Below are 123,196 nucleotides of genomic sequence, written 5' to 3'. Positions count from 1 at the left end.
TGCACCTGCGCCTCCAGGGAGACAGTTTGCAATACAGAGGTAACTGGCTACCAACCCTCACAAATGTGCAGCCTCACAGATATTGCAAAGTAAGACTCTTAGGCACATCTATACTCAGCTGTGACATAATGCTTTTCCATGTGAATATCAAAGGGAGAGACAATACTATCAGAAGTGTTTCCATGAACTTATGTTGCAAGATAATGCTTGTAAGATAATTAATATGGATTCTTGCCAACAATACACAAACATAATATTATTGTAAGCAAACACATTTTTAAAAATCCCTAATCTGACTTCTTGTACCTCCACAGTTGAAGCCTGTTCCTCTACTCCCTTCATTGCAAAGATTCTTGGGTCTCTGTTCTTTCTCTGGAAGCTCTGGACACCTCCCTCCCATCTTCTCTTCAGCCACTATAAGCACCACTTAATGGTCAGCAGAGAGCCCTGTGTTAACCAGTGCAACATTCACTTCTCAGCTAAGTGTTATGAATCAATGCAGCCTGTAAATAAATCATCCATCAGGACAGCAAGTGGCCACAGCAGCCCAGCTCCTGGCTAGCTCAGCCTGGCTCTCCACTGACCTCAGCTAAAGTATCGTGTGCTCCATTCTCTCTGCTGCTCTCCTGCAGTGTCCACTGAGCTCTCAGACTCACCTGGAGACCAGCTCTGGGAGGAAGGTTTCTCTGTGGAAGTTCAAGGTCCTGCCTGGGTAGACTTGATGGTGACTGAAGCTCTGTCCCCAGAAAACACAGCAGGAAGGACTAGACTTCTGGGAAGACTGAAGACCTCAAAGGACACCACCACGTCCTGTCCAGCACAGGGCTGTGCACTGAGGGACCACATAAGAGCAGAGAGCCACAGCTCCCTATATCTGCTCATTAGGCTAATTTCCCTCTTGTTCTGAGGGACACTGGCCTGGAAAAACAAGAAATTCTTCCTGCTGATTCTCTGTTCCCAGGAGACCCATTTATAGTCCAGTAAACCTAGTTTTTATTGTTCCTCCATGGATTCATCTGCTGTCTTCCAGAGGTCCAGCCTCCTGGAATACCCCCAGAAAATAATCATGCCCTCTTTACCAAGGGTGAGCATTATGTTCCCATGGTATAAGGCCTTGGACATTAAACTTCTTGCCTTCATGGTCCTTTCCCAAAGAATCAGGAAATTTGTAGGTTTTTTACATTTTTATTTTATTTGTTCTTCTTAGATATACATGACAGTAGAATGTATTTTGGCATATTATACATTCATGGAGTATAATTTATTCTAATTAGGATCCTATTTTGTGGTTGGTGGTGGGGAGGGGAAGAATGGAAGTCCACTGGATTAGACAAAGTGTAATGAAAGGAAAGGAGGGAGAGGGGAATAGGAAGGACAGTAGAATTAATTGGAAATAAATTTCCTGTCCTTGTATTTGAATACACAACCAGGGTAATTCCACATCATGTACAACCACAAAAATACAAAATTTATAGTTTTAACATACTTTAAGAGCTCCTATTCAGTCTTTATTTTTGAAATATTTATTAAGAACAAATGAACTTAGTTCTTTACTTTGCACCATAACCCGAGATTAGCACCTGATGAGAATTGTGCAATTTCATGTTTACTAAACTGTATTCCATGAAGTCTATTTTGTATAGTGACACTATTGTGAACTCCATCTCCACTGAAGAAACTGGGCTGACATGTGATATTACATTAAGGAGAGATGGGACCTTCCTTTCAATTCTGACATATTGCTTCCACTTCTCAAAATATGGGCATCTTGAATTCAACTAACTACATATATTTTTCTCTTAGGGATATTGGCAATGTGTGCAGGGTGTACTAACCAACCAGGATAGTTCCCAACACAAATAACGACATTGCCCCAAAATTTCAGTAGTGAGAAGGTGATCAAAATGAATTCTCAACCAACTTCATTATGTAGAAGAATTACCAGGGATGTGATTTCAAGTGCAAATTTTGGGGTTATGGGTATCCTGAAACTCTCTATTTCAGCAATACATGGTAAATAAATACATGGTAAAGTTGTGTAGCTCACTGATAGGTCACTTCTGGCGTTACTCCCCAGTAATACAAGAGAATATATAATAATAACAGAAAAAAGATCCAGAGTAATCCTGGTTCTGAAGGTCCCGGTCCATGGACCTAACTTGGAGTAGCAAGATTGTGAAGCTCTGTGGAGTCTGGTATGACTAGTTTTACATCCTCTCCTCCCAAATTGTCTTTGTATGTTATTCTGAAAGGAAATGTATCCACTCACTCTAGAGACTGTAATGATTCCTTTTATCTGTTATTATTATATATTCTCTTGTATTACTGGGGAGTGAAGCCAGAAGTGACCTATCCGTGAGCTACACGACTTTACCATATATTTATCTATTTATTCATTTATTTATTTATTTTGAGCCAGGGTCTCCCTAACTTGCCCAGGATGGTCTCAAAACTGCCACCGTCCAGCATCAGCCTCCAAGTCACTAGGAATAAAGGTGTGCACCACCATTTCCAGCCAAGAATTCCATACAAGGGCTCTTAAATGACAACTAATATAATTCTGAAAAAGATATTTTACTAGGCAGAATAATTATCTCCTCAAGATGTCTATAAACTAACCCAAAGAAACTTTGAATATGTTACATTAAAAAATAAATTATTCTTTTCCATTTTAATGATTTATTCATACATTATAGTTCTACATTATATTAGTACATTAGAGTGATATATATTACAGTGGTGCTCATTTTGACATACTCACACACACAGAATGTAATATGCTCCAACTCAGTCCCCAGGACTTCCCCTTTCCCTGCTCTCCTTCCTCCCCTATTCCCCTTCCTGTACTCCACTGGTCTTCTTTTATTTATTGATTGTGTTTTTAGTTGGCACCTTATGCATAAACATGAAGCTGGAACTCGCTGCAGTGTGTCCATTTGTGTACGTGACACACTGGGTTCTATTTCACTCTGCAGTCCCCCCTTTCCCCATCCCTCCTCCCTTCACCTCCAGCTCCTTCCTTGACGTCACTGTTCTCCCTTCTAGTTTCATGAGATTCCCTTTTTATTCCTCATTTCTCTCTAGCTTCCACATGTGAGAGAGAATGTTTGACCCTTGATGTTCTGAGCCTGGCTTGTTTTATTTAGAACCATGTTCTCCAGGTCCATCCACTTACCAGCAAAGTCCATGATTTAATTTCTCTTTGTGGCTGAATAAACTCCATCAAATGTATATACCATATTTTCTTTATCCATTTACTGTTGAATTCTAAGACCTTAATAACTTGTAACAAAATACATTAGCATACTAAAGACAAATGTTCAAGAAAAGTAGTTAAAATGCTGACATACACAGGAACAGTAATGCAAAACAGAGAAACTGTGGCCTCAGATTTTGCTCAAGTACAAATTGCAAAATTGTTCTCAGGTGCCCATGAACGTAGTAAAAGACATGACTATTTTAAGAATGAAACAAAAAAGATCCTAAATCAATACAAGATATGTCAGATGGGAAGAAATCCTTTGTAAGAAACTTTGCCTCTCTGTGACATAAATGTTTCCTGTTTGGAAGAAAAGGTGAGTGGACAAAGTGCAAAACCTGTTGCATGTCAGAGAAAACAAGAAGCTGGGTAAAGAGAGCTGGTTACATTGCACAGAGGTCAAAACCAGAGTCATGTGACCTCCAGGAGGTAAACTGAATGAAAGGGTGTCACATTCACAATCAGATCAAAGATCCACAACTCTGGCTCTGAGGCTTTGCTGCCTGCAGTCCTGGGCATGTGCTCCTGAACCCCAGGACAAGAGTCTTTCATAATTTCCCTCCAGAGAGCCTTAACAGGGCTCCCTTCACATCCTTATTCCTCAGACTGTAGATGAAGGGGTTCAGCATGGGGGTGATCACGGTGTACATCACAGAGGCTGTTGCACTGGAGGGTAAGCTCTGGGCTGCAGCAGAACTGAGGTACACACCAAAGCCTGTGCCATAAAATAAGGAGACCACGGAGAGGTGAGACGCACAGGTGGAGAAGGCTTTGTACCTGCCCTGAGCTGATGAGATTGCACGGATAGAAGACATGATCTTGGAGTAGGAGTACAGGATGCCAGCGATGGGGCCACCTCCCAGCAACACAGTTACAAGATACCTCACCAAATCATTAAGAAAGGTTTCAGAGCAGGCAAGCTGAACCACCTGGTTAAGTTCACAGAAAAAGTGAGGGATGTTTATGTCTTTGCAGAAGGACAGTCTCAAGACCATTAAGCTTTGCAACAAGGCATGCAAAACACTCAGGATCCAGCACACCAGAACCAGAAATCCACAGAGCCTAGGATTCATGATGACAGTGTACTGCAGCGGGTGGCAGATGGCCACATACCTGTCATAGGCCATCACCGTAAGGAGGAAGTTGTCCAACTCTACAAAAATGAAGAAAAAGCACATCTGGATGATGCAGCCTGCATAGGTAATGGCCTTGCTCTGTGTCTGGATGTTCATCAGCATCTTGGGGATGGTGGTGGAGGTGAAGCAGACGTCCACAAAGGACAGGTTAGAGAGGAAGAAGTACATAGGTGTGTGCAGGTGGGAGTCTGAGATGGTGGCCAGAATGATGAGCAGGTTCCCCAGCACAGTGACCAGGTACATGGACAGGAAAAGCCCAAAGATGAGGGGCTGCAGTTCTGGGTCCTCTGAAAATCCCAGCAGAAGGAATTCTGAAATTCTTGTATTGTTTTTTGGTTCCATGAGGGGGTGTCACTACCAGAAAAAGAATAAATACATGACTATTCTTCACATATATAGACACTACAGATATAATTGTTACAATTTTTATTTTCCAATAAAAAACTTTTTTCTCTTGTTTCTGGGTCTCGTTATCCTAGGTCTTCCCTGGTACCATTACTATTTAGGAATCCCTATCTCACTCTAAGTCTTCTCCCCAAGAGCTCATGCAGTACCTGTTTAAGTAGAAACGACTTCTTACCATGGAAGAGCACTTGGGGAGTGCTGGCCACATTCCAGGCAGTGCCCAGGCCTCAGCAACAAAAGCTCCTACATCCCAATGATGGGAAAAGAGCATATGTAGATAGACAAAGCACAGGTCTGTTTTTTCTTTTTGCTGGGGAAATGGCCTATATTTGCATATGCGTATTTCTATTTTCATATGCACCTCATATTGTACATTTTAAATGTATGTGGTCCTTTGAGTATTAATTATACCTTAACATTGCTATTCAAAAAAGAAATCAAGATATATCATAAACATAAGTTCAAGGAGCCCAAGAAAACAAAAGAACATAGCACCGGAGAAAGTAAACAGGAGGTGCTTTTTGAGAGAGAGAGAGAGAGAGATGCTAGGTGTAATTTTGCGCATTTTCTGTTCGTGTAGGCACTCTACACTAACAAACACCCCACCCCTGGGGCTTCTTTTTCATGGTTTTCCAAACTAAAATAAAAAAGAAGATTAAAGAACTGAAAATCATATTATACACATGCAGAAAATATCACATGAAAAAATAATAATTAATTTGATCAAGACATTTCACACTAGAATATAACTGATACTGTTCCCATGACATCTAGCAGGTGATAAACACTCAGTTATCCCTGGTTGAATGAACCAGAAATGAAGTCCAGTGTATGTGAACATTTCAAATAACATAGTTATGACCCCTTCCTTTTTGACAGCAGAAAATGTGTCTGGACACTGCTCAATGTCCCCTGGAGCATAAATATCATTTGTGACTGAGAACCACTTTGAAACTAATCATAGAAAAATATTTTTGCAGCACTGATGTAATAGTAAATCAATGATTAAAAAAATAAGAAAGACTACCAAAAGCATGGGTATCACAGCCCCATGGTGAAATATTGTGCATTCTCTGAAATATGTAAAGTGCATTATCTTAGTTGATTTGAAGGCCTCAGTAGGCATCTTTGAGAGAAAGGGAAAGATGGGAAAAGCTAGAAAAGAACACAGAACTAAACAGAGGGCATGTGCAATGTGCATGGGAGCCTATTCCTGGATTTGTATGAAGGGTTTATGAACTTCTCAGGATGCAGAGTATAGGAAGTAAAGCTTAAAAATAACTAAGAACTTCTAGAAAAACAGTGATGGTGCTAGTAATTTTGGTATAATATAGTTTTTTTTTAATTTAATGCAATGACTTTTTGGATTTTCTTTTTGTTTCCAATTTTTACTTAATATCTCACTTTGATTATTAATTGCAGTTTTCTATTGAGGGGGCCTTGCTTTTATGTTTCTTATTTTTATTTGCATCGCTGGGGGTCAAACACAGGATGTTGTACATAATAAGAAAGTGAGTGTTGTGCCTGAGCTTCACCTCAACCTGTTTTTTGAACAGACACAAAATAACTGTTCATACAACAGGGAGAGTGTGAACATTCAATACATATATGCAACATAGAATGCTCAAATCAGGATAATTAGTATTTCCCTCTCTTTAAACATTTGTCAATTCTTTGTTTTGGGAACTCTCTAACTTCATTTTTCTTATTTTTCATAAAATGTGTGTTATAAAGCTAGTGTAATATTTTGGAGTAATTTTAAGTTTTCTTCTTATGATTATAAAATTTGAATGCAAAAATGTGTAAGAAATGGATTTGGACTGCAAATGTCCCAATGTGTGCTGGGACAGGGGGCCCCTTTCTCCTGTGACTGTGGACTGCTGTGGTTATCAGGCCTCCCTGGCTCCTCCCCCTGCCTTTCCTGCCTCTGTTGACCACCAGCCTAGATTTCCACCATAGTGAGTCTTAAATTTTCTCTATTTAAGAGAAATTTTTGATTAAAAATGCCCTCTGTACATGTTGACATGATTCCATGTCACTTTTCAATACATTCATTCAGCAGGCACTGATTGAAACAAAATGGAATGAAAAATATAAAACAGGAAAAGATGTAAAATAGGGATTATTTAATGACATTAACATGGGTTATGAATTCAAGATTAAGTTAACAAATGTCTAAAATAATACAAAATGAAAGAAGTCCTATAACTTGCATGGGGGTGCAAATATGCAAAGTTTTAATATCTTTCATACAAAAAATATGTGCATTAGAATATTATAAATAAAGACAGAATGAGCTTGGATCAAGAGGTAAATAAGCATGAAACCCTTTCAATGATACGTTAAAGTGACGCCTTTCTGAGCAATCATCTGATCAGAAAAACACCAAAGACACAATAAGCAACACAGAACCAAATGTGACCTAGCACTAGGGATGCATGAGAATATTCAATACCCTTTTTATTTACAGCAAGGATTGAAAAAAAATCAGTCACTCAATTTCAAAAAAAGCAAAGTACAAATACAGCTAATTGATAGAATTGAATTTACATATGCATCAGTTTTCAACATTCCCCACAAAAATATTTCTATGTACATGAAAATAGGCTATCTGTGAAAAAGAAAGAAAGAAACTCCAATAATCTCCTATAAAGAATACAAGGGGCTGGGCACGATGGTGCACCCCTGAAATCTTAGCAACTCAGGAGGCTGAAGCAGGAGGATGGCAAGTTCAAAGCCAAACTCAGCAATAGCAAGGTGCTAGCAAATCAGTGAGACCCTGTTTCTAAAGAAAATACAGAATTGGTCTGGGGATATGGCTCAGTGGTCAAGTACCTTTGAGTTCAATTCGGTAACAAAAAAATAAAGAATACGGGGTCGGGGGGTCAGATAAAACTTGCTAGTATACAACAGAGAAACTGAAATAGACGCTGCAGAATAAGAAGCACATGCCCAACAAATTCACATACATATACAAGCTTGCAGATATATAAACTATTACAAAGTAAGGCTCTTAGGTATGCCTCTATTCACCTGTTAAATTATGTTTTTTAATGAGACTACAGAAAAAAAACTTTAAAATGTATGTCCCATGAACATTTGCAGTGAGATAATCTTACTCAGGAACTTGTCAACACTACATAAATATAATCAAATATTTCTCATCTTAAGTGCACATGCATCAAAATACACCTTAACTTCACATTTTTACCCTTCACAGTTAATCCCTATTCCTCTGCTCTCTTAATTGCAAAGATCCTTGGGCCTCTGTTCTTTCTCTGGGAGCACTGGATGCCTCCCTCCCATCTTCTCTTCAGCCTCTGTTACCTTCATTTCCTGGTCAGCAGTGAACCCTGCGCTAACCACTGCAATGTTCACTTTTCAGCTAAGTGTTATGATTCAGCGCAGCCTTGTGAATAAATCATCCATCAGGACAGCAAGCAGCCACAGCAGCCCTGCTCTGGGATAGCTCAGCCTGGCTCTCTCCTGACCTCAGCTAAAGAGTCCTGGGTTTGGTTCTCTCTGCTGCTCTCCTGCAGTGCCCACTGAGCTCCCAGACTCACCTGGAGACCAGCTCTGGTAGGAAGGTCTCTCTGTGGAAGTTCAAGGTCCTGCCTGGGTGGGCTTGATGGTAACTGAAGCTCTGTCCCCAGAAAACACAGCAGGAAGGAGTCAAGTGCTGGGTTCCTGGGCATACTAAAGACCTCAAAGACACCTCCACATCCTGTCCAGCACAGGGCTGTACACGGAGGGACCACATCAGAGCAGAGAGCCACAGCTCCCTATATCTGTTCATTAGCTCATTTTCCTATTCTTCCCCTTAGGGACACTGGCCTGGAAAGACAGGATATTCTTCCTACTGATTCTCTGTTCCCAGGAGACCCATTTATAACCCAGGGAACCTAGTTTTTATTGCTCCTCCATGGACCCACTTGCCTTCCAGAGGTCCTGCCTCCTGGCACTTCATCATTGCTTTGACTGAAAGTGTTTTCTGAGTCTTAGGCTGATGAGCTCATCTTTGTTGGGAGTCACCCAGCTCCAAAGACTAACTTCCCCATCCCCCAAGAAGAGCTGTCCAATGGTGAGCCCTGCTGGCTCACATGATCCTTACCCACCAATCAGATTAGCCCTGTTGGCTCACATGATCCTTACCCACCAATCAGACAAGGCCTGCTGGATCACATGATCCTTACCCACCAATCAGACTAGCCCTGCTGGCTCACATGATCCTTACCCACCAATCAAAAAGCACCCCATGCCAACTGTCAAACCCTTCAACCATTAAACTGTCATAACTGTCAAACCACCCCCAGCTCTATAAATATGCAGAGCTGTTCTTCAATAAACGGGCATTTTCTCCCATGGCAAGCCTTGATCGTTCTTTGGTTGGTGCCAAAACCTGAGAGGGGGAATGCTTTGCTGCTCGAGGGCCCCCTCTCTCAAGGCTTGCTGTCCTCGTCCACTTTTTCAAGCACTGCTGCTGCTCACACAACACGGGCTCTTCAGTAGGTGAGTTTCCCTATCGGGTATCCAACTTCAGACAGGCTATATGCCAGGGCTTTGACCATGATCATCCGGCAAACCTCTGACACCCAATCTGGAGGAGAGAACACACCCCACCATGACCTTCATGGTCACGGTGGATTCTCTGGAGCCCAGTTATAATCCCGACTGGGATTATAATACTCAAGATGGCATACAGAGTAGGGACCGATTCTCTGCATGTATTATTGCTGGGCTCAAAACAGCGGCACTTAAGGCTGTCAATTTCCAAAAATTATAAGAGACCCCCATTGGAATTTTTGGATCGGCTTATGAAAGCCCTTCAGCAGTAACCTAGATCAAAGAACCCCAGATGGCTGTCATGTCCTTATGATACATTTCCTCTCGCAGAGCTACCCCGACATCCGGGCCAAACTAAAAAAGCTCGAACAGGGCCCTGCCACCCCCCAGACTGAGAAATTTTAGATGCTCACCCAGGCCCTGAAAGGTGCTTCCTTGGGTCAACGCCCATCACCGAACCGCCCCCACCCTGGGTGCCTGCTTCAAGTGTGGCAAGGAGGGACATTGGGCCAGGGCATGCCCTGCACCACGCACTTCGCATACTCCATGCCCTAAATGTCAACAACAAGGTCATTGGGGCTCTGACTGTCCTAGATCCCATAGGAGGCCTATGGCCAGGGAACCCTCCGACCTTCTGGGCATGGCAATCGATTGGTGGTGCCTTGGGTCCTTGTCTCTGGCCATAACAATAAATAGACCAGAACCCAGGGTGCAGATTCAGGTGGATGGATGCAAGGTTGAGTTTCTCCTTTGACACCAGGGCTACCTTCTCAGTCCTGACAGAATTCTGGACGCAAACAGTGCCATCCACCTCTCCTATTGTCGGGGTAGGAGAAAAGACCATCTATCCAAGAAAGACTCCCCTATTACTCTGTTCCATAGAAAACTTCCCATTCTCTCAGACGTTCCTAGTTATGCCCCAATGTCCAGTTCCTTTACTCGGCCAAGACATTCTCTCTAAATTCAATACAACAATCAACATACGGGCTCCTGACATCAGTCAGGCCCCAGAATTGGCCTGTTCATCTTTTCTTGTCCTTTTGGCAGAAGACTGGCCATTCTGCTCCACTTGTGAGGCTGACATGAAATACCATACTAACCTGGTTGACCCGATTGTATGGGATACCCACACCCCCTCCACCATTTCCTGCCCACCAGTTAACATTCATTTCAAAGATCCTAACACCTTCTCCAATCAGGCTCAATACCCCCTGTTCACAAAAGCTCTTCTGGGCCTACAACATATTATTCAGGAACTTCTTAGCAAGGGGTACCTCTATCCTGCTCATTCCCCTTACAATACTCCCATACTAGTGGTAGAAAAGCCCAACAGGTCCTATTGCTTAGTTCAGGACCTACGACTCATCAACACCTCCATTAGGCCCATACATCTTTTGGTTCCCAACCCATACACTCTGCTGTCTCAGATCCCCCACACTGCGACCCTTTTCTCGGTCATAGATTTAAAGGATATCTTTTTGCCTTTAACCTGGACTGTCCTTCCTCAGGGATTTCGAGATAGTCCACACCTCTTTGGACAAACCTTGGCCTTCAACCTCCAATCTTTTCACCCCCAGTGCCCCGAATCCACCCTCTTGCAATATGTTGATTATCGTCCGGCAAATCTCTTTGCCCACCTGCGGGGAGGAAAGCACCCACCACAGCCTTTAAGGTTACGGTGGCCCTCAGGGACTCCTTCTTTGGGCAAATTCGAAAGTCTTAGTCCTCTCACCTTAAGGCTAGAGAAACACTTACCCTCCCCTTCCTCTCCCCTCTTTCTGGCATTGGGAGTATCCGGCCTTTCCAGGAGGGGTCCCGAAAAGCCTTGGCCAAGGTCACCAACTGCTCCAGCTCTGGCCAGGACGAGAGCTTTGACTGTCAGGATTTGGTGATGACCAATCTCTGCAGCTAGAACCTGCCACTTAGGCACTCCTGATTTTTTGGCTCTAACGGGGACACCACTTTTGCCAATAAATCAGTTTCCTCCTTCTCTGTGTCCTCTTCCCTCCTCCTTACATGGGTAATGTGTCCTCTCTGCCAGTCGACTCTTCCCTACAATGCCTCTTGGATCAAATATAGCACCCAGGCTTGGCCCACTTATCCCTTAGACAACCAAAGCAGATGGCCCCTTTTTGGGTCCCTGGATCCCTCCATTCTAAGGGATCTCTTCCAGGCTTTCTTCTTGCTCCAATCCAATCCTGCTCTCTGCACCTCTTGCAAACAAATTCTTCCTTCCCATCCAAAGGGCGCTCAACAGATGACACAGCTCTCCTACTTAATTTTTTGGGCTTAAAGAGATATCAGTCCTCTCCACAAAAGGCCTAAATAGCATGTATCTAGGGTTCTCTATCTCTCAAGGGAAAAAGGCCATTACAGGAGACAGAAAACAGCTTATTGTGTCTATACCTACACCAAAGACCAAAGATGACTCTCCTTCTTGTGTTTGGCTCTGTACTTCAGGGCCTGGGTTACTTTTGAATTTCTCCCTCCTTGCCAAGCTGCTATATAATCTGGCCAAGAGCCCCCAAAATGAACCCCTACTCTCAGCGGTAGGGAAGCTCTTTAAAAAGGCCCTCCTCTGGGCATCCACCCTGCATCTCTCCAACCTCTCCCGACCCTTCACACTCTATGTAAAAACAGGGACAAAGTCAGGGTGTTATGGGTCAGGAATGTGGCCCCACATTTGCACTAGTGGCCTACCTACCCAAACAGTTCAACTCACCATCAGGGGCTGGCCCCCATGCCTCAGAGCCCTAGCAGCGGCCCATGACCTCCAGAAAGAAGCACACAAGCTTACCTTTGGCTCCCCACTAACCATCTCAACTCATCACCATCTAAAGGATTTCCTCACTTACAAGGGACTACAGTCAATTCCTCCTTCCAGGGTTCTATCGCTCTTTATCTCCCCTTGAAAATCCCTCCATCTCTTTTCATCCCTGCTTTCCATTAAACCCTGCCTCCCTCCTCCCATCTTCTCCCTCACAAGATCCCGTCCACAAATTCCTGGAGGTATTAGAGATGACTTTACCTGCTCTACCACAATTTCTGAGGGAATCCTGCCCTCTTCGGACCTCCTCTGGTTCTCAGATGGTAGCTCCTTTATACACGAAGGGGTTAAAGTGGCGGAGTATGCTGTCATTTCCCTCTCATCCTTCATAGAAGAAAAATGTCTCCCACCCAATACCACCAACCAACAAGCTGAACTCATAGCTGCCACAGGGGCATGTGAGCTAGCAGAGGGAAAAACCCTCTCCCTAAAGAAAGGGGGCTATTGACCACCAGAGGGACGGCAGTCATTAATTCCACACTTATTTATGACCTACTACAAGCCTCCAGGCTGCCTTCCCAACTGGGAATAATCCATTGCAAGGCCCACCAAACTGACTCCTCCCTTACTACTGTGGGGAATTCCAAGGCCGATTAAGTGTCTTGATCAGCCACCCTACAGAGCTTTAACCTCCTCTCTGCTACTCTTCATTACCACCAGGGATCGGCCCAAAGATCTCCAACAACTCTTCCTGTTTCTTCACTCTCTATTCCATTCTAGTCCACAGAGCCTCACTACTTTCCTTCACTCCTTTGTCACCCTTTCCCCACACGATAAGACCCTCCTACAACAGATCACTTCTGCTTGTCAGATCTGCCAGAGAACCAATACCAATACTCCATTAAAAGCTAAACCTTTCCCTTCTCATCAGGCCCACGGTCATACCCCAGCTGCAGACTGGCAGATTGATATCACCAACATGCCCCGAGTAAAAAACAAGCCTTTCCCACTTCTAACAAGCAGGGCCCTATGGTAGTTGACTCACATAATCCCACATTTCGGTATGCCCACTTCTACCCAATCAGACAATGGCCCAGAATTCACCTCACAGATAACTCAGGGACTGGCTCAAACACTATCACTCCCTTGGCATTTCCATTGCCCTTACCGCCCCCAGGCTTCTGGAAAGGTTGAAAGGACCAATTGGTCCCTTAAAGAGACCCTCACCAAGTTCACCATGGAATTAAGCCTGGACTGGGTAAAGGTGCTCCCCTTGGCTTTATTGCCCATTAGAGCCTTGCCAAATAAGCCTTCTAATCTCTCACCTTTCAAAGTCATGTATGGCTGTCCCCTCATTCCTCCCTGACTGCCTACAGAACCCCTACCCATCTCTGAAACGTATGCCCTGCCCCTCCTCTTTCATCTACACTCTGAACTCTGGCACTCTCAAGACTGGCTCCTTCCTGAGCCCAGTCTCTTTCAAAACCCTACCTCCTTAACACCTGGTCAACTTGTTTACTATTGCCCACCAGGGGAAAATCCCCGCTCTATAACCAAAATGGGAGGGTCCTGCTCAGGTGACTATGTGCACTCATTTGGTGGCCAAACTCAAGCTAATAACCAACTTACCCCATGGATTCACATCTCCAGGCTTAAGCCTGGCACTTTTACACCTTCATCAGAAGAGCCAATGATCATCACCTGTCATTAGGTACTCTTGTCATCCCTCCCCACAAGATCCCTCAAGCTCTGCCTCTCCCATGTCTCCGTTCTTAGCCCAATCAATACCTGAGGATGTTCCATAAATGGGTTCTCCTAATGCTCCCTTTCTTTTCTGGCCCCTCTTGGGTCCTCTCTTCACCCTATATCTGGATATTCAAAGCAAGTGACCCTAAGGGACCCTCCAGCCAGACCCCCTTCTCTTCCTTACAGAACCCCTACTTAATTGGATCTGGCCAGTAGTGGGACCATTGTGTGTTGTCCTTCTGACAAACCACTTAGGTGTCCAGAGCATGGTGACCCCTGAATAAGTGTGATCATAAGAGAGCATTTTACCTGTTGCTTTTGGGCGTAAGGAGGAACATGTGTGCTTTGTTTACCTTCCCAGTTTTATAAGAATTTCAAGTATCAGTATTTAAAGTTGACGTGTTTCACATAAAACCTGGAGAGATCTACTGCTCTCAAAGGGAAATATGGTAACAATGGGCCACCATCCACCCTTGGCCACCTTCGAGAAAGGCAAAGAGAGAAGCAAGCTGGTACACCCAGTTAGGAGAAAGTTTGAAGAGCAGCCTTAATAGAGAGGGGAGGGAGCAAGATTGGACTAGTAATGAAGAGTGGAATTGAGGGTGTTATGTGCAGGACAGGCTGGTCTGCAGATCATGCCAAACAAAGTTAGCTGCAGGATGACCTGGCTTCTCAAACCCTCTGTCTGGTTCTTTATCACCTGTTTGCTTCAAGCCCAAATGCCCAAGCCCCTGCTCAAGGCTGATCACTTAACCCCCCTTGTGCCAACAAGGCAGCTTGCAGACCCTGAGACCCCATTAGATTTGTGCTATAAAAACTCCCTGTATCTGTTCCTTCCCTTTATCATAAAGTTCATTCAGACTCAGGTGGGTCAAAAATTTCTAATCAAGCTTTTATCCAGCTTCTCCTCAGGAATTACCAACTCCTGGCTACTGACGATACCTCCAGTGGAGACCTATGCCGAATGGACTGATATCACCATGGATCTGTGGTGGCAAGGAACCTTGTTGATACCAGTCTTGTCTGCCCTCCTGTTGGGGCTCCTTACTTCCCTCCTCCCATGCGGCCCCATCTCAGCAGGAAGCAGCCAGAATGAGTCGATGCCCACTCTCATTTAATAACCAAGAGGGGGGGAATGTTGGGAGTTGCCAAAGACTAACTTCCCCATCCCCCAAGAAGAGCCATCCAATGGTGAGCCGTGGTGGCTCACATGATCATGCTGTCCAATGATGAGCCCTGCTGGCTCACATGATCCTGCCATCCAATGGTGAGCCCGGCTGGCTCACATGATCCTGCTGCCCAATGGTGAGCCCTGCTGGCTCGCATGATCCTTACCCACCAATCAGACTAGCCCTGCTGGCTCACATGATCCTTACACACCAATCAAAAACCACTCCATGCCAACTGTCAAACCCTTCAACCATTAAACTGTCATAACTGTTAAACCACCCCCAGCTCTACAAATATGCAGAGCTGTTCCTCAATAAATGGGCATTTTCTCTGAAGGCAAGCCTTGATTGTTCTTTCATCACCTCTGATCATTCTTGTACTCTTTAACACATGAGCTTTTGGGAAATACCTCATATCTAAACCATAACAGTCAGTATTCATTCAAAAGAATGAAGTATCTCAAACAAATATCTCCATTTCTACATTTGGTACATTATTCAAAATAGCCAAGACCTGGAATCCACCTAAGTACCCATCAACAGATGAATGGATAAAGAAAATGCAGCACATATACATATTGGAACAGGATTCATCCATAAAAATAAATGAAGTCCTGTTCTAACAAAATGGATGGAACTAAAGGTCATAATGTTAAGAGAAATTAGCAGATAGAAAGACAAGTGCCACATGACCTCTCTCCTGTGTGAAATATAAAAATTTTAATTTCATCAAACTGAAGATTCAAATATGAGGGATGAGTTGGTTTAGGGGAGAGAAAGTTGGGAAAATGTTGGCAAAAGAATACATATTTCCATCAGATAAAGAGGAATAAATTCATGAGCTCTACTGTACAACATAGTCAATACAGTTAATAATATATTGAATCTTCAAAAGTACCAAGAGTAGATATTAAGCTTATTAAGTAGATATTAAGACTGTCCTTCTGCATCATAAATTATAAATCCATAACGTATATGATGATAAGCTATATTTAGTCATTCATATGTACCTATATATGATATGTACATAGGAATGTGCGCATATAGACATATATATTTGAAATGTACATATATACTCAGAACATTATGGTTTATGCTATAAATGAATGCCACTTTATCTGTCAATTTAAAAAGGTAGTCCACCAATCAAGTCTGGGAGCCTCAAGATCAACTGGGTATTAGTTTCAAATGCACAATCTATGGGCCACACTGACCTCCCTGATCATAATCTACATTCAAACAAATCCCCAAGTGATTCATATTTGCATTGACTTTGGAAAACTTCTGGTCTAGAAAGGATGTTTCTCAACTCCCCATGTTGACCTCTGTGTGAGGGAACCCTGTGGTGTGGCCTCTTGTGCACTGAGGAATGATGAGTGTGACATCCCTGGCTTCAGCCCACAGCCAAGACCCAAAGTAGTGGTTAGGGCTGGACAGTCCTTCTGCAGAAAATGTGAAAGTGATGACTAACTGTAAAATATAAAACAAGGTCTCCATGGGGCAGAATCAGAGAAGAAAATAGTTTATTTTTCCAGTGACACCAAAAAGTTTATGAATTATATTCTGTGAATTTGCACCAGGAAAGTGAGAAGCAAACTAATTTGATGCACCAAGAAATATCAGTTTTATAGATTTTCCCAAGAGTGGAACATAGTAAAATAACTGAAAAGAGTCTGAAAATCCTTACTGTGCCTAGTTGGAGCCATCTTGAGTGGGTCAGTGATGGTGTCCATGAGTCCAGCACAGCACAGGGAGGTGGACTCAGGCTCTGAACTAGCTGCCTGGGTCCTTGAGGACATCCCCTGCACCACAACCATCACTGTCTCCCAGGAGCCATTCAATGCTGGACTCACTTCCTGTGCCAGGAAACCCTTGTGATCTCACAGTGACCTGAGCCAATGAGGAGCAAGGTGATGGTCACAATGGCTGCTATCTGTAGAGCATCTGCTCTGGGCAGGTCATTTCCTGTGAGCTTTAACCTTAGTTCACACAGAAACTGAAGAAGGGGGAATCTACCAAGTATGTCTATAAGGAGCCTAGGTTTGTAAGTTTGATTTCCTGTCACAAGTGAAGCCTTCAAGAGGCTAGTGTCAACTTATTTAGGCAGAAGCCAAGCGACAGAGTCCAGCCTCTGACCACCTAAAATCAAAACTGAGGTAATGGAGGCCTTCATGGTGGAGAAGGCCTTGGAATGCCTGCACTTGACTCTAACACTGGTCCACAGCCTCAGTGCTAATTAATGGAACCATCATGTGAGCCCGCAGTCCCACCACTGGAAATGGTCATCCAAGAAAATGAAGGTGGCCTCTCAGAGACTTCTGCACTTCCATATAACTTCAGCATTGATCAGAGTAAGCAGATATGAATCCACTTAGTTGTCTATTCATGGATGGATGGATAAAGAAAACACCATATGTATACTAAGGGGAGTATGGTTCAACCATAAAAATGTAAGAAATCCTGTCAATTGTGACAACACAGATGGAAATGGAAATCCCTAAATAAGTGAAATTAGAGAGACATAAAGACAAATGCCACATATGGAATCTCACATGTGGAATCTAAAAACACTGATTTCATGGAAATAAAAAGAGTGAAATGGTGATCACCAGGGACTGATGTGGTTTGTGTGGTTGTGGGTAGAGAAGTTGGTCAAAGGATCTGAGGTTCAGCTAGACAGGAGGAAGAGTTCAGAGTTCTACAACTTGGTGACTCTAGTTACAGAATCTTTAACAATACTGAGTGGATATTCAGTGTGTCACCACAAAATATAACAATTATGTGAAATGATGCACCTCACAATTAGCTGGATTCAGTCATTCCACAATGCATGTGTTCTTGAAAATGTTCTGCCATAGGCCATAAACACAATTTTCCTGTGTATTTAATAAGAGTTATCCATCACCAACTGGCAGCCTCAATGCCAACTGGGAGCTCTTAGACAAACACAATCTCACCTCACTGACATGCCAAATCACAATCTGCATTTCAACCAGATCCCCAAGTGATTCATATTCACATTGAAGTTGGAAAGATTCTGGTCAGAAAAGTGTGTCTCAAATTCCCCACCATTGACATTTGAGCTAAACAACCCCTTGGTGTGGGGTCCTGTGCTTTGCTGGAGACTGAGGAGCATCCTTGGCCTCAACTTCCTAGGCACAGTAAAAATCCCAAGTTGTAACAACCCCAAACTTCCTCAACCTTTGCCACTTGTCTCCATCATCATGCCTGGTGGAAGACCAGTGCCCTGGAGCAAGAGACATGGAACGCCAGGAGGAAAGCTACTTCTTACTCAGTTCATAATTAGAGGCAGATCTCTTAGCCTCTGGGCCTCATTTATACAGATGTAAAAAAAAATTAATCCTTGTACATCTGTAAAAATGAAATGAAGCAATCCTTGTAAGATTTTAACTTCAGTCTATGCTGCACACACTCAAGAATATCTCTAAATATATCTCTAATAATTACCTAATGTTTTATAAATGAAGGCATAAATGACCATTTTTAACTTGATATCCAAGCATGAAACTCATAAGTGCCTTGTAAAAAGCATCAGGAATCCAAGGGTTCTGGCAAATTCCCATGACTTTAACAAATGAAGACAGTTTTCTCCCTTGATGAAAAGGGAATAGCAATTTCCTAAAGATAATGGGAAATGTGCCCCCCTACAAGACCGTGCTTGGGAGATCCAAAGCCAAGTAGCTCAGACTTTTGAGGGAATTGTAGCTAAAGGTTGGGCACAAATGCTAAGAAGTTTGGACTTCTGGAATGTGGAGGATTTTATGGACAAAGCAAAGCAAAGCCTAGTTTTACCTAATGCTCTGATCTCCTGGGAACATAGAAGGAGCAGGAACATTTTCCTTGCTGCTCACAACAATGTCCCCCAGGGAAGGCAAGTGCTCAGGGGAAGGAGTTAGGAGAGGACTGAACCTAATGAGTAGAGACAGGGAGCTACATGTAGATGCCCTGATGTTGTCCCTCAGAGCAGGCAATCGCAGGCTGAGCAGGATGTGGTTGCTTGTTCTGGAGTCCTAAGTCTGGCTCAGGGGACAGGGCTTCCCTCTCCTGCTGTCTTGTCAGGGGACAAAGCTTCAGTCTCCACTCCACCATCAACTAGGCGGACTCTAGACTTCCACAGGAAGACCTTCTCAGAGACCCCATCCATGTGAGTCTCAGACCTGGTAGGTCCTGCAGGAAATGTTCAGCAAGAAAAGAAGCTGACAACATCGACCCAGCCAGCCCAGAGCTGAGAGAGCTGAGTGCTGACTCACTCATCTGCCACTGGTTAACATTTTAAAAAGAGAAACATCTCACAGACTCTCAATGCTTAGATCATTGCTGACAACATATAACGGGAACAGAGTCCAATTGGACAAGACTGGGAAAGTGTATCAAGTATTTTCCATAAAATGAGAACATATCCACGGAACTCAACAGTAGCAGGTTGGGCAAAATGAGTCTCAGGGGTGGTGGGTTGTGCAGTGAGGTGAGGGCATTTCTTTCTTTAATTTCAGCCTGAAGAGTATTCAAGCCACTTCTATATTCATTACAAAGGTGAGACTAATGGGCTACTCACAAATACTGCCTTGCCCCCCTCCTTCAGGAACACACATCTCACAGCATCCTCTCTAGTGCTGGGTGGTCACTTGAGGGAAATAGTTTTTATTTGATGGGTCAAAAGAGAAAATTAAAGGGCTTTATTTTGCAGTTCTTTCCTTACTGCCCAGGGTAAGTACATTTTTTAGCTTGTTAGCCTTTTTCTTTCGATTTGCAATTGGAAATACTTTGCTTTTGTGGGAACTGGGCATCTTTATATTCTGCATTCAAAGAAAGAATTGAAAGTTATTTTCACTAAGATTGCTGCTTGCCATTGAGCTCTTTATATATGTCTTGAAATTTAGAGTGGGAACATGTGAGTTTATGAATTTCATGTAGCCAAATCTAAGAGTTGGTCACATTGCTAATCCACCCGACCACTGCTTTTTATATTTAATCTTCCTCTGCATGATCTGTAATAATCAAGTTCCTTTTTTACCATTTTCATCTAATTTCTTATCTTTTTTCCTTATTATTCCCCTTTTCCTTGGGGTGGTTCTATTTTTATGAGTAGCAACACCCTTTTACCTCTTGTGGAACATATTTTCAAGTGAAAATAGACTGTTTCTTTCTCAGAAGCCAGTGTTTCATACACAGGAGTTTCATTACGTCTACAGAGATGGCCTCTCTGCACAGTTGGAATAGGCACCTGGCCTCACGGGTTTACTGCTGGGAATAGGTGGGAAGATGCAGGTAGCACTCCTGGACCACGTGTGTGGTGGGAACTCATGAAGGGAGTGGTGGTGATGCTCTAACCATGGTGGTTACTCACTCCATCATTCTTGCCATTGTGTCCAGTGTCCTAAGAACATTTGGATCCACTTATGTTTTTATAGGTTGAAATTATAACTTGGAATATCACTTCTTTCACTGCTCCTAAAAAAGTATTTTTTATTATTTTATTTCCAAGTATTTGTCAGTCTTGAATTAGAGACTCATGATGATGGTTATTTTAGTTATTTTTTAAATTTTTTTATTCTAATTAGTTATACATGACAGCAGAATGCATTTCAATCCATAGTGCACATATAGAGCACAATTTTTCATATCTATGGTTATACACATTCATGTCTTCATATATGTACTTAGGGTAATAATGTCCATCTCATTCCACCATCTTTCCTACCCTCATGCCCCCTCCCTTCCCTCCTTCCTCTTTGCCCTATCTAGAGTTTCTCCATTCCTCCCATGCTCACTGCCCCATCACTATTATGAGTCAGTATCCACGTATCAGAGAAAACATTTAGCATTTGGTTTTGGGGGATTAGCTATCTTCACTTAGCATTATATTCTCCAAATCCATCCATTTACCTGCAAATGCCATGATTTCATTCTCTTTTAATGAAGAGTAATATTCCATTGTGTATATATACCACAGTTTCTTCATTCATTCATCTACTGAAGGGCATCTAGGTTGAATCCACAGTTTAGCTATTGTGAATTGTGCTGCTGTAAACATTGATGTGGTTGTGTCCCTGTAGTATGCTGTTTTTAAGTCCTTTGGATATAGACCAAGGAGTGAGATAGCTGGATCAAATGGTGGTTCCATTCCAAGTTTCCCAAGGAATATCCATACTGCTTTTCCATATTGGCTGCCCAAATTTGCAGTCCCACCAGCAATGTATGAGTCTGCTTTTTTCCCCACATCCTCACCAACACTTATTGTTGTATGTATTCTTAATAGCTGCCATTCTGACTGGAGTGAGTTGAAATCTTTGAGTAGTTTCTATTTGCATTTTCTAATTGCTAAATATGTTGAACATTTTTTAATATATTTGTTGATTGATTGTATATCATCTTCTGAGAAGTGTCTGTTCAGTTCCTTGTCCCATTTATTGATTGGGTTATTTGTTGTTTTTTTGTTTTTTGTTTTTTTTTTTTTTTTTTTTGGTGCTAAGATTTTTGATTTCTTTATATATCCTAGAGATTAGTGCTGTATCTGATATGTTTGTGGTAAAAATTTTCTCCATTCTGTAGGCTCTCTATCCATCTTATTGTCTCTTTTGCTGAGAAGAGCTTTTTAGTTTTAATCAATCCCATTTATTGATTCTTAAATTTAATTCTTGTGCTATCGGAGTCTTATTAAGGAAGTCAAGCCCTAGCCCTAATCCAACATCATGAAGATTTGGACCTAGTTTCTCTTCTATTAAGCACAGCATCTCTGATTTAATCCCTAGCTCCTTGCTCCACTTTGAATGTTGTGCGTGGTGAGAGATAGGGCCTTAATTTCATTTTGCTGCATATTTATTTCCAGTTTTCCCAGCACCACTTGTTAAAGAGGCTATCTTTTCCCCCAACATATGTTTTGGCACCTTTGTCTAATATGAGATGGCTGTATTTGTGTGGGGTTGTCTCTGTGTCCTCTATTCTGTACAAGTCTACAAGTTTATTGTCTACAATTTTATTTTGGTACCATTTTTGTTACTATTCCTCTATAGTATAGTTTCAAGTCTGGTATAGTGATGCCACCTGCTTCACTCTTCCTGATAAGATTTATTTTAGCTATTCCGGGTCTCTTACTTTTCCAAATAAATTTCATGACTGCTTTTTCTGTTTCTATGGGGAATGCCAATGGTATTTTGATTGAAATTGCATAAAATCTGTATAGGGCTTTTAGTAGTATGGTCATTTTGACAATATTATTTCTGCCTAACCAAGAGATAGGTATATCTTTCCATCTTATAAGGTCTTCTTTAATTCCTATCTTTAGCATTATGTAGTTTTCATTGTAGAGGTCTTTCACCTCTTTTATTAAGTTGATTCCTAAGTATTTTTTGAGGCTCTTGTAAATGGAGTGATTTTTCTCATTTCTCTTTCAGAAGATTTGTCACTGATGAACAGAAATGCCTTTGATTTATGGGTGTTGATTTTATTCCTGCTACTTTTTTTAAGGAGTTCATTCCTTAAAAGAAAAAATGTCAACAAATAAGTGACCTAACATTACATCTCAAAGATCTAAAAAAAGAACAAATCAAAACCAAAAGCAGTAGAAGACAGGAAATAACTAAAATCAGAGCTGAAATCAATGAAATTGAAACAAAAGAAACAATTGAAAAAATTGACAAAACAAAAAGGTGATTCTTTGAAAAAATAAATAAAATTGATAAATAATCCTAATGAAGAGAAGGAGAGAGAAAAGTCAAACTACTAACATCTGTGATGAAAAAGGAAATATCATGATGGACACTACAGAAATACAGAAGATAATTAGAAATTATTTTGAAATTTTGAATTCCAATAATATAGAAAATATTTAAGGCATCAACAAATTTCTAGAGTCATAGGATTTGCCCAAACTCAATCAGGATGATATACACAAGTTAGACGGATCACTTTTAAGCAATGAACTAGAAGACTCCATAAGAAGCCTACCAATGAAGAAAAGCCCAGGATCAGATGGATAAACAGCTGAGGTCTATATTAGTTCTATTGATGGAAGTTTTATTTTAGTTTTGTTTTATTTCAATGTACTTCTTCCTCTCCAACCTGTCCTTTGTAGACATCTGCTTCACCTCCACCACCATCCCAAAGATGCTGGTGAACATCCAGACTCAGACCAAGGCCATTACCTATGCAGGCTGCTTCATACAGATTTACCTTTTTATATTATTTGTTGAGTAGGACAACTTCCTCCTGGGTGTGATGTCCTATGATGGCTATGTGGCCATCTGCCACCCCCTGCACTGCATTGTCATCGTGACCCACAGGATCTCTGGTGTGCTGGTGCTGGCATGCTGGGTCACAAATGTCCTGAATTCCTTACTAGAAACTTTAATGGCATTGTGGCTGTCCTTCTGCACAGACTTGGAAATCCCACACTTTGTGAACTGAATCAACTGGTCCTACTTGCCTGCTCTGACACTTTTCTTAATGACACAGTGATGTATTTTGCACCTTTGATATTGGATGGTATCCGTTACTATTACTCCAGAATAGTGTCTTCCATGAGTGCTATCTTATCAGCTCAGGCAAATTATAAAGCATTTTCCACATGTGTGTCTCACCTCCTCGTGGTTCCTTATTTTATAGCACCTTCCTGGGGGTGGACTTTAGTTCTGCTGTGACCCAAAACTCATGCTCTACTGCCACAGCCTCGGTGATGTACACAATGGTCACCTGCATGCTGAACCCATTCATCTACAGTCTGAGGGATAGAGACATCAAGAGAGCTCTGGAAAAAAATTTCAAGATAAAACTATAAAAGGGGCCATATTGCTGGGTCTGAAAGATTTTTTGGATCACAGAGCTCAAAGCCTCAGGGCAAAAATTTACAATACTTTCATCTGATTTTAGAAGTACAACTTGTTCCTTCTATTCATTTTCGGGAGTTTCTCTTCCTTTGATTTCAACTTCCCTATGAAAATTATAAAGCACACCCTGATAAGCTTTCTGTTCCCTCTGAGATATGAACAGTGTTCCTCTTAACCACTTGCATACTTATTCAAACTATTTTCAATCCTGGATAGAGATATTGGAAATTCACTTTCATCTCATGGGATGACATGCATTTCTGAAAACTATTTCTTTTCCCATGATGGATCATATGGAGTAATTTTTTTAATTGATACTAAAACACACAGTCGTGCATGGTAATACTGTGGGGGAATGCATTTGACAGTTAAGATGGCCTGTGTAATAATCCTATACTGGAGGGAATCCCACAGCATGGTTTTTGCCCTTGTGGGTCCCTCATGCCTCCATGCATCCCCATCTCAGCTGCTCTTCCTGATGAGGCAGATTCTAACAGACGAGTGAGCTTCACGGCTGTGCACTGGCTTTTCTTCTCACCATTGGGATTCTTTTCTCTTGCCCAGCATGGTGTCCACAGCCTCTACCATAATCACTGCAAAGTTTATTTTCATGTATTTGAAAATACATGTCTCCACTTGACGTCTAGATGGAAAGAAAAACTTAAAATGAAAGTTTGGTTACTTTGGCCTCAGAAACAGGACATTAAAATATGATGAGACAAACCTCTACATTACACATTGTATTGCTATGTAAAATATATCTTTTCATCTGGCAACTACAATAACGGAGGTGTGGAAGGTTGGTGTTCGTATATCAGGGGTTTGATCATTGAGGTTAGTCGGCGTTTTCTAGGTTGCACTATTGAGTCATTGATGTGTTTCTGCTTCAAAATGTCCAGTGCTGCCTAGAAATATTAATCCTTCCATTGTTCTAAGTGAAATATTCTCCCCTTTCTGAATTTCGCCACAGCAATAGAAGTGCAATACCCGTATGCTCCATTATGTGTGTCCTTCAGGCTTAGAATGACTTCAGTCCTCAAGATCAAAGGATGGATCACAGGGGAGCTTGATTCCTGCCCTTCATGTGATTTCTGGCCACAGGCTCTCCTATGAACATGAATGTTCTTTTATTGAGTCAGACTCAGAAAACCCCAACCGGTAGTCCCATTGGGTAACAAAAAACCTTATTAAACTATTTGCATTGAGGACTGCTTGTTCTACAGCAATAGCTAGCCCTTGCAATAACTAAAGAGAACAGAGCTGAGGGTAATTGTAATAAAGTGCCAGTTTGTTTCTTTGGTATTTGTTCTGATTTTAAAGACAATATTCACAGTTGGATATAAAAGGTGGGTAAAGTAGTCACAGGTTGCAAAGATGAGAGCTTGGATACCTGTGGGGGACTGTCCTTCTGTCCATCACATCCCCCACTTACCCAGCAGCTCTGACCTAGAGAAGCTCATGCCAACACACACACACACACACACACAGAGACACACTCACTCACTAACATGCTTCTCACCTTGCCTACTTGCTTGAATGGGGAACCCAGCAAACTTCTGTGAAGAGGCAGATAGTCAATGTCTTGGGCTTCACAGGCCACATGGTCTCTTATAGTGACTCAGCTCTGCCATGAGGGTGGCAGTCATCATAGATACCAAAGGAGCAGGTGTGGTTGTCTCCCAACAAAACTTTACTTATGGAGAACAAAATTTGAGCTTGATGCAAAACCACAGTAAGATGCACTTCACAACCCAGAATGAACATAGAGAGGCAAAGACTGCAGAATCCCCCTTTGAGGTGGAATCCAGAAATGCTGGTGTCTGGGGAGAGAGAGGAGATTAATGGTTACCTGGGCTGGACAGGGAAGAGGAAGGGTAGTGAAGGTCATCAACAGGCACAAAGTCACAGTTAGGAGGAATGCGTTCTGGTGTTCTGTTGCATACTAGAGTGACTAATGCTAATCAGAAAGTAATTTTTTAAATCTAGAATATTTTGGATAATCTCAGCACAAAGAAGTGATATATGTTTAAAGTGATGCATGTGTCAATTACCCTAAAATGATCATTACACATTATTTTTTTATATTTATTTTTTAGTTTTTGGAAGACACAATATCTTTGCTTGCATGTGGTGCTGAGGATCAAACCCAGGCGGCACACATTCCAGGTGAGCGTGCTACTGCTTGAGCCACATCCCCAGCCTGATCATTACACATTATTGACAATAGGTGTCATTAAGTAAAATTAAAAGTAACATTTTTTAAAAAGAAATTAAAAATATTGGTGAGGATAGGGAGAATTTTGAATCCTCATACATTACTGCTAGGAATGGAAAATGGTCCAGCCAGTGTGGAAAACAGTTTGGCAGTTCCTCAGAAGGTTAAACATAGAATTATCACATCACACAGCAACTCCACCGCATCTGTGTGCACCCCAAAGAATAGAAAACTGGGACTCAAATAGATGCTTGTACAACGATGTTCATAGCACATATTTAGTGCTGAGTTGCTGAGCCTGGCTTTATACTTGCAATCCTCCTGCCTCAGACTCCTGAGCCACTGGGGCAAATTGAAATTTATATGTTCTTAACTGAAAAAGAAAAATGAATGGCAAATAAATACACAGCAATCAAGGAAACTGAAATTAATTTTTTAAAAAGGAGCTAAAATTTCAAGCATTAGTTTAGGAAATATCTACCAAATTGATTATATTCAATAGTTGTTAGACCAGGGGTGAAATGGATATTCCTATATGGTAGGTACTAGAGTAAACTTACATAGATATTTTATTCAGCAATTTGGTACCTGTTATGAAAATTTAATCTGGATGTACCTAAGGCCCAGCAATCACACCTCTTTTAATCTATGTCACATTAAACAATCCCATGTTCACAGAAAGCTATTTATAAGGTTTACTGCAGTATATTTGCAAGAGTGAAAAATTTCACTACATATAAGCAACCATCAATAAAGAATAGTAAAATGAATAAGGTATATGGATATAAATTTTAAAAACAGGATACACCTGTGCATGATATAGCTCTTATACAGATATTGAAAAGATCTCCACTATTGCCCCCCTCCCCGCTATAGGGCATAAATGTATTCTACTGTCATGTATAACTAATTAAAACAAATAAAAAATTAATTTTAAAAACCTCCAATACACGAAGTTGAATGGGAAAAGCAAGTTGAAATATAATCCATATGGTATTATCAAGTTAATACTTACAGTATAATATTGTATCTTTCTATAAGTGCAAGGTTAAGAGCCTGAGTTTAGGAACAATGATTTTAAAACATAACAGCCCCCATTGGTAACATGAGATTTTTTTTCAATAGTACATATAATTATTAATATTATTTCATTGTTACAAGAGTTGGCTTAGGGCTTATAAGGGAGAGCACACATCATATTCATAATAGATGAGACTTCTGCCTAGCAAACTCAAATTGGGCCAGGAAGCAATACAGAATTTGGTGTAACCTGGGGATGGGGACATTCAAACTTACAGTGTAGGGATTTGTCATTATATTCCCCATGGCACACTAGTACACTTAACAACAAAGACTGCAAAGAATAAGATGTCTACCAGGTATTAGAAAGAATAGTTTAATTTTTCACAGCAATTACCCATTTTTCTTTCAGTGTGATTATGAAAGATAAATAGAGAAGAATACTGCTAAAATTTATAAGGAACAATAGTAGTATGGGGACCAGGTGGCTCTGCAGGACCTGCCTTCTCAGACTTTCTAAGTGTGAGTGTTGGGAATGCCAAGTCTTGTCTCAGGTTAGGGACACGGTGCTTTGGTGGAAGGGAAATGGTAAGACATGAGCTTACATAGACTCTCTCTCTCCCTGTCCTGGAGGAGAGTCAAGTGTTGGGCTGTTTGACTTCTCCTATCCCCATCTACTGAAGCCCTGAGTTCTATATTTAATCATGAGCCTTGTTTTCATGTAAGTTACACAAGTAAGTCTAGGGATAGGTAATAAATAGATAAGTCTATTCATTCTGAACCAAGGTCCTTATGGGGCAAGAAGACCAGGAGAATGATCCTTCATGCTTGAGCTTCTAATACACAGTGTCCTACCTTCCTGTCTCAGAAAATGTGAGTCACCCCCAAGGAGATCTTCAGCACGATTATTACCCAAACTAAGCAAATATTTGGAAACAAACCTCTGAGTTCTTAGAAATTCACCAGGGAACTGATCGGAGGAAGAAAGCATCCAGACCGTGATTTGCTCGCTGTGGTCAACTTCATCATGAGTCATATTTAAACTGGAAGCATTCTTAACTCCAACCAGAACCAAAAGTCCTCCATCACTGGGCTGGCTGGTCTCGGCACCATGAGAAGCAGATGTCTAAGACTGCTCCACGGTAAGTGGAATCGTGACCATGTGACAGGCAAGAAAGGGAGCTAGGAGCCACCAGCAAGTCCTTTGCTTCATTTTTGACTGGTTTTCTCACTTTCCCTGTAAAGGAGAGCAGGGAGGGTATTTTTAAAATATATCAGCTCTTTTTAAAAAAAATTAAATTCTTAAAGGAGAAATTTATTTCTAGAAAGTTACTCTTAGTGAAAACTTTAGGATTAGCAGGGATTTGTCATTATATTCCCCACGTGCAGCAGGGTTCTCCAGATAAATAAGACCAATAGGGCACTATACAGAAAGAGGGAAGGATGATTATTTTAAGGATATGCTTGTGCAGTTGTAGAGGCTGAGAAGTGCAGACTATACTGGGTATGTGGCAGGAGGAGACCAGGGAAGAGGTCGAGGAATGGAGACTAGGAAAGAGGTACAGAATCCAGACTAGGAAGAGTTGGCAAAATGGAGAACAAGAAAAGGGGTTGAATGATGGAGACCCAGAAAAGAGGTGGAAGGTTAGAGAACCAAAAAGAGATGACCAGATGGACCAGGAAAGAGATGGCAGGATGGAGGCCCAGGGAAGAGGTGACAGGATGGAGACCCAGGGAGGAAGTGGCAGGATGAAGACAAGGAAAGAGATAGCAGGATGAAGGTCTAGGGAATAGGGGTCAGGATGGAGACAAGGGGAAGAGGTAGCAGGATGGAGACCAAGGAAGAGATGGCAAATTGGAGACCCAGAGAAGAGGTGGCATAATGGAGACCAGGGAGGAGGTGGCAGGATGGAGACCAGGGAGGAGGTGGCAGGATGGATACCAGGGAGGAGGTGGCAGGATTGAGACCAGGGAGGAGCTGATGTTCCATCTCAGGTCCAGAAGCAGTCGGGGCCAGAACTCCGTCCTCCTCAGGGGGCCAGTCTTGGTCTCTTAGGGCCTCCATGGGTTAGATGAGCCCCACACAGGAGAGGGGATCCTGCTTTCCTTGCAGTCTTCACATTCAGTGGGGTCTCCTCTGATGAAGGCCTCACGGCAATGTTTAGAGCCTGACCAGATGTCCAGGCAGCGCATTAGATAAACTGACCAAGAAGGAACCACCAATACCCCTAGAATTTATTTTAGGGATTGAGAACCAGACTCTCTTTGACTCCTCGCCTGTCTCTCTGTTGAACATCAAGAGGATCATGTACCTAAGGCCCCGTTGACTTGAGGAGGGTCCCCAGGATGTGCCCTGGGAGGGGGCAGCTGCTCAGTGGCAGGAACAGCAGAAGGAGGCCCCCCCAGAATGAGCCCAGCACCTGCCCACAGCACCTTCCTGTTGGGGGGTAATAGGGCACCACGGGGTCCCAGGACAGGCCGTGGGGCTGACAGTGGGGGTGTCAGATGTGGCTCTCAGGTGCTCCAGCCATAGCTGCAGTGTGGTATGTGTCCCTGAGGAAGGGGACAGGGCCAGAGCATCTGAGAGACCAGGCAGGGGACCTGAGAGAACAGCTGGCCCTGACCCTCCCTTCCTACCTAAATGTCAGCGATGGTGGTAAACACCCTGACACACTGGGGTTTGTTCTCATGTGACCCTAGGACATGGGTGTCATCTTGTCCCCACTCCACAGAAAGGGAAACTGAGGCGAGGCAGTGAGGCAGCCTACCTGTGCTCCAGAGTCTGAACCAGGGCCACCAGGCTCCAGTCCCCCACCCACAGGCCAGGAGAGGTACGGCTGGAGCCCAGAGCTTGCCAGGCTCAGGCCCCTTCCATCACCCAGACCCTCTTGGAAATGCCACCTGGGGTCCCTCTGAGGAGAGGACCAGGTCTGAGCCCAGGAGGGTCCTCAGCCCCTGCCCTCCAATGCATCACCTCCAGCCTCCTCTGCCTGCTGGGCCCACTGACCTGCCCTCTCTGTGTCACAGGGCTGCTGTGTGTCCTGCTGAGTCTCTCCAGAGCCAGAGCCTGGGACTTTCAGCGTGAGTGTGTGGAGAACAGCCTGTCCACAGCCTGAGCTTGGGAGGGTCCCTGCACCCCCAGCCCAGGGAGGAGAGGCCTGGGCAGGGAGGCTCACGGCATCTCCCCACCCCCCAGAACCCTCCTCTGGGGACCACATTGCCCCCTCCCAGCCTCTGACCAGTCTGTGCCCCAACAGCCTGTAACCCCTGGTGCCCTCCTAACTCGGAATGTGTCAACGCCACCGCCTGTCGCTGCAAGCCGGGGTTTGCCTCTTCATCTGTAGAGGTCTTCACCAACCCCCTGGTCACCTGTCATGGTAAAGAGGCTTGGGGGAGGGGCAGACGCACATCAGAGATTGTCTAGCAGGTGTGAGTCCCTGGGCTAGTCTCCAGCTCCAGGGGAAGAAAGGGGGAGAGGGAGAGAGTCATAAGGAGGGAAATGAGATCCAAAGTGTCATTTCCCAGTGTCAGTGGGGGTCATGGGTAAGGGTCAAGAGCTGAGCCTTTGACCTCAAGGCCATCATCAAAGACAGAAAAGAGAAAGGAAAGAGTAAAATGGCAGAGACACCAGGGAAATGCACAGAGAGGACCTGGGCCTCAGGAGTTGGTCTCAGCCTGCCCTTAGGTCTGGGACGGTGACACTGAGCTTGCTCTGGTCCTTGCCATGGTCTGGCCTGACACCATGATTCCCAGGAGGAGTAACTTCCACGCATGAGCAGGATTCACCTCCTTCCAGGGCAAGGTGGTTAGGCAAAGAAATCTGCTTCCAGCATCCATGGGGCCAGGTGGAATCCAGCAATGGGTGTGCAGGAGCCAGGACCCATCCCGGGAGATGGTAGTGCCAAGTACACAGAGAGAAAAGGGAAGGTGCATGAATGTAGGAGGTACACAGGGCTAAATTGGGGATCAAGGGGACTCTGAGGACACAAGGTCCCTATGGGTGCACATTGTGCCATGTGTACATGTCTTGGCCAAAGGATCCAGAGGGCTGTATGGAAAGACCAGGGTCCTGGGAAAGGAACAGAGGTTCTGCCAGGAGACTCCCGGGGAAACTGAGCAGCAACAAAAAACTTCCTGGGAGGACATATTTCTGCAGCCTCACAACCTGTATCTGTACAGGGAAGGCCTGGGGCACACCAGGGCTTGCACACTCCTCGAAACACACACAGGAGTGTGGGTCGCTGGGTGGCAGCACCACAGCCCAGGCAGGGCACTAATGGGAGGAAAGGGGGTAGAGATAGGATGGTGGAGAGCACTGGTCCTGGCTTCAGTGGGAACCAACCCCTCTCTCTATGTCCCCAGATATGGACGAGTGCAGCTCCGGGCAGCATAAGTGCCACCGCTCCACCACCTGCACCAACACCAAGGGGAGTTACTCGTGCCAATGCCGCCCAGGCTGGGAGCCAATTCCTGGGAGACACAATGGCTTCTACAAAGAGATCTGCAAAGGTACCCGGCCCTCCCTGACCCCAGAACCTCCCCCACCTCACACACACGTGCACACCCACATGCACATGCTCATACATACCCACACACGCACACCTGCACTCCTCCTAATGAACCACTGTCCTGTCCCCGCAGTCATGCCCTTCTTCACCTGGCCTCTGCCCCCTGGAGACCACAGCCAGGTGAGCAACCCAGCCAAAACAGGGAGGTTGAAATCCCTGGGGCAGCACCCTGTCCACCCCTTGGCCCTGAGATTCCCACCCACCCGTGACCCCCATCTCACCTCCCCAGAGTCTCTCCCGTTTCTTTGAAAAAGTCAACAATCTGCACAGGGATTTAAAGTCAGCCATGGCCAAGGACACCATCCAGGTAAGGGCAGGATCCAGGGGAAGTAGGGGGAGACCTCCCACACAGGGAGGAGGGCAGCTGTGGTCTGGGGGGAGGAGACAGGCCCAAGCACAATGGGGTCCTGCTCTGAGCTGGCCACTCTCACAGGGCAGGTGGAAGAGGACACTGGGAGCCACACACACTGTTGGATGTCTACGTGCACTGTCTGTCCTGTTGCTCTGATCCTGGTCTTTGGGTTTTGTCATCCTTGACAGTCACGAACCAGGGCTGACCTCTGAGGAGCAAGGGTCACACAGGATGCCCCAAACCATGCTCTCTCTATCCCCAACTGGACAGTGTCTGGGTCTGCTCTCTGGGCTGAGTGGTCAAACTCTTTGTGTGGTGCTTCTGGCCCGAGTCCACCTGCTCTGTGCCCCCATCCCTCCAGGGGATCATGCAGGAGGTGGATGAGCTGCTGGAGACCCCTGGGGACCTGGAGACCCTGCCACCCTCACAGAAGCACTGCGTGGCCATTCACCTGCTGACAGGCCTGGAGAGTGCTCTGAGAAACCTGAGCAGGGGTCTGCCTGAGGGGACAGCAACCTTCAATTATTCTGCAGGCACACGTAAGTCCCTGGCTCTGAGCCAGCCCCTGTTCCTTGTCTCATCCTCTTCTGATCCTACTAGAGCTGAGCAACCACACTGTGTCTTTGCTCTATGCTCATTTGCCATCTGTTCTGAAATCAGGAAGTGTGAGTCCTCCACCTTTGTTGATCTTTTCAGCCATGCTTTAACTACTTGGATCTCTTGCAATGCTATGCTAGTTTTAAGGTGAGTTTTCCATTTAAGCAAATTATAATGTTAATGGGCTGTTGGGACATTGATAGGATGACATTGACCCTGTAGATTTCTTTGGAGAGTGTTTCCATCTTACCAATATAAGGTTTCCCAATCCATGAACATGAGGTATCTTTCCCTTCATTTAGGGTCTCCTTTCAAAACCTTCAATAGTTCTCTATGTACAAATCCTGAGTTTCTTAGTTAAATTGATTCCTAATATTTGGTTACAGATTATTGTATCTGTGTTCATAAGCAATAAAGTCTCTTCTTGTGATGTCTTTATCTGGTTTAGGCATAGGAGTAATATTGGCATTCAGGAATTACCAGGTGGTGTCCCTCTTCTGTTATTTGAAAGAGTTTAAAACTAATTCATGTTCATTCTTCCCTATATGGTTGGTGAATTTCACAATCAAGACCATCTGATCTCAGATGTTCATTTAGGAGGTTTTTCATTTTTGCTTCAATCCCTTTACCCATGATAGGTCTCTTTAGATTTTCTACTTCTTCCTGAGTCAGTTTTAGCAGTTTCTGTGTCCCTAAGAATTTCATCTATGTTTTCTAATTTGTTGATGCAAAATTGCTCCTACTGTTACAATTCTTCATAACTTCAGATTTCATATACATGTGTGTATGCACTCATGTATACACAATATATATATATATATATATATATATATATAGATAGATAGATAGATAGATAGATATAGATATACACACATATATATGAAATCTGAAGTTACAAAAGATAATATACATATATTTGTGTCTTTATATACACTTGAATATATGTGTGATTATAGTAAATGGGAAGTTAAACAAACACATGTATATAATGTGACACTTATACATATACAATATTCACATATACACATATATATTCCTAAAATAACTCTTCTTCTTCCCATGACTCATAGAACTGTCCCTAGAGGTACAGGAGCTAGGAGATGGTAATGTCACCTTCAGTCTGAATCAGGCAAAGATGCAGCTGAACTGGAATCTGGCACAGGAATCTGCTCACAGAGGTAACATCTGAGATGAGGAGAAGGAGGAATGTCCACTTTACACCAGTACCATCCTGTTTAGAAGAGGCTTCAGGGTGGGAAAAGATGCCAAAAATACAGAATTCAAGATTAAAGGGTGATGTGGGTGGGAAGAGGTGATTAGAAGAGCATCCAAAGGGGAGGTTCTGGGGAGTGATGGGGCCACATTCTGTTGTGTGCACGTGTGAATGTGGAGCAGCAAGTCCCACTATTGTGTATCATTATAATACAACAATTCAAAAGGAGGAGAGGCCATCTAAGGAGGAGGCCCTGGAGGACCCTGAGACTCACCCGTGGCCTCGTCCTGCAGGCCCTTCTGTGGTGGGCTTGGTCTCCACCCCAGGGATGGGAAAGCTGCTGGCTGAGGCTCCCCTGGTCCTGGAGCCTGAGAAGCAGGTGGCTCCCCATGGGACACACAAGGACTCGCTGCTGTCAGTCTCTCCTGTCCTGCTCTCGGATGTGATCTCAGTCTTTTTGAGCAGAAAGAACACCCAGAACCTCAGCTCGCCAGTTACCTTCACCTTCTCCCACAATGTGAGTGTCGGGGTGTGACAAGAGCCCCAGGCCCAGGCACACCTTTGTTGTCTGTCTTAACCTTGAGATTCAGTGGGACTCCCTACAGGTGCCCCCCATCCAGGAAACTCAGCCCTTCCCAAGCCAGCTATAAGGGGTCAGTATCTCCAAGCACAAAAATACCAGCTTACACCTCTGTGCTGTTCCTACAGCTGGTGACCTCTGAGCCAAAGCGTGAAGTGCTCTGTGTCTTTTGGGACCATGGCCAGAATGGATGTGGTCACTGGGCCACTGCAGGCTGCAAAACATTGGGCACCAGAGACGGCAGCACCACCTGTCGCTGTACCCGCCTCAGCAGCCATGCAATCCTCAGGGCCAGCTACAATGTGCAGGTGAGAGGCTGCCTTCAGCATGGATTGCTGCAAAACAGATTTATGCAAATATTGCTGCTTAAGTAAACAAATTTGTTACCTCACACTTCTGTGGGTCAGCAACCCAGCACAGGGGGGATAGGTTCCTTGCACATGGTCTTACCAGGCTGAAATGATTGCATTGGCCAGGGCTGCAGTCTCACATGGGACTCACAGTCTTCCTCCCAGCTCCCTGGTTGCAGGCAGAATGCAGTTCCCTTCTCTTAGCAGCTTTCAGCAGGGGACCAGACTCCCTTCCTAAGAGCCACCCACATTTCCTTCTCTTATGGACCTCTTGTAGGCCTTCTTCACCAGGCTTCTGCCCCCTGAAGTAAACAGCAAGGTGAGCGCCCCAGCCAAGACAGGGAGGTGGGAATCCTGGCATGGCCCAGCATCCACCCCTTGGCCCTGAGTTTCCCATCCACCCATGACCCCTCATCTCACCTCCCCAGAGTCTCTCCCGCTTCTTTGACAAAGTCAACAATCTGCACAGGGATTTCAAGGCAGTTGTGGCCAAGGACACCATCCAGGTAAGGGCAGGATCCAGGGGAAGTAGGGGGAGACCTCCCATAGCGGGAGGGGGGCATCATTGGTCTGGGGGAAGGGGAACAGGCCCAAGCACAGTGGGGTCCTGCTCTGAGCTGGCCACTCTCCCAGGGCAGGTGGAAGAGGACACTGGGAGCCACACACACACTGTTGGATGCCCACATGCACTGTCTTCCTCTTGCTCTCATCCTGGTCTTTGTCATCCTTGACAGTCATGAACCAGGACTGACCTCTGAGGAGCAAGGGCCACTCAGGGAGTCCCAAACCATGCTCTCTCTATCCCCAACTGGACAGTGTCTGGGTCTGTTCTCTGGGGCTGAGTGATCAAGCTATTTTTGTGGTGCCTCTGGTCCGAGTCCACCTGCTCTGTGCCTTCATTTCTCCAGGGGCTCATGCAAGAGGTGGATGAGCTACTGGAGACCCCTGGGGACCTGGAGACCCTGACCTCCTCACAGAAGCACAACGTGGCCACTCACCTGCTGACAGGCCTAGAGAGTGCTCTGACACACCTGAGCAGGGGTCTGCCTGAGGGGACAGCAACCTTCAATTATTCTGCAGGCACACGTAAGTCCCTGGCTCTGTGCCAGCCCCTGTTCCTAGCCTCATCCTCTTCTGATCCCACTAGAGCTGAGTGGCCACACTGTACCTCAGCGTGACTCACATAAATAATCACAACAGTGAAAAAGGCAGAAAACCACAAATAGTACACATGTAGGTAGCAAAATAGAAACAGATTCAAAAAACTAATGTGGAAGAATACAAATGAATCTTTTTTAAGTATGCTTTGTTTCATTGTGGTAAAATTCACATAACATAAAATTCACCATTTAAGTTCACCATTTATCATTCACCAAAAAATAAAATATATAAATAAAATCCACCAGTTCGACATTTAGTGGAATCAAGAACATTCACAAACTGATGCAGCCATCACCTTCATTTCTAAGACATTTTTCTCCAAAATCAAAAAAAAAAAAAATGCCTCCTCGGCTTTCTTCATTCATTCCTCCCACCAACCCTGGCATCCACTCTCCTGCTTGCTGTCTTAATGGAGTTGCCTATTCTACCATTTTGTAAAAAGCAATCATACAAAGTGTGACCTGTCCGCCTATCTTCTTTCACCTAGAATAAAGCTTTTGTAACCAGAGTTTAGAAAGAATTCATGTTCATTCTTCCCTATATGATTATTGAAATTCAGCTATATGGAATTGGTGAAAATCTGATCTTTCATGTTCATTTAGGAGGTTTTTCATTATTGATTCAATCTCTTTAGCTATTATACATCTCTTCAAATTTTCCACTTCTTCTTGAGTCAGTTTTTGTAGTTTCTGTGTCCCTAAGAATGTGTCCATTTCATCTCAATTTTCTAATATGTTAGTGCACAATTGCTCCTACTGTTACAATTCTTCATAACTTCAGATTTCATACACATGTATGTATGCACACGTATGTATACAAACACATATATACACATACATATAAATCTGAAATTACAAAGGATTATATATATATATATATATATATATATATATATATGTGTGTGTGTGTGTACACATGTGTGTCTATATATACACATACACATGTGTATGGTTATAGTGAATTGGAAGTTACACATAGGTCCTTGATATACGTGATATACACGTGTTATTATACAATATCCATATATATATATATATATATATATATATATATATATATATATATATATTTCTAACATAACTCTTCTTCTTCCTGTGACTCATAGAACTGTCCCTGGAGGTGCAGAAGAAAGGAATTTGCAATGTCACCTTGAGTCTGAATCAGGCAAAGATGCAGCTGAACTGGAATCTGGCACAGGAATCTTGTTACACAGGTAACATCTGAGATGGGGAGAAGGTGGATGTCCATCTTTACACCAGTACCATACTGTTTGGAAGAGGCCTCAGGGTGGGAACATATGTCCGAGGATGTGAAAAAATACAGAATTAAAGACTAAAGGGTAATGTGGGTGGGAATAGGTCACTAGAAGAGCGTCCAAACGGGAGGTTCTGGGGAGTGATGAGGCCACATTCTGTTGTGTGCACGTGTGAATGTGGAGCAGCAAGTCCCACTATTATGTATCATTATAATACAACAATTCAAAAGGAGGAGAGGCCATCTAAGGAGGAGTCCCTGGAGGAGACTCTGAGACTCACCCGTGGCCTCGTCCTGCAGGCCCTTCTGTGGTGGGCTTGGTCTCCACCCCAGGGATGGACAAGCTGCTGGCCAAGGCTCCCCTGGTCCTGGAGCCTGAAAAGCAGGTGGCTCCCCATGGGACACACAAGGACTTGCTGCCAAGAGTCTCCTCTGTCCTACTCTCCGATGTCGTCTCAGCCTTTTTGAGCAGCAATGACACCCAGAACCTCAGCTCGCCAGTTACCTTCACCTTCTCCCATCCTGTGAGTGGGGGGTGGGGGGAACCACGGAGTGGGAAGAGCCCCAGGCCCAGGAACACCCTTGTTGTCTATCTTAACCTTGAGGTTCAGGGGGACTCCCCCCAGGTGCACCCCACACAGGAAAGCCAGCCCTTCCTGGTTCAGCATCTCTGAGCGCAGGAAGACCAGCTCACACCCCTGTCCTGTTGCTACAGCTGGTGACACCAGCACCAAGGCACAAGGTGCTCTGTGTCTTCTGGGACCACAGCCAGAATGGGAGTCACTGGACCACTGCAGGCTGCAGGACAGTGAGCACCAGAGGTGGCAGCACCACCTGCCACTGTACCCACCTCAGCAGCTTTGCCGTCCTCATGGTCCACTACCATGTGCAGGTGAGAGGCTGCCTTCAGCATCAATTGCTGCAAAACACACTTATGCAAATGTCGCTGCTGAAGTAAAACAAATTTGTTCCCTCACAGTTTCTGTGGGTCAGTAACCCAGCACAGGGGGATGAGTTCCTTGTACAGGTTCTAAAAGACTGACAAGATCACATCAGCCAGGGCTGCAGTTTCTTCTGGGTCTTGCAGCCCTCCTCCAGCTCCCTGGTTGCAGGCAGAGTCCAGTTCCCTTCTCTAAGCAGCTGTCAGGGGGGACCACACTCAGTTCCTAAGAGCCACCCACATTTCCTCTCCTATGACCCCTGGTTGGCCTTCTCACAAAACACCAGTGTTCCTATCTGAAAACCAGCATGAAAATGTCCCTTGTATAGAATCCCTCTCAAGTTTTGAATGTGTTTTCCCAGGAAGAGTCGAGGTCTTTAAAGCAATTGCCTGATTACACCAGATCAGGAGAATAAACTCCCTAATCTGAAAGTCAACAGATCGAGCCCTAAATTCCACCTGCAAAATCCCTCTACAGCAACACCTACTTTATAAGAGAATTGAATAATTAGAAGAAGGTTTGTGTAACAGCAGGGGGGTGGACATACGAAGACCAAGTTAGAATTATACTTACCACCAAGGTCTGTAAGTCAACCATGGTCAGGTTTCAGGTTTACAAAAAAAAAAAGAAGAAGAAGAAGAAGTTCTGGTGAAGGTGGAGGTCAGAGGGGGTCAGGGGAGTCAGGAAGGATGGCTGGACTGGGGGCTGTTTACCTCCTCCTCTACCCAACTGAGTGGACACTTCTACTTCCCCAGGTTCAGACTCTCAGGTGAGCCCACGTTGTGGGCATTTACTGTGAGCACCCTGTGACTATAAGCATGACAAAGATCTCAGCCAAGAGCTTTTTATATATTATAGAAATTAGATTTTGTCTTTACATCAGAAGTTCTCAAAATTCAGCACATGTTAATATCACTTGGAGGACTGTTTATTTTTAAGTGCTTTCTTAGGAAACAATTTCTATTTTTTAGATATGTTTCAAGAACAAAAATAGAAGAAATAGATCAGATACTTGGTTAAAGGAAGAAAGTTAATGATGGTGGTAACTTAAAATTTACACTTTCCCACCTATTTCTCCAGGTCTCTTAAAACCATGAGGAAAGGAAAAGAAAACCCACCACCCCATTACTCTTTATCCAGAGGCATCTATTTTGAAAGTTTAACCTCTGTTTCATTTATCAGGTGTCATTTTTTCCCTCTGCTCCTCCTCTGTCCTGCCTCCTAATTTCCCAATTTTGTCTGTATACCATAGTCTCAAATGTAGGATGCATAAATGTCACCTGCAGGGTTTGAACTTTGTTTTCAAACATTTTCTTGGGAAACCATTTCAAATTGACAGATATGTTGCAAAAACAAAATCCCCACAAACAACATCTGTGTGCACTTGATCCTGATGCACCTGCTTTGAAATTTTACCTTCATTATTTACCATTTGAACATTTCCCTTCCCTCTTTCCTCTTCTCTCCTCTTTCCCTCAATTACATTGAAATAGAATTGATGGTGGGCTTTTAAATGTCCTTATGGCTTTAAGATGACTTTCAGAAAGAAATGGGGGAAAGGTGAATTTTAAGCTACTGTTATCATTCATTTTATTTTTTTAACCAAGTATCTAATTCTAACTTCACAGGGACTTGTGGCCAGTAAGGAACAGGCAGAGCTGGACTGAGGCCAGGGGTGTCTGGGATGGGAGGTTAACGCCTGGACACTGAGGTGCAGGTTCTGCCCTGTGGCCTCGTGGGACAGGGACAGAGGGACCCTCAGCATGGGCTTCACACACACTTACATATCAACATACCACCTTACTGTGCCCCAAAGTCAGGAATCCCGGGTCTCCTTCTTGAGTAAGGACTCTACACATCCGGGCCCTTCTCGCCACTTAGCTGCTCCATTCAGAAAACCTTATAGTCCAACCTTCTGAACCTGGAGCCCCTCCCCGATCAGCCTCACACCTGGACCTGGTCCCTCCATTCCTGAATCTGCTGCACCAAATGACAGATAGCGGAGGGGTTCCTACCCCAGAGCAGGGCACGTTGCTATGAAGGCTCCTCCCTCTGCCCCAGGACAACGACCCTGTGCTGGACTTCATCACCTGCGTGGGGCTGGGCGTGTCGCTGCTGTGCCTGGTCCTGGCGGCCCTCACCTTCCTCCTGTGCAGAGCCATCCAGAACACCAGCACCTCCCTGCACCTGCAGCTCTCGCTCTGCCTCCTGCTGGCCCACCTGCTCTTCCTCACGGCCATCGACAGAACCAAGCCCGAGGTACCCAGGTGTCCCTGCCCCACCCGCCCAGGGGTGCTGAACTCATTTCACGTTGAAGGATTCAAGGAGAAAACGAACCCTCTTTACAACCCCATCACCTACATCTCTTGTTGCTTAGCAACAGGGCTTGCATCCTGGGGAAGTTCCTTCATTAGGGGACCCTTAGGATGAACTGACGCAAACTCTTGATGGCATCCGTCAATCACTGGACATGACCTCCTGATTCAATCAGGAGACATGAAGGAGGCCACGGAGCTGGCGTCACGCGGCACCCCGTTTTACAGCAGACATTTTTTACCAGGAGAAAAAGGAAGTTCTACCGAATTTTTAATTTGGTTAATCGAGTCCTTCGTTTTCAGAATTTCTATTTGGTTCATTTTTAGAATCTGGCTTTATTGAAATCATCTTCCACTTTCTGCATCTTCTCCAAATTCATTCCTTATAATTTCTTTTAGCTCTTTCAACATTTTAACTAGGAGCTTTCTAAATTCTTCCCCAACATTTCCTCTGCTGTCGTGCCTACAGAGTCAGTTGTTGGAGTGCTGTGGGCTGTGAGGTTTGCTCTCTTGCTCTTTTCTGCTGCTTCTAGGTCTGCCCACCTTCTGGGTTGATTATCTTCTCTGCTTTGATTCAAGGAATTACTTAATGAGCTTCTGTCTCTTAAGAGCCCAGGGATGGGTGAATATCCAGCTACTGATACTGTCATTCAATGTGCGTCCTCAGCTGTTCCCAGGATCAGCACCATTTGGAGAGAAGATTCTAAACCCTGTGAACTACAGTCACTTCTAAAATAATGTGAAAAGCATAGTGCAGTAAATGCATAAGCCGCCACATGATCATTGGTTGCCATTTGTAAGTAGTAGGTCCTGCTGGTCATTGTGTGGGCCTGCTGTTCAGTAACCAGCATTGCAGGGGGTTTGTGCACAAGAGCATCGCCACTACTGCATGAGGAACTCTTCGGGGCAGCGCTGGGAGGCTGTAAGGTCACTGGGCAGCAGGACCTCTCCAGCTCTGCTGTGATCTATGGGAGCACTCACGCAGCCCATGGCTGAAGCACCACAGTGCAGTGCCTGGTACACAACAGAATCCCCCGCCACAGGGCGCAGGGGGCATCCCAGGCCACGCCCAGACCCTGATTATGCCCTGGGATCTCTCTCCTCCCCAGGTGCTGTGCGCAGTCACCGCGGGCGCCCTGCACTACCTCTACCTGGCCTCCTTCACCTGGATGCTGCTGGAGGGGCTGTTCCTCTTCCTCACAGCGCGGAACCTGACTGTGCTCAGTTCCTCCAGCAGAAACAGGCTCATGAGGAGGCTCATGTTCCCTGTGGGCTACGGGGTCCCGGCCGCCATCGTGGCCGTGTCTGCAGTAGTCAGACCTCACCTGTATGGCACCCCTGCTCGGTAAATGCGGACTCCACTTGTCCTTCTCCTCTCGAGCATGTCCACGGCCTTCACTTGAGCCAAAGTAGCCTTTTGAGTATTTCAGAGCTTAAGCAGTAGAGTGTACTGTGACATATCACACATACAGGGAGTCTGGCTTGCTGTCCTTCTGGTTGTGCATGTGTGGAGTGACTCTGGTCGTGGAGTCCTACATGAACACAGCAAAGTGATGTTGTTCTCTCTCTTGCTCAGCTGCTGGCTCCGTCCAGAGCAGGGGTTTATGTGGGGCTTCCTTGGACCCGTCTGTGCAATCTCTTCCGTGAGTAATGTCATCAGAGTTCCTTCCTGTCCATCTGAGGGTTACTAGAAGAGCAGGATATTAAGGATGGTGACAGAACAGGAATATACCTGGATTGTTATGGGTTGCATTGAGTTTTCCAAGATGTCTACATCTACAAATTCTAACGCTATTGTCAAATACTAAAACCCACTCCGGTGTAGAATTGATGCTGCAAGGGTTAGAATGGAGAGATAACAGATTTAAATTTTTATTCAGTAAAACTTTGCTGTGGGGGATGGGGGTGTAGCTCAAGGGCAGAGAGCTTGCCTGGCATGCACTAGGGTCTGGGTTCCCTCCCCAGGACTGCAAAAGAGAAATGAAAATATTAATAAACCTCCTGCACTTTCTTTTGGGGGGTTCGTTTTAGTTATACGAGAAGGTAAAATCCATTCTGATACAATTACACAAGCATGGAATATACCTTATCTAGTTAGGAACCCATTCTCGTGAATGTACATGATGGTTGGATTCACGGTGATATTGTCATATATGTACACAGGAAAATTATATCAGATTCATGCTGCTGTCTTTCCTTTGCTTTTTCGTTTCTTGAAGGTCAATATGGTTTTCTTCCTGATGACCCTCTGTATTGTGAAGAGCAAGCTGTCCTCCATCAACAGAGATGTGTCCACCCTCCAGAACACGAGGTGAGATGGACCAGAGGTCATAGATGACAGTGATGCCCAAGAGCAGAGCCATGTGCCTGAACAGCCCCTCATGTCTCTCCTCTGGAGCTTCTGAGTGGCCCAAAAAAAGAAATGCAGCTCCGCTTCTATGGCTGCCATCTCAGACTCAGGGCTCTGCTGCTTACTCCAGTTAATCCTCCAGGGGCAAGGTTGTTCCTTCACTCAGCATCTTGTGGAAAATTCATGCTCTTTCTTCTGGGTTCCTCTGATTAACCTTTCAAATTTTTGCATATCATCATTTAGTTGTATTAGACACTTGAACAGAGCATACGATTAATGAAAACAGAAATTTTGCCCTGTATTTGTTTCTGAGATACGATCTCACTATGTTTCCCAGGCTGGCCTCCAATTCCTGGGCTCAACTAATCCTCTTGCCACAGCCTCCTGAGTAGCTGGGGCAACAGGTGTGCACCCCTGCCCCCAGCTTCTCTTTGTGATTTTTTATGTCCAAGCCCTAGCACGGGGCATCCTCAGTAATGCTGGATTAATGAAATTAGGGATCTTCATGGAACATCGTGAAACTCTTTGAAGTAAGCTTATGAATTATCACTCTCCTGGGTCCAAGTCAAAAAGCTATCCTGGACCCAAAATGACATTTCTACTGTCGGGTATCATTGAGAGTAAACATCAGAGTTCAGTCAAATAAATCGCTTACAGGGAATAGTAGGTGCATCCATGGGTGGAGAGGTTAATAGCCTGATTTTGTTGTGGGTGCATTATAAGCCTCCATTCTCCCCCAACCTAGGGTGCTGACATTTAAAGCAATGGCTCATCTCTTCATCTTGGGCTGCACCTGGTGTCTGGGTGTCCTGCAGGTGGGCTCCCTGGCCCCCGTCATGGCCTACCTCTTCACCATCGTCAACAGCCTGCAGGGCGTCTTCATCTTCCTGGTGTACTGCCTCCTCAGCCAACAGGTACCCCTGCCCAGCTCCCACCCATGCCTCCCACCCGCACCCCTCTTTGTGAGCTGACCCAAAGCGTGGGTTGCCTCTGCAGGTCCAGGAGCAGTACAGGACATGGCTCAAGAGGATCAGGAAATGGACAACTGAATCTGAGTCCTACACTCTGTCTAGCAAGGCTATGTCCGACACCTCCAGACCCAGCACGGTAGGGTCACTCCCTGCTCCCAGAGCACACGTTCCCTGGTATTGGCAGGATTTTTCTCCTCCTGTCCACAGACCATACTTCCCCTGCCTCCTGGACTCCACCATCATGCCTGCCTGTCCACTGACCTTACATGATTCTCTCTCCCTCCCTCCCACCCACCTCCTTCCCTCTTATTATCATTTTGTCCCCACCCTTATCTGAGTCTCCTAAAGACCCTGGTGATGACCTTAACCTCACCTGGACAATCCAGGATGATTTTCTCATCTCAAGTTGCTTAACATGCATGATCCCAGTGATTAGTGAAATGCAAACATTGATCTCATAGAAACAAAGAGCAGAACAGTGGTTCCCAGAGGCTGGGGAGGAGGGGGTGGGAAAAGCTTGATCAGGGGGTACTAAGTTACAGTCAGGAGAAAGAAGCTCTGTGGTGTGGTGCACAGTAGGTCACTAGACCACAAAGTGCACTGTGCCTTTCCAACAGCTCTGAGGGGCTGGGGGCCACTCAGTGGGAGGCCCTTGCCTGGCATTTGCAAGGCCCCGGCTCCATCCCAGCAACAAGTCTCTTTAAAAGACAAAGAAAGGATTTTGAGAGTTTTTACCACAAATAACAAATGCATGTTGGAGGAGATAGTTATGTTTCACCTGATGTAAACACTCACACTGTAGACAGGCAGGGAAACATCACATTATACCATTAATATGTGCCATCTAAATAGATTTAATGTAAAATTGGATTTTTTAATCTTTAACATAAGCCTACTTGAGAAGTTCCTTATCCAGGCAGAGTAACACTCACAGGCTATGGGATTAGGGTGTGGACGTCTGTGGGTCATTATTTTGTCTATCACACCAATTACATAAGTTGGATTTCTCTCTCAGGGAGCCGTCAAAATCTGCCTCATGTTGTAGATAATTTAATAGATTCACCACCCCCTCCCTCCACCACAGCCCTAGGAATGCTGTACACATTGAGGAAAAGAAATGCTAACTTTTTGTCTAGAAAATAGGAAGCCATCAGATGGGGAAATTCAGGTGTTTCTACCATCTTGGGCACTGGACTGCTGTGTTGGATCCTGATGACATTTTATCTTCCAGTGTCTGCTTAAACTGGGCATCTCCAGGATTTCAGTTGATGGACTCTCTTCCTCTCATTTTGGAATCCCTCCCTTGGATCATTTCATAAAAACAAAACATTTGTCTTGTAATCAGTTCTGAATAATTTTCTGAAGCACAGCATTTATAACGCTTGAGTGAGGTTGCCCATCTAAAACACTAGAAGTATGCCGAGCTTCCACAGATGCAGGAATAAAAAACTCCCTGGGGACGGGGAAGATATGGAAAGAGAATTCAACACTCCTTCCTTTAATAGTAGGTGATGGGCAATAGATAACAATGGCAGCCTTTCCTTAATTTTCTTCCTGCTCTCAGACAGAAGCCAACACAAATCCTGAAGTGGGGAGATCAGATCCACCTTTTTTTTTTTTTTTTTTGGCAGAGAGGTACCAGGGATTGAACTCAGGGGCACTCCACCACTGACCCACATCCCACCCCCACACTGTATTTTATTTAGAGACAGGGTCTCACTGAGTTGCTTAGCGCCTCACTGTTACTGAGAATGGCTTTGAGCTCATGATCCGCCTGCCTCAGCCTCTCAAGCTGCTGGGATTACAGGCAGGGACCAATATACCTGGTTCAGATCCATCTTTTGAAAGATACATTTTTGTGCGTTTTTGCAGCACATTTACCTGCTCTTGTCTTCTGTAACTTAAGGGTTAGGAAATGTAGGAAGATGAGACTTCTGAGAAAGACCAAAATCAACAAAATTTAATCCAATGTAGCCTGTTGGTGAAGCCCTAAGAAATCCATCAGGCAAGACAATTTTGTGATTGAAATCTTCCTTTTAAATGTGTGTGTGTGTGTGTGTGTGTGTGTGTGTGTGTGAGAGAGAGAGAGAGAGAGAGAGAGAGAGAGAGAGAGAGAGAGAGACTAAACCCCATAAACATATATGATTATTATTTGCTGACTAAACATTTCAAAAACTAGGGAGCAGGATGGTGGCTAAGATCTGCCAGTAGTCATACCCCAGGCACAACAGGTTTAACAGATATAATTTTAAAATTCCCTGTGTATATTTGAGGTGTGCCATGTGAATATAGGATACATACAGAAAATAAAATGGTTACTGTAATAAGGCAAATTAACTTATCCATCATCTCATATTCCTTTTTTTTTTAACCAAGCAACTAAAATCTATTTATATAACAAATTTCTTCTTTCCTTTTTTAAACGGAACTTGTAAGTTACTTTTCTACAAACTTATAAGTCATTTTTAAATAATTATCATTCCAGACTGATTAGAAACACCGTCTGAGCTACAGCCTCCTTCCCTATGGACAATCTGAACTGCCACTGGGTCACTTTTGAGCCATAAGGACAGGACAAAGACTCTGCTGTGTGTTTCAAGAAATCCATGGTGTTGGCCATCTGAAAGGATTCATGGAGGACATGATTGACATTCAATTCCTGCAGAACCTGAAATCTGTCCATGCCCGACATGGTGCTGAGCAAACTCAACATCCCGATGCCATCTGCAGCCCAATTCCTCAGTTTCTCTGTTAAACGTTCTTCTACTGCCCCCCCCCTTCCTATGAGGCCTCTTCCATGCAAAAATTCTAGAAGCAAGAAAACCAGCCTCCCAGGATGCTCACATCCAAAACATTTAAAAGGACTTGAATGTGCTTTAAACTTTTTAACAAAAAAGAAGAAGAAGAAAAGAAAACATAAAAGGTTTGTATGGAAATATTGTGGTGTCTGCAAGGAACATGGCATGCCCTATGTGGGATTTGGAATTTTCAGGATGTGGAAGGCTCCCAAGAATGCCGTATTCAACTTAAATCTTTCATAACAGTGAAGTCGTGGCCAAATTGCCAAGAAAATAGATCCCCAATAATGTCATGACAGATGTGTTAGTGAAATCAGGAGGAGGAGATAACACTGAGCAGACAGGGAGATGGGCCTGGGTCACTTCCTGGGCAGTGAGTACAAACAGCACCTGCAGATATTTGCTAAGAAACTTACAAAAAGGCTATGTTTAAGCCAGGACCTATGTGACTCTGGTCCATGCCTCTCCACAGAAGAAAAAATGCTTGATGGACATTTTGACTGGACTGAAGGCTGCATGGACACGATGTGCCCTGCCCAGGAGTGAGCAGGGGTTGACTTCCTTAAACTTCTAGATCTATATAAACCCCCAGACAATCGCCACACTTCAGTGTCCCTCTCTGGGACCCCTCCCTCTTGGGGAGCTCTGCTTTATATTAGTCTGATAAATCCTGTTACTTTGCTCTCACTCTTGTGTCCATGGAAGTTTATTCTTTAAATTTATGAGAGAAAGAACCCAACCCCACGCTCTGTGCTACATTAGTAATAATCTTGTTTTCATTCCAAAAATAATTTAAATCAGAATTTTTGCCTTAAATAAAATCCATTAAATATATTCATCCTTCCAATTTTCTAAATAAAATGCAGTTACATATTTTTCCAAATGCAAAATGTTTATCTCTGGGTCATGAGGTTTTGAATGAATTTTTGCTTTTGACATTTTTTAAGCCTTTAGGCAATGGGATAGATCACTTTTGCAATAGGAAATAGCTAAAGGGTCTCAAGGATCATCATGCCTCTGTTCCCCACAACATCAAAAAGCACTGGGTAAGAAAGAGGTTAGGAAATACACAGGAAGGTTAGCATAAATACAATGATAGAGTTGTTTCTTTGGAATTCTTTAATTATACTGTTACAATAATCAGTGAAAAGGACATCAAACATAGAAATATTATATCTCCCACCAAACCCAAGTCTGTTTACTCTCCTGCTTGAAAAGGGCCCAATGAATCAAGGGCAGTTGTTGGGGTGAGGAAAAATCATTTATTTGCTAAGTCAACAAAACTGAGCTGATGGTGGGCTAGCAACCTGAAAGACTGCCTTAACTCAGCAGACACTTGAGCTCCTTTCAATCTTCAGGCAAGGAGGAAAGAAGGGGAGTTAGGATAGAAAATGACAGGTGACCAGACTTCTAGACATCTCTCCAATAGCCCCACACTGGCCACCTGTTGATCATGGAGCTCCTGTAAATCCTGAAAATGTCTTAGTTATGCTTATCTTGGTATCATCAGCCTTGAAGGGGGAAGAGAGAGATTAGGGAGGTTTCAGATAAATCAGATTTGTGCTGCTAGTTTGGGGGAAACATTCCTCAAAAGATGAACACACCTACATGCAGAGTGGAGCAGAAACAGTCTCATCAGTGGTCGGGGCAGCAAAGGGGGTGGACACGATATGGAGGCAGAGATGCTGAGGCAGTTCACAGCTGCACAGGCCCAGGAGAAGCGCTGTTGACAGAAGAGCTCAAGCCCCTAAAAGGCAGCACCAGCCACTGTTACCACGCAACGTGGATCAACCTCACTGACATGGTATTGAGGGGTGCCACATGAATATAGGATACATACAGTGGAAAAAACAACTGAAGAGGGCTCTGTATGGTTCAATTTCCATGAACAGGAAGTGAAAACTTATGGTGGTAGAAGTCAGAGCAGTGGTGACCTCTGGGGACAGGGCTTACAGACTGGGGTGGTGTCCAAGGGAGACTTCTGCAGTGATAAAGTATTTACTTTTTGATGGGGTAGTAGCCAGTGTAGACACACATAAAACTCATCAAGGTTCACACTAAGATTTATGAACTTTGGTGTAAATCAACCCTCAAATAACAGTATTATAAAACATAAAAAAACACAGTGAGAAGACACACAAATGGACACCATGCTGAGTCAGCACCATGAGAAAGTCACTCCCTGTCCCTTAACCAGTGGCCTCAAGTACTCCCCTCAACTTGCTGAGCCGCAGATTCCACGTTTGATGGGGGTGAACACAGGACCCACCTCAAGGCATCACTGAGGAGACCAAGAGCTGCAGCACCTCCGACAGAGGCTGCAGTCTATTAACAGCAAGCTCTAAGGGTGAGTGGCTGTCGCAGGGTGCAGGCCTGAATGGCCACCCTTAGGGGAAAATGGCCAGTTTATAAAAGTAATGGTTCACTGGAAATGAAACAAAATGTGAAAAGCTTTCTTTAATTCCATTGCTTCGAAATATACACATACACTTAAAAACTGATGGAAATATTCAGTTCTCCATCTCCATCTTGGGGAGTATACCATACCTCTCTCAGTAAATGTCCAATTAGAAATCAATATTTATAAGTGTGTGTTTACACAAATAATATGCTTGATCCAGCGGGCTACTGTAGAACTTAATACATTGATTTCAACCACCCAAGAAGTGTTTATATAAATGGACATGCTGTTTGTGTCAGTTAGAGATTTGTACTCGAGTTAAATAAATAAAGGCACCCCCATTCTCTCCTATCCTTTCCTCATAAACAATGTGTTATGTTAGTAATAAATGCATTCTTTTCATGTAACAAGAAATAAACAGGCCAGAGCTAGTTTCATCTGCTGGATGTGAAAACATGAGACACAGGCTAACAAGTATTCTGAGAACAACCCAAATGTTTACACTTCTATAAACCCACAGCTAAGTGATGAGGGGCCACTGTAGGAGTGAGACTCTGACAAAGGCAAGCCACCTTTCCTGATGTTCTCTCTGTCACAGTGGGTCCTTTTGTTCATGGAAAGTGAGGAGCTGTGCCTGAAGGCTTTCTCACACTGATTGCATTGGTAGGGTCTCCCCGAGGTGTGGGTTCTCACCTGCACAATGAAGTGTGAAAACTGGCCGAAGGCTCACCCGCACTCCTGGCATGCATAGGGCTTCTTGCCGCTGGGAGTCCTCACGTGTTTCCTGAGGGATGAGGGCTCAATAAAGGCTTGTCCACACTGCTGGCACTGGTAGGTCTTCTATCCCATGTGAGTACACATGTGACTCTTGAGGGTGGACAGACGACCCAAGACCTGACTGCAGGTCACACACTCATACAGTGTCTCCCCCAAGTGGATTCTCTTGTGCACATTCAGGTGTGTGCTGGTCCGGAAGGGCTTCCGACACTGGGTGCACTCGTAGCGTTTCTCTCTGGTGTGGGTCCGCAGGTGTGTCTTCAACAACGAGTGTTCCCTGAAGGCTTTCCCACACTGGCTCCACGTGAAGGGCTTCTCTCCAGTGTGAGTTCTCACGTGGCTCCGGAGAGATGAGGACTGGTTGAAGGCTTTCCCACAGTCCTTGCATGCATAGGGCTTCTCTCCTGTGTGGTTTCTCTGGTGCAGAATCAGGTTGAAGTTCCTGGTGAAGGTTTTCCCACACTGACTGCATTCAAAGGGCTTCACTCCAGTGTGAGTTCTCAGGTGTCTCCACAGATTCGAGGAATACTTGAAGGCCTGTCCACATTCTTGGCACTGGAAGAATTTCTCTGCGGTATGAGTCTTCTCGTGCCTGAGAAGGTCAGAGCTGTAGTGGAAGGACTTTTCACACTGGTCACATGCATAAGTCTTATCCATGATACGGATTTTTTCAGGTGTGATTAGGTGAGTGTTCTGGAAGAAGGACTTCCTGCTCTCTTGACATTCATGGGGTGGGGGGTCTCTCCAGAAGGACTTGTCTGGTACTGAAAAAGTGGTCTATAGTATTAAAGGGTTTCGCGGGCTCACTATATTCACAGAGATCTTCTCCAGGCTGTGGTTGCTCCTGTGATAAAGACAAAGATTTATCACACTCAGAGGTTGTCTTCCCCATGAGCGCTGAATTCAGGAGAAAGTCAGTCATACATCTACTCAGAGTTCCCTTAGAGGCACAGGGTGGACACTCTCCACCAGAGCTCTTTTCATTACTTTCCTGGGAATTCTTAGATCAGAGTTTTTCTGAATTGTTTAAGCAAAATTAAGTTTTGAGCACCCAATACCTGCATGCAATCTGTGAAAATGATTACTGAAGGACACTCTGTGAAGATACAAGTGTTTCTTTCCAGTGCTGGGGATGGAACCCAGGGTCTCTCCAAAGCTAAGTCCATGTGCTATCATTTTCACCCTGGCACCAAGACACAAGTCTTAATCTACATTTAAAGTTTTCTCCAACTTATGACATTCACTGACTTTAAAAAAACTGCTTCCTCCTTGGAAAGCACCCTTTAACACCAATCTCTCTCTCAGCTCTTAGGCAGCTTTTCTACCCTATGGCAACCACAGACTTGTCCTACTATAGAGATCCAAGAGTAGCCCCTTGTGAATCTTATCTGTTTTGTGTCAATGGAAAAAATCCCCACAGAAATATCTTGGCTAAGAATTGATTCTTGGGGTTGAAGTGGAGGTTCTGAAATGAATTAGGTAATAAAATAATTAAAGGCACAGAGAAAGAAACTCTGGGATCAAGATGACCAAAAAGCATAACAAGGCTTGTGTGGGATCAATACTGATCCCAAACATAGGAAGAATATTGCAAAGAGGAAGAATGTATCAGAGAGCCAAGAAAAATTCCTGACAGCCTTTGACTATGTGCAGAATTATGAAATCACAAAACAAGGGATAAGAATCATAGAAAATATGCTGAGAAAAGATTCTATGAAGACTGGGACTGACGCTAAAGAGAAATATTAGCAAGAATGTACAGTGGGGAGGTACGGATAAAATACATGCATAAAAATAGTAAATATGAAGAGGAGGAGGGACAAATATTTCTGTCAAATCAGAGGAAAGTATTAAAGTTAAAAAGGAAAGGTTGATTTTGATTTTCTAAAGGAGCAAAACCTAACATCCCTCTCATTCAAGGCACTGAGAATGTCACCTGTTGACAATTTCCAACTCTCATGCCCCTTTTGCCTCCTAGAGCTGGTGCTCACCAGGTCTGCCTGAACTCACCTAAACAGGTCTCTGGGAAGACTCCTCTCTCACAGCTCCACAGCTTCTCTCCTTGCTCCCAGGGGGACAACTTACTGGGTTTGCCTAGTTCATCTCCTGCTTGTGGGAAAGAAGATGTCCAGTATGGGATGACCATGCCCTACCATGACCCAGATGTAGAATGACATCCCAAAGTCCTTGAGGTTCTAGAAATCCATAACTGAATCCTGGGGGACACTAATGAACAGAATCCCAGCCTCCTCACTGGGACATAAAGGACAGGGGGATCCCTGGTCCCAACCCAGGGCCAGGCTCAGAGACATATTTGAGAATCCTGGAAGCTTTTAATCATGGAGAGACAAAGCAGAGGACAAATATTCTCCTCCACATGGAGGCCACTGGAAGCATCATGAGGACGTCCTGGCTGGTCTGTCTGCCTCTGGATCTCCCAGACCTCTGTTTAATTCGTTAAAGCCAGATGCTTGGAAGCAATTCTATGGACTGTGGATGCATTCTCCTTGCAATTTTGGATTTCCTAACTTACTACTTTCTTATATTTTTCTCTAGTAATTGCAGATAGACTTCTTTACCTTTGGGAAAATACAAAGGTGAACAAAGCAGATGAAGTCTCTGCTCACCTGTATCTGGTATTATCAGATCATAGACTGAGAACAGAGAGATAAATGTGTTCTAACACAATGCCCCCAGCCATGGGAAGGGAGCAAAAGGACAGGACTGTCATGACATGTGCATGGGTTTGTGGAGAACAGCTGGGGAGACCTCTGCTGGTTGGCTGAAGGCCAGAACCAGGGCCAGAGTGCACCTGTGGGCTTTGTTAAAAAAAAAATAACATCCAAACCTGAAGAATACCAAAGAAGAGATGCCACATGAGAGAAGTGAGGAAGAGGTCAAAACCAACTGGTCAAGGAGACCTGGAAGAGGCACAGGAAAACCAAGAGGTCCTGTATCATATAAAACCATGAAAAGATTCTGTTGTACTTTCATGGAACCTTTTGTGAATTGTTAATTTATCCTCCTTCATCATTTTATCTTTGGATCATTTCTTTATCACTTTGAAACCATAAAAACATCTCTGTTTTTCACTTTGGATGTGTTTATTTCTGCCCCTTTCTTATTTTGCTGGGCACCCAGGATACAGACCCTGGGCTGGAATGCAGCTGGAACCAAGGGAGCGGTTTCCTCCTGTTGGTCTCTCAGGGACCCTGAGCTGATTAACTCACCCCTCCCACCCCATGTCCATTTCATCCCACTACTTTCCTGTCTATTGACATCTTTCTCCATATGTGTGTTTCTTTAAATGCAGGGTGTAATCTAGCACAATGTAACAGTATTTGCCCTGTGTTTATTTGTCCAGGGGAGGCTTACAAAATGAACATTCTGGCTGCCATTTCTACATTAGGAGAAAGATAATTTGATCTCTCCAGTTTGCATTGTATACATTAGGAGTCTAACAGTGTGGTGTGAAGGTCAGAGGCCACAGAGATGACAGTGTGATGTGTGTGCATGTGTGCCAACCTCAAGGCAGGGCACTGGGACTCAGATAGGCCAAGGTGATGGTCATAGAACATAGATCAACTCAACACTGGCTGAGAAGCACTTGTTTGAACTTAAGAATAGCAACATATTCTTGCAACATTGATATAATAGTGAATTAATGAGAACAAATAAGAAAGGCATAGAAAGTACTCGTAGCACGATACCATTATAAAATACTATGCATCCTTTGATATACTTCAATTACATGGAGTTAGTTGTCTGCACGAAGTCCACAGGAATTATGGAGTGAGAAGGAAAGGGGGGATAAATTAGAAAAGAATACTGGGCCAATGCAGAGAGCATTTGTGATGTGCATAGGATTGTACTCATGTGTTTGCATAAAAGTGTAAGAACATGTGTATATGCATAATATAGAAAAAAAGCTTTAAAATAGCCTGAGAATTTATAGAACAGAGAACGGCAGCATAGATTGAAGTAGAACAAGTGTAGTGCTTTTTTCTTTAAAGAATGAGATTATGGGTTTTATTTCTGTCTTAAAAGTTTATTTAATAACCAGAAATCAATTTATTCATTATGTTTTGGTTTCTGTTTTCTTTGGCAGGGCTTGGTCTCAAGCCCAAGGCCTTGTGTATGCTAGCCATGCTCTCTACAATTGAACTACAACTTTAGCCCGAATTGATACACAATACCTGGACATGTTAACCGGGTACAGTGTGAGAAATCAGTATAGGTATTCAAAATGCAATGTTGAAATCAGAATAATCAGCATTTCCTACTCCTTAAATATTTATCAATTTTCAGTGTTGGGAAACTTCTAATTTCTCTCTTCTAATTCTTTATAAGAATATATAATTAAAAGATGGTCTACTGTTTTGAAGTAATTTTATGTTTTTCCTATAAATATAAAATTATGGCTATAAAAATACAGAATATGATGAGCTGCAGTCATTATCCTGTGAACATCAGGATTTCTGTCTCTTATGTAAGTGTGTGTTGGTGCCCACCAACAACCTCCTCCTGACTCTCCTCCACACTTCCTCCCCTCTACTGAGCACACATTCTACTTTTCACTATTTAATTTGTTAATTTTTTCATTTTTATTTGTATATACTCATTGTGCATATTAATGGGACTCATGTCACTTTTCAATACAAGCATACAGCTCACACTGATTGAAACAAAATTGAATGAATATCAAAAAGAAAATTATGAAATATTAATGATTTAATAATATCAACCAGGGTTACTAACTCAAGAATAAACTGCCAAAAACTCATAAATATTAAAATATGAAGGAAATCCTCTACAGTGCACAGTGGTAACAATACTGAAATTCTGAATTGGTTTTATATAAAGATAAGTGTATCCTAATACACATGATATAGATAGGACGAGCTTTAATCAAATGCGAAGGAAGCTCGAATACCTTCCCAGGGAGGGCTGAAGCCAACGCCTCTCTGAGAAATGTACCTGATCACAAAAAGCTAAGGGTCACAATAAGCAACAACAGAAATGTGAAAACAAGTTGGAAATACACAAAAAACACGACCCACCAGCACCAGAGATGCACAAGAACTGTGAAGCAAGAACTGACAAGCAAAGAATACCAATTGCTGGACTTTTTCAAAAATAAAGTGGGAACATAATCCAACTGACAGATTGGACTACACAAAGTTCATAAATTTTCACACATTCCCCACAAATATCTCTATACACACCTGAAACAAATAAACTAAAAGGCAAACAGGGAGTTTGGGGTGGGGAACTCCAATACTTTATAAGAATGCATAAGAAAATTGGAAAAATGCACCTGCACTTCCAGGGAGACAGTTTGCAATACAGAGGTAACTGGCTACCAACCCCCACAAATATGCCGCCTCACAGATATTGTAAAGTAAGGCTCTTAGGCACATCTATACTCAGCTATGACATAATGCTTTTCCATGAGAATATCAAAGGGAGAGACAATACTATCAGAAGTGTGTCCATGAACTTCTGTTGCAAGATAATGCTTGCAAGATCCTTAATATGGATCCTTGCCAACAAATCACAAACATAATCAAATATTTCTCATTGAAAGCAAACACATTTTTAAAAATCCCTAATCTAACTTCAACCCTCCACAGTTGAAACCTGTTCCTCTCCCTTCATTGCAAAGATTCTTGGGTCTCTGTTCTTTCTCTGGAAGCTCTGGACACATCCCTCCCATCTTCTCTTCAGCCTCTATTAGCACCACTTCACGGTCAGCAGTGAACCCTGTGTTAACCAGTGCAATGTTCACTTTTCAGCTAAGTGTTATGAATCAATGCAGACTGAATAAATCATCCATCAGGACAGCAAGTGGCCACAGCAGCCCTGCTCTGGGATAGCTCAGCCTGGCTCTCCACTGACTTCAGCTATAGAGTCTGCGGTTCCATTCTCTCTGCTGCTCTCCTGCAGTGTCCACTGAGCTCCCAGACTCACCTGGAGACCAGCTCTGGGAGGAAGGTCTCCCTGTGGATGTGCAAGGTCCTTCCTGGGTGGGCTTGATGGTGACTGAAGCTCTGTCCCCAGAAAACACAGCAGGAAGGAGTTGAGTGCTGGGATCCTGGGGAGACTGAAGACCTCAAAGGATACATTCACGTCCTGTCCAGCACAGGGCTGTGCACTGAGGGACCACATCAGAGCAGAGAGCCACAGCTCCCTATAACTGCTCATTAGCTCATTTCACTCTTGTTCCCCGAGGACATTGGCCTGGAAAGATAGGAAATTCTTCCTGCTAATTCTCTATTCCATAAAGACCCATTTATAGTCCACTAAACCTAGTTTTTATTGCTCCTCCATGGATTCACCTGCCTTCTGGAGGTCCAGCCTCCTGGAATAACCCCAGAAAATAGTCATGCCCTCTTTACCAAGGGTGAGCATTATGTTCACATGGTATAAAGCCTTGGACTTTAAACTTCTTGCCTTCATTGTCCTTTCCCAAACTATCAGGAAATTTATAGTTTTTTAAAAAATTAATTTTATTTGTTCTTCTTAGATATACATGACAGTAGAATGTATTTTGGCTTTCCAGGAATCCCCATACTGCTTTCCAAATTGGCTGCACCAATTTGCAGTCCCACCAGCAATGTACAAGTGTACCCTTTTCCCCACATCCTCACCAGTATTTGTTGTTGTTTGACTTCATAATGGCTGCCAATCTTACTGGAGTGAAATGGTATCTTAGGGTGGTTTTGATTTGCATTTCTCTGACTACTAGAGATGGTGAGCATTTTTTCATGTACTTGTTGATTGATTGTATATCCTCCTCAGAGAAGTGTCTGTTCAGGTCCTTGGCCCATTTGTTGATTGGGTTACTTGTTATCTTATTGTCTAATTTTTTGAGTTCTTTGTATACCCTGGATATTAGGGCTCTATCTGAAGTGTGAGGAGAAAAACTTTGTTCCCAGGATGTACGCTCCCAATTTACCTCTCTTATTGTTTCTCTTGCTGAGAAAAAACTTTTTAGTTTGAGTAAGTCCCATTTGTTGATTCTTGTTTTTAACTCTTGTGCTATGGGTGTCCTATTAAGGAATTTGGAGCCCGACCCCACAATATGTAGATAGGAGCCAACTTTTTCTTCTATCAGACACAGAGTCTCTGATTTGATATCAAGCTCCTTGATCCATTTTGAGTTAACTTTTGTGCATGGTGAGAGAAAGGGATTCAGATTCATTTTGTTGCATATGGATTTCCAGTTTTCCCAGCACCATTTGTTGAAGATGCTATCCTTCCTCCATTGCATGCTTTTAGTCCCTTTATCGAATATAAGATAGTTTTAATTTTGTGGATTGGTCTCTATGTCCTCTATTCTGTACCATTGGTCCACCTGCCTGTTTTGGTACCAGTACCATGCTGTTTTTGTTACTATTGCTCTATAGTATAGTTTGAAGTCTGGTATCGCTATACTGCCTGATTCACACTTCCTGCTTAGATTTGCTTTTGCTATTCTGGGTCGTTTATTTTTCCATATGAATTTCATGATTGCTTTATCTATTTCTACAAGAAATGCATTGGGATTTTGATTGGCATTGCATTGAACCTATAGAGAACTTTTGGTAATATCGCCATTTTGATGATGTTAGTTCTGCCTATCCATGAACAGGGTATATTTTTCCATCTTCTAAGATCTTCTTCTATTTCTCTCTTTAGGGTTCTGCAGTTTTCATTGTATAAATCTTTCACCTCTTTTGTTAGGTTGATTCCCAAGTATTTTTTTTTTTTGAGGATATTGTGAATGGGGTGGTTTCCTCATTTCCAGTTCAGAAGATTTGTCGCTGATATACAGGAATGCCTTTGATTTATGCATGTTGATTTTATATCCTGCCACTTTGCTGAATTCATTTATTAGCTCTAGTAGTTTCTTTGTAGACCCTTTTGTGTCTTCTAGGTATAGGATCATATCATCTGCAAATAGTGATAATTTAAGTTCTTCTTTTCCTATCTTAATGCCTTTAATTTCTTTTGTCTGTCTAATTGCTCTGGCCAGTATTTCGAGAACTGTATTGAATAGAAGTGGTGAGAGAGGGCATCCCTGTCTTGTTCCAGATTTTAGAGGGAATGCCTTCAGTTTTTCTCCATTTAGAATGATGCTAGCCTGAGGCTTAGCATACATAGCTTTTACAATGTTGAGTTAAGTTCCTGTTATCCCTAGTTTTTCTAGTGTTTTTAACATAAAGGGATGCTGTACTTTGTCGAAACCTTTTTCTGCGTCTATCGAGATGATCATATGGTTCTTATCTTTAAGTATATTGATGTGGTAAATAATGTTTATTGATTTCCGTATATTGAACCAGCCTTGCATCCCGGGGATGAATCCTACTTGATCATGGTGCACGATCTTTTTGATATGTTTTTGTATCTGATTTGCCAGAATTTTATTGAGGATTTTTGCATCTATGTTCATTAGAGATATTGGTCTGTAGTTTTCTTTCTTTGAGGTGTCTTTATCTGGTTTGGGAATCAGGGTGATATTGGCCTCATAGAATGAATTTGGAAGTTCTCCCTCTTTTTCTATCTCCTGAAATAGATTGTAGAGTATTTGTATTAGTTCTTCTTTAAAGTTCTTGTAAAATTCTGCTGTATATCCATCCGGTCCTGGGCTTTTATTGGTTGGTAGTCTTTTGATGGCTTCTTCTATTTCCTCACTTGATATTGGTCTGTTTAGGTTGTTTATATCATCCTGACTCAATCTGGGTAGCTCATATGTCTTAAGGAATTTATCGATGCCTTCACTATCTTCTACTTTATTAGAGTATAGGGTTTCAAAATAATTTCTAATTATCTTCTATATTTCTGAATTGTCTGTTGTGATGTTGCCTTTTTCATCCCATAAGCTAGTAATTTGGGTTCTTTCTCTTCTTCTCTTTGTTAGCGTGACTAGTTGTCTATCAATCTTATTTATTTTTTCAAAGAACCAACTTTTAGTTTTGTCAATTTTTTCAATTGTTTCTTTTGTTTCGATTTCATTGATTTCAGCTCTGATTTTAATTATTTCTTGCCTTCTACTGTACTTGCTGCTGATTTGTTCTTTTTCTAAGGCTTCGAAGTGTAGTGTGAGGTCATTTATTTGTTGGCTTTTCCTTCTTTTAAGGAATGAACTCCATGAAATGAATTTTCCTCTTAGTACTGCTTTCATAGTGTCCCAGAGATTTCAATATCTTGTATCTGAGTTTTCATTTACCTCTAAGAATATTTTAATTTCCTCTTTGATGTCTTCTGTAACCCTTTGTTCATTCAGTAGCATATTGTTTTATCTGCATGTGATGTAGGATTTTTTCTTTCTCATTTTATTATTGATTTCCAATTTCATTCCATTATGATCAGATAAAATGCATGGTAGTATCTCTACTCCTTTGTAATTGCTAAGATTTGCCCTGTGACATAATATATGGTCTATTTTTGAGAAGGATCCATGTGCTGCTGAGAAGAACGTGTATCTGCTTGATGTTGGGTGGTATATTCTGTATATATCAATTAAGTCTAAGTTATTAATTGTATTATTGAGCTCTATGGTTTCTTTATTCAACTTTTGTTTGGAAGATCTGTCCAGTGGTGAGAGAGGTGTGTTAAAATCTACCATGATTATTGTGTTGTGGTCTATTTGACTCTTGAACTTGAGAAGAGTTTGTTTGATGAACGTAGCTGCACCATTGTTTGGGGCATATATATTAATGATCATCAAGTCTTGTTGGTGTGTATGTAGTGTCCTTGTTTATCCCTTTTGATTAAATTTGGCTTGAAGTCTATTTTATTTGATACAAGTATGGACACCCCTGCTTGCTTCCAGGGTCCATATGAGTGGTATGATTTTTCCCAACCTTTCACCTTCAGTCTGTGTATGTCTTTTTCTATCAGATGAGTCTCCTGTAGCAGCATATTGTTGGATCTTTTTTTTAATCCATTCTACTAGCCTATGTCTTTTGATTGGTGCATTTAAGCCATTAACATTTAGGGTTACTATTGAGATATGGTTTGTACTTCCAGCCATATTTGATTATGTATGTTACTTAACATGATTTGTTTTTCCTCTATGCTTAGTTTTTCCTTTACTGTACTACCTCCCGCTGTTGGTTTTCATTGTTATTTTCATTTCCTCTTCCTATAATGTTTTGCCAAGGATGTTTTGAAGAGCTGGTTTTCTAGCTGCAAATTCTTTTAACTTTTGTTTATCGTGGAAGATTTTAATTTCATCTTCAATCCTGAAGCTTAATTTCGCTGGATACATGATTCTTGGTTGGAACCCTTTTTCTTTCAGTATTTGAAATATGTTGTTCCACGATCTTCTAGCTTTCAGAGTCTGTGTTGAAAGGTCAGCAGTTATCCTGATTGGTTTACCCCTAAATGTAATCTGCTTCCTCTCTCTTGTGGCTTTTAAGATTCTCTCCTTATTCTATGTGTTGGGCATCTTCATTATTATGTGTCTTGGTGTGGATCTCTTATGATTTTGTACATTCTGTGTCCTGTAGGCTTCTAGTATTTGGATTTCTTTTTCATTCTTTAAGTCTGGGAAGTTTTCTAATATTATTTCATTGAATAGATTGCTCATTCCCTTGGTTTGCACCTCTATACCCTCTTGTCTCCCAATAACTCTTAAGTTTGGTTTCTTTATGTTTTCCCATAATTCTTGGATGTTCTGCTCATGATTTCTTAACATTCTCGCTGAGCTGTCTATGTTCTTTTCAAGTTGAAAAACTTTGTCTTCGTTGTCTGAAGTTCTATCTTCTAAGTGTTCTACTCTGCTGGTAATACTCTCATTTGAGTTTTTAATTTGGTTTATTGTTTCCTGCATTTCCAGGATTTATGTTTGTTTTTTATATCCTCTATCTCCCTATAGAGTTGATCTTTTGCTTCTTGGATTTGTTTATGTAATTCATTGTCAAAGTGATCTTTCATTGTCTGAATTTGCTGTATAATGTCTTCCTTGAGACTCCAGATCATCTGAAGCATGTATATTCTGAACTTTTTGTCTGACATTCCATCAGCTGTAGATATTACCTCATCTTGTAAAGAATCAGATGTGACTGCGTTACTATTACTGTCCTTGATGGAGTCTGCCTGCAAATGGGATATTCTATCAAGGTATAGATAGGTAATAGTGGACATGCTTGAAAATGAGGTGTCTGCTGTCCTTGGGAGGGCCTGCTTGCAAACGAGAGGCTCCTTCAAGGTTTAGATAAGTTAACAGTGGACATGCTTGAAAACAAGGTGTCTACTGTCCTTGGGAGGACTCCCTGCAAACGGGATGTTCTGCCAAGTGGGCTAGGAAGGCTCTAAGAAAAATTTTATTATCTGTTCTTAACAAGAGCAGAGCTTGGCATGCTCCAGGCTGAAAGTAGATTAGCCATGAGAAGCGGGTCACTTCTGATTAGAAAGTAAAACTTCTGTGTGCTATGTTTAATTAGCTGAAAGACCTGATTCATTGATGTTGGAAGCCTGCCTTCTTTGTTCACAATACTATAAAAAGATGTCTTGTACACAATAGAGGACTTTTTTTTCTGCTGCTGCTTTGCTTGCTCTGCTTCTTCTTTCTTTTCTCATGCTGACCTGCGAGTGAATTACTGCAACACATCTAATGTTGAATTGACCTGTATTGTTTGTGGTCCTTTCTTTCCTTGTCTTTTCATATTGCTCATGATTCTTTCTAGCTTTGTGAAACTGTTGTGTTAATGGTTTTCCCCTTATATATTTGTATTGTTTTTGTATAGCTCCAAAATCCCTCTTTTGCGGAGAAAGACAATGTTAACAGTTCCCAATATCAACAGTACATCATCTAAGCACAAGTTTTCATTATTAATACATTTATAGTTAGATTCTAAGTCTATAGATATTGGTTTTAATTATTATTTAAGAATATAGTCAATAGTTTCATAAAAGGCATACCATATCTGGTGACATATAGAAAACTTAATTTCAGACGAAGAATGTTATACTTAGAGGGAAAGGAGTGAGGGTATGAGGTTAAACTAACTTAGCACCTTTGGAGAACTCTAACCAATAGACTGGTAATTTATGCAAGAATGTATAGACTCAACCTCCTATCTATATTTAGATAGTTACCCTATGTATAGATAGCAAAAGTTAGTAGATTGAAAGTGGGATAGAGGGAATATGAATGAAGAAAAGAAAAAAAAATAACAAGGAAGAAAAGAGAAATAAGAGAGAAGAAAAAGGAAAGTAAGATAGAAATAAAGAAAAAAATGGGGGGAAGGTGGGGTATATGCAATTCCTCTATATTATATTACTTTGGTAATTAGGTTGTTCATGCACAGTTCTTGGTTTCACATATGTTGAAGTTGTGGAAGAGAGAGAAGAAAAGAGAGAAAGAGAAAAAAAATGTCTCTCAGAACACTGTTTTCCTTGCTTCCAGTAGGTGACGTTGTCTATTCCTAGCTTGAGCCTCTGTAATCAGGGTGGTGGGTATAGCCAGTGTGAAAGGAAATGAGCTTCCACCTGTATCTTCCCTACTCTAGTCTCTGAGGTAGAAACCAGGTGCCTGTACAGTTGTTGTTTTGCATTGATAGCTACAACCCCCAAAAGCTTGTGGGAAATATTTTGAGTTATTGCAGCTAAGGGTGGGGGAGTTGGAAACCGGGTACCTGGATCAGCCGCAGAACCGTGCTGGTAGCCACACCCCCTTTGATGGGTTTTAAGGGTTGATGGGCTTCCTCCGGACTAGCAGGAGGGGCAGGCCGGGCTTCCTCCTCAGGTCTGGGCGTGGCACCGGGCTTCCTCCTCCCGTCTGGGCTGGGCTGGAGCCCTTGAAATATTTATTAAGAACAGATGAACTTAGTTCTTTACTGTGCACCATAACCTGAGATTAGCATCTGATAAGAATTGTGCAATTTCATGTTTCCTAAACTCTATTCCATGAAGTCTATTTTGTATACTGACACTATTGTGAACTCCATCTCCATTGCAGAAACTGGGCTGACATGTGCTATTACATTAAGGAGAGATGGGACCTTTGTTTCAATTCTGACATGATGCTTCCACTTCTCAAAATATGGGCATCTCGATTTCAACTATATGTATTTTTTCCCATAGGGATATTGGCAATGTCTGTGGGTGGTACTAACCAACCAGGAAAGCTCCCAACACAAATAATTACATTGCCCCCAAATGTCAGCAGCGAGGAGGTGATCAAAGTGAATCCTCAACCAACTTCATTATGTAGAAGAATTACCAGGGATGCGATTTCCAATGCAAATTTTGAGGTCATCGGTCTCCTGAAACTCTATATTCTAACAAGGTCCACAGTGGTCCTGATTCTGAAGGTCCTGGTCCATGGACCTAACTTGGAGTAGCAAGACTCTGAAGCTCTGTGGAGTCTGGCATAGGTAGTTTTACATCCTCTCCTCCCAAATTGTCTTTGTATGTTATTCTGAAAGGAAGTGCATCCACTCACTCTTTTTCTGTTGTTATTATTATATATTCTCTTGTATTACAGGAGAGTGAAGCCAGAAGTGACCTATCAGTGAGCTACACGACTTTACCATGTATTTATCTATCTATCTATCTATCTATTTATTTATTTATTTTGAGCCAGGGTCTCCCTAACTTGCCCAGGATGGCCTCAAAACTGCCACCATCCAGCATCATCCTCCAAGTCACTAGGAATCAAGGTGTGCACCACCATTTCCAGCCAAGAATTCCATACAAGGGCTCTTGAATGACAACTAATGTAATTCTGAAAAAGACATTTTACTAGGCAGAATAATTATCTCCTCAAGATGTCTATAAACTAACCCAAAGAAACTTTGAATATGTTACATTAAAAAATAAATTATTCCTTTACATTTTTAATGATTTATTCATACATTATAGTTCTACATTTTATTAGTACATTAGAGTGATATATATTACAGCAGTGCTCATTTTGACATACTCACACACACAGAATGTAATATGGTCCAACTCAGTCCCCAGGACTTCCCCTTTCCCTGCTCTCCTTCCTCCCCTATTCCCCTTCCTGTATTCCACTGGTCTTTATCTATTTATTGATCATGTTTTTAGTTGGCACTTTACACATAAACATGAAGCTGGAACTCGCTACAGTGTGTCCATGTGTGTATGTGACACATTGGGGTCTATTTCACTCTGCAGTCCCCCCTTTCCCCATCCCTCCTCCCTCCACCTCCAGCTCCTTCCTTGACGCCACTGTTCTCCCTTCTAGTTTTATGAGATTCCCTTTTTATTCCTCATTTCTCTCTAGCTTCCACATGGGAGAGAGAATGTTTGACCCTTGATGTTCTGAGCCTGGCTTGTTTCATTTAGAACCATGTTCTCCAGGTCCATCCACTTACCAGCAAAGTCCATGATTTAATTTCTCTTTATGGCTGAGTAAAACTCCATCATATGTATATACCATATTTTCTTTATCCATTTACTGTTGAATTTTTAAGACCTTAATAACTTGTAACAAAATACATTAAATTACTAAAGACAAATTTTCAAGAAAAGTAGTTAAAATGCTGACATACACAGGAACAATAATGCAAACAGAGAAACTGTGGACTCAGATTTCGCTCAAGTACAAATTGCAAAATTGTTCTCAGGTGCCCAGTGCTGCTGTTTCCATGAACGTAGTAAAAGACATGACTATTTTAAGAATGAAACAGAAAAGAACCTAAATGAATACTGCCGCAGTCTGGCTGGGCACAATCAGAAGCCACTTGTCAAAAGAAACTAACTTTATTTTTAGAACAAAACACGCCAAACAAACTGCCTCTCAGGAAAAACCCCTCAGAGCCCAACTGCCACCATCGGCTTTTCACAAGCCTCTCTCTCCCCCCCACAAGCTTCTCTCCACCTCCCACAATCCTCCTGCTCTTGAGGCCGATTGGCTGGGTCACGTGGGCAGAGCCAAAAAGTCCCCCAATGAGCAGCTCCGTGGTCTGAAAGGGCAGGGAAACAGTCCAATGAGCATCACCGCAGAGGAGCCAATCAGCTAGATGTTGCTGGGGCCAAGGAGCCAATCAGCTAGATGTTGCTGGGGCCGCTGTGAGCCAATCATCAGCCGGCAGCTGGATTGCTGGCAGCTGGAAGTTTGCTGGGGCCCCTTCGGCTGTGGCTCTCAACATCTCCCCCTCTCTGTTTAAACAACAAGCATGTGGCTTAGGGACCGTGCCTGTTAGGCAGTCCAATTCAACATATGGTCCTTACCCGTCATCGGATGAACTGACCTCTAGGCGTCAGCCTCCTGTCTTAGGTTGGTACCACTGCAATTGGATCATACCCGTCACTGACTACCGGTCCAGCATACAGCCATACTTGTGGATAGGCCTTTGCACCAGTGGGGGGGTGAGGTTCTTTGCCTCACCTCTGTTGGCCCCCAAATTTTAGACCATCACTAGTAGAGGAGGATGCAAAATGCCATGACATTAAGCCAATTGAGGGCTCCTTTGAAAAATTGTACCACCGGTGACATCATCAGCAAAAATACCCCAACACTACCACAAGTCGCTGCACCAACAGATAGTTCACAATGCATACAGGTGAGCTCATAATGTGTCCAGGCAAGTTCTGCAAGCAGTTCAGTGATGGCTATTGTAGAAGGTGTAGATTGGTTTTATCTTTGACTTCACCAGCACTGGGATGAAGATAGGAATTCTGGCAATAATGGCTAAAGAAAAAATTATGTAACATTACAGAAGGCACTAAAAGAAAACAATTTTCTTAACAATTTACATTGTCTTCACCGGCACTGGGATGAAGATAGGAATTCTGGCAATAATGGCTAAAGAAAAAATTATGTAACATTACAGAAGGCACTAAAAGAAAACAATTTTCTTAACAATTTACATTATCTTTAAGAGAATTATTAAATATAATGAAAAGGAAAGGTGAAAGTAAACAAACAGATCTGTTAACCTTCTTTTTTGTTTACATATTAAAACAATCCTCAACAGTTGTTTACCCAATATAAATTAAACCATATAAATCACGTGAAAAAAAAAATTTGGATCCATTTTATCATGAGCGCTCATCATATATGATATATGGACATTCAAACATATAACACAAAACACAAGTGTGCACACATAACATAATACATACAACACATAACATTATAGTAAAGGCCTTATAACTTTTTACAGGTGAAATCTCCATTGCAATGTTTAAAAACTCTATAGACAAAAAATAGAACTGATCAGCAAAACATTAACCTAGGTCTGTATGAGCTCAAAAAACAAAATAGAACTTCATGATATGGCAAAGGGCAATAATAAAATAGATATTGAAAAAAGCATCCTGGTTCTGTTGCAGATGTAAGAATAGCCAAACTGGAGTTCTGGATATCAGCTGTTATGGATTTGAGCCAAATCATCTTCTTTTTGGTCTGTAGAAATCGCTTTAGTTAATCTCTCTGGAATCCAAATCGGCTGCTGTTCTCCCTGTGGAAACACATAAACAGACCCCCGACTCCAGACAATCACTGGGTCAGGACCTTGGTTAATCTCTCTGGAATCCAAATCGGCTGCTGTTCTCCCTGTGGAAACACACAAACAGACCCCCGACTCCAGACAATTACTGGGTCAGGACCTTTCCATTGTCCTGTTAGAATATCCTTCCAAAGTACCTTGGGCTTATGTACATTTTTTGGACACATATGCCTTTCCGCAGCACTAAGTCCTGATGAATCCAAATTTAAAAAGTTTAGAGTAAAAAGGGTTATTTTAAGTTTATCTTTGGGGAATATATACCCCTTCCCAATTCCTTCTTTTTGCTTTAATAAGTACATTTTAATAGTTTGATGAGCTCTTTCAACTATGCCTTGTCCCTGTGGATTGTATGGGATTCCTGTTATATGAGTAATGCCAAATGTTGAGCAAAATTGTTTAAAAGAGGTAGAAGTATAACCAGGGGCATTATCTGTTTTTAACTGTTTTGGAACACCCACAGTGGCAAAATTTTGTAAGCAATGAGCTATAACATCTTTAGTTTTTTCTCCGGCATGAAGGGAGCCCATCAAAAATCCAGAAGAAGTATCAACTGTAACATGCAAATATTTTAATTTTCCAAATTCTGGCAAGTGTGTGACGTCCATCTGCCAAATATGGTTAGGTATCAATCCTCTAGGATTGACTCCAAGATTAACTTGTGGTAAAAAGGTCACACAATTTTGACATTGTTTTATTATTTGTCTAGCTTGTTCCTTAGTTATTTTAAAACGCTTTTGTAAAGTATTAGCATTGACATGGAACTTTTTATGAAAATTTATAGCTTCTTCTAGTGTAGAGAAAATATGTATGTCATGTGTAGTTTTATCTGCTAAATCATTGCCCAAACTAAGGGCTCCAGGCAATCCTGTATGTGCCCTGATATGTCCTATAAAGAATGGATCTTTTCTGTCCCAGATTAGACTTTGTATAGTGGAAAGCAAAGAGAAAACAGTAGAAGAAGGGGAAATCCTACCAGCATCTTCAAGAGATACTATAGCATTAACTACATACTGACTATCAGAAAATAAATTAAATACAGAATCTTTAAACATCACAAAAGCTTGTAAAACTGCATTAAGCTCTACCTTTTGAGCTGATTGTTTGGGTACTAAAAAAGTAAAAGTTTGATCAGGGGTAACTACTGCTGCTGTACCATTATTTGACCCATCAGTGAATATATTTGGAGCATTCATGATAGGTGTTTTTCTTGTCATTTTTGGAAAAATTACAGGATGCAATGCCCAAAAAGACAATAAAGGATTAGATGGTAAGTGGTTATCAAATGAAACATTAGATTTGCACATGATTATTGCCCAAGTATTTAACTCATTAGCTAACTCATCAATTTGATTCATAGTATATGGAGTAATAATTTTATTGGGAGAAATTCCAAACACTCCCTTTGCTGCTTTTATTCCTTTGAGTATTAATTGTCCTACAGCCTCAGGATACCTAGTAAGAATAGTGTTAGGAGAATAAGATAAATGTATCCATAATAATGGACCTTCTTGCCAAAATACTCCTGTAGGAATATTTTTTGTTGGTAGTACAATAAATAATAAAGGCAAACTTATATCAATTCTATCCAAATGCATATTTTCCATATATGTTTCAATGATTTTTAATGCCTTTCTTGCTTCAGGCGTTAACATTCGGGGTGAATTTGGATCTGATGGACCTTTTAGGATATCAAATAAAGGTCCCAACTCTCCTGTTGGTATACCTAAATAAGGCCTTATCCAATTTATGTCTCCTAATAACTTTTGAAAGTCATTAAGTGATTTGAGTTGATCTACTCGTATTTGAATTTTTGGTGGACGGACCATGGTTGAGGATAATAGAACTCCTAAATAATTAATTGGAAAATTTAATTGTACTTTATCTATTGCTATCTCTAGATTATAATTTTTTAATAAGTTTGTAAGTGTGGCATAACATTCTAGCAATGTGTTTTTATCTTTGTGTGCTAATAATACATCATCCATATAGTGAAATATTTGTAGTTCAGAATTTTGATTTCTAAGTGGCTGGATTGCTTTGTTAACATAAATTTGACACATAGTTGGGCTGTTAGCCATCCCTTGAGGGAGTACTTTCCATTCATATCTCTGATCAGGACCTTCATGATTCAGTGCAGGGATAGTAAATGCAAAACGTGGACTATCCTCAGGATGAATTGGAATTGAAAAAAAAACAATCTTTAATATCTATAACTAAAACATACCAGGTTTTTGGCAAAGCAGACAACTGAGGAATCCCTGATTGAGCAGGTCCCATAATAACCATCTCATTATTAATGGCTCTTAAATCTTGCAATAATCTCCATTTACCAGATTTCTTTTTGATGACAAAAATGGGAGTATTATGGGGAGATACAGAAGGTTGTATATGTCCTTCTGCTAATTGTTGTTTGACCAGGTCATGGGCTGCTTGTATCTTTTCTTTAGTCAGGGGCCACTGAGGAACCCATACTGGTCTTTCTGATTTCCAAGTAATTTTTATTGTCTCAGTGGCCCTTTCTGAAAATCCAACCCATGTCTGTCTGTTCCTTGATCTATTTGTATTGGTGCTGCTATACCTTGTTCTTGTTTTTCTAATCTTTTTCCTTTCCTAAAACCTTGTCTAGTCATAATAGTGGGTGCATTTTGGTTGATGTTATTTGTTAATGTCAAACCTAATTGATCTAGGACATCTCGTCCCCATAAATTTACGGGAAGATGATCCAATACATATGGCTGTATAGTTCCTTCACATCCTTCAGGATCCTTCCAATCTAATACCATTGCACTTCTATGGGGATTAGTCGCCACTCCTAGGCCTCGAAGCGTTTGAGTGGCTTGTTGTAATGGCCAATGTTTTGGCCATTCTTGACGAGAGATGATGCTAAGGTCTGCACCTGTATCCAGTAGCCCATTAAATTCATGTCCTTGAATATTTAGTTTTAGCATGGGGCGAGAATCTAAATTTAAAGAAATCATAGCCCAATCTACACCTGTGGAACCTAATCCCTTGGAACCTCTTTCTACAGTACGACTGGAAAATTTATCATGTAGGCTGGGTATTATTAGTAACTGTGCTATTCTATCTCCTGGTGAAATTACTGATATACCCTTTGGAGAACTGGCTATAATTTTTATTTCACCTTCATAATCGGGATCAATTACCCCAGGACTTATCATAAGTCCTTTTAGAGTAGAAGAGCTGCGTCCCAATAATAAGCCTACTGTTCCTTTGGGAAGAGGTCCTTTCACCCCTGTGGGAATGATTTGAACTCCCATCTCTGGAGTTAGTACTGCTCTGGCGGAGGCGCAGATGTCCAACCCTGCGCTCCCTCTGGTTTGTCTGATGAGGGATCTGATGGACAATGTGTCCTGGGCACTACCCTGATGGGGTTGCTGGGTTCCTCCAGTGCTCCGTATATTTGTGGTTTTGGGCCCCGGAGCATTGGGCCCCCTTGTCCATTTTTTGGCAATGGAGCCTGATGCCTTTCTCCACGATATCGTGGATAAACACCTGGTCCTTGTTCGTTTTTTGATAATGGAGTACCCTCTATGGTGGTTTGAGAACGGCATTCATTAGCCCAATGTCTCCCTCTACGGCATCGTGGGCAAATACCTGGTATTCTACTCCTTGGATACCTAGTTTTGTTAAACCCTCCTCCAATGGGGCAATTCCTTTTAAAATGTCCTGTTTGTTCACAATTGTAGCATGTTCTTGGCCTGGCATCTAAAGCCTGTTTTACTGCAGCTGCCACAATTTGCCCTTGTTCATTAATGTCTCTGGCATCTAAAGCCTGTTTTACTGCAGCTGCCACGACTTGCTCTTGTTCATTAATGTCTCTACATAATTTAATATATGTGTTTAAATCTTCATGTTTCCATGGTCTAATGATATCTCTGCACCAACGATTCGCTTGCTCATAAGCCAGGTGTTTTAGTAATGGCATTGCTTGTTCTGTATTCCCAAAAACTCTGGTAGCTGTTTGAATAAGCCTATCTACAAATTCAGCATAAGGTTCATTAGCTCCTTGTATTACCTTAGATAATTGACCTTGTAAACCTCCATGTCCTTGTAAAGTCTTCCATGCCTTAATTGCATCTGCAGCAATTTGTGCGTATACGCCAGGATCATATGCAATTTGTTGCTGCTGATCCTCATAAGGTCCCTTTCCTAACAACATATCTAGATTTCTCTGAAGATAACCAGCTGCTGCATTTCGCCTAGCCGTCTCCTTGCAAAATTCCTCATTGGCAACCTTCCATAACAGGTATTGTCCTCCATTTAGCACAGCTTTACACATATTAGCCCAATCTGCTGGCGTCATGTTCAAGTTGTTAATGGATTCGACCAAGCTTACAGTGAAGGGTGCTTGAGGACCATAGGTTGTTACAGCCTCTTTTAGCTGCTTCACTGTTTTGAAATTTAAAACTTGGTAAAATCGCTGCCCTCCTGCCTCAAATACAGGGCATGTTAATATTTGAGATCTTGTCTCAGGATCCCAACTATCAACTGCGGGGGTTGGGGACCTCCCAGCATATGGAGGTGGCCTTGTTAGTTGGACACTTACGTCCTCTGGTGATAGAAAGGTGTTAGTAGCAGTCTCCTGTAGAGGTGGTGCTGTTGGTTGGACACTTACACCCTCTGGTGATAGAAAGGTGTTAGTAGCAATCTCCTGTTGTAACTTTCCCCCTGATGGCTTTTTCTGTTTTACACTTTCTTTCTCTGTCTGACTAACTTGAGAGGCCTTCTCTTTTACTTGAATCTTTTCCTCTGTCTGACTAACTTGAGAGACCTTCTTTTTTACTTGAATCTTTTCCTCTGTCTGACTAACTTGAGAGACCTTCTCTTTTACTTGAATCATTATGTCTTCTCCTTCCTCTACCATTGTCTGAACTGAAGGCTTTGGACTAAGCAAACAAGATACGAACGTCCACAATGGCAATGTGCCAACTGGCAGAGTCCCTGGGCTTTTCTTTTCTATTCTTTTTAAATCTTCACCATGATGGTTCCATTGTGATATATTTAACAACTCCTCCTTAAAAAGCCATGGGCTACATTTTTGTATTGTATCAACGTATGCCCTGACTGCTATTGATTTTACTGGGATGCCTCCTTCCTCTAACAATTTACTTAACACTCTTTCAGTTTGTTTTTTACTAATTTCTGATCCCGTATTTCTACTATAATACAACCCAACAAGATGACGCCAAACAAAACCGAGACAGAATGAAATAAAAAGGGAACAACAAAAAGTCATTATAGCCTTTCTATCCTCCTGACATGTGCATCCGTCCTTTCTCCCTATCTGTTCCTCAGACGTAAATAGTTTTTCCTCAGATGTGAGCGGTTTTTCTTCCGTCTCACTCATCTCCAGGGACAGGCAACTTAAAACAAAAGTGAAACAAAATAACAAAAGAAGAATCTTAAAATGGCTACCCATCCTCTCGCCCTGCCCTCAGGGGCGAGCAGTTCACTTACCCTCAGTCGCTCCCCGTACGAGCCACCAAATGCCGCAGTCTGGCTGGGCACAATCAGAAGCCACTTGTCAAAAGAAACTAACTTTATTTTTAGAACAAAACACGCCAAACAAACTGCCTCTCAGGAAAAACCCCTCAGAGCCCAACTGCCACCATCGGCTTTTCACAAGCCTCTCTCTCCCCCCCACAAGCTTCTCTCCACCTCCCACAATCCTCCTGCTCTTGAGGCCGATTGGCTGGGTCACGTGGGCAGAGCCAAAAAGTCCCCCAATGAGCAGCTCCGTGGTCTGAAAGGGCAGGGAAACAGTCCAATGAGCATCACCGCAGAGGAGCCAATCAGCTAGATGTTGCTGGGGCCAAGGAGCCAATCAGCTAGATGTTGCTGGGGCCGCTGTGAGCCAATCATCAGCCGGCAGCTGGATTGCTGGCAGCTGGAAGTTTGCTGGGGCCCCTTCGGCTGTGGCTCTCAACAGAATACAAGATATGTCAGGTGGGAAGAAATTATTTGTAAGAAAACTTGCCTCTCTGTGACATAAATGTTTCCTGTTTGGAAGAAAAGGTGAGCGGACAAAGTGCAAAACCTATTGCCTCTCAGAGAAATCAGGAAGCTGGGTAAAGAGAGCGGTTACATTGCACAGAGGTCAAAACCAGAATCATGTGACCTCCAGGAGGTAAAGTGAATCAAAGGGTGTCACATTCACAATCAGATCAAAGATCCACAACTCTGGCTCTGAGGCTTTGCTGCCTGCAGTCCTGGGCATGTGCTCCTGAACCCCAGGACAAGAGACTTTCATAATTGCCCTCCAGAGAGCCTTAACAAGGCTCCCTTCACATCCTTATTCCTCAGACTATAGATGAAGGGGTTCAGCATGGGGGTGACCACGGTGTACATCACAGAGGCTGTTGCACTGGAGGGTGAGCTCTTGGCTGAAGCAGAACTGAGGTACACACCAAAGCTTGTGCCATAAAATAAGGAGACCACGGAGAGGTGAGATGCACAGGTGGAGAAGGCTTTGTACCTGCCCTGAGCTGATGAGTTTGCATGGATGGAGGACACGATCTTGAAGTAGGAGTAAAGGATGCCAGTGATGGGTCCTCCTCCCAGCAGCACAGTTACAAGATACCTCACCAAATCATTAAGAAAGGTGTCAGAGCAGGCAAGTTGAACCACCTGGTTAAGTTCACAGAAAAAGTGAGGGATTTTTATGTCTCTGCAGAAGGACAGTCTCAAGACCATTAAGCTTTGCAACAAGGCATGCAGGACACTCAGGATCCAGCACACCACAACCAGCAAACCACAGAGCCTGGGATTCATGATGACAGTGTACTGCAGCGGGTGGCAGATGGCCACATACCTGTCATAGGCCATCACAGTCAGGAGGAAGTTGTCCAACTCTACAAAAATAAAGAAAAGGCACATCTGGGTGATGCAGCCTGCGTAGGTAATGGCCTTGCTCTGTGTCTGGATGTTCACCAGCATCTTGGGGATGGTGGTGGAGGTGAAGCCGATGTCCACAAAGGACAGGTTGGAGAGGAAGAAGTACATGGGCGTGTGCAGGTGGGAGTCTGAGATGGTGGCCAGGATGATGAGCAGGTTCCCCAGCACAGTGACCAGGTACATGGACAGGAAAAGCCCAAAGATGAGGGGCTGCAGTTCTGGGTCCTCTGAAAATCCCAGCAGAAGGAATTCTGAAATTCTTGTATTGTTTTTTGGTTCCATGAGGGGGTGTCACTACCAGAAAGAGAATAAATACATGACTATTCTTCACATATATAGACACTACAGATATAATTAAGTGTTACAATTTTTATTTTCCAATAAAAAACTATTTATTCTCTTGTTTCTGGGTCTCGTTATCCTAGGGCATCCCTAGTACCATTACTGTTTATAAATTCCCATCTCACTCTAAGTCTTCTCCCCAAGAGCTCATGCAGTACCTGTTTAAGTAGAAACGACTTCTTACCATGGAAGAGCACTTGAGGAGTGCTGGCCACATTCCAAGCACTGTGCAGACCTCAGCAACAAAAGCTCCTACATCCCAATGATGGGAAAAGAGCATATGTAGATACAAAAATCAGAGGTCTGTTTTTTATTTTTGCTGGGGAAATGGCCTATGTTTGCATATGGGTATTTCTATTTTCATATGCACCTCATATTGTACATTTTAAATGCATGTGGTCCTTTGAGTATTAATCATACCTTAACAATGCTATTCAAAAAAGAAATCAAGATATATCATAAACATAAGTTCAAGGAACCCAAGAAAACAAAAGAACACACCACCGGAGAAAGTAAACAGGAGGTGCTTTTTAAGAGAGAGAGAGATGCTAGGTGTAATTTCACGCATTTTCTGTTCATGTAGGCACTCTACACTAACAAACACCCCACCCCTGGGGCTTCTTTTTCATGGTTTTCCAAACTAAAATAAAAAAGAAAATTAAAGAACTGAAAATCATATTATACACATGCAGAAAATATCACATGAAAAAAATAATAATTAATTTGATCAAGACATTTCACACTAGAATATAACTGATACTGTTCCCATGACAACTGGCAGGTGATAAACACTCAGTTATCCCTGGTTGAATGAACCAGAAATGAAGTCCAGTGTATGTGAACACTTCAAATAACATAGTTATGACCCCTTCCTTTTTGACAGCAGAAAATGTGTCTGGACACTGCTCAATGCCCCTGGAGCATAAATATCATTTGTGACTGAGAACCACTTTGAAATTAATCATAGCAAAATATTTTTGCAGCACTGATGTAATAGTAAATCAATGATTAAAAAAATAAGACTACCAAAAGCATGGGTATCACAGCCCCATGGTGAAGTATTGTGCATTCCATTATCTTAGTTGATTTGAAGGAACTCAGTAGGCATCTTTGAGAGAGAGGGAAAGATGGGAAAAGCTAGAAAAGAACCCAGCACTAAACAGAGGGTATGTGCAATGTGCATGGGAGCCTATTCCTGCATTTGTATGAAGGGTATATGAGCTTGTCAGGGTGCAGAGTATAGGAAGTAAGCTTAATAAGAACTTCTAGAAAAACAGTGACAATGCTAGTAATTTTGGTATAATATAGTTTTTTTTAATTTAATGCAATGACTTTATGGATTTTATTTTTGTTTCCAATTTTTACTTAATACCTCACTTTGATTATTAATTGCAGTTTTCTATTGAGGGGGCCTTGCTTTTATGTTTCTTATTTTTATTTGCATCACTGGGGGTCAAACACAGGATGTTGTACATAATAAGCAAGTGCTCTGCCTGAGCTTCACCTCAACCTGTTTTTTGAACAGACACAAAATAACTATACATACCACAGGGAGAGTGTGAACATTCAATACATATATGCAACATAGAATGCTCAAATCAGGATAATTCGCATTTCCCTCTCTTTAAACACTTGTCAATTCTTTGTTTTGGGAACTCTCTAACTTCATTTTTCTTATTTTTCATAAAATGTGTGTTATAAAGCTAGTGTAGTATTTTGGAGTGATTTTAAGTTTGCTTCTTATGATTATAAAATTTGAATGCAAAAATGTTTGAGAAATGGATTTAGACTGCAAATGTCCCACCGTGTGCTGGGACAGGGGGCCCCTTTCTCCTGTGACTGTGGACTGCTGTGGTTATCAGGCCTCCCTGGCTCCTCCCCCTGCCTTTCCTGCCTCTGTTGACCACCAGCCTAGATTTCCACCATAGTGAGTCTTAAATTTTCTCCTATTTTTGATTAAAAATGCCCTCTGTACATGTTGACAGGGTTCCATGTCACTTTTCAATACATTCATTCAGCAGGCACTGATTGAAACAAATGGAATGAAAAATATAAAACCGGAAAATATGTAAAATAGTGATTATTTAATGACATTAACATGGGTTACGAATTCAAGATTAAGTTAACAAATGTCTCAAATAATACAAAATGAAGGAAGTCCTATAACTTGCATGGTAGTGCAAATATGTAAAGTTTTAATATCTTTCACACAAAAAAAATATGTCATTAGAATATTATAAATAAAGACAGAATGAGCTTGGATCAAGAGGGAAATAAGCATGAAAGCCTTTCAATGATACGTTAAGGTGATCACGCCTTTCTGAGCAATGCATCTGATCAAAAAAAGACCAAAGACACAATAAGCAACACAGAATCAAATGTGACCTAGCACTAGGGATGCATGAGAATATTCAATATCTTTTTTATTTAAAGCAAAGATTGAAAAAATATTAGTCACTCAATTTCACAAATACAGCTAATTGATAAAATTGAATTTACAAATTCATCAGTTTTCAACATGAAAATAGGCTATCTGAAAAAAAGAAAGAAAGAAAGAAACTCCAATAATCTCCTATAAAGAATACAAGGGGCTGGGCGCGGTGGTATACCCCTGTAATCTTAGTGGCTCAAGAGGCCAAAGCAGGAGGATGGCAAGTTCAAAGCCAATCTCAGCAATAGCAAGGTGCTAGCAAATAGGGGAGACCCTGTTTCTAAAGAAAATACAAAATAGGGCTGGGGATATGGCTCAGTGGTCAAGTGCCTCTGAGTTCAACTCTGGTACTAAAAAATAAAGAATAAGGGGGGCTGGATAAAACTTGCTAGTATACAACAGAGAAACTGGCATAGACGCTGCAGAATAAGAAGCACATGGCCAACAAACTCGCATACACATTCAGGCTTGCAGACATATAAACTATTCAAAGTAAGGCTCTTAGGTATATCTCTATTTACCTGTTAAATTATTTTTTTAATGAGACTACAGGAAAAAAAACTTTAAAATGTATGTCACATGAACATTTGCAGTGAGATAATCTTACTCAGGAACTTGTCGACACTATATAAATATAATCAAATATTTCTCATCTTAAGTGCACATGCATCAAAATACACCCTAACTTCACAATTTTACCCTCCACAGTTAATCCCTATTCCTCTGCTCTCTTAATTGCAAAGATCCTTCAGCCTCTGTTCTTTCTCTGGGAGCACTGGATGCCTCCCTCCCATCTTCTCTTCAGCCTCTGTTAGCTCCATTTCATGGTCAGCAGTGAACCCTGCGTTAACCAGTGCAACATTCACTTCTCAGCTAAGTGTTATGAACCAATGCAGCCTGTGAATAAATCATCCATCAGGACAGCAAGTGGCCACAGCAGCCCTGCTCTGGGATAGCTCAGCCTGGCTCTCCCCTGACCTCAGCTATAGAGTCTCAGGTTCCATTCTCTCTGCTGCTCTCCTGAAGTGTCCACTGAGCTCTCAGACTCACCTGGAGACCAGCTCTGGGAGGAAAGTCTCCCTGTGGAAGTGCAAGATCCTGCCTGGGTGGGCTTGATGGTGACTGAAGCTCTGTCCCCAGAAAACACAGCAGGAAGAAGTCAAGGGCCAGGTCCATAGGCAGACTGTAGACCTCAAAGACACCTCCACGTCCTGTCCAGCGCAGGTCTGTGCACTGAGGGACCACATCAGAGCAGAGAGCCACAGTTCCCTATATCTGCTCATTATCTCATTTCCCTCTTGTTCTCCTGGGGGACACTGGCCTAGAAAGACAGGAAATTCATCCTGCTGATTCTCTGTTCCCAGGAGACCCACTTGTAGTCCAGTAAACTTAGTTTTTATTATTCCTCCATGGATTTATCTGCTGCCTTCCAGAGGCACTTCATCCTTCCTGTGACCCTATGTGTTTTCTGAGTCTCACGCTGATGAGCTCATCGTGACCGGAGTTCATGTGTCTTAAAGCATGGACTCTGGCTGGGCAATAAGCACCTGATATCCCCAGAAAATAGTCATGCCCTCTTTAACGATGGATAGAGTTGGGTTCCAATGTATAAAGCCTTGGGCATTATACTTCCTGCCTTTGTGACCCTTTCCTATACTATCAGGAAATTGTCGTTTTGATACCAGCTAAGAGCTCCCTTTCAGTCCTTCATTTAAAAATGTTTATTAGGAAGAGATGGGATTGGTTCTCTTTATCCATCATACTCTGAGCTTAATTCCCAATAGGAACCAGGAAACTTCATTTTATTGAACTCTATTCTATTGAGTCTATTTTATATAGTGATACTATTATGACTTCCGTCTCCACGGCAGAAAATGGGCTGACAAATGCTACTCGTTGAGGAGGGATGGGACCTTCATTTGAATTCTGACATGATGTTTTCACTTCTCAAATATAGCCCTTTGGTTTTCATCTACATATATTTTTCCCCTGGGGATAATTAGCAATGTCTGAATAGTGTTACTAACCATTTACAACACCCAAAACAGCTCCCAACACAAATAATTATCCTGCCCCCAAATGTCTACATGGAAGAGGTGATCAAAACCCATTCTATACCTATATCATCATGCAGAAGAATTACCAGGGATGCAAGTTCAGATGCAAATTCTGAGGCCATAGTTCTCCTGTGGTTGCAGGAACTCTGCATTCTATGAATAAGGTGGTCCTGGTACTGCAGGTCCTTCTCTGTGGACCTCTCTTTGAGCATCAAGGCTGTGATGTTCTGTGTAGGTAGTTTTAGGTTTTCTCCTCTTAGTATGTTATTATTTTTTATTTATGTTATTATTTGTCCTTATATGTTATAATTTTGTGTATTTTCTGAAGGAAGTTGTTCACTCACTCTAGAGACTGTATTGATTTCTGCATATTGTTGTTGTTGTTGTCATCATCATTATTATCATTTTGTGGTTTTGAGGATTGAACTCAGAGGTGGCCTACCACTGCACGACATGCCCTAACTCTTATTTGTTTATTCATTAAGCTGGGTCTCCCTAACTTGCTCAGGCTGGTTTCACAATGACCATCCTCCAGCTGCAAGCTCCACACTCTTGGTTTAAAGCTGTGCTCCACCATGCCCAGCCTATAATTCCATACAAGGGCTCTTGAATGACAACTAATATCATCCTGAAAAAAGAACTTGTAGTAGGTGGAAAAATGATCTCCAAGGGTGTCTTGATCTAATCCAGAGAACTTTTAAATATGTCAACTTGAAATTTTTAAATTTATCTTTAATACCCCAATAACCTGTCACAAGAAACACTACTACACTCAGTCCAACTTATCAATAGGAATAGTTAAAGCATTCATACACACAGGATTGACCATGCAAAGAGGAACACTTCATTATCACATTTTCCTCTACTACAAATTATAAAACCCACCTCAGGTGCCCAGGGCTGTTTCTCCACAGACAGAACAACACACATAAATATTTTTCAGTGAAACAAAAAATTTAATCAATACAATATTTCAAGAGGGAAGACATGATTTGTAAGAAATCCTTCCTGTCCCATGACATCAATATTTCTTGTCCAACATTTGGAAGAATTGAGAAAATCAAATGAAGTGAAAATCTATTGAATATCAGAGAAACCAGGAAGCTGAATAAAGGGAGTTGTTAAATGGTAGAGAGAGGTTGAAATCAGAGCAATGAATCTGCAGGAAATAAAACAGAAGGTAGAAGCTTTACATTCCCAATCTCATCAGAAACCCCAACTCTGGATCTGAGGCTTTGCTGCCTGCAGTCCTGAGCATGGGCTTCTGAACCCTCCTACAGTTTCCCTCCAAAGAGCCTTCTCAGGGCTCCCTTCACATCCTTATTCCTCAGGCTGTAGATGAAGGGGTTCAGCATGGGGGTGACCACAGTGTACATCACAGAGGCTGTTGCACTGGAGGGTGAGCTCTGGGCTGCAGCAGAACTAAAGTACACACCCAGGCCTGTACCATAAAATAAGAAGACCACAGAGAGGTGAGATGCACAGGTCGAGAAGGCTTTGTACCTGCCCTGAGCTGATGAGATTGCATGGATGGAGGACACAATCTTGGAGTAGGAGTAAAGGATGCCAGCGAGGGGGCCACCTCCCAGCAACACGGATGCAAAATTCATCACCATATCATTCAGAAAGGTGTCAGAACAGGCAAGTCGGATCACCTGGTTACGTTCACAGAAAAAGTGGGGGATTTCTGAGTGTGTGCAGAAGGACAGTCGCAAAACCATTAAGCTTTGTAACAGGGCATGCAGGACACTCAGGATCCAGCACACTAGAACCAGCAAACCACAAAGCCTGGGATTCATGATGACAGTGTAGTGCAGCGGGTGGCAGATGGCCACATACCTGTCATAGGCCATCACAGTCAGGAGGAAGTTGTCCAACTCTACAAAAATAAAGAAAAAGCACATCTGGGTAATGCAGCCTGCGTAGGTAATGGCCTTGCTCTGTGTCTGGATGTCCACCAGCATCTTGGGGATGGTGGTGGAGATGAACCAGATGTCCACAAAGGACAGGTTGGAGAGGAAGAAGTACATGGGTGTGTGCAGGTGGGAGTCTGAGATGGTGGCCAGGATGATGAGCAGGTTCCCCAGCACAGTGACCAGGTACATGGAGAGGAACAGCCCAAAGATGAGGGGCTGCAGTTCTGGGTCCTCTGAAAATCCCAGTAGAAGAAATTCTGAAATTCTTGTATTGTTCCCTGGTTCCATGTGGTAGATGTGCCTACCAAGAAAAAATAAATAATATGACCTCTTTTCACACATATAGACACCACTGATTTGATTGAAATGGAAGAATTTAGCCACATCTGGTGGCACATACCTGTAATTCCATCCACTCAGGAGGCTGAGGCAGGAGGAGTACAAACTCAAGGCCAGCCTCAGCAATGTAGAAAGACCCTATGCAGCTTCACAGGACCCTGTCTCAAAATATAAAGGCCTGCAATGTGGCTCAATGTGCCACTGGGTTCAATTTCCATCACCCCAAAAAATAAATAAATAAATAGAAATGGGACAATTTATATTTTCCAGCCAAGAAATTGATTTATATTTTGTTTCTAGGTCAGATCATCCTCAGACATCCCTAGTGCCATTACTGAGTAAGAATTTCTGTCTAACTCTAAGCTTTTATCCACAGCTCATGTTTTGTACACTTTTAGTGAGAAATTGCTTCTTACCATGGAGGAGCACATGCAGAGTACTGGCCATGTTCCAGGCACAGGTGAAGCCTCTATAACCAAAGCTCCTACATCCCAATGATGGACAGAGCACATCCACACAGAGGCAAATCACAGTCTATTGCATTTTGGTGCTAATCACAAATCACATGTATTGGCAACTGTGCCCCCTCACTGAATTATACACATCAACTCCATGTGATCCTTTAAATATTAATTACAACTCAATAAAGCTGTTTTAAACAGAAATAATCACATATGATGCCTGAGGGTGAAGCAAATATGAGAAAAACAAAATCAGGTATAATGGAGATTACAGGTTCTGTGTGTGTGTGTGTGTGTGTGTGTGTGTTGTGAACTCTTGGCCTTCTCTGTGTTTGCAAGTGCTCTACACTAATCAACATCCTGAGCCACTGGAGCTGCTATTTTCATGGTTTTCCAAACAAAAAGAAATTGAAAAAGAACTGAAAAAAATAAAAAGATGATATACAGCATTTTAAAAATATCAGCATGAAATAATAATTAAACTGACAAAGACTTTTACACACTAGAATATAGCAGATAATGTTCCTATGAAATTGTTGCAGGTGATAAGTGCTCAATTATTTCTTAAGAATGAATTTATAATGATGTTTAGTGTGGACATTTCATATAACACAGTTAAATATCCATCTGGTAGGAAAATACTAGATGGCAGAATAAATCCTTATAAAATGGCCATCTGTCTCAGAGAAGATGAAGTTGATCTCCTAGCTCACACATTTACCAATAATAAGACAGATTAAAGACCTCGGTGTAAAAATGCAAAATACATTTGAGATGAAAATGTATTAGACAGTATATATAAAATCTACAGTGAACCATTGCATTGTAAGGCAAGAAACTCAGGTATAAAATGGTAAACACATATAATTAAATATAATATGAAACTACTGAATAGTCAAAATTACCCCAACAGTCAGTGGAGGAACATTAATTGTAACATACCTTGAAATGCTGATACTGGTAGAAAAATAGGCAGAGATCAACACTAGGGAAATCAAAATGGTGATGATAAGATCAAAGATTAGCTCCAAGCTGTGAAGAAAACAGCAAGGTATCACTTTCACCCTCTTCTGCCTTGGAAAAGACCCTAAAGAGTCCTTAAACTGGTGTGATTGGAATTTTCAAACTGAAAAGAGGAACTCTCTGAGGTGGTGGGAGACAGGTGACTTGGTACCATGTCCTGGTGAGACATGCTGCAGACAGGGATGAATGCTAAAGATGAAGATATTCTTTTACCCAAGGCTTCTTAATGTTCTCGCTGACAACATTCTGGTATGATCACTCTTTGAGATAGGTCTGTCCTGTACATTGTAGGACATTTAGAAGCATCCCTGACCTCTCATGATAGGAAAAAAAATCTTTGGACACTGCTCAATGTCCCCTGGGGCACAAATATCACTCATGATTGAAAAACCACTTTGAAATTAACAGTAGCAAAATATTTTTGCAGCAGTGATGTAATAGAAAATCAGTGTTAAGAAAAAATAAGAAAGACAACCAAAAGTATGGGTATCACAGCCCCATTGTGAACTGCTTGGCATCCTTTGAAATATCTAAAGTGCCTTATGTTGGTTGATTTGAAGGAACTCAGTAGACATCTTTGAGGGAGAAGGGAAGAGGGGACAAGCTAGAAAAGACCCCAGCACTAAACAGAGGGAATGAATGATGTGCACAGGAGCCTATTCCTGCATTTGTATAAAGGGTGTATGAGCTTGTCACAATGCAGAGTACAGGAAGAAAAGCTCAAAAATAACTAAGAACTTATATAAAACTGAATTACAGTGTTAGTAAGCTTAGTGTAATTATTGATTTTTATCTAATGCAATGAGTTTATGGATTTTTGTTTTGTTTCTAATTTGATATAATATCTCACATTGATTATTGATTTTTTTTCTTTGCAAATGTCTAAAGGTGACACCTTTCTTTCATTTTGGCTTTTGGCTTTTGTTTTCTTCCATTTTGTTTTTGTTTTGTTTTACTTTGCTTTGGGTCTTTTTGCAAGGCTGAAGTTAAACCCAGGAACTTTTGCATGATAAGCAACTGCTCTATGGACTTCAGCATGACCCTAGGTTTTTTTAACTGACACATAGCAGCTGTACCCACTAGCAGGGCCTCATGTGATCATTCAATATCTGTATGCAACATAGAATGCTCAAATCAGGGTCATTAGCACGTGTTCCTCCTTAAACATTTATCGTTTCCTTGTGTTTGAGACTTTCTAACATTTATGAAAAATGTGATATCAAAAACTAGTATAGTGTTTTGTAACTAATATTACGTTTTCTTCTTAGGGTTATGAAATTTGGGACATAAAAATGTGTAAGAAATGGTTTTAGACTGCAAAAATCCCACTGTGTGCTGGGACAGGGGACCCCTTCCTCCTGTGACTGCTGACTGCTGCAGTTATCAGACCTCCCTGGCTCCTCCCAATGCCTTTCCTGCCTCTGCTGACACCAGCCTACATTCTACTACACTGAGTCTTAAATTTTCTCCTATTTTTGATTAAAAATGCCCTCTATACTGGTTGACAGGGTTCCATGTCACTTTTCAATACATTCATTCAGCAGGCACTGATTGAAACCAAATGGAATGAAAAAATCTAAAACATCCATGGGAAAGCTGTAAAATCTGAGTTGTTTAATGATATCAACATGGGTTATGAATTCAAGACTACACTACAAAATACCTGGAAAATAATACAAATGAACTGCATGTAGTGAAAATATGTAAAGTTTTAATATCTCTCATAAAAATATGTACATTTAAATAGGCTCAATAAAGATAAAATGAGCTTGTGTCAAGAGAGAAATAAGCGTGAATGTCTTTTAATGTCTAAAGGTGACGCCTTTCTTAGCAATGCATCTGATCAGAAAAAGACAAAAGACACAGTAATTAACACAGAGATGTAAAAACAAGTTGGAAATGTATATCTCAGATTATGTAGTACTAGGAGTGCAGGAGAACATCCAATACCTTTTTTTTATTTAAAACAAGGACTGAAAAATAAAGAATATTAATGACCCACAGCTTGAGAACAAAACAATGAGCAAGCAAATACAATCAATTGATAGACTAGAAAGTACAAAACTCACAAATTTTCAAACAGTCTCAATCAAAACATCTCTACCTACATGAAAATAGGCAGGCTGTGGAAGAAAAAAAATTCCAATAATCTCTTTAAAAGTCTGTATTGGAAAACAGTGCAGGGAGGACTCCTATCAAGTACATCATAGAGAAACCGACACAGCCTTTTGCAACACACAGGAAATAGCTAACACACCACAGGGATATTCAGCCTCACAGGTTTCAAATCATCCCACAGTAAAGCTATAGGCATATCTCTAATTGCCTGTAAATTATATTTTTCAATGTTACTATAGAGAAAACAGTACTTTAAACAGTGAGTCCTATCAAGTACACTATAGAAAAACTGGTAAAGCCCTTTGCAACACACTAAGAAATAGGTAACAAATAACAGACATATTCAGCCCCAAAGATGTTCAAATCATTCTATGGTAATTTTTGCAAGATTTTTACTCAGGATCTTTTTATTCCTCTACTCCTTTAATTGCAAAGACACTTGGACCTCTGTTCTTTCTCTGGGAGCACTGGATGCCTTCTCCCATCTTCTCTTCAGCCTCTGTTAGCTCCATTTCATGGTCAGCAGTGAACCCTGCATTAACCAGTACAATGTTCACTTCTCAGCTACGTGTTCTGAGTCAATGCAGCCTGTGAATAAATCATCCATCAGGACAGCAAGTAGCCACAGCAGCCCTGCTCTGGGATAGCTCAGCCTGGCTCTCCCCTGACTTCAACTAGAATCATGGGTTTCATTCTCTCTGCTGCTCTCCTGCAGTGTCCACTGGAATGAATGAATGAGCTCTCAGACTCACCTGGAGACCAGCTCTGGGAGGAAGGTCTCCCTGTGGAAGTGCAAGGTCCTGCCAGGGTGGGCTTGATGGTGACTGAAGCTCTGTCCCCAGAAAACACAGCAGGAAGGAGTCAAGTGCTGGGCTCCTGGGTAGACTGAGGACCTCAAAGACACCTCCACGTCCTGTCCAGCACAGAGCTGTGCACTGAGGGACCACATCGGAGCAGAGAGCCACAGTTCCCTATATCTGCTCATTAGCTCATTTCCCTCTTATTCCCCAGAGGGACACTGGCCTGGAAAGACAGGAAATTCTTCCTGCTAATTCTCTGTTCCCAAAAGACCCATTTATAGTCCAGTAAACTTAGTTCTTATTGTTCCTCCATGGATTAACCTACCTTCCAGAGGTCCAGTACTCTGATAATTCATCTCTCCTTTGACCAAAGTGTTTTCTACGTCTGACCCTGATGAGCTCATATTGACTGGGGCTCATGTGTCTTCAAAGCATGGACCTGTGTTGGGCAATAAGCTCCCATACCCCCAGAAAATAGTCATGCCCTCTTTAACAAGGATGAGCGTCGTGTTCCTGTGGTCTAAAGCCTTGGGCATTACACTTCTTGCCTTCACGATCCCAACACAATCAGGAAATTTATACTTGTAACACAAGAGCTCCCACTAAGTCTCTCATTTTTGAAATATTTATTATGATGAGGTGGTTAGTTTTTTGTTTTGTTTTGTTTTTTCTGCACCATAGCCTAAGTTTAACACCTGATAGGAACTGGGCAATTTCCCTCTTAGTGAAGTCCATTCTGTAAAGTCTATTTTATGTGTTAGTATGATCTATGAACTACAACTCCACTGAAGAAACTGTGCTGACGAATGTTAGACATCAAGTAGGGATTGGCCAGACATGGTAGCACACACCTGTAATCCCAGGCACTCAAGAGCCTGAGGCAGGAAGATTATAGTTTCTAGGCCAGCCTAAGGAACTTAGTGACACACCCTGTCTCAAAATACACATATTTTTTATAAAGCACGAATGGGGCCTTCGTTCAAATTCTGGCATGATATCCCCAGTTCTCAAGCTCTGAGCCTGTACATCTCAACTAGAGATAATTTTCCTTGGCAATGTCAGAAGTGGGTGCCAATCAACTATAACACACAGGAGAGATACCTACCCCCTAAATGTCAGCAGAGAGGAGGTGATCCAAGCCAGTTCTAGACCAACTTCGTTATGCAGAAGAATTACCAGGGATACAAGTCCAAATTTCTGAGGCCGTAGGTCAACTCTGGTCCCGGGAACTCTGCATTCTAGCATGGCCAATGTGCTCCGGTACTGCAGGTCCAGGTCTGTAGACCGTGCTCTGAGTAGAAAGGCTGTGATGGTCTGTGGGAGTCAGGGGTAGGTAGTTTAAGTCCTGTCCTGCCATATATGATTTTGAAAGTAAGTACATTCACTCACTCTACATGCTGTAACAATTTCTGTGTTTAGTCATTGTTATTCTTAGTATTCTTTTGTGGTACCAGGGAGTGAATCCACAGGTGGCCTAACACTGGGGAGATTTTTTGTTTGTTTGTTTGTTTGTTTTTGTTTTGTTTGTTTGTTTTTGTTTTGAGCCAAGATTTTGCTGACTTTCCCTGCCTGGGCTCAGAATTGCCGTCCTCCAGATTCAGCTTGGGATTCAGGTAGTTGGGATTAAAGGTGTGCACCACTATTCCCCACCAATAATTTATGCAAGGAATCTGGAATGAGAACTAATGTAAATCTGAAAAAAGAGCATTTTTGTAGGCAGAATAATGATCTCCAAAAGAACTAACCCATAGAATTTTTAATATGTTGGCTTAAAACAATTTTTCCAATCTCCATTGATGTGCTATACACTACACTTGCATATTAAAGTAGAAATTATCAAGAAGAGCCTTTTTCTTTTTCAAATATTTTTATTAGTGCATAAAAGTTGTACATAATACCTGGGCTCATTCTGAGGAGTCACACATACATGGAAGACAATGTGCTCCACTTCAGTCCCCGGTATTTTCCTTTTCCCTCCCTTTCTTCCTTGGCCACTTCCCTTTCCTCTACTCTACTGGTCTTCCTTCTATTATTTGTAGCTTTTAAAATTATTACTGTATGAAAATACATAAAGGTGAAATTCACGGTGAATTCATATTCATATGTGCACATAGCATTGGTCGATTTCATTCAAACATTCCTCCCTTTTCAAGTACCCATACACAAACAAATGATAATGAGCTCAGATGACCTTCTACTACAAGTTACAAAAATTGCCTTAGTTGTGAAAAGCAGGTTTTCCACAAAGACATGACTATGATTTCATACAGCAAAAGAACATTAACCATCACAATATATATCAGGTTGGAAGACATGACTTACAAGATGTTTTTTGCAAACCCATGAGAGAAATGGGAATTTTTAAATATTTCTGGTTCACTATTTGTAATAACTTTTTAAAAATCAGAAAAACAAACCAAAAAAGAATGTTGGCTTTCACAGAGTACAGTGAGCTTAGTAAATTTTGTTGGTTATAATTGTATAGAGAAGTCAAAATCAGATCATGGAAACTTCAGAAAATAAACAGCAGGGAGATGTTTCACATTCACAATTGAGTCAAAGAATCACAACTTTTGGCTCCGAGGCTTTGCTCCTGAAATCAACGGCAGGTCCTACTGAAGGATCAGGGCAAGAGCCCCTGCTACACTATTCTTCCAAAGAGACTTTTCAGAGCTCTCTTCACATCCTTATTCCTCAGACTGTAGATGAAGGGGTTCAGCATGGGGGTGATCGTAGTATACATCAACGAGGCTGTTGCCTTGGAGTGTGAGCTCTGGGCTGCAGCAGAACTGAGATACACACCCAGGCCTGTGCCATAAAATAGGGAGACAATGGACAGGTGAGACGCACAGGTGGAGAAGGCTTTGTACTTGCCCTGAGCTGATGAGATTGCTCGGATGGAGGAAGTTATCTTAGCATAGGAGTAAACGATGCCAGCAATGGGGCCAATAACCATCAGTACAAGTGCAGAATCCATTACCACCTCATTAAGGAAGGTGTCAGAACAAGCAAGTTGGACCACATGATTAGGTTCACAGAAAAAGTGGGGGATTTCTAAGTGTGTGCAGAAGGACAGTCGCAACACCATTAAGCTTTGAAACAGGGCATGCAGGACACTCAGAATCCAGCACACCACAACCAGCAAACCACAGAACCTGGGATTCATGATGACAGTGTAGTGCAGCGGGTGGCAGATGGCCACATACCTATCATAGGCCATCACAGCCAGGAGGAAGTTGTCCACTTCTATAAAAAACAAGAAAAAGCACATCTGTGTGATGCAACCTGCATAAGTAATGACCTTGCTCTGTGTCTGGATGTTCACCAGCATCTTGGGGATGGTGGTGGAAGTGAGGCAGATGTCCACAAAGGACAGGTTGGAGAGGAAGAAGTACATGGGCGTGTGCAGGTGGGAGTCTGAGATGGTGGCCAGGATGATGAGCAGGTTTCCCAGCACAGTGACCAGGTACATGGACAGGAAAAGCCCAAAGAAGAGGGGCTGCAGTTCTGGATCCTTTGAAAATCCCAGCAGAAGAAATTCTAAAACTCTTGTATTGTTTCTTGTTTCCATGTGATCCATGTGACTACTACGAGAAAAATAGATAAAACTATTCTTCACACATATGGACACTACTGATATAGTTAAGTGTTGGCATTTATATTTTCCAATAAAGAAAATGAATTCTGTTTTGTTTCTGGGTCCGGTCATCCTAGGCATCCCTAGTGCCATTACTGATTCGGAATTCCCGCCTCACTCTAACCTTTTCCACAAGAGCTCATGTATTGAATAGTTTTAAGGAGAAATTACTTCTTACTATACAGGAGCACAATTGGAGTGCCAGACGCCTTCCAGGCACTGTACAGGCCTCAACAAGAAAAACTCCTATATCCCAATAATGGGCAAAGAGCATATGTAGATAGTCAAATTACGGTTTATTTCCTCTTTGTTCTGGGGGTATGGCCTATATTTGCATATGCATTCTTGCATTTCCATATGCATAACTCATCTTGTACATTTTAAATGCATGTGGTCCTTTTAGTATTAATTATACCTCAGCAAAGCTGTTAAAAAAGAAATTGTTGTATGTCATGCCATAAAAGAAAGGTGTCTAAGAAAACACTTCTTGCTTTCCTCCTCCACGCCCTTCTGCCAGGATATGGATGTTGCATCACTTGGGACCCAGAGTCAACCTTCTATAAACTAACACTTCTAACACCCATAAAACCATGAGCACTACACAAATTTTCCTCCTCTCAAATTGGTCTTTTGGTCATAGCAGCAAAATACCTGACAAAATACAGTGAATTAAAATAAACAAGCTGCCTGTTACCTCTGATGGTTGAGTTGCCCTGTGTATTAAAACAACCACTTGGAACATATGAGGAACCACTTGGAACATATCCCCTAATGACAGCACACACGCAAACACACTTAATACCACTACTACTCAGCCTCTGACCTTCTCACCACCTATTAGGTGACTTGTGTATACATTGCAAGCTGGATGGAGCAGACTGTCCATCCTCTAATATAGAAATGATAGCCAGAAAGACCATTTTGTAATCCTCCTTTGGACAATTAAACATGGGACTAAATTTTCTTAGATTCTGTTCTGCATTTAAAGACACAGAGAGGCGGGGAAGAAAGATGTCAATAAATGCAGACAGGAAAATAGAGAAATGAAATGGATAGGGGAAAGGGTGTAGTAAGTCTTTCTCTCCCTGAGAGTCTAACAGGAAGGGAGCGCTTCCCTTGGGTCTGGTGGGATTCCAGCACAGGTTCCGTCTCCTGGAAGACCTGCAAAAATAAGGAGGGAGCAGGAGAAAATTACCCAAAGTCAAGAATAGTGGTGTCTTCGTAGCTTCAAGTACACTACACGAAAATGATCGCAGACAAAAACGAGGAAGGGGAATAAACTAAAAACTCTCAAGAGATATATAAAAAGTACAACAAACATTTGGCATGTATTTGGATGAAAGAGAATATTCTGTTTTTTTCCAAAAGTTATTTGACCAATCAACTGTGAAATGGAAACGGTCATGGGATGATGAAGCAGATCCCTTTCTCACTTGGCTTATGGGGCATCTTTCATTTTTTCTGGGTTTTTTTTTGGGGGGGGGGCCTTTGGGTCTTAATGTCCCATCTGGAAAATCCCATGGATACACTCCAGCCCTTGTGACACAAGATCCAAATAGCAGAGACCTTGTGGATTTATTCACTTTTGTGTTTCCTGAACAGGATGCAAAGTTACATAACAACTAACTTTAAAAAATGAGACTTTTATACTTCAAAGAATGCAATGAGGATGAAACCAGGTTCAATGCAGTCATTTCCAAAAAAAACATGCTATTAAACAAATGGAATGGAGCTTCAGACACTCACTGAGCAGGGCCACAGTGGGGCTCAGTGGTAGAGCACTTGCCCAGCACGCACCAGCCTCTGGGTTTGAGCCTCTGCACCACAAACAAACAAAACAAAGAAAGAACTGGGAAAGGGTATCAAACGGCAAATTAATATATCAATGTGAGTTAATAGTTAATTCCCAAAGACTTTGACATAGTAGACTATAACAGACAACGTTCCCTTGACATTCTGACAGGTGATAAACACTCAGTTATCCCTTGTTTTTTGAGTGAATCGGGAATGAAGTCTGAGTGTATGTGAGCATTTCACATAACACAGAGTTAAAAACTATGCAGCAGCAAAGGATTACATGGTGAAATAAATACATACAAAATGACCTTTTGTCTGGGAGAAGATGAACCTGGCCTCCTACCTCACACATTTACCAATAATCAGACAGGTTAAAGACCTCAGGGAAAAAAATACAAAATACATTTGAGATGAACATCTGGACATTATATATGAAATCTACAGTGAGCAGCAAATCAGGTGCAAGAACTCAACAGTAAGAAGATTGACACACCCATGTAACGAAATAAAACTCAAAACTCTTTAATGGTCAAAAAAAGTGTCCTGATAGTCAGTGGAGGAACAATAAGTAGAAAATCACTTGAAATGCTGATAATCTTGGATGCAAGTCCAAATGTGAATGATCCAAATGGGGATGATAAGAATGCAGATTAGCTCCAAGACAGTTGTGCTTTAAGAAAACACCAAAATATCACTCTCTCACACTTCTGCCTGGAAAAAGAACCCAAAGAGCTCCTACACTGAAGGGATTAGAATTTTCAAACAGAAAAGAGGAAATCTCTGATGCGATGGAGGATCTGTGGCTTGGGACCATGCCTTGGAGAGACATGCTGCAGACAGGGATGGCTGCTAAAGGTGAAGATATGCTTTTACCCAAGGCTGCTCCATCTCCTCACCTACAACATCCTGGCCACATTATTCTCCCATGTGGAGGCTGTCCTGTGCATTGCAGGATGTTTAGCAGTACCCCCGAGCTCTCGTGACCCCTCCCCTGTTGGACAAAAAAAAAAAAAAAACTCTCTGGACACTGCTCAATGTCCCCTGGGGGACAAATATCACACATGGTAAGAACCACTCTTTGAAATTAACAATAGCAAAGTACATTTTCAGCATTGATATAATAGTAAATTAATGAAAAAATAGGAAAGATCACCCAAAAGACTTCTTTCTTCTATGTAAATTTATACTGGAATCTACATTATCCAGCCTCCCGTTTCCTCTCCCTCTACCTTTTCTAACTTGGCTGACCACCATGCTGCATTCCATTAAACTGACCTTTACATTTTCCAACATTTGATTAAAAATGCACTCTTTATACATATTGTTGGGGTTCTTTACAATATGTCAACATATTCATTCAGCATGCACTGACTGAAAGAAAATCTAAAATACCTAAAACAAATAAATAAAATAGGATTTATTTAATAAAATCAACATGAGTTACTTATTCAATATTAATTTGTCAAACACCTGGAAATAATAGAAAATGAAGGATGACCCTGTAATATGAATTCAGGTATCAATATGTAAAGTTTCATTATCTGTCATATAAATATATATGAATTAAACTATGCTTAATAAAGTGATGGTAAATCAAAAAGGAAATAAGCATGATTACCTTCCACATGGTGGCTAAAAGTGACAACTTTCTAAATAATGTATCTTATCTCCAAAAGACCCGGTAAGCAATTAAAGATTTGAAAATGAGGTGGTTAACATCAAAATTGGCTTAGCAATAAGTTGCACAAGAATGCTCAATACTTTTTGATTTAAAGCAAGGACTCAAAAATGAAGAATATTAAATTAATCATTCAATGCTTTCAGAAAAAAAGAACAATGTGCAAACAAACCAATTGATACATTAGACCCTACAATATTCATAAGTTTTCACACATTCCCCACAAATATATTTCTACCTACATTAAAAAAAAATAAATAGCCAACAGGCAGTGTGTGAATATACTGTTTTAAGAAATACATTAGAAAGCAGGAAAGACATGCTCCCACCAAGTGCACAATAAGACAGCTGCATAAACACTTTGCAATGTACAAGCAGCTGGCTGCCAGACCCAGAGGTGTTCAGCCTCACAGGTGCTCAAACCATTGCAAAGGAAGGCCATTACACGTACTTGTACTCACCTGTGAAATAATATTTTTTGTGTGAATCCTCAGAGAAATGATACGTTAAAATGTGTGTCCCATGAACTTTTGAAGTAAGATAATTTTTCTAAGAACCTTACTCAGGATCTTTGCCAACAATACACAAACATCATCAAAGACTTCTCTTCTTAAAAACAAACATACCCAAAAGATGCCCTAACCTAACTTCTTGTCCCTCCACAATTAAAGCCTATTCTTCTTCTCTCTTAATTGCAAAGATCCTTGGACCTCTGCTCTTCACTTGCAAAACTGGACGCCTCCTCCCATCTTCTCTTCAACCTCTGAGAGCTCTATTTCATGGTCAGCAGTGAACCCTGCGTTAACGAGTGCAATGTTCACTTCTCAGCTAAGTGTTGTGAGTCAACGCAGCCTTGTGAATAAATCATCCATAAGGACAGCAAGTGGCCACAGCAGCCCGGCTCTGGGCTAGCTCAGCCTGGCTCTCCCCTGACCTCAGCTAAAGAGTCTGGGGTTCCATTCTCTCTGCTGCTCTCCTGCAGTGTCCACTGAGCTCTCAGACTCACCTGGAGACCAGCTCTGGGAGGAAGGTCTCCCTGTGGAAGTGCAAGGTCCTGCCTGGGTGGGCTTGATGGTGACTGAAGCTCTGTCCCCAGAAAACACAGCAGGAAGGAGTCAAGTGCTGGGCAGACTGAAGACCTCAAAGACACCTCCACGTCCTGTCCAGCGCAGAGCTGTGCACTGAGGGACCACATCAGAGCAGAGAGCCACAGCTCCCTATATCTGCTCATTAGCTCATTTTCCTCTTATCCCCCCGAGGGACACTGGCCTGGAAATACAGGATATTCTTCCTGCTGATTCTCTGTTCCCAGGAGACCCATTTATCACCCAGGGAACCTAGTTTTTATTGCTCCTCCATGGACCCACCTGCCTTCTAGAGGTCCTGCCTTCTGGCACTTCATCACGGCTTTGACGGAAAGTGTTTTCTGAGTTTCACGCTGATGAGCTCACCTAGGTTTGAGCTCATGGATCTTGAGAACCCAGATCTGTGTTGGATACAAAGCACCTGATATCAATAGTCAGGCCTCCTCTAACAAGGGGGAGAATTGTTTTCCCCTGGTGTAAAGCCTTGGCTGTTACTCTTCTTACCTTCATGATCCAAACACATCAGGAAATGTATACTTAAAACACAAGTGAAGAGCTCCCATTAAGTCTCTCATTTTTGAGATATTTATTAAGATGAGATGGTTAATTTGTTTGATTTTACATGCCATAGCCTAATGCTAACACCTGATAGGAACTGGGAAATTTCACTTTTACTGAAGTCTATTCTATGAAGTCTGTTTTATGTGTTAGTACAATTATGAACTACATCTCCACTGCAGAAACAGGGCTGACAAATGTTTGACATCAGGTAGGGACTGGCCAGACAAGGTGGCACACACCTGTCATCTCAGCCACTCCAGAGACCAAGGCAGGAAGATTATAATTTCTAGGCCATCCTCAGCAATTTTTACAGTCCCAGTCTCAAAATACAGATATTTTTAATAGTGTAGGAATGGGATCTTCATTCGAATTCTGGCATGATATTTCCAGTTCTCAAGCTCTGAGCCTGTCGTTCTCAATGAGAGATATTTTTCCTTGACAATGTCGGAAACGGGTGCCAATCAACTATGATGCCCAGGAGAGATCCCTGTCCCCAAATGTCAGCAGAGAGGAGGTGATCCAAGCCAGGTCTAGACCAACTTCGTTATGCAGAAGAATTACCAGGGATGCAAGTCCAAATGTGAATTCTGAGGCCATAGGTCAACTCTGGTCCCAGGAACTCTGCATTCTAGCATGACCAAGGTGCTCCTGTGTTGCAGGTCCAGGCCTGCAGACCGTTTTCTGCATAGAAAGGCTGTGATGGTCTGTGAGAGTCAGGTGTAGGTAGGTTCAATTCCTCTCCTCCCAAAGTGGGCCTTGGATGTGATTTCAAAAGGCAGTGTACTCACTCACTTTATCAACTGTAACATTTCTGTTTTGACATTGCTAGTATTGTTATTATTTTGTGGTAGCCAAGGTCTTGCTAACATTCCCTGCCTGGGCTCCCTATGGTTTCAACCTGGGATTCAAGTAGTTGGGATAAAGGTGTGCACCACCTTTCCTGGTGAATAACTTATGGAGATCTAGATTCTAATCCATAGAAATTTTGAACATATCAGCGTAAAAACAATTTTTCCAAACCCCAATGATCTGTTATTAAGTACATTTGAATATTAAAGTAAAATTAAAAACAAGAGCTCTTTTCTTTTTCAAATATTTTATTAGTGCATAGAAGTTGTGCATGACACCTGGGTTCATTCTGACAAGACATATATGCATGGAAGACAATTTGTTCCACTTCAGCCCCTGCTATTTTCCCTCCCCTCCCTCCTCTCCTGCTTCCTTTTCCTCTACTCTAATTAGTCTTCCTTCTATTATTTGTAGCTGTTTAAACTATTTCTATATAAAAGTACTTAAAAGGTGAAATTCACAGTGGTATATTCATATGTACACACAATATAAATTCACCAGCTTCATTCCACCATTCCTCCCTTTGCAAGTACTGACATACAAACAAATGATAAAGCAAAACTGTGACCTCAGATGATCTTCTATTATAAGTTGCAAGAATTTCCTGAGTTCTGAAGAACAGATTTTTCCACAGAGACATGACTATGTTTTCATGGAGGAAAAGAAACATTAATCAACACACATATGTCATGTAGGAAGACATTAAATAGATTTTTTTTGCTAACCCATGAGAGAAATGGGAATTTTTAAATATTTCTGATATGTTGTTTGGGATAACTTTTGGAATAAATTTATAGAATCAAGACAACAAAGCAAAAATTTGTTGGATTTTAGAGCATGCAGGAGGTTAATAAAGTGAGTTGGATATCCCTGTATAGAGAGATTGAATTCCATGAAACTTCAGAAAATAAATAGAAGGGAGATGCTTCACATTCATAATCTAATCAAAGAATCACAACTTGTGGCTCTGAGGCTTTTCTCCTGCAACCAAAGTCAGGTCCTACTGAAGCCCCAGGGCAAGAGGACTTTCTATAGTTACCCTCCAAAAAGATTTTTCAGAGACTTTTTTATGTCCTTATTCCTCAGACTGTAGATGAAGGGGTTCAGCATGGGGGTGACCACGGTGTACATCACCGAGGCTGTTGCACTGGAGTGTGAGCTCTGGGTTATTGCAGAACTCAGGTACACACCCAGGCCTGTGCCATAAAATAAGGAGACAATGGACAGGTGAGATGCACAGGTGGAGAAGGCTTTGTATTTGCCCCGAGCTGATGAGATTACACGGATGGAGGACACGATCTTGGAGTAGGAGTACAGGATGCCAATGAGGGCAATAGAAGCCAACAACAGGGCAGTAAAATCCATCAGCTTGTCATTAAGGAAGGTGTCAGAACAGGCAAGTTGGACCACATGATTAGGTTCACAGAAAAAGTGGGGGATTTCTATGTCTTTGCAGAAGGACAGTCGCAACACCATTAAGCTATGTAACAAGGCATGCAGGACACTCAGGATCCAGCACACCAGAACCAGCAAACCACAGAGCCGGGGATTCATGATGACAGTGTAGTGCAGTGGGTGGCAGATGGCCACAAACCTGTCATAGGCCATCACAGCCAGGAGGAAGTTGTCCAACTCTGCAAAAACCAAAAAGAAGCTCATCTGGGTGATGCAACTTCTGTAGGTAATGGCCTTGCTCTGTGTCTGGATGTTCACCAGCATCTTGGGGATGGTGGTGGAGGTGAAGCAGATGTCCACAAAGGACAGGTTGGAGAGGAAGAAGTACATGGGCGTGTGCAGGTGGGAGTCTGAGATGGTGGCCAGAATGATGAGCAGGTTCCCCAGCACAGTGACCAGGTACATGGGCAGGAAAAGGCCAAAGATGAGGGGCTGCAGTTCTGGGTCCTCTGAAAATCCCAAAAGACAGAATTCTGATACTCTTGTATTGTTTTCTGGTTCCATGAAGTGGATATAACTACCAGAAAGAGAAAAATAACATATGAATACACAGATGAACACTGCTGATATGGTTAAAATGTTACCTTTTATATTTCCTTCCAGGACTGGATTTCTACACTTTGCTTACGGATCTGTCCTCTTAGGACATTCCTGGAGCCATTACTGATGAAGAACTCCTGTCCCGCTCTCTTCCAGAGAGTACTGAACAACAAAAGCTCCTACATCCCAATAATGGGCAAAGAATTATATGCAGATAAGTAAATCATAATCTGTTGCCTTTTGTGCATATTCTTGCACATGTGTAAACTTTCCAGATTGTACACATTAAACACGAGTGGTTCTCTGAATATTAATTAAGCCTCAAGAAAGCTGTTTAAAAAAACAATATTATACATGTCTGATGGTGAAGGGACATGAAGAACATGAAGCAGTGCTGGGGATGAAACCCAGGGCTTCCTGTATTGTGAGCAGGTGTTCTACCATGGATATGCACCCCCAAGACCTAGTGCTGCTATTTTTTAAGGGTGTCCAGGTAAGATCAGCAGAGAATGTAATATTGGAACAGAGACCTCAAGAGGGTGGTGCAGGAAGCAGGAGGTTATCCGCTGAGGTTTAGCAGAGAGAATAGTCAGTGCAAAGGGCCTGAGACAGAAACTTGTTTCAGGTGTTCAAGGGCCTCAAAGAGCCACTGTGAAGAGGCCAATAAAGAAGAGGTATGTATGTGTAAGGTTTTTCATACCCAAGTGTCTTTATAAAAATAGCTTAATAATTGGCTACCTGATGATAAAAAAAATTGCTCATTTACATTGCATCTTACATTTTGATAACACATTTTAAACTTTCACTGAATTTGTATGTAACTCTCATAAAAAGAGGAGGACTGACAAGGTACGGTGTCAGAGGACACTGAGGAATGAGGTGGTCTCTCTGCTGGGGCTGAAACTTCCAGACACCAAGTGACCTTCATCCCCATTATGTAAACTGTTAATCTTGTTGAAAGGCAGCCTGGGAAATGAAATGGACAGGCTACTTACGCCACCAATGGTCACATCATAGGAATCACCTTGGAATAGGAGCCCAGTGCCCTGCCCTGAGGATGATGCACGTGCACACACACACACACACACATACACACACACACACACACACACACCACGTCACCACTGTGGCCTCTGACCTCACCACTCTGTTAGGCCCCTAGTGTATACAGTGCAAGCTGGCCAGATCAGATTAACTTTTCCCTGATGCAGAAATGGCAGCCAGGATGTCCTTCCCATAAACCTCCTGTTGAGAAGTAGACATGGAGAAAATACTGTTACAGTTTGCTACATTACATTCTGCATTTTAAGATCATGAGGGAGGGGGTGGGAGAGAGGGAGAGACCAACAAATACAGAGAAGAATAGAGAAACGAAGTGGGCAATGGTGGCTGGGGAACAAGGCAATGACCTCAGAAGGCCCCTGAGAGACTGAAAGGAAGAAAATGCTCCTTGATTCTGGCTCCAGCCCAGGGACCACCCCCTGCAGGTCCTGCAAAAATAAGAAAAGAGAAAGAAATGTATCCAACGTCAAAAGTAGTGATGTATTTATGGGTTTAATACCTTATAGAAATATGACCCCACAACAAAAATGACCAAAGGTAACAAGTTAACAATTCCTCAAAGGATATAGGCAAGGGACCACAAGTTCTCCATAGTTTGCATGGAACTGAAGAATTTGGTTTTCCTGCACGTGTCCACTATTTGACTGATTGGTTTGGAAATGGCCCAAATGGGCGAGCTGGGCCCCTTTCTTGCTTTGCTCATGTGGTATCTTTTCTTGGTTGCTCTTGGGTTTAGGGATTTAATCTCTCTTTCTACTGTTTTTTTTTAAATCCTATACGTACCTCCAGCCCTGGTTCTGCTCCTTGTCCAACCTGAAAATGTGGTGACAGTTCCACCCTGACATGTCCTAATGCGATGCCGAGGGCACTGTGCCGTGACAAGTGTGTACTATTGTCATCAATCTATGCTCCTGTCATTCAAGATGCAAATCAGAGACGTGCCCCTTGGTGACCTTTCCATTTTCAGAAAGGTTTGCAAAGTTCGGTTCAGTGACACAAACAAGTGTAAGAAAGTGAGAGACTGAGTGTAAATACAAGGAGGATGAAGCCAGACTCACCAGGGTTGTTTCCAAAGAACTGTGTTAAGCAAAATTGAATGGAGCCCCCAAAATGAACTAAACCAGGGGTTGGGGGTGAAGCTCTGTGGTGGGAAACCTGCCTCGCATGGGGTGGGCCTGGGCTGGATCCTCTGCACTGCAGAAGAATAAAAAGTAACAGTTAACTGACACCAGACAGAGAACAGAAAAACCTTAAGGAGTTAAAGGTGGGTTAATAGTTACACGGACAAAGGCTTTGACATCTTAGAATATGGCCTACAATGTTCCTGTGATACTCTGGCAGGTACTGAATGCTCCGTTATCACTTGGGAAATGAATCAGGATTGAGTCTGAGTGTATGTGGACGTTGCATCTATGACAAAGGTAGTGAGAAATGTTAGAATAAAAGTTTAGATAAATGGCTGAATGGAAGGAAATGACGTTGGACCTCTCCCTCGTACATGTTAACAATAATCAGAGAAGTTAAAGACCTCAGTGCAAAAAAATATGAAATTCACTTTAACTAAACATATAAAATTATATGTAAAATCTCCAGTGAGCAAAATCATTAAGGCAAGAAACTCAGGAGTAAGACCAACATAGGACACTAAATAAAATATACGTTTTTATGATCATATGTATCATCCCAAAAGTCAAGGAAGAAACAATAGTTTGTAAAAATCAGTCAAAATATTAACACTGGTAGAAAAATGGGCTGGTAACAATAATAGGGAAATCAAAATGTTGATGAAATATACAAATATTTGCCAAAAGTCAGTAAAAGTTCAAGAAAACAAGAATTATATTTTTCACATCCTCCAGCCACAGAAGATCTGTTCCACTGATGGAGGTTGGGATTTTTAAATAGAAGAAAAGGGGAACCCTAATTTGGTGGCAGAAAAGTGCCCTTATGACAGGTATTGGGAACAATCTGAAGACAGCCATAAATAGTAAAAGTGCAAGTATCTTTAACTCAGGGTTTCTCCACCTCTCCAATATTGACATCCTGGGACAAGTGATTCTTTGAGGTGGGGGCTGTCCTGTGCGCTGTGGGATGGTGAGCAGCATCCCTGACTTCTCATGACCCCTCCCCTGTATGAAAACCAAAAATGTCTCCACTCCTTGCCCAGTGTCCCCCAGGAGACAAGTAACACTCCTGGTTGAGAAGCACTCTTTGAAGTTACCAATAGCAACATATTTTCCCAGCATTGGTATAATAGCATATTAATGAGAAAGACTATGAAAGTCCATCAAAAATATGAGTAGCACAGCCTCATTGTGCAAGATGGCACATCCTTTGAAATTTCTGACTTGCGTGATGTTAGATGATTTTCAGGAAGCTGATAGGAATTATTGAGTGAGGAGGGAAGGAGGGATAATTTAGAAAGCATTCTGCACTAAATACCCAGAGTATTGACAATGGGCACAGGATCTCATCCAGACATTTGTATTAAAGGTGTATGTGAGTGTAGGCAGGCCTAATAGAGAGAAGAAATGTGTTAAATAAACTGAGAACTGATACAATGGAGAAGGACGACATTGATTAAATTAGTGTAAAAGTAGCAGTTTTTTTCTTTAAAGTAATGAGTTTGTGGATTTTATTTTTTTATTTTATACTACATCACATCAATTATTTTTTTTTATGTTGGGTTTCTGTTTCGGCATTTTGTCTTCTTTTGCAGTGCTGGGGACCAAACCCAGGGCTTGCACATGCGAGGCAATCACTCTACCACTGAAGAACATTCTCAGGACAGTTCTTTTTTTATTGACACATAACAGATGTACAGGTACCTGGAGAAGTGTGGTAATCAAATACGTGTACACACATGCAATTCTAAAACCAGGTAATGATCATTTCCCCTTCCTTAAACATTTATCAATTTTTTTATGTTAAGAAACTTCAAAATCCTTTCTTCTAATTCTTTATGAAAATATACAATCAAAAACTCACCTAGCCTTTTGTAAGTAATTTTATGATTTTATGATAAAGATCATGGACAAAAAAATACCTTGTTGTGACCTGTAATCCTCCTCCTGCTTCATACATCACCAGGACTTATTCCTCCTGTGTATCTGCGTACAGGTGCCCACTGTGCATCCTTCCTCTGTCCCCTCTCATCCTACTCTTCCTGATTTCTGTGACCATCATTCTACCCTTGATGATTTTTTTAAAATAGTCTCTAATTTATTAGCATGAACTTATGACCCTGTTAACAGGGTCCAGTGTCATATTTCAATACATGTATGCAGCATGCACTGACTGAAATAAAATTGAAGGAAAATATGAAACATCTAGACGAAAAGACATAATATAGGAATTACTTAATGATATCAACCTGGGTTACTAATTCAAGATTAAATTGCCATAGACTTGGAAATAACAGTATTCTGAAATCCATGAAGGTAACAGTATCTAAAGTTTTAATTTGCCTCATATAAAAATATGTACTCAGCCAGCCACGGTGGCACATGCCTGTAATCCCAGTTGCCTGGGAGGCTGAAACAGGAGAATCGTTGAGTTCAAAGCAATAGCAGGCACTAAGCAACTTAGTGAGACCCTGTCTCTAAATAAAATACAAAATAGGGCTGGGGATGTGGCTCAGTGGTCGAGTGCCTCTGAGTTCAATTCCCAGTACCAAAATATATATGGGGGGTGGTGTGTGTGTGTGTGCGCGCACGCGCGCGCGCGTGCGTGTGCTGGATACCCTTCCTAACAAGGAGTGAGCTTTAAATATATGGGAAAGAAGCATGAATGCCTTCCCAATGAGGGCTGAAAGTTTTGCCTAAGAAAGCTTTCTAATCAGAAAAAGCCAAAACACAATAAGCAATAACAGAGATGTGAAAACAAATTGAAAATATTAGCAGTAATGTGCACAAGAACCTTCATGATCTTTCTTATTTAAAGAAAGGATCCACAAGTATATTTTAAATTAATAATTACATTAATACCTCAACTTTTTCAGGAAAAAAAACAACGCACATACATAATATGATTGATAGATTTGGCACACAAAATTCACAAATCCTTACAAGTTCCCCACAAATATACCTATACATGCATGAAAAAACTAAATGGGAAACAGGCAGTTTGTGAAAGAAAAAAATCTTCAATACTTTGCAAGAATATTGCAAAAGGAGGTGGGAGGGGGCTAATTCTTCCACCTCCACATACAAGGTCATGACTTGCTTAGACACTTGCCCATGCAGCAGTAACTGGCTACCAAACCACAGACACATTTAGCCTCACAGATATTCAAATCTCTTCAAAATAAGGATTGTAGGCATCTCTCTATTGACCTATGAAATCATGTTCTTTAATGTAAATGCTCCAGGACAGAAATAATACTTTAAAAGATATTTGAACTCCTGTTTTCCTGAACTTTTTCTGCAAGATAATATTTGCAAGCTCAGGATCTTTGTCAGCAATATATAAGCATAATCAAGTGTGTCAACTTTATCTCATCTTAAATACAAACACAAAAGAGTTCCAACTTCACTTCATGTCCCTCCATAGTTAATCCCTATCCTCTCTCTTCCCCTTCATTGCAAAGATCCTTGGACCTCTGTTCTTTCTCTGGGAGCACCGGACACCTCCCTCCCATCTCTTCAGCCTCTGTTAGCACCATTTCATAGTGAAAATGAACTACATTAATCAGCCCAATGTTCACTTCTCATGTAAGCATTAAATGAGAAGTTATGCAAAATTATGACAAAATCATCAGGACAGCAAGTGGCCACAGCAGCTCTGCTCTGGGCTAGCACAGCCTGGCTCTCCCCTGACCTCAGCTATAGAGTCTTGGGCTCTGTTCTCTATGCTGCTCTCCTGCAGTGCCCACTGAGCTCTCAGACTCACCTGGAGACCAGCTCTGAGAGGAAGTTCTCCCTATGGAGGTGCAAGCTCCTTCCTGGGTGGGCTTAATGGTGATTGAAGCTCTGTCCCCAGATAACACAGCAGGAAGGAGTCAAGAGCCAGGTCCATAGGCAGACTGAAGACCTCAAAGACACCTCCACGTCCTGTCCAGCACAGGGCTGTGCACTGAGGGACCACATCAGAGCAGAGAGCCACAGCTCCTATATCTGCTCATTAGGCTAATTTCCCTCTTGTTCCCCTGAGGGACGCTGGCCTGGAAAGACAGGAAATTCTTCCTGCTGATTCTCTGTTCCCAGAAGATGGATTTATAATCCAGTGAACCTAGATTTTGTTTCTTCATGGACCCACCTGCCTTACAGAGGTCCAGCTTCTTTGCAAAAGATTGAGCTCACCTTGATTGGATCTCATGGGTCTTGAGATCAGGTATCTGTAGTGGGTACCCCTAAAAATTGTCATCCCCTCTTTTTTATTCTAATTTGTTATATATGACAGCAGAATGCATTACAATTCATATTATACATATACAGCACAATTTTTTTATATCTCTGGTTGTATACAAAGCACAGTCACAGCATTTGTGTCTTCATACATGTTCTTAGGGTAATGATGACCATCTCATTCCACCATCTTCCCTACCCGCATGTGCCCTCCCTTCCCCTCCCTCCCCTTTACTCTACCTAGAGTTTGTCTAATCTTCCCATGCTCCCCACCAACCCCATTATGAATCAACATCCTTATATTGAGAAAACATTCGGCATTTGGTTTTTAGGGATTGACTAACTTCACTTAGCATTATATTCTCCAACTCCATACATTTACCTGCAAATGCAATGATTTTGTTCTATTTTTTTTTTTTGTAGTTGTAGATGGACAGAATGCCTTTATTTGTTTATTTTTTAATGTGGTGCTAAGGACTGAACCCAGTATCTCATGCATGCTAGGCAAGCCCTCTGCCACTGAACTATAGCCCCCAGCCCAGATTTTGCTCTTGTTTAATGCTGAATAGTATTCCATTGTGTATATATACCACATTTTTTTATCCATTCATCAACTGATGGACATCTTGATTCCACAGTCCATGTGAGTGGTATGATTTTTCTCAACCTTTCACCTTTGGTCTGTGGATATCTTTTCCTATGAGATGAGTCTCTTGGAGGCAGCATATTGTTGGGTTTTTTTAATCCAATCTGCCAGTCTATGTCTTTGGATGGGTGAGTTTAGGCCATTAACATTCAGGGTTATTATGGAGTCATGATTTGTATTCCCAGTCATTTTTGTTTATTTTGGTATTTGACTTGGTTTCTCCCCTGATTAGTTTTTTTTTTCTTTAATGTAATACCTCCCTCTGCTGCTTTTCATTGTTGTTTTCATTTCCTCTTCATGGAATATTTTACCAAGGATGTTCTTAGTGCAGGCTTTCAAGTTGTAAATTCTTTTAACTTTTGTTTATCATGGAGCATTTTTAATTCATCATCAAATCTAAAGCTTAATTTTGCTGGATATAAGATTCTTGGTTGGCATCTATTTTCTTTCAGAGCTTGGTATATGTTGTTCCACGATCTTCTGTCTTTGAGGGTCTAGGTTGAAAAATCTGCTGAGATACAAATTGATCTCCCTCTATATGTGATCTGATTTCTCTCCCTTACAGTCTTTAATATTCTATCCTTATTCTGTATGCTAGGCATTTTCATTATAATGTGCCTTGGTGAAGATCTGTTGTAATTTTGTACATTTGGTGTCCTATAAGCCTCTTGTATTTGATTTTCCCAATTCATTTTTCATGTTTGGGAAATTTTCTGATATTTTCTCCTTGAAGAGATTGTGCATTCCTTTGGTTTGAAACTCTGTGCCTTCCTTTAACCCAAAAACTCTTAGATATGGTCTTTTGATGCTGTCCTATAATTCTTGGATTGGAATTATGGAACAATGGTTCTAGTTTTCGAACTATTTTTCCCAGCTAAAGATATTTTTCACCTGGGGATATTTGGCAATGTCTGAAGGGTGGTACTGACCATCACAACGTACAGGACAAGTCCCAACACAAATAATCATTCTGCCCCCAGATGTCAACAGTGAAAAAATATGTTTTGTATCAATTTCTCCACGTATAAGAACTGCCAAGTATTCAAGTTCAAATGTGAATTCTGAGGCCATAGTTCTGCTATACATCCAGAGGCTCAGCATCCTAATGTCATCCCTGGTGGTATTAGGGTTAGAGGACCAGGTCCATAGGCCACTCTGAGTAGCAAGCCTAGGATCCTGTGTTAGCTTCAGGCTGCAGCTCAGTGGTAGAGCATTAGCCTAGCATGTGCAAGTCCCTGGGTTCCAACCCCAGCACCCAAAATGGAAAAAATCTGAAGTGTGGATGGTCCTAGGTCTTCTCCACCATGAGTCATCTTTGCATGTCATTTTGAAAGAAAATTGTATTCCTTGCTCTCAAGGATGTCACAGATTTTGTTTTCAATTGTTTTTATAAAGGGCCTTAGGTGACATTAGCTAATATACTTTTGAAAAAGACTTTGAAGAAGAAAGAATATTGGGTCTCCAAAAGAAGTTTTATTACATGTGAACCTGCTCTGTTTCTGTGTATTCAACTTTGTTTTTAGATTCCACATAGGAGAGAAATCATGGAGTATTTCTCTTTCTGGATCTGACCTATTTCATTCATCATAATGTCTTTCAGTTTTTAGTCTGTTCTTCCAGTTTCTTGAAATGGTTATTTGAGACCTTTCCTTTTTTAATGTAGGTGTTTATTGCTTGATGATACAAATTTTAGAAATTTTCACACATTTCCTTATGCAAACATTTCTACATATAGATGCATACTGGAACTAAGCAACAGCATCAAAGGGGGTGAAAAGTGCTAATTTTTCTATGAAAGAGTGAAATAATGTTACATAGGAATCAAAACACTCTAACCCCAATGCAAAAAAAAGTAAAAGATTGCAGACAATTTGCAAGAGAGAAATTCAATGGCTATCAAGCCCCACACATGTTTTCAACCTCACAGGTCATGCATGACGTAATTGCAAAGTAGAACTCTCTAGCACATCCTTTTTCACCTAATAATTAATAAAATCTTTCATGTGAATACCCAGTGTGAGAGAAGATACAATGAAATCTATGTCTTATGAACTGGTATCATAAGGTAGTATTTCCAAGCATTCTCTTGGTCTGGAACTTTCTTGTCAATATGGAAACATAGTCAAATATACCCCGTCTTTAAAATTTAGAAGATAGGATCTCACATGTCTATATATTCCTCCATACCTAATACTCTATTTCTCTACTCACCTTAATTTCAGAATTTCTGGTATTCTGAAAGTTCTACTTCTGCTGAAAGCTCATTATGTCTCCCAAGCCCTCATATAATTGCACTTCTATTACCACTATATCATTGAGGCCCCTGCCTTGTTGAGTTCAACGTTGACTTCTTTTTTCGGCATCACTAGTAAATGTGTTAATGAATTAAGCAAGAAAGCAAAGGACCACAACTGTCCCCCAGATCTGGGTTAAGCTGGTTCAGCTCTCAGCTGACTGTAGGTGAACAGTCTCAGCCTCCCTTGCCACAGGTCCTCTCCTCAAATGTTTGGCAGGCTCTCAGACTCACCTGGACAGGATGGCTCAGAGTGTGTTTTTTGTAGAAGTGAAAACTTCTCCCTGCTGTGAGGGAAAAGGCACACTCATACACTGCTGGTGGGACTGCAAATTGGTACAACCACTCTGGAAAGCAGTATGGACATTCCTCAGAAAAATTGGAATGTCCATACTGCTTTCTAGAGTGGTTATACCAAAAACCATGACCCAGCTCTCCCACTCCTCAGTCTATACCCAAAGGACTTAAAATCAGCCTACTATAGTGACACAGGTACATCAATGTTTATAGCCCAATTCACAATGGCCAAACTGTGGAACCAACCTAGGTGTCCTTCAACAGATGAATGGATAAAGAAAATGTGGTACATATACACAATGGAATGTTAGTCAGTCATAAAAAAGAATGAATTTATGACTTTTGCTGGTAAATGGATGAAGCCGGAGATTATCATGCTACATGAAATAAGCCAATTCCAAAAGACCAAGGGCCAAATGTTCTCTCTGATATGAGGAGGCTAACACACAATACGAGGGGAGGGAAGAATAGAGGTTGTCTGTTGACCAGCACCTAGGCTGGTTCCATAACTTGGCTTTTGTGAATTACACTACTATAAACATCAACGTGTCTAAAGCACCATAGTCTGCTGACTTAAGTTCTTATGGATAAATATTAAGCAGTGGTATAGCTAGGCATATAGTGGTTCCAGTCCTACTCTTTTGAGGAATCTCCATACTGCTTTCCAAAGTGATTAAGTGGTTGCAGTAATTTGCAGTTCCACTATCAATTTAACAATGCATGAGTGTACCTTTTCCCCACATCTTTGTTAGCAATTTCTTTTTCTTTCTTTCTTTCTTTCTTTCTTTCTTTCTTTCTTTCTTTTTTTTTTTTTTTTTTTTGGTACTGGAGACTGAACCTAGGGGTGATCTACCACTGAGCCACATCCCTAGATTTTTTTTTTGAGGCTAGCATTGAACTTGTGAGCCTCTCGGGTGACTGGGATTACAGCTGTGTACCCCCATGCCCAACATCACCAGCCATTTTTTGTTACTTCTATTCCTGGTCATTGCCATTCTGACTGGAGTGAGATGAAATCTTCATGTACTTTTGATTTGCATTTCCCTGATTGCTGATAATGTTTAACATTTATTCATATATTCATTGGCCATTTATATTTCTTCTTCTGAGAAACTGTTTAGATCATTTGCCCATTTCTTGATTGGGTTATTTGTTTTTGTTTGTTGTTTGTTTTGTTTGTTTAGTTCTGTATTTATTCTGGATACCAATCCACTGTCTGAAGTGTAGCTGGCTCTAGTGTCTGAAACATGGTCAGGCCCAGTTGAGGAACAGGGCAGAACCCCTGCAGGGCAGCTGCAGCTTGGGAGTTCAGGGTCTGGCTGGATGAGGGCACAGCTCCTCTCTCAAACTGGCTGGACAGCAGCCAAGTCTTGGGGGTGGTGGGAGGAGAGAGATGCAGCCACATCACCCATTCTAAGATTCCCCAGTAGGAGTGACATCAGAGGTAAACGGTGCCAGTGCCCTCTGTGGAACAGGCTGCTAGCAATCACCATGGTTCCTACCAAGGATGATACCAGTAGCTTCTGCTTTTCTTTATTCCTAGAATCTCTTGGCATCTTAAGCAGGCCAATATCACCAGCAATACTTTCTATGTGAAAATTATTCTTTTCTTTTTCCTCCACTGCATTATTGCAGATGCTCCCTGGGATTTTATGGTGTGTAGATAGTTGTCTCAACCTGGTTTTATGTGGGATAATGAAGCTGGTATCTCCTCCACCATCCTGATGATGTCATTCCTGAACGATCTTCAAAATAGAAGTCTGTTCAATTATTACATTCAGGATAAAGAAAATGTGGTATATATGCACAATAGAATATTACTCAGACATAAAGAAGAATGAAATTATAGTATTTGCAGGTAAATGGATGGAATTGGAGACTATCATGACAAGTGAAATAAGCCAATCACAGAAAACCAAAGGCAGAATGTTCTCTCTGGTACATGGATGTGAACCCACAACAAGGAAGGGTAGGAAGGGAAGAATAGAAATTGGATTAGACAAAGGGGAATGAAGGGAAGGGATGTAGATGGGATTCGGAAAGACAGTAGAATGAATCAGACATAACTTTCCTTTCTTCATGTATGAATACATGACCAGTGAAACGCCACATCATGTACAACCACAAGAATGGGATCCTAATTGGAATGGGTTGTACTCTGTGTATGTATAATCTGTCAAAACACACTCTACTATCTTATGTATCTAAAAAGAACAAATTTTTTTAAATGATTGCATTCAAAAATGTGATAGACATCATTATCCAAGGTACATGTAAAAAGACATGAGTCGGTGTCAACAGACTTTATATACAACCAGAGATATGTATATGTGTAATAAAATTGTAATGCATTCTGCTGTCATTTATTTTTTAAAAAATCAATTAAAAGAAAAAAACAGTGTCACTTACTGTAAAGATCAGAGTCCCAGGAGCCTGTGGGAGTCTACCTAAGACATTCATCTTTCTTTTCTGATTCTTCTCCTGCTTGTTTTCCCCAAGATAATTTTACATACATGAAAATAATGGAATGTGTATCCTTGCCCAAAGGTTAAAGTGGAGCCACAGACCTGGCGCTATGATCTACAACAGCCAGAAGAGGGAAGTGAAGTGTATTAATAAGAAGAGAAAAGACATGGTTAAAATAAGCACATACCAGTCCTCAAGGAACACTCCTTCCTGGTCTGTAGACCATGAAGACACTCAGCTATGTGGATCTCAAACAGAAATCACTGCACATTGTCCTCAGTAATTCCCTGATGTTCTTTCTTTGGCTATAAAGAAGGATTTCATGGGGCTGTTTCCTGTAATGCACCTTTGTAGAGACTGATGCCTTCATGTCATATGTGAGTGAGGAACGGACCCTCCTGAGGGGAAGAGAATGGGCAGTGAACTCAGGGGTACAGCATGGACCAGGCAAGTGCTGCAACTCTTGAACACCTGGGCATGGGAGCCCCCAGTAGGTTGCACCTTCTGACGACCTCACCTGTTGGCTACTCCTTCATGCTTAGCACAAGGATGTGAAAGGAATGCTTGGTATCCTACTCTTCCAATTGTGATTTTTCACAATGCTTGGCGTGGCCTGTAAAAGGCAGTGCCCTGGAAATTGTTAGAGATGGTCCTGACTCTCTGGCTTGGAATACTGAGGACCCACACAAGGGACTTGTTGTGAGCCTGTTAAAGAAGCTGTGGATTCATGCAGACCCCCACCTGCACAAGCTGCTCTCTTTATACTTCTCTAAGCACACACCTGGAACCCTGTCTACACTGCACCTTTGATAGTGAGGACAGAAGCTGTGACAGTGGGGGAGGGGGACTAGGACAGGTGTGTGTGGGCTTGGAAACAGTGTCTGCTCTGGTCTGTGACAGACACACTCCGAATCACTTATTAAGGAGGTGCTCATGGGGAAAGACAAGGATCTGCTGAGATCAAGTCCAGGGAGAAAGCAACACTATGAGCCAAGGTCCCCAGGGGTAAGGAAGGTGTGTGTCCCAGGGATGCAAAACTGTCTGCATGCAAAATTATCTTTCTAGTTTGGTTTTCCCACTCATGGAAACTCAATTGCTCAGAGAATAGAGTAACAATGTAACAATTAATTTAATGTTAAATTACTATTTCCAGGGCCTGGGAGAATTCAACCTCCCAGGCCTTGGAAACAGTAAATATGCCCCTTGATCCTCTCACCCAGAGCTCAGCTCTGCCAGGAATGAGAGGCTTCACTTGTACTGTGAAGAGCTCTCATGCCTAAGGCCACCTCCTGGCCTTCAACAGAGCTGAGCTGACCCTCATCAACCAGGGAAGGAGGAGCAGGAGCTCACCACCCCCAGGGCTGCTGATGTGGGAGCAGGTAGGAGGCAGCACAGGGCTCACAGAAGGAGACTTGGTGGCCCAAATGGGGACATTGCAGTGAGGTGGGGCCCTCACTTAGAGCAGTCTGTGTGCTCAGCTCCTGTCTCTCTGCTTCTCTCCCTCCTAGCGTGGGTCCACTTCTCTCCTTTCCACTATCTGTCAAGAGTCGTTTTCCTGGAACCACCACAAGTACCTTCGTTCTCCTTCATCAAACATTTCAAACACTTATTACCCCTTTTACATTTTCCTTTACACATCTATAATACTGTTTGGCCTTTTCCCAGCAAAAGCACAACATTTTCCATGACTTATAATTAAGGCCTTACAGATCAAGGATATTAACTTTTGTCAATTCCACAAATTATTCTTGCATCATATTTTCTCATTCACGGTTTTTAATTTATAGATGCAATTACTGGTCTTTACTTCCCTTATGTCTACAATAGACCTCATGTTTAGAAAGTAACTCTACAAAGGTTAGATGTCTCCATGGATAAGTTCAGATGAGACATTTATGTTGTCCTCAGATATTTGGTGTAGTCTCTTGTTCCACGTCTAATGTTGAAGATGTCTTCAGAAGTTAAAAACAAAAAAAAAAAAAGTTATTTGATAATTTGGAGATGGATTTAACATTGTATTTTCTAAAAAGTTAAATAGTCATTAAACACTTACTTGTATCTTTACAAATCCCCTCTCCTAAGCACCCAGAAATTTTAAAAATGATAGTGATTTTTACATTTATATATTCAATATGAAAAATGTTAATATGACAGGGAACATCACTTTACCATCATTTTTAGGGTTATCCCCTAAAAGGAAAGAAAGAATAACAGAAATCCTAAATCACCCCAAAAATTATAACAAGTTTTTGGAATTTAGAGCCAATAACATAAGATCTAGAAAAGAAATAGCTGTCATAAATTATTATTATTATTTGAAGAATAATATTTGAAGAATGTGGATAAATGTTTGGCAAACCATTAAGGTAAAACTTAACATTTTAGGAACAAGACACTTTTTAATACAGAAAAATCTAAAGCTTTAAGAATACCAAAACAACAGCAGAGAGATAATGTAGGTGCATGATGTTCTTAATGACATTGAAACTTTCACACTCTAAAACACCCTTAATAAGAAATAGTTATAACATATAACACAGTACATAAACATAAATATACAAAGTGAGCATATCTTCAAGGCCATTTCCAGATGGTGCAATATTTTTTTATTTGTCCATGGACCTTTATTTTATTTAATTGTATGTGGTGCTAAGAATCGAATCCAGTGTCTCACACATGCTAGGTAAGTGCTCCACCATCCCCAAGGCTCTCAGGAACATCCAGACTCACAGCTAAGGGATCACCTTTGCTGAGTTACAGCCCCAGCCCGGTGCAATATTTCAATAAGATAAGAATCAGATGATGCAAAATGTGCGTAAGATTCATCCTTCCATTTAGAAACTCTAGGATTTCTATATTTAGAAATTCCATGGTGGTTGGATTTACACAGAGAAAGTAGTAATTAAAGGGAAATCTAGAAACTAATAACAGCAGTGGTTACCCATATTTTTTAGCACAAGGAGTGCCCAAGGTCCAGAGGATGTGAAGTGCGGACATTACAGGAAGACAGCACCAAAGAGCCTTCTGATGGTCGCTAAATCTGTCTAGAGTTAGGGAATTCCCATTTCCACACGGTTGGGCAGAACACACCAGAGCAGCCACCAGGATGCTGGGGAGGGGAGGACTGTGGAGGGAAGCAGCAGATGCTGGAGCTGTGGTCCACAAAAGAGCAAATGCATCACTGTGCAGAGAGACTTGTTAAAGGGCAGATGTCAGCTCCACACCAGGGTGTCAGGTCCAGGTAATTCAGACGTGGAAATGCACATACCTAGGGAGTTCCCATGAGGCTGGGGTGGTTGTCCCACAGAGCACCTTTGGAGATCGCCGACTTTCAGCTTGTTTTCCTTTGTTTTATTTTATTTTGTTGCAGATTGCAATGGTAACTACAGCTTCTTATCAAAAAAATCAATGATTAGAGAAAATGCATACTTTCTTAAATTTCCTGGATCCAAATAAAAGACAGTGGGGTAATCCTGCAGAACACCTATTGGGAGCAAAAATTGAGTTCCTGTTCTCCCTCCTTCTCTGGAAACTCAGAAACCACATGGAAAGAGAAAACCAAACAGAAGCTGACAACTTCGTCCTCCTGGGATTCACAGATGACCCTGACCTGCAGTCCCTCCTCTTTGGCCTGCTTCTGGCCATGTACCTGGTCACTGTGCTGGGGAACCTGCTCATCATCCTGGCTGTCATCTCAGACTCCCACCTGCACACACCCATGTACTTCTTCCTCTCCAACCTGTCCCTGGCTGACATTGGCTTCACCTCCACCACCATCCCCAAGGCTCTCAGGAACATCCACACTCACAGAAAAGGGATCACCTTTGCAGGCTGCATCTCACAGATTTATTTTTTTGTTTTGTTTGGATGCCAGGATAATTTGCTCCTGACAGTGATGGCCTATGACCGCTTCTTGGCCATCTGTCACCCCCTGCACTACATGGCCATCATGAACCTACGGCTCTGTCTGCTCATGGCTCTGGGGTCCTGGTTGGTCAGTGTCCTGGGCTCCCTGCCAGAGACCTTGACCATCTTAAGGCTGTCCTTTTGCACAAATGTGAAAATCCCTCACTTCTTCTGTGATCTTCCTGAGGTTCTGAAGCTCACCTGCTCTGACACACTCGTCAACAACATAGTGGTGTACACTGTGACCATCATCCTAGCTGTCTTCCCTCTCAGTGGCATCCTCCTCTCCTATTCTCAGATTTTCTCCTCCATCCTGAGGATCTCATCAGCTGAGGGGAAATACAAAGCCTTCTCCACCTGTGGGTCTCACCTCCTGGTGGTCTTCCTGTTCTATGGCACTGGCCTTGGGGTCTACCTCAGTTCTGCTGCTACACCATCCTCTAGGATGAGTCTCATGGCCTCAGTGCTCTACACCATGCTCACCCCCATGCTGAACCCTTTCATCTACAGTCTGAGGAACAGGGACATCAAGGTGGTCCTGGGGAGAGTCCTCAGAAAGATGGTGCCTCTCAACTAAGGGTCTTTTGCATTAACCTCTTGCTCAATGTTGTGCATGATTTTGAAGACCAGAGACCCTGGACCCCTTCATCCAATACTTACTCTACTTCTGCTTTTAATTCGAACTTTTTTTGGGGGGGGTCTTCCTATTGGGTCTTTCTGGCCCTAGTAACTATTCATAAATTTACATATTAGAACACTCTTTTCACTTTCTAACTTATAATCTTAACATTCTATGATACAATGTGGCATTCCCTCAGTCATGTGCACTAATGCCTAGAAGGTTGTTTTGAATTTTTATTAACACATAACAATTGGCATATTTATAAGTACAGTGTGATAATTTGGCAAACATAACTAATGTGTAATGATCAAATCTATGATTTTTTCCATCTCCTTAAATATTTCAAAATTGTTTGAGTTGGGAAGCATTGAGCTCCTCTTATTCTTCGTAAAATATATTTAAAAATCTCTGGACTATAGTCACCCTTCAATGCTATAGAACGTTAGAAGTTATTGTCTCTGTCTACTTGTACCTGGGATCTCATTATTCAACCACCCCCAACCCTTCCTTTCTCTCCTTCCTAGCCTCTTGCAACATCTACTCAGCTCTCCACTACTGTAGAATCAACTTCATCAGTTTCTATGTTTGATCAAGAATATGTTATATTTATAGTTTTCTAATTAAATGTTACAGCTTTGCATAATCCCAGAAGTGGAGGGATGTACACCTACAGTCTTTTGGAAATGTTGCCCTGATTGCATACTCATTTACAGAGATGACCTCTAAGATGGAGAAAATAAAACTAACTAACAATGTTTCTGCTCTTGATCTGACTCATTTTCCTCTCAATCACACCAGTCAATTCTGTTGGATTTTCCTACTCACCACAATATGGGTTCCTTGACTATCAGAATGATATCTTATCTACTTTTGCAACCAAGATGCCTAATGGAGTTCTTGGTAAAAAATTGATGCTCAGTAAATCTTTGTCAAATAAAAAGAAAATCATATGAGTGGGTGGTTAAATATCAAGTAGAATCTGGATAAAAACAAATTTATAAGTTTAATATTAGATTTTTGAGCTAGAAAAGAAATTAAAAGTTGGTGATATTGATATTAATAATAACAACACTCAGGATGTGCCAGCAACAATTTCACTGTCTTATGCACATCGTCACATTGCTTTTTCCAGTAAGTCCTTTATGGGATGTATTCGTCCATTTTCCATTGCTGTAACAAAGGACCTGAGGCTGGGTACTTTATACAGTAGAGACGATGATATAGGTCCTGGTTTTAGAAGATGAAATCCTAATAGTACAGTCCTAGTTTTCAAGTGACTCTCTAGTTGTATCATTATGGTAGGAGTCATGGCCAAAGCATGTGCACAAAAAAAGAGATCACATGGGAAGATAGAAGCCAGAGAGCCTGGAGGGGAATCTTGCTCTTTTATAGAACCAGGGTATCAGTAGAACTGCACTTAATAACTCCTAAGGGCAACAACCCCAATGACCCAGTTGCCCTGCACTGCACTCCACCTCTTAACCACTCTGCCCCTGGGCAACATCACCACACTGAGGACCAAGTTTCCAACATATGAAGCTTGGGAAGACACACTTAAACTACACCCAAACCATAGCATGCAATCAGAAGCACTTTCTCCTGTGTTCAGATAAGGAAGTAAGAGTTACAGCAGCCAGGTCATTTGCTGAAGGTCACAGATGTGGTAATGAGACTAAACCCCAGGGCTGGCTAAATGAGGATTCTTGCACAGGTGTGATCTTAGTTCTTTCAAGTGAAACTCTTTTAACGATAATAGTTAAGCCTTAGAGGAAGTTGGAGTCCTTTGACCTAAATTTCCACTTCCAGAATTCCACTTCCCAGTAAACACAGTTCTGTCTCTGGACACTGCAGCCTTAGAAATAAACCAAGCCCTAGAGAAAAGGTTTATTGACTCGCCCTTCATTCAGTCCCACATACCTTAACGGTGGCGCTGTGTTCTGAGAAATGTGTTGTTAGTCTCATCTTTGTGCAGACACCACTGAGGGCTCTTACAGGAAGTGCGATGGCTACAGCATCACTGGGACTGACAATGTCAGCAGAGACAACCTTCACGTGTGCGGTTAGTTGTTGTGGAAAACGTCACCATGCAGGGTGAAACTGTATTTCCACTTCCTTTGAGCCTAGTGAAGATGGGCACATTTTCACATTGGTGTTCATTCTTTGTCTTGCTTTATTGATGTGTAACTGACAAGACACTGAATGCATTCAAGACATACAATGTCATAACTCGAAATGAGTAAACACATTGTGTTGTAATTTACTTCCATTTTTTCTTTCTCAATTTACAGCTCACCTGCTTGGATCAATCACAATATTAGAGATTTTTTTTCTAATTGTCATAAAACAATTTGATATGTCTGCATTGCATTGTAATGCACAATATGTTCTAAATATGTTCCTTAGATTACCATTTGTTCATGATTTTCTTTATTCATTTAACTACATGTGCTTAACATGCTTGAATCCATCAATTGTGTTGTCAGTCTATTGCTTTTGTTTCTCCTCCTGGGTTTATGCTCAGAGGGTTGATTCTTATTCTATTGTAGAAGTTAACTAGTGCTTCAGATTTCCCTCCAGCTTCATTTGATTATGATGCATTAAGACGAGAACTCACCTTGATTTTACTTCCAATAATTAATTTATGACCCAAACATCCAAACACCATTTATTTCAAATTCCTTTCTTCCTGCATTGATTTAGATACCAGTCTTTATAATAGCTTCTTATCCTATTGGACTGCTATTTTATTTTCTGGTACAGTGATCTCTCTATTTAGTTCTAAGTCAAGTTCACAATACCTGGATGAATATAGATTTTTTTTTTCATAAAGAGAAGGACAAATTTACCTCTTTACTTCTCTTTTTTAAAATGGACTTGCCTGGTTACTCTTTGTGGGAAACATGGCTGAGCTGCCCTTCTGATATCCGTGCTCTTCTTTTGGCTTAAGAGCAGAACATGAGTTTGCTTGCAGCGGTGAGGATCCCATCTTAAAGGCCAACAGAAGCCCTATCACGTCTCTTCATTTCCTGTTGCTGAGGGAACCATTCCAATTCCTGTTGCTGAGGGAACCATTCCGACAAGTGTAGTAGCTGAAGAACACCAATTCATCAGCTCACATTTCAGGAGACCCAAGTCCACGGTAGTAAAATGGAGGTGCTGCAGGGCTGTGGCCTTCAGAGGCTCTGAGGAGGAACCCCCTCTCCTCTCCTTTCCTGACTTCCAGAGGCCGCCCGCATGCCTGGGCTCACTGCCTTCTCCATCTTCACAGCCAGCCGTGGCTGATGAACCCCACACATCACAACCCTCAGGCATCCACTTCCCTGTCTCCCTGTGCATATCGAAGGATCCTGTGGTTACCGTGACTCAGCCAGATCATTCAAAATCCTCTCCATTATAAAATTTAATTCCTTTTTTTCTCTGAAGCCTAATAGAGTCACCGTTTCCAGGAATCAGGACAAGAGCCTCTTTGCAAGGTCGTTATTCCACCTGCCTCGTTATCCAACACACTTCCACCCAGAGTCATGTAAGCTGAAACACGTTAGGTGGAGCTTCTAGGAAGAGAAGTGTTTTCCTCATTTGAAAAATAAAATGATACACGCACACACACAATGTTGAACTCAAGAAGCCAAACACACATACACAAAACAACCACACACTGTAGATTTCATTACAGAAAGTTTTTTTTTTAAGAGAGAGAGAATTTTTTTAATATTTATTTTTCAATTTTTGGCACACACAACATCTTCATTTTTTATTTTATGTGGTGCTGAGGATGGAACCCTAGCACCCCACGCATGCCAGGTGAGCACATTACCGCTTGAGCCACATCCCCAGCCCACAGAAAGTTTTTTAATAGCAAAGAATAATCCATAATAAGACCGTGAAGCCGCTCTCCTTCCTTGATGCTTTCAGGAGGAACTTTTAGGTTAGAGCAGCTGAGGCCATGAAGTGACCAGACTTGAGACCAGGTTTGTACACAATTCAGGCAAGACACTCCTTGACTTGGAGATGGTGTCAACAAAAATGCCAAATTTTTGTTGATTGGGTCAATGGGCCAAGAAACAGCTGATTTCTTCACCTCGGCTGAGGTTTTTGCAGGACACGTACAGGAAATGCAAAGAATAGGAAAGTCAGCTCTTTCTTTTTCCTATTTCTCTTCATTGAGGGAGGCTATACAGGAGCCAGCTTCTAATTAATTATTACTATCTAACAATTAATAGTGACCCTATGAAGACACGCTATTACCATCGCCCTGATTTTACAGGTCAGGGAACAGGCCCAGGGACCTGATAATAAATCACAAAGTCAGCATCTAAATTAGGGGTAAAGTTACCCTCAGACCCTTGTGAACAGTTGCCTCATAATCTCAGACAAAAATAAGCTGGCCATAGAGGAAACCCTCAATATCATTTCAGTCACAGCCACGAGGTCTAATGAAAAACAGGAGCCCCAAATCTGCAGAGGCTGCTGACCACCTTGGCCCCAGGAAGTGACTGGAATTGTGTCCTTTTCCCTCCTATCTCTGACTAAATAACACCATTGTCCAAGGAGCCAATCATACAGAACAGTGTTATCCAATGCACAATGGTAGTCTGCCTTTAACTGGTTAAAAAATAACAATTAAAGTAAATTAAATTGTAGTAAGCTCCTTCTTCACGCTAGGCACATACCAAGTGCAAGTACTCAGTAGCTTGAGTGACAAGTGGCCACCACCTTGGGCAACACTGACAGAACATCTGTACCATCGCAGAAAGTTCCATCAGTCATTGACACACTAGTTTTACAATGCAAAAACCTGCTCCTATTGGGTTGTGAGGATTGTTGCAGGTTATGGTGCAGGTATTCTGGCACCTGGGAGGGTGTTTCTGCATGATGCCTATACAGCTCAGTCACCTGAGGCCAGAATTGATAAAGATGCAGGGTGCTGTGTAAGGCCACATGGGCAGAGAGGGTTGAAGGGTCTTCAGTGAGGGTGGCTCTGAGCTCCTCCTAATCTTTTTCCCTCCCAGGGAGGGAGTTGAACCTAAGGGTATCCCTCTTAACACTGATCTGGCTTGCAGACTGCCTCCTGATGACAGATCATGGGGACCTAGGAGTGGCCATGAAGCTGAGACCTGAGTCACAGGCATGCACAGGGGGAGCACAGCTCTGGGACCCAGGGCAGCACTGGCACTGATGCAGGGTGGCTGGATGCAGGCACCTCCACGGACACACTGGTAACATTGTGCCAGACCTGGAGGATATGAAGCAGCCAACAATCCAGGACCAGAATCCCAGGCCTTACAGAAGCTCTGGGATCCCTCGGGGAACAGCTCTATGGCAACTGACATGCAGCCCAGCACATAGTCACATGCACAGAGACCCTGGCTCTGAGCATCCGAGTGCCAACTCTCTCACCGTGACAAGGTCCAGTGACTGAAATGTGGTGGTGCCCAGGTCAACCACAGGGTGGGGTCTGCAGGGTGGACTCCTAAGGGGCAGCTGGAGTCAGGGCTGTGCAGAAGGGGAGGGGACATCTCCTTTCCAAAGTCGCTCAGTAGCGGCCAGTTCTTGGGGGAGGAGAGCTGTGCTGCCTCATCTCCCCACTGGGGCTCCCCAGTGGGAAGGGTCACAGGTGAAGTCAGGAGCAGAGGTGCTATTGTGCTCTCTGCAGCAGTACTAGTCACCATGGTTCCTACCACATGGGTGAAACCAAACCAATAGCCTCTGCTTTTCTCCTCCTCCTCCTCCTCCTCCTCCTCCTCCTCCTCCTCCTCCTCCTCCTCCTCCTCCCTATCCAACAGTGTCTTTTTTTTTAATCTACCATGTGGCTCACATTTCTTAATGGGCTCTAGGGTCCTCTTGGGCTTTCCTGCTTCATAGAGAACCGTCTCTGCCTGGCTTAGGTGAGCTGGTAAAGGCTGGGTCTCCTGCTATACCATCTTGATGATCTCATGCCTAGAAGAGTGTCCAGTGATTCCTCCACTCAAAACCCAGGATCACTAACAGTAAGTCACCCTTCCCAGTCACCTGAGAGGAGTCTGCCTGAGAAGGCCCCTCTGATTCACATCCTAGTTCTTTAACCTGAATCATGTGCACACGTGACAGTGATGTGTTGAGGCACTATTCCAAAATTCCAAATAAAATTTCAGGTCCTTTTGAATCAAAGACAAAGGATTTATTCTGGACAAGGACAAGGTTGCAGAGAGCAGACAGTTCTGCAGCCCAAGACACTGAACACGGGTGAGAGGGCCACTTAAAAACAGAAAAACCACAAAGGAGAGGGGCAGGAGAGACAAGTACAATCATAAGACACATTTCATAAAGTGGGAAGTACCAAGTTACATTCTCAGAATTGGTACCTCCTGTACCCACTCAGGAAGCAAGCTGGCGTCAGCTCCATAGTTTAAAGACATTGTGGTCAGGATGCAAACGGGTGAGGGTGTCCGCTTCTATGCGAGTGGGCTCAGGAGGAAAGGGGGGCCCATTCTGCACAGGGTGAACTGTCTGAGCAGAATGAGATCAGCCCAACTTATCTTTTATCAGCCCATAACAGATGGACCATAGTACTTCCACAGCTGCTAAGGTGAAGCCACAGACTTGACCCTATAATCTACAGTGTCAGAAGGGAGAAGGGGGATTATGTATCAGAGTACTCCAGACATTACTAAAATAAGCACATATGAGTTCTCCCTAGAGCAAGCATTCCTGACACATGGTCAGTGGAAACACTTGGCCACATTGTTCCCAAGCAGGGCTCTCTGCACATGGTACTCTGCAAAGTTCTCCACTGATTTTCTTTTCAATTGCTGTGGTAAGTCCTTCCTTCTGGTGAGAGGGTCCCAGCCAGTTGCCTGCTCCTTCATGCCAAACATAGTCACCTTAAAGGAATGCTGTCTGTCCTCAGTGTGCCAGGCATGGAGGATGTGTTATCATTTTCTAGACTTGTTTTAAAAATCTATGTATAGTATGTCAAAATACGCCCTACTGTCATGTGTAGCTAAAAACAATAAATAAAAATTAAGTATTAAAAAAACATAACAAACAATAAAAAACACATATTTACCAATGGATTTGAACTCCAGTATTATTTATATCTGGTAGAAATTCTGTACCACTTATAGAAAAAGATTTCTAAATGCATAAATGGAGTCACATATTCAATTGGTATTTAAATAATAAAATCAGTAGCCACATTTATCCTTACACCCTATGTAAAGATGTAAGGATAGTGTGTCACAAATAATTAGCATGAAGGCATGTAAAATTCTAGTATCAATATAATAATATTGACTATTTATTCTTAAATTTTGCTATTTAAAGAGTTATATTGTCCCAGAGAATAAAGCTCTAGGTTATATAGGTCAGGTTCCATTCCTTCAATTATGTCCTAAATGATCAGATCCTTGTTAAGATAAATAGATAGATGATCAATAGACCAAACAGTCTTTCAATTTGGGACATAATATTTTACTGACCACATTATTTGAATTTTGGTTTGATTGATTTACTGAAAAAAGAAGTTATAATAGCAACTACCTTTCACATAAACAAAGGATACTGATTCTTTTTAACTAGTTATAACATCAAGTAATCATACAGACAATGACATAAAACTGTATAAGTTCAAAAGAGTGTCATGTTTTTCCTTAAAATCTATATGGTCTCTCCAGAATTTTCTAGTCACTGATGATATAGTATATATATATATATATATATATATATATATATATATATAAAAGAAAATAAACTTGTGTACCAAAAAAGGAAAGAAATAAAAGGAAATAATCATTATATTTTAAGTGCATATTCCAGGACACAGCATTGTGTGGATATTATTTATATCATGCATTATATATTATATAAAAACATGCACACATGGAATAAACAAAAAACAAAAAAAATTTTAAATAGCTCAATGGTTGCAATTGAGCATTTTTAACAAAAATTTTCAATGCTGAAAGAAAAATTGATGGGGATGTAAAGGTCAGTGCTTTGTGAATTGTTAAAGATATATTTGAATCCATGTCCATACTCTCTGCTCTGGAGTACTGAGGACCATGCAGCCAGTGTGTTTAGAAACACATGCTGCTGCCTACAGACTCCTTCCTGTCCAGCCAACCCACCTCTCAATGCACTTCCCTAACCAGATGCCTGGAACATCATCTGCACTAAACTTGCAATGGTGAACATAGAAGATTTGCAAGGTCTTTGAAAGAGTTGTGTGTGGAGTTGGATGTGTCCTGTGCACAGCTCCCACTTGAGGTGCAGGACTCACATGGGCTTGGATACTGTCTGCTCATGCCTGGGAGAGACCAAGGAGCTCCATCTCACATTTGAGGAAATACTCATGGGGAAGGACAATCATCAGTAGAGATCAAGTCCAGGGACAAAATGACATCATGTGCCACAGCCCCAGGGGAAGGATAGACATAGCTGGAAAACAAGATGGTCCCAGGGTTGCAAAACTAGGTGCAGGCACAATTACCTTTCTGTTTTAGTTTCCTTGCTCATGGGAATGTAATTGCTCAGAGAATAGACCAATAAGCAAAGAAATAATTTAATGAACACTCATGGGAATTCACCCTCTGAGATCCTGGAAATAGCAAATATGCTCCGTGATCCTCTCACCCACAGCTCAGCTCTGCCAGAAATGAGTGGCTTCACCTGGACCTTGAAGTGCACCACGCCTGACGCCACCTCCTGCCCTTCATCAGAGCTGAGCTGACCCTCATCACCCAGGGAAGGAGGAGCAGGAGCTCACCACCCCTGGGGCTGCTGATGTGGGAGCAGGTAGGAGGCAGCACAGGGCTCACAGGACAAGCCTTGGTGGCCCAAGTGGGGACACTGCAGTGAGGAAGGCACCTCACTTAGAGCAGTCTGTGTGGCCACCTCCTGTCTCTCCCTTGACTTCTCCCCCTCTCAGCTTCTTCTCTTCCTTCTTCTTTCTTCTGGAGCCCACGTCTGAGGATCTCTCACCCTCCTGGTGGCTCTGTTCTCATCTGAGGTCCCAGCCATGTTGGGCACTTTTTGGAACCACTACAAGTGCCTTGACCCTCCTCTACCAAAGATGCTTCTTTTTCTTTTATCTATAATATTGTACTCATTCGTTCATTCATTCCCTCAGGTGCCTCCCTTTGGGCTGGGGTGTGACTCAGTGGTTAAGCACCCCGTTCAATCCTCAGTGCCAAATCAATCAATCAATCAAAGCTCTTGTCTTTGACTAACGGAATAGATTATTTTTGCACTCTTGATTTTCTGCAAGTCACATTTTCTCCTTCAGATGTTTTCAAGGTATACTTCTAATTACTTTTTTTCCTTTTATTTAGACCAAAAAATTCATTCAAAAAGTGCTTCTACTTTCAAAGATTATTTAAATCCATGTATAAATTTGTACTGCTTTTATTGTGTATTTTGCAATTAGCTCCTTTAAACTCCTGTTCCACATAGAATGTTTGAAATTTATTTCAGAACACGATATTAGACTCTACATTATTTTCTGAAATACTTCAAAAATCATTATACGTTTATTGATACCTTTAAAAATCCTCTATCTAGGAGTGAACCATGTAGTTTACAAGAATAAAAAAAACATATTTAATGTGAGCAATTTAATCTGAGAATGAGCATCACATTACAGGACAAAACCCTGGGGTGATTTCCAAGAAAGAAAGGAAGAAATAGGAAAATTCCATATCTTACAAGGATCTGGAATTTCAAAATACTACAATGGGAACAAAATAAATATGTTATAAATTAAAATTATCTTAGAAAAATCAGACCATTAATAAGAAAAACCTAATCACATTTAAAAATCAAAAGCTTTCTGAATATAACAGCAATGGTAGAGATAAATCATAGAGATGATCATTATTAACAACATTAAATCTAAAGTACATCAACTGTTACAAGAAATGAATATAATTTACATTTTCTTTTAAAGAAAACTTCTGGAAAGTTTACCCAAACAGGGACCAAAAACTCTAGAGGGAAATTCTTGCCACTGGAAGGAGAAATACAAGCATTGTAATGATGTCAACTTATTCCCAATTAATTTAAAATTTTAAGGGATCACTAATCAAACTCCTTTTTTTCCTTCCAATAGGACTGATTCTAAAATCCATCTATGAAAATAAACTCGTACCAGAAGTAAAATTATGAAAGAAATAATATTGGATAACATTTTCTATTCATCTTTTAAAGTATATAATGAAGATAGTTACTTTACATAGTTATTTTACATCTAGATCTGATAGCCTGCAAATGACCATTTTTAATCAATTATTTATATGAATAAGACACAGGAAACAACTTAATTTTTTGACAGAGGTAATTTATGGGATATTCTAA

General features: G+C 42.0%; 7 protein-coding genes and 1 pseudogene across 10 annotated transcripts; 2 read left to right on the top strand and 6 right to left on the bottom strand.

Moving 5' to 3' along the window:
• Positions 1-3,720: 3,720 nt before the first annotated feature.
• Positions 3,721-4,737, bottom strand: LOC114082190 (olfactory receptor 7A10-like). Of its 2 annotated transcripts, XM_027923551.2 has the most exons (2): positions 3,836-4,737; positions 3,721-3,745 (listed from the first exon to the last, which is right to left on the bottom strand). In XM_027923551.2, the coding sequence occupies exons 1-2, from the start codon at positions 4,735-4,737 to the stop codon at positions 3,721-3,723; spliced, it is 927 nt and encodes a 308-aa protein (XP_027779352.2). The 2 variants fall into 2 exon arrangements, with proteins under 2 accessions (XP_027779352.2, XP_027779351.2); XM_027923550.2 differs by lacking the exon at positions 3,721-3,745 and having other exon boundaries at positions 3,808-4,737.
• An 18,546-nt stretch (positions 4,738-23,283) lies between these two features.
• LOC114082285 (adhesion G protein-coupled receptor E2-like) lies at positions 23,284-46,287 on the top strand. The gene is made up of 17 exons (XM_071617859.1): positions 23,284-23,356; positions 30,154-30,207; positions 30,384-30,503; positions 31,489-31,635; positions 31,768-31,814; positions 31,924-32,001; positions 32,408-32,585; positions 33,714-33,821; positions 34,150-34,385; positions 34,580-34,744; positions 40,204-40,401; positions 41,567-41,802; positions 42,034-42,100; positions 42,677-42,768; positions 43,553-43,721; positions 43,804-43,914; positions 46,264-46,287. The coding sequence occupies exons 1-17, from the start codon at positions 23,284-23,286 to the stop codon at positions 46,270-46,272; spliced, it is 2,088 nt and encodes a 695-aa protein (XP_071473960.1). The 3' UTR covers positions 46,273-46,287.
• Positions 46,288-49,475: 3,188 nt separating this feature from the next.
• Positions 49,476-50,646, bottom strand: LOC139707248 (zinc finger protein 333 pseudogene; annotated as a pseudogene).
• Positions 50,647-72,202: 21,556 nt separating this feature from the next.
• On the bottom strand, positions 72,203-79,875 carry LOC139705197 (olfactory receptor 7A10-like). Its single transcript, XM_071609815.1, has 2 exons — positions 79,811-79,875; positions 72,203-73,435 (listed from the first exon to the last, which is right to left on the bottom strand). Exon 2 carries the CDS (start codon positions 73,421-73,423, stop codon positions 72,494-72,496), a length of 930 nt encoding a protein of 309 aa, XP_071465916.1. The 5' UTR covers positions 73,424-73,435; positions 79,811-79,875; the 3' UTR covers positions 72,203-72,493.
• On the bottom strand, positions 78,713-84,747 carry LOC139705196 (olfactory receptor 7A10-like). 3 transcript variants are annotated; one of them, XM_071609807.1, is made up of 4 exons: positions 84,581-84,747; positions 81,630-81,719; positions 80,288-80,384; positions 78,713-80,188 (listed from the first exon to the last, which is right to left on the bottom strand). In XM_071609807.1, exon 4 carries the CDS (start codon positions 80,173-80,175, stop codon positions 79,246-79,248), a length of 930 nt encoding a protein of 309 aa, XP_071465908.1. In that variant the 5' UTR covers positions 80,176-80,188; positions 80,288-80,384; positions 81,630-81,719; positions 84,581-84,747; the 3' UTR covers positions 78,713-79,245. The 3 variants fall into 3 exon arrangements, with proteins under 3 accessions (XP_071465908.1, XP_071465903.1, XP_071465911.1); XM_071609802.1 differs by having other exon boundaries at positions 78,713-80,384; XM_071609810.1 differs by lacking the exon at positions 80,288-80,384.
• Positions 84,748-87,269: 2,522 nt separating this feature from the next.
• On the bottom strand, positions 87,270-88,199 carry LOC114090246 (olfactory receptor 7A10-like). The gene has a single exon (XM_027932355.2). It carries the CDS (start codon positions 88,197-88,199, stop codon positions 87,270-87,272), a length of 930 nt encoding a protein of 309 aa, XP_027788156.1.
• A 7,071-nt stretch (positions 88,200-95,270) lies between these two features.
• LOC114090183 (olfactory receptor 7A17-like) lies at positions 95,271-96,194 on the bottom strand. The gene has a single exon (XM_027932246.2). The coding sequence runs from the start codon at positions 96,192-96,194 to the stop codon at positions 95,271-95,273; it is 924 nt and encodes a 307-aa protein (XP_027788047.2).
• A 15,689-nt stretch (positions 96,195-111,883) lies between these two features.
• LOC114090181 (olfactory receptor 7C2-like) lies at positions 111,884-112,822 on the top strand. Its single transcript, XM_027932245.2, has one exon. The coding sequence runs from the start codon at positions 111,884-111,886 to the stop codon at positions 112,820-112,822; it is 939 nt and encodes a 312-aa protein (XP_027788046.1).
• The last annotated feature ends 10,374 nt before the right edge of the window (positions 112,823-123,196 follow it).

Source organism: Marmota flaviventris, chromosome 1 (assembly GCF_047511675.1).
Source record: "Marmota flaviventris isolate mMarFla1 chromosome 1, mMarFla1.hap1, whole genome shotgun sequence".
Taxonomy (NCBI): Eukaryota; Metazoa; Chordata; class Mammalia; order Rodentia; family Sciuridae; genus Marmota; species Marmota flaviventris.
The sequence above is the reverse complement of the archived record's forward strand: the minus strand, read 5'-3'. Positions and strand labels throughout refer to the sequence as shown.

Excerpts from the sequence above, each read along its gene's own strand:
- LOC114090183 (XM_027932246.2), bottom strand. The coding sequence starts at position 96,194 with ATGGAACCAGAAAACAATACAAGAGTATCAGAATTCTGTCTTTTGGGA.
- LOC139705197 (XM_071609815.1), bottom strand. The coding sequence starts at position 73,423 with ATGGAACCAAAAAACAATACAAGAATTTCAGAATTCCTTCTGCTGGGA.
- LOC114090181 (XM_027932245.2), top strand. The coding sequence starts at position 111,884 with ATGGAAAGAGAAAACCAAACAGAAGCTGACAACTTCGTCCTCCTGGGA.
- LOC139705196 (XM_071609802.1), bottom strand. The coding sequence starts at position 80,229 with ATGTGTGAAAAGAGGTCATATTATTTATTTTTTCTTGGTAGGCACATC.
- LOC114082190 (XM_027923550.2), bottom strand. The coding sequence starts at position 4,737 with ATGGAACCAAAAAACAATACAAGAATTTCAGAATTCCTTCTGCTGGGA.
- LOC114082285 (XM_071617859.1), top strand. The coding sequence starts at position 23,284 with ATGTCCTATGATGGCTATGTGGCCATCTGCCACCCCCTGCACTGCATT. Across the intron at positions 23,357-30,153 it reads CGTGACCCACAGGATCTCTG|GGCTGCTGTGTGTCCTGCTG; the intron begins GTGTGCTGGTGC and ends TCTGTGTCACAG. Across the intron at positions 43,722-43,803 it reads ACTGCCTCCTCAGCCAACAG|GTCCAGGAGCAGTACAGGAC; the intron begins GTACCCCTGCCC and ends TTGCCTCTGCAG.
- LOC114090246 (XM_027932355.2), bottom strand. The coding sequence starts at position 88,199 with ATGGAAACAAGAAACAATACAAGAGTTTTAGAATTTCTTCTGCTGGGA.